This window comes from Pristiophorus japonicus, chromosome 7, assembly GCF_044704955.1.
Source record: "Pristiophorus japonicus isolate sPriJap1 chromosome 7, sPriJap1.hap1, whole genome shotgun sequence".
Taxonomy (NCBI): domain Eukaryota; kingdom Metazoa; phylum Chordata; class Chondrichthyes; family Pristiophoridae; genus Pristiophorus; species Pristiophorus japonicus.
Window position 1 is genome coordinate 8,075,772 of NC_091983.1, and position 144,179 is coordinate 8,219,950.

Sequence of the window (144,179 nt, forward strand, 5' to 3'; positions counted from 1 at the left end):
ATAGGACTGAAGCTGCTTGTTGACTGCCTGGCCCAGAGCCTGAAGCACGTGGAGCCTATGACCTGAAGTTGCTGTGGTTGTGCTGGTCTTTGAAGACGCTTGCTGCTTGGATCTTGGAACCTTTGGCTGTGCTTTGCTTTGTCGTTAACCTCAATAGTAATTCGTAGTTTTGCAAATTGCTGCTTTAATCGTTAACCTGAATAGTAATTTGTGGTAGTATTGCTAGAAATCAACCTGTGTGCTTAAATCAATCTTGAGGAACCCTACAGGTCCCCACTCTGTGAAGATCCGTCAATACGGTTATCCTCACCGTGTGAAAGTCTGAGAGTATAGTTTGCTATATGCTGCATATTGTGTTCAATTGGTACGCTCCATGCGAAACAGTCGGTGTATTTTGCTTGTTGTGTTCTGCTCCGTGTGTTCCTCCCTGTACCTTTAGTCTGCTGTTGGTACAACTGCTCTCGATTGTCCATTATCTGAGATTCCCACCATGGCATCCCGTTGCCAGCTCTCTGCTGTTTCACACTTACCAAAAATATAGCTAGAATTTAGATTTGATTCCTAAAAATGTAACATGGGTGTCAGATGAGTATGTGCAGATGGAGATAACTTTTTACTTATGAGAGAGGTTAACTGTAGTGACTTGATCACACACCAGTATAATTATTCGTCTGCAATATCCGATCTATCTTTCCTGACTGACTGCAACAACTATGAATCGAGTTTTGCGTTCAGAAAGAAAGCCCAAGAACCATTTGCCACACCCAAGGGAAGTAGATAAGTTACCCATTCCTAACTGAAGCTGGTGTGGAAACAATGTGCATTTATACAGTGGTCATCGGGTATAAGAAGACACTCGAGTGCTTCACAATAGAGGAACGGGATTCAATGGGAGACAGAGAATGGGGAAATGGGAGGAGAACAAAGAGGAACAATACAGAACCTAAGGCATGGTTGCCGAGGAGGGTTCTGACAGCAGAGAACAAGGTGGCAATAGAAGACTGTACAAATTATTTGAACGAAAGGAACAGATTCAACATTTAATACAAAGCAATGTAACCATGGCACAAGGCAGGAGGGCGATGAATATGGACCATGGATTGTTGAGCTAGATGGGCTGTTCTTTCCCTTCATTCTTCATGTTCTTTTCGGTGATTCTAACCACCAAGTGTAGACTTCAGATACTGGAAATTCCATGGGGATTCTCCTGTCGTAACGCCAGCGCGAGACTGGTGGAACCGCCCAAGAATTTCAGAACACCGGCATAACCTTTGCCTTTCTGCCATTTATTTGGCTGGTCTCCCGCTGGGGTTATGACAAGTACTGAGATAACACCCATGGAATTTCTGGGTGAGGATCTTCCAATGAGAATCCATTGGATTCTACAGGCTGCCAGGCAAGTTCAGCAAAAATGGCTGGGAAAGCCCAGCTTGTAGAAAGAAAAGTTTGCCAATTTAGATTTTAGCTCTGTGGGAGTGCAAGCCCGCATTCTCAAACACTTTGCTTCAGATATATGGAAAGGGTGAAAAGTTGGAAGATTAAAATTAGGATTAAAACAGGATGATTGGATCAAGACAGGCTGCGAGACGAAATGGAGCCATTTAGCCATTGAAATGAGTAGCTGGTCATTTATGTGTATGTTAAGTATTTGAGTGCAACTTTGTTGCTAGTATTTGAGTGTACCTTTGTTACTATGATCTAGTTTGTGTATAGTAGTTCAGAAAGCAGTTAGTCGTAATTTCAGGACAATGCCATTTTGATCCTACATCGTCTGCATGTTAATTGTCTAAATGTACTATGCAAAGTTCAACGGCTATTTTGGTATAAAGATGAGAGTTTGACATACCCACATGAGACACGAGAGATTCGGACGGTGTGTGCCTCACAAATAGCCATTGGAAATCGGAGCAAGCAGAAAGTTGGCTTGTGAGTGTTTGTGTCTCAGTAGCTTGGTTTGTATAGTATGAATGTCTGAATAAAAGACCTGATCCTGCATTTACTACAACTGAGTGTGTGCGTGATTCAACGTTTAAAGCAACGAAGCGAAAAGAGCAAGAAAGCTGTACAACAAGCTCGTGCTGCCTGCTTTGTTCCATCTGGCTTGTGTGATAAGTCAAATTAAAAAAAAATGTTCTTGGGATGTAGGCAACTTTCCCCACACTAAAGCACATTAGTGAACCAGTCGGGTTTATATGACAATCCAGTAACTTTCATAGTCAGTTTTTCTGGTGCTACCACATATACTGAATAAAATTTCACAATTTGCCACAGTGAGATTTGAACCTCTAGGTTGCTAATCCAATGCAATAACCAATACATTAACACAGAAACATAGAAAATAGGTGCAGGAGTAGGCCATTCGGCCCTTCGAACCTGCACCACCATTCAATATGATCATGGCTGATCATGCAACTTCAGTACCTCATTCCTGCTTTTGCTCCATACCCCTTGATCCCTTTAGCCGTAAGAGCCACATCTAACTCCCTTTGGAATATATCTAATGAACTGGCCTCAACAACTTTCTGTGGTAGAGAATTCCACAGGTTCACAACTCTGAGTGAAGAAGTTTCTCCTCATCTCGGTCCTAAATGGCTTACCCCTTATCCTTAGACTGTGACCCCTGGTTCTGGACATCCCCAACATTGGGAACATTCTTCCTGCATCTAACCTGTCTAAACCCGTCAGAATGTTACCATACCTCTCTACACTATAAATACTATGGCTACGCTGGGTATTCTGCAGCGAGTGTCTCACCTCCTGACTCCTTTTCCCCCATCTACAAGGCACAAGTCAGGAGTGTGAAGGAATACTCTCCACTTGCCTGGATGAGTACAGCTCCAACAAACACTCAAGCTCGACACTATCCAGAACAAAGCAGCCCACTTGATTGGCACCCTATTCCACCACCTTAAACATTCACTCCCTCCACCACCACTGCAGTGTGTAGCATCTACAAATTGCACTGCAGCAGCTCGTCAAACCCACGAGTCTTCAACAGCACCTCCAGAAGGACAAGGGCAGCAGGCGCATGGGAACACCATCATCTTCAGGTTCCCCACCATCCTGACTTGGAAATATATTGCCATTCCTTCAGTCACTGGGTCAAAATCCTGAAACTTCCTCCCTAACAGCACTGTTGGAGTACCTTCACCACACGGACTGCAGTGGGTCAAGGCAGCAGCTCACCAGCACCTTCTCAAGGGCAATTAGGGATGGGCACTAAATGCTAGCCTTTCAGGAGACGCCCACAGGAACGAATAAAAAGACACCAGTCATGCAATTCTTCCTCCTTTAGAAAAAAATGCAGCTTATCGGTAAATCCAACAATTAGATCATTCTGGCATTAGGTAGAATACAGATCATACTTTGGACAAGCTGCAGCTAGACACACCCAAAACAAAATAATCTTTATTCTCAAGAGGCTGTTGGAAAGAAAAGCCATTCAAATCCTTGTGCCACTACCCAACAGTGCCCTAGTGTCTCAGCCACCGAGATCACCCACTTTAGAAAACAAACAGAAATAATGGTCACACACTTGAGGACTGATGGGTAATTTTATTTATAAATAATCCCCAGGGGGAAAAAAAAGAAATCACCCCAAATGTACCTGCACCGTGAGGCTGTTTCCACCCCACCCCCCCGCCCTCAATAAATATCAAAATGACAATAAACAGCGTTCAGACACATTGTCTGTGGCAAAAACATGTCTCAGCATCATTACAACCCCATCGAATTCAGCGAAGACAGAATCGTCTCATTTTAAATCTGGTTCCAATGGTAACAGTTTGGTGTCATCTTCAGGCAGCACACACACACACCAATAGAAGGGGCATTTCTCCGCAGTCCCTTCCTTCCCCGTGTAGGATTCCTCATCAAGGAAACAATCGCAGAGTACCCCAGTACTTCATCCTCGGGAAACTGCATCGATGGTCTTTCCATTTACAACACGCAGCAAATTGTCATTTTGGTGTGGTTCAGGTGCCAAGTGGAAAGTTCTGTTGTAAAACAGTAAGGATACACAGAAGAATTCAATACTATGGACATCCTTAATAACCTGGCTCAAGACCTGCAAACCTTTAGAGGAGCCTTTTGCTTCGATTAAATTCACCTAAATTTTCTCAAAAATTTTTTTTGTCCTGTGGTTCAGCACCGAAACAATCCTCCACCACGGCAAAGATCTTGGCGATAGGCCGTCAAACATTAGAGATAAAATATTCTCTGCAATATTGGGAATGTACTGATTTGAAGCATTCAGTGATATGGTACAAGTTGAGGAAATGAGGGTGACTGTTCAATATTCACACAAAGCACCCTTTATTCACCAGGCAGAATGTTTAGGTACGAAGGAAAAATGAGGTGTATTTCTAAAGTCTACTTCATAACTACTGAGGTTGATTTGTTTTTTTTTTTTTGCAACATTCTAATTGAAAATTAAAACATTTTTCAAACTAAAATACACTTCAAATTCCTGAGCACAAAATGTTTAGAATTTCTCTAATGAGGGTCCCTGATCCATTATATTAATGCCTTGGATGAAGTGTAATGTAGCCAAATTTGCTGATAATACAAAGATAGGTGGGGGAAAGCAAGTTGTGAAGAGGACGCACACAATCTGCAAAGGGATATAAATAGATGAGTTGGCAAAGATTTGGCAGATGGAATATAGGCCCCAAGTTTCCACATGATTTGCTCCTGATTTTTAGGAGCAACTGGTGGAGAACGGAGTATCTTAGAAATCGGAATTCTCCACATTTAAGTTTTCTGCAGTTCTAGTCAGGTAGAACAGTTTCACTTTTGAACAGAATTTTTTTTCAAAAGGGGGCGTGTCCAGCCACTGACTCCTGATTTGAAAGTTTCCACAGTGAAAATGTACTCCAAACTAACTTAGAATGGAGCAAGTGAAGATTTTTGTAGGCTTGAAAAAACCTTGTCTACACATTTAAAAAATCAGGCGCAGGTTACAAATTAGGCGTTGGGAACGAGGTGGGGGGGGGGGGGGGGGGGGGAAGGGAAGTCATTACATTCTACAATAAATCCTTAGTTATACTTATACAAATATTATACAATAAATCCAACCTGAATAAAAATTTATAAGCAAAGAAAAGATTAAATAAACCATGTTCCTACCTGTGTGAAAGTGCTTCAGCAACCGACAGCAGGGGGAGGCAGGGAGAAGGCTGCAGGAAGCCTCATTATTTGAGGCAGGGAGAAGGCTGCAGGAAGCCTCATTACTTGAGGCAGCCGTTCCCGACGGCAAGGGGAGGGGGGGGGGGGGGGAGAAAGAGGCAGGGAGAAGGCTGCAGGAAGCCTCATTACTTGAGGCAGCCGTTTGCCGTCGGCCCGACGGACGGCAGGGGGAGAAAGCTGCAAGAAGCCTCAGTGCTGATCATGGAAGGGCAATGTGGTTTTATTAAAAAATGTTAAAAATTGAACAGTTACAAAGAATTTGAATAGTCTCAAACAAGTGCATGTGTCCCGTTTATCACAGTCTATCTTTAATTACAGAATGCACTCCCTCACACACAGAAATATGAAGAAAATTAAAATGCAAGCCTTTGCAAGGGTTCAATAAACAAATTTTCACTTTTTCTGCAGCACTTTTTAAAATGGCCGAGTGCCAATGTTTCCTTCAGACTGCGCATGCGCGAACGCTCCAACGCGCACGCGCAGCGTTGCCGGCACGGAAAAAAATCATTTAAATTGTACCCGTCCCCTCCTACTTGCAAAATCGGCGCGAGTGGTAGGCTACACCCCTTGGGCACCGCGCCAAGCAGCCATCGAGCTGCAAAGCGCTCGACAATAGCGCGTTTTTTTTCAGGCGCTGTTTTCGGCGCGAAAAACGGGCGCCCAGCTCGGAGAGGCGCCTGTTTTGCTGCGTGTGGAAACTTGGGGCCATAATGTGGGAAAATGAGAGGTTATCCACTTTGGTAGAAAAAAGAAAAAAGAAAATCATTATTTAAATGGAGACTACAACATTCTGCAGTAGAGGGATCTGGGGGTCCTTGCAAATGAAGCACAAAAAGTTAGCATATAGGTACAGCAAGTAATTAGGAAGGCAAATGGAATATTGGCATTTATTGCAAGGGGAAGGATTATAAAAGTAGGGAAGTCTTGCTACAACTGTACAAGGCATTGGTGAGACCACACCTAGAGTACGGCATACAGTTTTGGTCTCCTTATTTAAGGAGGAATATACATGCATTGGAAGCAGTTCAGAGGTTCACGAGGTTGATTCTTGAGATGAAGGGGTTGTCTTATGAAACAAGGTTGAGCAGCTTGGGCTTATACATATTGGAGTTTAGAAGAATGAGAAGGGATCTTATTAAAACATTAAATATTCTGAAGGGGCTTGACAGGGTAGATGCAGAGAGGGAGTTTCCCCTTGTGGGAAATCTAGAACTAGGGGGTATAGTTTCAGAATAAGGGGTTCCCTATTTAAAACGGAAATGAGGAGGAATTTCTTCTCTGAGGGTCGTGAATCTTTGGAATTCTCTACCGCAGAGAGCTGTGGAGGCTGGGTCGTTGAATATATTTAAGAACAAAATAAATAGGAGCAGGAGTAGGCCATTTGGCCCCTCGAGCCAGCTCCACCATTCAATAAAGATCATGGCTGATCTGATCTTGGGCTCAGCTCCACTTCCCTGCCCTCTCCCCATAACCCTTCACTCCCTTATTGCTCAAAAGTCTGGCTATCTCTACCTTAAATCTATTCAATGACCCAGCCTCCACAGCTCCAAGATCAGATCAGCCATGATCTTATTGAATGGCGGAGCAGGTTAGAGGGCCCAAATGGCCTACTCCTGCTCCTATTCCTTATGTCCACTCGTCTCTGTGCTGAGTTAGTGGATCCCGGCTGTGGTGCTGTTTTTGGCCGAAGTATCCCTCATCATGTACTAAAAGGTACGGGTGCTGGGCGCAATCATGCCAGGATTGGTTGTGACGCTCTCCATCAATGACAGTAACTGAGCTCATTCATGAAGAATGCCGCTCGGATAAGGTGGTAGGGTGCTGCTACCACCCATGGGACCAGACTAACATGAGTTCCAGCATCTTCAGCTTAGAAGGGAAGAAAAAGGCTCATGCCAAAGAAGAAAATGTAGAAATATCAATCATGCCTTAAAGATCTTGTTGGGTTTATTTGGAACTTCCAACATTTGCACGTTTCTTTCTCCCTCCATCCCCCTCTTGCAAGTTGTGTTTGTGGGTAACAGACATAAAAGCATCGTCCAAAAGCTTCCACCACCTAAACAGCCACTTCTCGGGTAAATAGTTTCGGCCATCATCCAGAGATAAAAAGTGTAGAGGTAGTGAGATCTGGGTCAGCAGCTGAAATGGTTACCATACCATCAGGTATGGTAAAATCATGATTGCAAGCCATACTTTGATAACAGAAGGGCCTTAAATCTACAAAGCTTTGCGATAGAAAGGCAGACTTACATCTTTCACGACCTCCGGACCTCTCAGTTTTTGGAGTTGAGTCATCGTTGTAAAGTAGGAAACGCGGCAGCCAATTTGCACACAGCAAGCTCCCACAGACAGCAATGTGATAATGACCAGATCATTTGTTTTAGTGATGTTGATTGAGGGATAAATATTGGCCAGGACACCAGGGATAACTCCCCTGCTCCTCTTCGAAATAGTGCCATGGGATCTTTTACGTCCATCCAAGAGAGCAGACGGGGCCTCGGTTTAACGTCTCATCCGAAAGACGGCACCTCTGACAGTGCAGCGCTCTCTCAGCACTGCATTGGAGTGTCAGCCTAGATTTGTGTGCTCAAGTCCGTGAAGTGGGACTTGATATAATACAATTTGTTTGTCTTCCTCCCTCCTCCTGCTGCGTTCCACAAATGCTGCCAGCTCTTTGGTACCTTATCCAAGTGGCCATTATTCAGTCTTAACCTTACATGCTGACAGCCTATTAAACCAAGGGGGGGGGGGGGGGCATTCATATCTGAGCTTAATCCCATCCACATGCACTTCCACCAGAGGGGCATCACTAGCTGGTTAGATAGAGATTAAGTCTCAGCTGACTTTCTCCTCCTTAACCCATGGATGCTGAGGCCAGACCCTGGCTAACATCAAACAGAGCACAAACCAAGATTCAGATCTGGGACCTTCCTGGTCTGTATGGTCAACTAATTAGTGCCACCGTGAGTGCCCTGATTCTTTTTGTTTCAAAGTTCCTCTCCCCCATCCAAAACCCACCCCCCACCGTAACCAAATTCCACCTACCGTTATCTAAGTTGGTAAATGTAATGCAATGTCAACCAGACATAGGGACAGGAGTGGGCCGTTCAGCCCCTTGAGCCTGTTCTGCCATTCAATTAGATCATGGCTGATCTGTATCTTAACTCCATCTGCCCGCCTTGATTCCGTAACCCTTAATACCCTTCCCGAACAAAAATTTCAGTTGTGAAATTTTCAATTGACCCCCAGCCTCAACAGCTTTTTAAAGAGGAGCATATTCCAGATTTGGTTTGAACCAAGTTCAATCCCATGTTTGTGTTGGCTTAACTGTTCACAGGCTAGGGTGTTGGCTGGGAAGCTATCGGCCTCAGTGCCTCTAATCTAAAAACAAGGGGTGGGGGCGAAGTTAGCTGATCATGAGCGAGTGACTCCCTCCTTGCAAGTGCATGTGTGGATGCTGGGCCAGTACAGGTTCAATTATAACACGCTCTATGGGGAACACTCACCTTTGGCCCCTATGTATTTGGACTAGGCACCAAGTAGCAGCAAGCCAATTCTGTCTGTTCAAGTGGATGTAAAACCGAGTTTTCCTGGTGTCCTGGCCAATATTTGTCCCTCAACCAATACCACCAAAAACAGATTAACTGCTCGCTTATTTCAATGATGTTTGTGAGATCTTGCTCTGCACCAATTTATTGCTGTGCTTTTCTATGCAACAGTGACTACACTACAAAATAATTAACTGTCTGCAAAGTGTTTGGGGAGCCTTGAGCACTTGAAAGGTTTAATATAAATGAAAGTTCTTTCTTACCTTCTCTCTACTCTGCTGAAACAATGTGCCTCAGCCTCAGAAGAACACCTCCCTACTGTTCCATCGTAACATTATTCCCATCCCTAGTCCTCTGAGTGAGATTGGCAGTTAATGCCGAATTATGGCTGGCTCTGTCCCGGAGGTCCATGCCCACCGGAAACTGGACTGAAAATCTAATCTAGTATCCACAGACTTTCTCAATCCCCCCCCACCACCGTGCTCGTTGTATCCAAAACCGGCATCACTGGCCTAGTCTGGCTCTGGCAAATAATATTTAGCACTCTGAGGACAGTCTACAGGCAAAATATCAGTGGGGTCTTTCATCAACATATGAATGCAGCTGTAAGCCACAAATTGCAACATCATGCAGGTTGGATCCAGTCCAATTCAGAGTTGATTTACAAAGAGAGACATATTTCAACAACCCTTTTATTAAAGAATTAAAGAAACATGGGGCTAGAAATGAGCTCGGGCCTATTTTTTGTTCCAGAATAGGTGCTGTGCCTGCCCAGAACAGAGAGCCTCGAGGATCGATAGAAACTGGTCCTCTGGCCTGATCAACATACTCGGGCAAGCTGCCGGCACTGGCCGAGTAAAGACACCACTGTCGGGCCATCGATAGCAGCCGTCAGGAACGTCCGGGGGCCATGGGGGAGGGGGGGGGTTGGTGATCTCCAACTTCCACGGCGTCAAGGGAAAAAACATATATTTTTTTTAAACTCACGTGGATTTGGCGGCCGCAGGTGGGGGGAACTGGAATCCTGAGGGGTGACTTGTGCACCGCCCACCACCCACTAATTTCTCAATTTGGTCCTTCAACAGGCTTCAAGTCTGTAATTTACATATTTAATGTTCCCTCGCCGGTGAGTCAGCTGCACGGGAGCTGCAGAGTGCTGCACGGCCACACAGCTTAATGAGAACATTGCTCAGCACCTGTTTTGGGTGTCCGTCCAAGATGTCTTTTTTTAAAAAAAAAAAGGCCCCCCCTCCCCCGCATGAATTGAGTAGTAGGAGTAACATCTGTCCAGATTGGGCGCAGACCTTTCCATTGCTAAACTGGCATGCTTTGCACCCGCTTTACGCCTGAACCACGGGTGGATGCATACCAAATTTCTACCTGCTAGAATAGAACTATAAGTCTATATCCATGCAAAAAGTTTACTTTGTTCCCCCAGTTTAACAAAAGCGATATATTCCTGCTGCTCACTGTTGAATGCACCTCTTAGTTCAACAAGTGCAGCATGATTAGAGATATCGGTTAGGATCCTTCACTCGCCCTCTGCCAATTGATCGGTAACATTCGGATGGGTAGGCCGGGAAATGGCTTTGTGGCATCTCAAATTTCTATCAAAAGTGAAGTTGCACGGTCAAAGTGCCCACCCACATTCACAGAATGATACAGCACAGAAAGAGGTCGCTCGGCCCATTGTGCCTGTGCCGGCTCTTTGACAGAGCCCTCCAATTAGTCCCACTCCTCCTGCTCCTTCCCTGGGGCCCTGCAAAGTTTTTCCCCTTCAAGTATTTATCCAATTCTCTTTTGAAAATTAGTATTGAATCTGCCTCAACCATACCTTCAGGCAGTGCATTCCACATTCACAACTCGCCGCGTAAAAACATCTCACCTCTGGTTCTTTTGTCAATTACCAAAAATCCGTGTCCTTTGGTTACCGACCCTTCTGCTACTGGAAACAGCTGCTTTTTATTTACACCAATCAAAAACCTTCATGATTTTGAACACCTCCATTAAATCTCCCCATAGCTTTCTCTGCTCTAAGGAGAACAACCCCAGCTTCTCCAGTCTCTCCATGTAACTGAAGCCCCTGCAACCCTGGTAGCATTCCAATAATTCTCCTCTGCCCCCTCTTGAAGCTCTTGATACCATTCCTAAAGTGTGGTGTCCAGAACTGAATACAATACTGCAAGCTGGGGCCTAACCAGATTTATAAAGGTTTAGCATAACCTCCTTGCTTTTGTACTCTATGCCTCTGTTTATAAAGCCAAGGATCTTGTATGTATTTTTAACAGCCTTCTCAAAGTGTCCTGCCACCTTTCAAGATTTGTATATGTACATCCCTCGGTTCCTGCATCCCTTTTAAAATTGGACCGTTTGGTTCACATTGCCTCTCTTCATTCTTCCTAACAAATTGCATCATTTCACAGTTCTCGGTGTTAAATTGCATCTGCCATGTGCCTGCCCATTTCACTAGTCTGTCTATGTTCTGAAATTAGTTACTACATTTTCAAGTTTGGTGTCATCTACAAACTTTGAAATTATGCCCTGTATGCCCAAGTCCAGGTCATATATATATATATCCAAGTGCAATGGTCCCAATCCACTGTATACCTCCCACCTTCAAAGATTCGTATACATACATCCCTAGGTCTCTAACCCTAACCCAAAAACAACCGTTCACCACTACTCTCTGCTTTCTGTCCTTTAGCCAATTTTACATCCACGCTGCCACTGTCCCTTTAATCCCATGGGCTTCAATCTTGCTAAAGAAAATTCAGGCATAAAAACTAAAATGAATGCATTACAATGAGTGGTATTATACGATACATTTTCTCCGAGTTACATATTAATGTGTACCTGAATCACAGGATGCATGTATAAAGCAGGCGTTCCTTGTTTTCAAGTCAACAAAAGGTAGAAGTAGCTCCATATTGTCAGTGTATTCCGTCACCAAGAGTTGCCAATACTATTCGACTCAACTGTTTACGGTCATTTTGGTGTGCTTCGTTTTCCTCGGTGTATACCTCCATAACTGCCTGACGTCCAACTTCTGGGACCTCCTGACCACTGCCTCCCCCCTCGGATAATGCCATTCTCCTTGGAAATCCCTTTACATTTATGTAGAAACCAGAAAGGGAGGAATGGGAAGGCAACGAGGGGGAAAGAGAGCCACAGCTGGGAGACTGATGGAACCCTGTGCTTGTATCACACAACAGTGGAAATAACCTAACTAGGAACACCTTCACACTAGAATCCTCTGCATCGCTTACAGCCATATATTGTTCACTTCCTCTCCCTCAGAACCCTCCACAGGCACTCACTCCTGTAATCTCCTTGGGCAAAACAAGCTTCCATTCCTCGTCTGGCTCATGTCCCCTGCCATAGCTACAATTTTAAATTCTTGTCCTTAAATCTCTCCATGGCCTCAACCCTCTGAATCTCTAACCCGCAATCACGCTATTTCTTGGATTCTTGAGCTTCCCCCTCCCCACACTCAATCTCTTGGCAACGCCATTGGCAGCTGTGTTTTGCGCTGCCCAAGTCCCTCTCTTTGGAATTCCTCACTCAAAACCTCTCCACCTCCTTCAAGACCCTCCTTAAATTCCACCTCTTTGAAGAAGCTTATGGTGATACCCCTGGTGCTTTGGCTTGGCATCTGTTTCCCTCACACCTCTAACGGTACCTGCCTCTTGGGGCTATGGTGCCTTTACTCACTGCCAACGACTTAAGGAGATTGCAACTTGCTGTTCTACTTGTGCAGGGACCTGCGGCAACTGGCTGTGCTGGGGGGGCGGGAGAAAGAGGAGACTCAGCTGTCCTGCTATCCTGAGACACAGCAGGATTATCCAAGCACTTTCTGGGCAGTGCACCGGCGCTCCACATTGGATCCGACGGGCCACTGAACAGCAACAAGCCAGGGGACACAGCCTTCTGGACCCGGGGATTGTCCAAGGCCTCTATGGGCAGCAATCAGAGCTGCCAGTGAGGAAGCAATTTCTGGTCTCTAGGTCAGCTGTGGCTTCGTGGGTAGCACTCTTGTCTGTGAGTCAGAAGGTTGTGGATTCAAGTCCCACTCCAGAGGCTTGAGCACATAAATCTAGGCTGACACTCCAGTGCAATGCTGAGGGAGTCCTGCACTGTCGGAGGTGCTGTCTTTCAGATGGAACGTTAAATCGTCTACATAAAAGATGCCATGGCACTATTTCGAAGAGGAGCAGGGGAGTTATCCCCGGTGTCCTGGTCAATATTTATCCCTCAATCAACATCACCAAAAAAACAGATTATCTGGTCATTATCACATTGTTGTTTGTGAGTGTTCGCTGTGTGCAAATTGACTGCCACGTTTCCCACATTTCAGGGACTACACTGTAAAAAGTACTTTATTGGCTGTAAAGCGCTTTGAGATGTCTGGTGGAAGGCACTATGTGAATGCAAGTCTTTCTTTTTTCTTTCTCTATGTTGTGGGCCATCTACTCCTGGTAGAACAATGCTGACAGTGTGAAAGGCCTCTGTAGGAAATGCAGGTGTGACCAGATGCAGTATGAATGGATGATGACAGATGCTTCAAACAAATGGAGATATGCCAGATGTAGCTTTGAAGGGCTAGAATGGAGCTAGGATTATGAGGGAAGGTTCATTTCTAGATGACTGGTAGGAGGGCAAAGGTGTTTGCATACATTGGCACACAGTCTAGTGCTGTTTTAAAGCCTTTGATCATAGAGAGTTAGAAAGGAGAGGACACACATCACGGGACAATGTAGGTTCGCAAGCTGGGGCAATGTGAGTAATTTCTTGTACCCTGCCTAGCCTAGTGAGATAATTGTGGGAGCTTGCTATCGGAAATTGGCTGCCGGGTTTCCCACATTGCAACAGTGACTATACTTCAAAAAGTACTTAATTGGCTGTGAAGCTCTTTGAGATGTCCAGTGGTCATGAAAGGCGCTATATAAATCCAAGTCTTTCTTTTTTAATTGAACTTTTCCTTGTATCAGATGACTGTCTCGGGTGTTATGGAAATAGCATGAACTGCCAGTGCCTGCTCTTTGCACTGAGCTGCAGCCACTAACTGTGGCAAGTCCCTCCTCTCCCGATCTCCTGTGGTAGGACTTCCAGGTCACTGTCACTGAAATCTGTGCAGTAGTGTGCCGATGGTGCCCTTGCTGTCATTATGATTTTCTTCCTCAATTTAACTGTGTCTGCCCTTTTTCAGACTTTTACTTGACACTCTGCCTCCACCTCACTACGCCAATTGCAGGCATTACTTGGATAGGAGCCGAGGTCGGTGATTGGTGCATGGGCAGGTACAGCAGGAGCGGCGAGGTCGGGGCGAAGGAACGGCGAGAGATTGTAGAGGGATATGATCGGGGCCCAGGAGAGGCAGGAGTTTGGGGCCAGAAGAGGCGAGGGCCCAGGGGCAGCATGGGCTAGCCCACACTGCGATGTGTGTGCGCACTAGGTCCGTGCAGCAGAGCAGGTCTCCAATCGTCTTGGTTAATCCTTGCCACTGGACCAAGACCTAGCTCTGTCAAGCCCGTGTGGTGGCTGGTGTGCAATGGCCATCACATGTTAAAAAAATCCACGCACAGGCATCTTCCACCCTTCAGGATGTAGTTCAGGATTTGGAATATTAGGTCCTTCATTGAAACACCTGTGAACTCATCCCTTTTTGGCGTGGAAGCAAGTCATCCTCGCTTCGAGGGACTGCCTATGATGATGATGATGGGTAAATGAGCTGACTTTAGAATGTGGATGTGGGCCAGCCTCGTCCACCCATTCCCCCCCACCCCCCTCTTTCTGCTGGACAATGTCGGCTATTACAGTACAGGCATTGAACCGAGGATCTCATCACCCGGTCACAAATTGAACACTTTACATTCCCAAAGTTACCTCTTTGACCCATTATGTGCCCTGGCTCCATGATGATGATGCAGTGGATTCCCTCAGCTGTGATGATTGCTCCCAGATCCCCGAGGTTCAGGAGATGATCTGTTTTCTCAGCAATCTTCACTTGGGGTATTATCAATTATTAACTACCAACCCGACTGGGGGGCCGGGGGTGGGGGGGGGGGGGGGGGGAGATTTTGTCTATGCATGATTGGGAACTCATTCATTATAAACCGATTTATGACTTTGTCACGTATGATGCACAGAGATCTACTCACCCGCCCACATATGCAATTAAGCTGATAGTTTCTAAAAAATGGTTTTCACATTAAGTCATTTAAATCCTCATTACCTAAGCAGTTTCCATGTACCCTTCATTGGATGATTTTTTTTTTTAGGTACAATTAACACTTTAAACTTGAGACCATAAGTTCCTGGCGTGACATAATAATGAACGAATGCTGAGTTCAGAAGCTACACAGGAGAACGGCTGAGGATTTCCCGCACCGAGTGACGGCACTTGTCGTTTGCCGTCTACGTTTCTCCGTTCCATTTGGTGGGCTGCACTTTGCGACCGGTTCAGGGTCCGAGTGCAGCCGAACTTTGGGAGATGGAAGACTGCCAACTCTGGTTGAATGTATTCCTGGCGGTTTCACCACCCCCACCTTTCCCCAACAGACCCACCCTCGCGGTGGCCGTCCCACACCAATTGGAAAAGTGAACAGACTGTTACCTAACTGGATGAGCCTTCCCCCTCTCCCTCCACCGTACAATATTCTTTTAACTAATAAACAGAGTCTTCAATGAAAATGAAGGGAAAAAAAAACACTTTTTTTTCATGATTTCCTTCTGTGTCTCGCATAGCAGAGTCCTGGAGATCAATCTGCAATTCCTGGAGAGTCCCAAGGACAATCCTGGAGGGTTGACCACCCTAACCGAGAGTGACACTCCTGGGTCGCTCTCCAAGCTGCACTATAAAGCTGCAGAGTCTGAGAGGGTTTGCTCAGATGTTGACATCCTTCAGTCTTCGTTTGCAGACATGAGATAGATGTCGCCTTAGATAGACATTCGACCATGACACAAAAATGTTATTTTCACCACGCAGAGATCCATCAAGTATTGGTGCCAAGTTGAAGTTTAAAAACTGAGTTCAGATCTACCTTGCAGCACTCCCGAGTAATATAGTTCCGGAATAATAAATGTGACGGTTTGCTCGCAACAGGACACCTTTACAGTGGAAGGTAATGGGCCCGACGGATTAGAAAATGTGAAAAATGACTAATAAACTCACCATTCTGTTGTCGCATGCAAGGGAATCCCGACATACAAACACTAACAGTATAAAGTTGTCCGTTTCAATTAAATCCAACAGGGACAAAGTTCCTCGAGGTAAATCAAGCCCCAAAAGGAATTCCTTCTGTGAAGAAATAAACAAAAGGTAGAAAACTGAGTAAACCCATAAGGAACAAATGATCAATAAAAATCTGTAAACAGGCCTAAAAAGCCAATGAATGGTTTTGGTTCAAGATACCAGCATTGCCTTTAGAAGTAGGAACTTCGATCCTTACCAGACAACTCACGCCTGCGTCTTACCAACAGGAGTAACTGTATAACCACGAGGGTGGAGATTCCCCCTTTTCCCCAGCCCAGCACGGGGCTCCCAGACAGACTGCAGCATTCCAACTATTGCCCCAATTGGTGAAATAAAACTCACCAGCACAGGGCAGGAATCAAACCTGGGACTTCTAGTCTATATGGCAGTGCCTTCACTTCCCAGGCCATGGGGAGATGACAAGAAATTTAGAGAATGGGAGAACACCATTTGTCCGAATAAGATCCCTTCTTGATTAATCTCGGCCCTGCTTACCCGCCTCATGAAATACATCTAGTTGCCTCTTGGGAACCATTGCTATTTGCTTACCCTGTTAATTTATTTCACAACTTTTACTCTTTCCTACATTACAACAGCGACTACACTCCAAAAAGTACTTCATTGGCTGTAAAGCGCTTTGAGACGTCCAGTGGTCGTGAAAGGCGCTATATAAATGCAAGTCTTTATTTTCTTCCTTTGTGCAAAGATGTTCCACCTGACTTCCTCTCTTACTGATGCCGCCAGATTTATGAACAATTTCTCTTAATTAGATCAGATAGTAAAGTAATAACATAATGATTGCTCTGCTGGTGATCAGGGGTCCTTTGGTGCCATTTTGCATAGGACACTATAGGCGGCCACATCAATGCAAGGAAGGTATAGAATCATACAGCACAGAAGGCCATTCGGCCCATGATGCCTGTGCTAGCTCGCTGTGAAGAGCTACCAATTAGTCCCACTCCTTCCCCCATCGCCGTGCAAATGTTTCCTTCTTAAGTAGAGATCCAATTCCCTTTTGAAAGTAACTGTTGAATCTCTCTCCACTGCCCTTTCAGGCAGCACAGCCCAGATCACAACCAGTAGGCAAATAAAACAAATTCTCCCACCATCCCCTGGCTATTGTGCCAATTATCTTAAATCTGTGTCCTCTGGTTGCCGACCTGCCAAAACCCCCCCGTGTCAAAACCCCCCATAACTTTGAAGACCGCTTTTAAATCTCCCCTTAACCTTCTTTGCTCGAAGGAGAACAATCCCAGCCTCTCTAACACTCTCCAGATAATGGCTAGATGCTTTATAAATTGAAACTAGCAACCATCTGAGGAAAAAAAGGTAATCCTTTCCAGCAACAGATCCATTGATAGAGAGCGTTTAAGGCAGTATGTTTTGTATTAGCACAAGGGTACCTGTGTATCAAGGGGGAAAAAAACCCTGCAAGCCACCAAGATCAATTGGTGATCAGTCTACTGCCAGACAGCTGCATGTCCAAGCCAGTGAGAGTAAACACCCTTCTCCCAGCTTTTCCAGTTGTCACAACTGAGAGTGTAGGATGTTTACACTAACTGAAACTCGGGTTTCTTAAGAAGGTAACGGACCCAGCAATGGGCATGAGCTCAGAAGTACATCCACGTCAGCTCGATCTGAAAGCAATATGTCAAAACAGACATGCAAACTAAAGCAATATCCATTTTATAACCATATTTTCACTGCACATCATAGAAACATGGAAATTTACAGCGCAGGAGGCCATTTCGGCCCATCGTGTCCACGCCGGCCGACAAAGAGCCGCAGCCCTAAAGGTTACATATAAACCTATGAACAATGACGGAAAGGCAAAGAGCACCCAGCCCAACCAGTCCGCCTCACACAATTGCGACACCCCTTATAGTGAAACGTGTTTAAAAAGTGACCCATGTTAACAATTCTTTTGGGTCACCTTGGACCTCGACAGCTGACTGATTCGAGACCTGCTCCCCACCCCCAAGTCTTCACCTCATATCATCCCCTCCCCCCCACCGTCTGACGTTGACTAGAAAATAACACTGAACATTTCTACTTTGAAATAGAGCCATTATGCATTCCAGGGACTGATATTTAGTAAAAAGAAAAGGAAGCATATAGTGCCACTACTATTCCCAGTCAGAACGGAGATGTTTGGGTAATTCCCCGTCAATCATGCCTGGAGACCACACTGCTGTACATGTCTGAGATCGGCTTTACGCACAGAATTTGTATTGTGTAACTATTCTCCACTCACTGACATTTGATGGAGAAAGAATCCTGCTGTATTTCGGGAGACCCTGCTGTAGTTTCGGTCACAAGGTTGGAAACTCTCACGTCCCGCCCCCCCTCCAACTCATTGGCTGACACAGTGGTGTCAATATTCACTGAGAAGAAAAAACAATTGCAGTCTTTCTTCTGTAAAGACTAAATCCACACTTAAGACAGGATTTTGTCTTGCATAGCTCTGCACTCTTTCCATTAAGGCAGGTAACTGGTTTGGGAAGGGACAACCCCTGACCCCTGCACAACCTGGCAAAAGGCAAGCATGCATCCAGAGAGGGCACTTCACAAAGCAACTCAAAAGTTCACTGCTTTTGTAAAGTTTGTTCAAGTATTGACCTAAAGTACTCTGACCAGAGATCTGGGTTCTTGAAAATGTAACAGCACATTCACACTCCATCGGAAAGGTCAGGCATGGCTCAGTGGCAGCAGCTGTCGTCTCGGAGTCAGAAGGTCAAGAGACACACTCCAGAGACTGGAGTGCAAAAATCTAAGTCTACACTCCAGGGCAGTACTGAGGGAGCACTGCACTGTCGGACATGCCATGTTTCTGATGAGACGTTAAACCGAGGCCCTGTCTGCTCCCTCAGGTGGACGTAAAAAAAAAAACATGGCACTATCACACGCTATAACACACACACACACACACACTCACTTCGCAACCTTTGTCTCTGCTCTTGCCTCAGCTCTTCCGCTGCTGAAGCCCTCATCTATGCGTTCATTACCTCTAGACTTGACTATTACAACGCATTCCTGGCTGGCACCCATATTCTACCTTACGCAAACCGATTCAAAACTCGGCTGTCCGTGTCCTAACTTGCACCAAGTCCTGCTCACCCATCACCCCTGTGCTCGCTGACCTACATTGGCTCCCGGTTAAGCCATGCCTCCATTTCAAAATTCTCATCCTTGTTTACAAATCCCTGCGTGGCCTCGCTCCTCCCTACCTCTGTAATCTCCTTCAGCCTCACATTTCTCCCCCCCCCCCCCCCCGAGATATCTGCACTCCTCAAATTTTGCCCTCTTGAGCATCCCTGATTATAACGGCTCAACCATCGGTGGCTGTGCCTTCAGATGCCTGAGCCCCAAGCTCTGGAACTCCCTGCCTAAACCTCTCCACCTCTCTTTACTCCGTTAAGACACTCCTTAAAACCAACCTCTGAGCAAGCTTTTGGTTATCTGCCGTTAATGTCTTATGTGGCTCAGTGTCAAATGTATTTGTTTTATCTTAAAGCACTCCTGTGAAGCACCTTGGGACGTTTTACTACGTTACAGGTGCTATATAAATAAAAGTTGTTGTTGTTGTGCCTGACTCAGGAGAGATTGAGGAGGGGGGGGGGGTGGCGGGAGGGTGAGAGAGTGGGGACTTGGAGGAGGAGCTAAATGAAGGGCAACATCTCCACAAAATTAACAGCTGAGTGTTTGAACAAACTGTAAGAAGTAAAATGCTGATCAAGATTAAAGTACGAATTCACTCTTATCCACAGGCAATGTTGATTAAATCTGCACAACACTCTGCCGCTTCAAGACCCAAGGAGACCTGGTTGCTAAATTTAAATGTTCACCATTTAATTGCCGAATGGGTCCAGACATCAGGGCAGCATCAACACTGGCTCCAATACTGCAGGAACAAGGAGAACTAGATAACACAAACAATATCAATGATCAAGAATGGGAGCCGTTTCATTGGAACAAAGGAGATTACAGGTGATTTGAGAGGAGGTGTTTAAAACTATGAACAGATGGGACGGGGTAGATAGAAACAGACCGTTCCCTGCGACTGAGGGGTCTATAACTGGGGGGCATAGATACAAGATTCGATACATGAGATGTAGGAGCGAGAGCAGGAGAAACGTGTTTTTTTTTTATGCACAGAGGACTGTGAGGTTGTGGAATGCCCTACCAGAGTTAGTATTTCAAGCAGAGCAAGTCAACATTGAAGAACAGGTTAGACAGGTGGTTGAAGGAAGAGAGAATAAAGGGATATGGGAATAGGGCTATGGGATTAGGACTACTGATCATGTGCAGGATAAACACCAATACACCTGCTGAGGCTGAACATATGGTTTCCATGTTGTAACTGCTATGTAATGCTAATCATCTTCAACATATTGAATTTAGAAAGCACCTATATTTTAGAAAAACAACCTAAGGCCCTTCACAGAGGCGCAAGGGTTAAGAAATTGTGGTAAATGCTGATTTGTACAGACCTCAATCCCTTACAGGAGAGCGCGAGGGGATCAATGACCATATTTAGTGTGAAATCTTACAACGAGACTGCATTCAACTGGTCAGTTTTCATAAGAACATAAGAAATAGGAGCAGGAGTAGGCCATTTGGCCCCTTGAGCCTGCTCCGCCATTCAATAAGATCATGACTGATCTGATCATGGACTCAGCTCCACTTCCCCACCCACTCCCCATAACCCTTTACTTCCTCATCGCTCAAAAATCTGTCTATTTCCACCTTAAATATATTCAATGACCAAGCCTCCACAGCTCTTTGGGGCAGTGAATTCCATAGATTTACAATCTTCAGAGAAGAAATTCCTCCTCATCTCAGTTCTAAATGGGCGACCCCTTATTCTGAAACTACACCCCCTAGTTCTAGATTTCCCCACGAGGGGAAATATCCTCTCAGCATCTACATTGTCGAGCCCCCTCAGAATCTTACATGTTTCAATAAGATCACTCTCATTCTTCTAAACTCTAATGAGTATAGACCCAACCTACTCAACCTTTCTTCATAAGTCAACCCTTCATCTCAGAAATCAACCCAGTGAACCTTCACTGAACTGCCTCCAATGCACGTATATCTCTCCTTAAATACGGAGACCAAAACTGTACGCAGTACTCCAGGTGTGGCCTCACCAATATCCTGTACAGTTGTAGCAGGTTCATTGAAGGTTTGGGGTTTGGCCAATTCATTAATTAACAATTTACAACAACAACTTGTATTTATATCGCGCCTTTAATGTAATGAAACATCCCAAGGTGCTTCACGGGAATGTTAAGCAATAAAAATTTGATACCGAGCTGCACAAGTAGAAATTAGCGCAGCTTGGTCAAAGAGGTAGGTTTTAAGGAGCGTCTTGGAGGAAAGAGAGGTAGACAGACGGGGCTCAAGCTTCAGCCTGAGTTGCTCCTATTTCTTTTAGAAGCAACAAGTTTAGAATGGAGCATTTTAGAAATTGCAATTCTCGGCATTTAGTTTGCTCCAGTTCTAGTGAGTTGGAATAGTTCCATTTTAGAACAGATTTTTTTTTTCCAAAAGTGGGTGTGTCCAGCCACTTACGCCCGTTTTGCAAGTTTAGGCAGCGAAAACTTACTCCAAATTAACTTAGAATGGAATAAGTGTAGATTTTTGTACGCTCAGAAAAACCTTGCCTACACTTAGAAATCAGGCGTAGGGAATGAGGGGTGGGGGAGTTTACAAACATTAAACACTTCACTTTTACAAATAAAGAGCCATCATCAATAATAAATGATAAATATGTCAATAAAATAAAAATAAAAAAAAATAAAAAAATAATTTTAAAAATCAATAAATAAAAAATTAAGTTTCTATTCACCGACTGCAGCACCGGGAGCCCTCCAGCAGCATGCTGGGATGGGCCCCTCCCAGTGTCTCTCTCTCTTTGTCTCTGTGTTTCTGACAGCGAGGGGTGGGGGGGGGGAAAAGAGAGAGGGGAGAGAGGAGGAGGAAGGGGGGGAGAGAAGAGGGGAGGGAAAGAGAGAGAGGGGGGGGGGAAAGAGAGAGAGAGAGGAGGGGGGGGGGGAAGAGAGAGAGAAGAGGGGAGGGAAAGAGAGAGAGGGGGGGGGGAAAGAGAGAGAGAGAGGAGGGGGGGGGGGAAGAGAGAGAGGAGGGGGGGGGGAAGAGAGAGAGAGGAGGGGGGAAGAGAGAGAGGAGGGGGGAAGAGAGAGGAGGGGGGAAGAGAGAGGAGGGGGGAAGAGAGAGGAGGGGGGAAGAGAGGAGGGGGGAAGAGAGGAGGGGGGGGGAAGAGAGAGGAGGGGGGAAGAGAGAGGAGGGGGGAGGAAGGAGGGGGAGCAGAAAGGGGGGAAGGAGGGGGAGGAGAAAGGGGGGGAAGGAGGGGGAGGAGAAAGGGGGGAGGAGAGGAGGGGGGAGGGAGGGGAGGAGAGAAGGGGGGAAGGAGGGGAGGAGAGAAGGGGGGAGGCGAGAAGGGGGAGGGGGTACGGCTAAATGGGAGGGAGGGGGTGGGGGCTGAACGGGAGGGAGGCCAAAGTCCTGATCTTCGCCCGGGGAGCCCATTCGGCCAGGGCTAGGGCCGACGTGCTTTGGGCCCCTCCCACGCAGCCTCGGGGGCGAGAAGCTAATACACATGCGCGCACACTCCAGCGCGCATGTGCAGAGGTCCCGGCGCTGTTTTCAGCACCGGGATCTGGCTCCGCCCCCGATCCCTTGTGCTGTGCCACGCCGAGCACGAAGACGTCCTGAGGAGCTCGCAGAATCACAAGGCAAGTTTTCGGTACCCTTTTTATTCCAGAAAGTCAGCACACCTGTAACTTGGGCCCTTGGAGAGGTTTAGGCAGGGAGTTCCAGAGCTTGGGGCCAAGGCAACAGAAGGCATGGCCACGAATGGTGGAGCGATTATAATCAGCGATGCTTCAAGAGGGAAGAATTAGAGGAGCGCAGACACCTCGGGGGGTTGTGGGGCTGGAGGAGATTACAGAGATAGGGAGGGATGAGGCCATTGAGGTATTTGTAAACAAGGTTGAGAATTTTGAAATGGAGACACTGTTTAACCGGGAGCCAAGGTCGGTCAGCGAGCACAGGGGTGATGGGGGAGCGGGACTTGGTGCGAGTTAGGGCACGGGCTGCCGATAAATTAATTTATATAGCGCGTGTAATGTGGTAAAAACATCCCAAGGCTCAAGAGCAATATCAATAAAAAAAACATTTTTGACCCCGAGCTACAGAATGTATATATATTTATTAAGTATTTCAATTTCAGTAAACCCCTCCAAAACAAATAAATCTCGTTATAGCACATCAAAAGCCTTCTAAAGTACACTTTCATGGCACTTTCTAAAAATTCAGCAATTCTTTCATGCCAGTTACGTAATAGAAATCTGGAAAGATGAAGTATTTCAACCAGCAAGACTTCCAGAGTGAGAGGCTACCTTATTGGATAACTTTTCATCGCAGTTCCCAAAACTTACAATCAATAAATAATTGGCCTTAAAAATACAAGTCATCTAGAAATGTAGAGAGTATAATGTCAAGGTGCGTATTGAATCTAAAAGGTCGCAAGAGGGAGGGACTTCAAATAACAGAGCAAGCTTGAAGAGTTAAAAGTTGAATAAATAAAGCAGTACATGGGAGTAAGGGAGTTCACCCCAGTGTAGAATCCAGACAGGTTTACCTTTGTACCCATAATAACCAATGTCAAATAGCAGGGGCTTCCCAATAGCTTATTTCATAAATACACTAGCACTCGCGCCTCAGAGTCAGGATGTTGTGGTTTCAATTCGCACCTCAGACACTTGAGCACATAAATCTAGGCTGACACTCCAGTGCAATACTGAGGGAGTGCTGCAGTGTCAGAGGTGCCGTCTTTTATACGAGACATTAAACTCGTCTTCCTCTCAGGTGGACGCAAAAGATCCCATGGCACTATTTTGAAGACGACCAGGGAAGTTGTCCCCAGTGTCCTGGCCAATATTTATCCCTCAATCAACATAACAAAAACAGATTATCTGGTCATAATCACATTGCTGTTTGTGGGAGCTTGTATCTGTGCAAATTGGCTGACTACGTTTCAAAAAGTAGTTCATCGGCTGTAAGGCACTTTGGTAGGTCCGAAGGCTGTGAAAGGCGCTATACAAATGTATGCCTTTCTTTTTCTTTCTGGGTAGAATGGACCTATACAGTCTAGCAAGGTCCCAGGTTTAATCCCTGTTCTGTGTCGAGTTAACTAATCTAGGGGGTGTTCTAATTAGTCCATTATTCAGTGATCTGTACCGTGACCTGACTATTCCAACACACTCCTGGTTGATCTCCCACATTCTACTTGACGTAAACTTGAGGTCATCCAAAACTCAGCTGCCCGTGCCCGAACTCGTACCAAGTCATGATCACCCATCACCCCTGTGCTCACTGACCTACATTGGCTCCTGGTTAAGCAACGCCTTGATTTCAAAATTCTCATCCTTGTTCTCAAATCTCTCCGTGGCCTCGTCCCTCCCTAGCTCTAATCTCCTCCAGCTCTCCCCACCCCGCACGAGATATCTGCGCTCCTCAAATTCTGCCCTCCTGAGCATCCCCCGATATAATCGTTCAACCATTGGTGGCTGTGCCTTCAGTTGCCTGGGCCTTAGGCTGTGGAACTCCCTCCCTAAACCTCCTCTATTTCCTCCTTTAAGACGCTGCTTGAAACCTACCTCTTTTACCAAGCTTTTGGTCATCTGCTGTAATTTCTTCTTCTGTGGCTCGATGTCAAATGTACTTGTTTTGTCTTATACCGAGGGGCTTGCGGTTCTTTGTCGGCCGGCGCGGACACGATGGGCCGAAATGGCCTCCTTCTGCGCTGTAAATTTCTATGACACTGCTGTGAAGCGTCTTGGGACGTTTTACAACATTAAAGGCATTATACAAATACAAGTTGTTGTTGTGAAGTCTTGGCTGTATGGGCAGGACGGCCCACATAGTCGAATAGCTGCTGCAGGCCAAGTCGCACGGATGGAAAATGCCCTTTGAATGAGATAGCAGTGGATGACATGTCGCGGTAGAATCGTACTTCATCAAAGGTTAGCCAACATCTTCAGGGCAGGAGGCGGCGAGGGGAAAGAACAACCAATCAGCAAGCAGTGGAAAGGCGGCATCCCAGTTCCCGAGGTGAATATTTTCTTTTGCCAGTTTTCAGACGACGGCACCTTCTGGGGTATGGCCCCACGCCAACTGAAAGCACAGTGGTCCCTCCTGCAGACCTACACGTGTAAGCCTAGACATTGAGCATCATCAGGCTATTAAACAACAGAAGGTATCATGACTGAGTCGGAGTGTCCTCTCGTCTGAAGTCTGCACATGCATTTTGAAGCAGGGATCACTGGACAGACAGCAAGCGACTGTGCAGTCCAGTTGCCCCCCCCCACCCCTCTTTAAAATTACCTTAATTTCTGCATCAACCATTTTAGTCGTTGAACCTGGAACCTTTCTTGGAATGTATGCCACATTGAGCTTTGCCATTACGACTCAGGCATGGAAAAGCTTTTAATTCATCCCTCCTCCCAGTTTTCTTCCTCTTTTTCCCTTTGTATGTCAGCCGTGGCTCAGTGGGGTATCACTCTCGCCTCGGAGTCAGAGGTTGTTGGTTCAAGTCCCACTCCAAGGACTGGGGCACAAAGATCTAGGCTAACACTCCAGTATAGTGCTGAAGGAGTGCTGCACTGTCGGAGGGGTCGTCTTTCGGATGAGACGTTAAACCGAGGTCCCGTCTGCTCTCTCGATCCCACGGCACTATTTTGAAAAAGAGCAGGGGAGTTATTCCCGGTGTCCTGGCCAATCCTTATCCCTCAATCTACATCACCAAAAAGACAGATTATCTGGTCATTATCACATTGCTTCTGGTGGGAGCTACCAGTGTGCAAATTGGCTGCCACGTTTCCAACATTACAACAGTGACTACACTTCAAAACATACTTAATTGGCTGTAAAGAACTTTGGGACGTCCTGAAATCGTGAAAGGTGCTATATAAATGCAAGTCTTTTTCGCTTTCTTTTCAGTCCTGAAGATGCTGACTGAAGCTCAGTACAGTTCTAGGACCTTTGATTGTTCACGTGGATAGTTTCTCAAAGCACAAGCTGAAATAGGGATTTGATTATGGCTGCCTCGTATCTGAGCCTGATCCTGTCCTCATCCAACAGTCTCACATCCTCAGTGTCCAGCTGGAGAGTGATCAGGAGAAGGACCCTTGGCTAATTTCCCCCTTAACGGACCCAGAGGCACGTACAAAGAAACAAACGTGCATTTATGTAATGCCTTGCATGACCACAGGATGTCCCAAAGCGTTACATGGTCGAATACGTACTTCTGAAGTCTAGTCACTTGTAACGTATGCGGCAGTTAATTTGCACATAGCAAGCTCCCACAAACAGCAATGAACGAATGGTCGCTTAATCTGTTTTAGTGATGTTGGCTAAGGGATAAATAATTGCCAGGACACCAGGGACAACTCCTCTTTGAAATAGTGCCGTGGGATCTTTTATGTCCACCCAAGAGGGGCAGATATTGCTTTGGCTTCCGAAAAACGGCACCTCCGACAGAGCAGTACTACCTCAGTGCCGCCCTGAAGTGTCAGCCGAGACTTTGTCCGAAAGTATCTGGAGTGGGACTGGAAGCCACAACTTTCTGACCCAGAGGTGAAAGTGCTACCAACTGAGCCATGATGACACCTTACTGGTGTTTCAGCTTGGGGCCTCATTGGGTGTCACCACGACCCTAATCCACCAGGATTAGAGAACATCAGCGGCAGGTCGGGGCCATACAAGGAGCGGAGGTGGGCGGCCTCGGGAGCAGCGTGGAGGCATGTCACTTCAGGGAGCAGCACGAGCTGGCGCAGGAGGGCGACAGCAGCGAAGAGTGACGTAATCAGGGTCCACGTCGGTGATTGGAGCGTGGGCAGGTACAACAGGAGTGGTGAGAGACTGTGGAGGGAAGGTTGACATGCAGGTACAGCAGGCAGTTAAGAAAGCAAATGGCATGTTGGCCTTCATAGCGAGGGGATTTGAGTACAGGGGCAGGGAGGTGTTGCTACAGTTGTACAGGGCCTTGGTGAGGCCACACCTGGAGTATTGTGTACAGTTTTGGTCTCCTAACTTGAGGAAGGACATTCTTGCTATTGAGGGAGTAAAGCGAAGGTTCACCAGACTGATTTCCGGGATGGCGGGACTGACCTATCAAGAAAGACTGGATCAACTGGGCTTGTATTTAATGGAGTTCAGAAGAATGAGAGGGGATCTCATAGAAACGTTTAAAATTCTGATGGGTTTGGACAGGTTAGATGCAGGAAGAATGTTCCCAATGTTGGGGAAGTCCAGAACCAGGGGTCACAGTCTAAGGATAAGGGGTAAGCCATTTAGGACCGAGATGAGGAGAAACTTCTTCACCCAGAGAGTGGTGAACCTGTGGAATTCTCTACCACAGAAAGTTGTTGAGGCCAATTCACTAAATATATTCAAGAAGGAGTTAGATGTAGTCCTTATTACTAGGGGGATCAAGGGGTATGGCGAGAAAGCAGGAATGGGGTACTGAAGTTGCATGTTCAGCCATGAACTCATTGAATGGCGGTGCAGGCTCGAAGGGCCGAATGGCCTACTCCTGCACCTATTTTCTATGTTTCTATGATCGGGGCCCAGGAGAGGCACGAGTTCGGGGCCAGGGGCCCAGGGGCAGCACGAGCCAGCCCACACTACGATATGTGTGCGCACTAGGTCCGTGCAGCAGAGCAAGTCTCCAGTTGTCTTGGATATCCCTTGCACTGGACCAAGACCTAGCTCTGTCAAGCCCGTGTGGTGGCTGGTGTGCACCACACGTTAAAAAAATCCACATACAGGCATCTTCCACCCTTCACGATGTAGTTCAGGACCTGGAATATTAGGTCCTGCATTGAAACACCTGTGAACTCATCCTTTTTTGGCGTGGAAGCAAGTCATCCTTGTTTCGAGGGACTGCCTATGATGATGAATCCACCAGGAAGCTTAGCCAAGTACCCAAGCCGAGAGTATACTGGCAGAGGCCTATTGCGGCAAAGTTTGTATCTGTGCCAAATCTGAATTACAAGCCAATGAGCTTCACGGTGCTCTACCCAAACCCAAGCACATTCGAGAAAAGCAGCCCCAGCATTAAACGGACAGCCTGGGGAGGGTCGGGGGTCGGGTGGGAAAGAGAGAAAACTTCATTGCAAGTAATTGACTTCCCTTAGAAGGGCCAGCACCCCTTTATATTACTGTATGTAAACAATTTATCAGATTCATCTTCCCTCCAAACTGTAAACACACCATTCAGCTCCAGTTAAAGAGGGCGAGTGTATTCCTCCCCAACAGACTTCCATCTATTGCTGTAAAAACCACTCTGGGGATTTAAACACATGCCACCCACCGTGTTTTGAAGTGTAACGGCCGCTTTAACTGTTATCTTGCACTGTTTGCAAGACTTTACGTAAACGATGTTCAATATAAAAAAAAGCACATCAGGTATGCCCAATTGCTTCTCGCTGTTTAAAATTCCAATGGACAAGGCTGCTTTGTTTTACATTAAGTAGGGAAAAAATGCGAGGTACCGTTTAGAATGCAAGACTTATTCCTCGTCTCCATCTAGAGACTGCAGAAAAAGGGAAGCGGGGGTGGGGGGGGGGAAGGAGGGGGGGGAACAATGCTTTTTGTTATCTGTCTAAGAGCAAGATAAAATAAAAAGATTAAATGGATTTCCCTTGTGGGATTTCCATTGAATGCAAGTTATTTAAATTACAACCGAAGACAAAAGCCTCTTTTTACAGCCGGTGATTTTTATCAAGCGTGCCGCAACAGTAAAGCTTTGTTCATGTCTTGCATGTATTAAGTTTCAGTCTCCAGTTTCAAATAGGTTGGGGGAATTGCGAAAACTGGCACAAAATTGCGGAGTGTCTTTACACCACCGTTTCCACTGCAGTGACTGCCTTCTCCAACAGACGCAGCTCTTTCTGTCGCAATGAGCTGGCACTGAGTGCATTTCACATTCATCGGGCCATTTCTTCCATTGGAAGGGGGTCTCCTGTGTAATCTCTTGAGCAAACAGAAGAATGGAGACTGTCCACATTTTGTGTTTATACAGCGCCCACACTGCTAATATGCAAGTGTCACCCAATTCCAGTACATTGCTCAAAAAAAAAGCACTTCTAAAAAGGAGATATCCTGAATTAAGTCGAGTCTTGTTTCGCACACAACCCCTTTTCAAGTACTTCTTGTACCACAGTTTGCTACCAGAGCTCTCCAACATACTAATTAGTGCGCAATAGCATTTATAGCAAACTGCTCTTCGGTACCACGCCCATTCGGGTCTACACCACAATTCAGTTCTGAAGCCACAGTTCTTTTTTAAATTAAATATAAAATTGGCACAATAAAGCTCCATTGCAGCGGATCCAAAAAAGGTTTATTTCAATGTACAGGAAGGAAATTTAGAAAACAATACTTTATAAATAAAATCGGCACCAATTTTCTGCTGCTGAGTGTTCCCTCCAAGATCACATCCAATATGGTCATTGGTCAATAGGGTAGCCAACTCTGGTTGGACGTTTTCCTGGAGGTCATCATCACGTGACCTCCTGCCCCCACCACGGGTGGCCCAACGTGTCCATTCTTGGGGTGCCTCGCCTTCCCACGCCAGCTGGAAAGCAAAGTGACTCTTCATTACCCACTTCACAGCATCAGCCGTGGCTCAGTGGGTAGCACTCTCGGCTGTGAGGCAGAAGGTTGTGGGTTCAAGTCCCACTCCAGGAACTTGAGCACATAAAGAAAAAAATCTAGGCCGACACTCCAGTGGAGTGCTGCCCTGTTGGGTGAGACGTTAAACTGAGACCCTGTCTGTTACCTCTCAAGTGGACATAAAAGACCCATGGCAATATTTTGAAGAGGAGCTGGGGAGTTATCCCCGGTGTCCCGGCCAAAATCCCTCAATCAACATAACAAAAAAAACACAGATTATCTGGTCATTATTACACTGCTGCTTGTGGGTGTTTGCTGTGCGCAAATTGGCTGCGCTTTTCCCACATTACAACAGTGACTATACCCCTAAAGTACTTCATTAGCTGCAAAGTGCTTTGAGACATCCAGTGGTCATGAAAGGCGCTATATAAATCCAAGTCTTTCTTTCGTTTCTTGACTGTCTATCAAATAGATGTTGTCCCATCTCCAATATTTTTTTTTATAACTAAGGGCTCAATTTTCCTCAGTGATTTGCGCCATTTTTTTGAGCAGGCCGCTTTTTTTGGCCTAAATTGAAAAACCACATTTTCCCCAATCAATTTGGACCAGCGTAACTCAGTTAGTTACGATTTTTTTAGGTCGTTTTTTTTTTCAGCCAAAGGGGGCATAACCTGTCACCCGCACCAATCCTGGCTACTTAAGCAAGTTTGGCCAGTTGAGAGTTACTCCAGTTCTGCTTAGGCCAGTGTATGTGACCTCTACAAAAAAACCTTCTGGAGAGTTAAAGAAATTGGCGCAGGTAAGTGCAGCAGATGCTCGAACAGCAGGAAAGGTCAGAGAGAGAGAGAGAGAGAGAGAGAGAGAGAGAGAGAGAGAGAGAGACAGAGAGACAGAGAGACAGAGAGACACACAGAGACAGAGAGCTCAATTTTGGCTGAGCCCGCTTTTCTGCGTACTTACCCGAGTTGCGCCACTTAAGTATGTCCGGAAAAAAATGTTCCAACTTTGGCCGCTGTCTGGCCTCTTCACTGCAGCCGCGCAGCGTGGTCAGTCGTCTCGGGGGGGGTGGAGCCTGGAAAATGTGCCGGGACGTCTGCACATGCGCAGTGGAGAATAGTGATGTCCGCGCATGCGCAGTGGCGCTGCGAGTTGGCAATGGGTCATTACAGATTGGGCACTACAATAGCCAACTCCTCCCATGAGGTAGGTTACTGAGGCACAGCACTGAACAGAGACAGATAAAAGACTTTGAATAAGGAGAGGTCGGATGAAATTAGTTTTGTCTTTACCCGGCAATTCTTCCGCTGCCAAATGACATCAAGGTAAAATACATTATACAGCGTTGTTAATAAGGAACCTCTAAGTTTTACCTGACATTTTATTACTATAAAAAATAAATTATTTTCTGGAACTAATTAAACTTTTATTCTAAAAGTAATATGACAGGGATCTTGGGAGATTTGAAATTCAAATGCAATCTCGGAGTAATTACAAGTCAGGCCCAATGAAGTGGCTTTAAGTGCTTCCTATTTTTACTTCCAATCACTCCCGCCCCTAGCCCAGGCCAAGTGGCCTCCCTCTTCGCTCTCCCGCCCCTAGCCCAGGCCAAGTGGCCTCCCTCTTCGCTCTCCCGCCCCTAGCCCAGGCCAAGCGGCCTCCCTGTTCGTTCTCCCGCCCCTAGCCCAGGCCGAGAGGCCTCCCTGTTCGTTCTCCCGCCCCTAGCCCAGGCCGAGAGGCCTCCCGGTGCGATCTCCGAGTTCTCCCGCCTGCCGGTGAGTTCTGAGTGTCCCGGGCAGAGTGCAGAAAGGTGAATTACAGAAGGTAGGACTTTAATTTTTTATTTCTTATTTTTTTAAATTGTGCGAAGGAAGGGTGCTTTTGCAAGTCTGTTCCCCAAGACTTGGTTGGTTCAGGTCCAGGTCCTCTCCGCTTCCCACCTCTATCCCAAGTCGAACGGCCTCCGATGTACCTACCTGCACCGATTTCTTTAACTCTCCGCAAGCGTTTTCTCAAGTGGCCACATACACACTGGCCTAAGTAGAAATAGAGTAATTATTAGCTGGCCAAAGTTGCCCAATTGGCCAGAATTGGCATAGGTGGCTGGTAACGCCCCCTTTTGAAAAAAAAAAACTAACCTTAAAAAAACGTAACTAAATGAGTTACGCTGGTGCAAATTGATTGGGGAAACTGGGGATTTTTAAGTTAGGCCAGAAAAAGCAGCCTGCTCCAAAAAAAAAACGGAGCAACTCCTGGTCAAAATTGAGCCCAGAGAGAGAGAAAAAGAGAGAGAGAGAGAGAGGAGAGAGAGGAGAGAGAGAGGAGAGAGAGGAGAGAGAGAGGAGAGAGAGAGAGAGAGAGAGAGAGAGAGAGAGAGAGGGAGAGAGAGAGAAAAAGAGAGGGAGAGAGAGAGAGAGAGAGAGAGAGAGAGAGAGAGAGAGAGGAGAGAGAGGAGAGAGAGAGGAGAGAGAGAGAGAGAGAGAGAGAGAGAGAGAGAGAGAGGGAGAGAGAGAGAAAAAGAGAGAGAGAGAGAGAGAGAGAGAGAGAGAGAGAAAAAACCAGGGACCTGGAGGATGTCGGCCAGGGCTAAGGGTAGTGGCTTTAATAATTGGAGGCAAGTTGCTGCAATATATTTTAATGTGTTTTTAAATTGATGCAATGTGTTTTAATGTGTTGGGAGCTGGCTGTATGTTTCACTTTGCAACCTCAGCTCGCATCGTGTCCCTGGTTACCATGGCAGCCTGATCTTTTTGGCGCAGATCAAGGCTCCACCCCCAAAACTAAAGGTCGGGTTAGGCCATGCCAAAATGAAGTAGTCCAACGGGAAAACTTGGAACATTTTTTTCGGCGTACTTGGGCTCCCAACAAATAAGCGGAACTCTTCAGGTTCCCCCCCCCCCCCCCCAAGAAATGCTTTGGGGAGAATTGAGCCTTAAGTGTTTAAAGAAAATGAAAAAAATACTTTTCTTTTAAATGACCCTATGATTTTTCTACAGGGTTGCTCGGGGCAGTGTCCTTGTGATTAACCTTCAATTCCTAGAGACTCCGGCACAATCCTAGAAGATTGGAAAACCTATTCTTGAGGTGCGAGTCTGGACAACATTAGCAAGCTGTTCAACCGCAGGAGGCACTGGATTCAAACAAGGTACAGCCCCCCCCCCCCCCCATCCATCAGGCACACTCTCGCACTCCTTGCAAGCTATCAGGAGCCACAATCCATTACACTGCCTCAGGGATAGGGAGCCCAACTGTTGCATTCTTAGTTCCTCATTATAGACAGTCCCTCGGAATCGAGGAAGACTTTTTTCCACTCTTAACATGAGTTCTTCGGTCGCTGTTGGGATTGTCCATGAGGGTCCTGACGTTCCAAGTCCCGAACTTCATGTTAGAGGAGTGGAAGGTGCCTGTGCGCGAGTTCTTTTAACGTGGGATGGCCGTTGCACACCTGCTACCACACGGGCTTAGCTGAGCAAGGTCTTGGTCCAGTGGCAAGGGGGTCCAAGACAACTGGAGACCAGGCGCTGGTGTATGGGCCTAGTTGCCTACGGCGAGATGTTGGCCGCAGGCTCGGAGCTGGGTAGTTCCACCTTGGCAGAGACTGCCACTTGAACGTGGGGCCCTCCTAGTTTGTATGGCTCAATCCCCCATCTGACAGTGCACTCACTCACTCACTGAGCCATTAAGGTAGCGAAACTTAACATTTTCACCCTGTTTACGAGTAGGCTTTATGAAGCAGAGGCAACTTTCAGAAGCAAAGTACAGTCAAATTGCCCAACTGGGACTTGAGCAGCAGGAGTCAACGACAGGAATGCACTCTTAAATCTGTCAGATTTGCTGCACTCATTTGATCAAACTTGGGATGTCTGCATCATGCATGTACCCGAGGGCCAGCAGGGAGTGGCTGCACACAACATTTTGTAAATGCTGCAAAATATGTAATTAGAGGTCTTGCAAGTTGTGCGTTAAATTGAACAATTCCTGAAAGAATATCGAATGTCATGCTTTAATATACTGAAATATGGAGCCGGAAAACACCTAGAAAAGAAGTCAGTACAAACGCTGCAATCTGAACCAATCACACGGCCAAACGTAGTTATTCCGAGCAGCTACAGCTGCCTTTTTGATTTCTGACCCCGCTGAATTTTAAGCTGCATCAATAATACTTATATCAAATGCATGAAAATAATTTACATTAAATCGTAAACTTTTCCCGCAACTCCCTGCTTCGTACTGCCTCCACGGGAGAGGGCTAACAGGCTTCCTGTGAGGTCAATCTGCTATACAACATCCAGAGACCGTCAAGAGCCACTGAAGAGAACTGTAAGGTTTTCAGACTGTCTTTTTGTTTTGAAACAATTCGCTTTTTGTATCTTTTTGCTTCTGTGTAATTATGTGCTTTATAAATGCGTCTGACTGTTTTAGCCTTAATGGAATCTTCTGAAATTGTGGTTGGTACCATCTTTTGCAGTTTCGGGAATAACATGGTGGGCATCCCATATGACGCGCCCAACTGTAATTAAGGCTCATTTGTTAATCCTGGGCGAGTCATTCTAATTAAGGCATACAGAAAAGGTGCATTTTGCTTCATACGAGGCTTATAAGAAAGAAAGCCTTGGATTTATATACTGCTTTTCATGACCACCGGATGTCTCTAAAGCACTTTACAGCCAATGAAATACTTCTGGAGTGTAGTCACTGTTGTAATGTGGGAAACGCGACAGCCAACGTGCACACAGCAATGTGATAACGACCAGATAAACAATTTTTCTTATGTTGATTGAGGGATAAATATTGGGCCGGGACACTCCCCTACTCTTCTTCAAAATAGTGCTGTGGGATCTTGTACGTCCACCTGAGAGAGCAGACGGGGCCTCGGGTTAACGTCTCATCAAAAAAAGCAGCACCTCTGACAGTGCAGCACTCTCTCAGTACTGCACTGTCCAGTGTCAGCCTAGATTTACGTGTTTTGAGTCCCTGGAGCGAGACTTAGTTTGCCAGTGGAACCACCTTTTTGCTGCTAGCAACAATCATCTAAGTTTACCCCAAGGAGGACACCGTTTGGCCGGTGATGTCTGTTAGCTCTTTGCTGGAGCAATCCAGAACTAATCACACCGCCCCACTCGCTCTTCATAGCGCTGTACCTTCCCTTGGCTTCAAATCGTCCAATTTTCCCTTAAAAACTGCAATGGTCTCTGCCTCAACAATTTGCTGTGGTAAAAGTGTATGCTGCTCGACCTTCTATGTAAATACATTTCTCCTAACCCCTCTCCTCACTCTCTATCGAGGTACAGTTAACATCTTGAAAAAACACAAGAATTTTTCAATCGTCAGCAGTTAAGTCAGAGAACCAATACACGCTTTGGTCCAATAGAAAAAAAAACAGACTTGCATTTCTATAACGCCTTTCGCGACCGCAGGCCAAGGAAGCACTTTTTGAAATTTACTCACTGTTGTAATGTAGGAAACTCGGCAGTCAATTTTTGTGCAGCAAGTTCCCTCAAACAGCAAAGAGATATATGACCTGATAATCTGTTTTAGTGATGTTGGTCAAGGGATAAAATATTATCCAGGACACCAGGGTGAAATCCCCATCTCCTCTTCAAAATCATGCTATGGGTTCTTCTACATCCACCCGAAGGGGCAGGCGGGCCTCGCTTTAACATCTCGCCCAAAAGACGGCACCTCCAACAGTGTACCACTCCCCCAGTGCTGTACTGGAGAGTCAGCCTAGATTTTTGTGCTCAAGTCTCAGGAGTGGGACTTGAACCCACAACCTTCTGACTCAGAGGGCAGTGCACTACCAACTGAACAATAGCAGATGGCTTTTGGTATTACAGCAAGTGACCGTCATTTCAAGAGTTTGCCAGGGTAGCTGGAAGAACAGACTATTTTAAACAATGACCCCAGTTGTAAGTGTTGTAAATTACCACCTGTACCGTGTTATTTTGTCTCTCTGTGAATCTAATTGTAAATGAATTCTGATCGGTAGTTTTAGCCTGTACAGCATAGAAACAGCCCCTTCACCCCATCGGATCTGTTGTCTTTACATTAACTTAATCCGACTCTCCTGCTCACTTCCCATACCTGTTGGTATTGCTCATTTTGAAGCAACGATCGAATTCCTTTCCTGAAAGTACTGATGCGTTCTGCTTTACTGACAGTCTGTGGTGCAGAATTCCACATTCCAACCAGTCAACCTCTTGTGTAAAGACTATTTCTCTAGCCTCTCCTTTAACTCCTGGTTTGTTTTGTTAGCTTTACGCTCTCTGGTTACCATCTCACTGACTCATGGAAACAGTCCATCACTACTTATCTTACCATAACCCTTCAGAATCCTGTAGGACTCGAATCAGATCACCACCTTAGCTCAAGCACTGGTATCTTCTGGCTTTTGAATTGACAGGAGGATGCAATCTGTATCCTACATCCTCTCCGGCGAACAACTTACCATTGTTGGAGTTAACTATTGGGCCAGTCTACGGTAACTCAGTTGGGCCAGTCTACGGTGTGGCAGATAGAAATGGAAACCGGTCTCAGCTGGCAGAAGTGGTCTGCTTATGGTAACTGGCAGCAACCCATTTGAATGAGAAAAAGATGTTGGGAAAAGCCTGAACCCTACAACACACAAACAGACCATTCAGCCCAACTGGTCCATGCCAGTATTCACGCTCCACAAGAGCCTCATCTAACTCCACACAAGCTTCATCCCACCCCATCAGCACATCCTGCTATTCCTTTCTCCCACATATACTTCGCTCGTATCTCCTTAAATGCAGCTATGCTATCTGCCTCAACTGCTCCCTGTGAGATCCACATGCTCTCCACTTTGAGTAAAGAAGCTTCTCCCAGCTTTGCATTAATTCTCGCTTCTTTACACAGCGAGCCACGATCCTCATGTTTCAGGCAAGGGCTGGCACTTCGATTATCAGTCCCCAAGAGAGTTATTCAGCTCATACACGTGGAGCTCCTGGGAAATAACAGGAAAGTACAAAAAGGTGAAGACTTTTAGCTCCGGGAATGGAACAGAATCCAAGCCCCAAGGAGGGGGGGACAAGCCTTTGCGATAGGCAATTCGAACGCATCATCACAGGCAGTCCATCGCAATCGAGGAAGACGCTTCCACTCTAAAAGTGAGTTCTCAGGTGGCTGTACAGTCCAATACGGGAATTACAGCTGGGGCAGACAGTGGTTGAATGAAAGGGTGGGTGGGGAGTCTGGTTTGCCGCACGCTCCTTCCGCTTGGTTTCTGCATGCTCTCAGCAATGAGACTCGAGGTGCTCAGCGCCCTCCCGGATGCTCTTCCTCCACTTACGGCGGTCTTTGGCCAGGGAAGCTTTGAGGGTGTCCTTAAAACATTTCCTCTGCCCACCTGGGACTCGCTTGCCGTGTAGCAGTTTCAAGTAAAGCGCTTGCTTAGGGAGTCTTATGTTGGGCATGCGGACGATGTGGCCCGCCCAATGGAGCTGGTCGAGTGTGGTCAGTGCTTCGATGTTGGGGATGTTGGCTTGATCAAGAACATTGACGTTGGTGTGTCTATCCTCTCAGGGGATTTGCAGGATCTTGCGGAAGCATTGTTGGTGGTATTTCTCCGGCGCTTTGAGATGTCTACTGCATATGGTCCATGTCTCTGAGCCGTATAGGAGAGCGGGTATCACTACTGTTCTGTAGACGATAAGTTTGGTGCCAGATTGGAGGTCCTGGTTTTCAAACACTCTCTTCCTCGGGCGACCAAAGGCTGCGCTAGCGCACTGGAGGCGGTGTTGGACATCGTTGATGTCTGCCCTTGCTAATATTATGCTCCCGAGGTATGGAAAGTGGTCCATGTTGTCCAAGGCCGAGCCGTGGATTTTGATGACTGGGGGCAGTACTGTGTGGCAGGGTCAGGTTGGTGCAGGACCTTTGTCTTATGGATGTTTAGCATAAGGCCCAGGCTTTCGTACGCCTCGGTGAAGGTGTCGATGATGGCTTGGAGTTCGGCCTCTGAGTGTGCGCAGACGCAAGCGTCGTCCGCATACTGTGGTTCGACGACCGAGAATGGGACGACCTCAGATCTGGCCTGGAGGTGGCGAAGGTTGAACAGGTTCCCCACTGTTTCTATAGTTTAGTTCCACTCCAGCGGGGAGCTTGTCAAGAGGGAGATGGAGCATTGCAGCGAGGAAGATCCAAAAAAGCGTCAGTGCAATGACACAGCCCTGCTTGACCCCGGTCAGTCACTGTCGTAGCTTTGCTGGTGGAGCCCAGGGTGGGCAGAGGAAACGTTTCAAGGACACCCTCAAAGCCTCCTTGATAAAATGCAACATCCCCACCGACACCTGGGAGTCCCTGGCCAAATAGCGCCTTAAGTGGAGGAAGAGCATCCGGGAGGGCACTGAGCACCTCAAGTCTCGTCGCCGAGAGCATGCAGAAACCAAGCGCAGGCAGCGGAAGGAGCATGCAGCAAACCAGACTCCCCACCCACCCTTTCCTTTAACCACTGTCTGCCCCAGCTGTGACAGAGACTGTAATTCCTATATTGGACTGTTCAGTCATCTGAGAACTCATTTTTTTTTTATAAAAAGAGTGGAAGCAAGTCTTCCTCGATTTCGAGGGACTGCCTATGATGATGATTTGCTGGTGGTTTGTCCCCGCAGTCCCTTCGGTCAGCTCAGAGCCGGCCTCGGCAGCGACCCTGGAGTCCTTTCGGCCTGCGGCCCAACCTACGGAATCGAAAACAGCTGGAGGAGCAGTGGCGAAGCCATTGTCGGGCACGTGGAGCGGGCAATGGCAGCGGCCCCTCTGACTTCTCCCACGACCCTTCAAGAAGCTAAAATGTTGCAGAGCCCCAGCATTCCTCAACCCCACCCCCTCATCAGACCTCAGATCTCCCACCACCTCTCCTGAAGGCGCTGCTCAGTTCCGAGCTTACGGCTCACACCCCACCATTCGAACGTACAATGGGTAAACGTAACCTTTTTAATTGCATCGTATTTAATTTATGGCCGGGAATTTCCTTGTTGCCGCTCCTGCTCCGTCGCCATAACTTTTGCGGAAGTGCAGCAAAAAATCCGGCAAAGTTACAGCTGAAGAGCGGGAGCAGCTTAGGAGGAGATTCTTTGGTCCGTGATCCATGATCAATGTGTGCACTTGCTGATGATGATCTCTCTAAACACATCATAGGCAGTCGCCCGGAATCGAGGAAGACTTGTTTCCATTCTTAAAATGAGGTGGCTGAACAGTCCAATACGAGAACCACAGCCCCTGCAACAGGTGGGACAGACAGTCGTTGAGGCAAAGGGAAGGTGGGACTGGTTTGCCGCACGCTCTTCCCGCTATCTGTGCTTGATTTCTGCATGCTCTCAGCGATGAGATTCGAGGTGCTTCCTCTGCCCACCTTTGGCTCATTCGCCGTGAAGGAGTTCCGAGTAGTGCGTTTGCTTTGGGAGTCTAGTGTCTGGCATGCGAATGATGTGGCCTGCCCAGCGGAGCTGATCGAGTGTGGTCAGTGCTTCAATGCTGGGGATGTTGGCCTGGTCGAGGACGTTAATGTTGGTGCGTCTGTCCTCTCAGGGGATTTGTAGGATCTTGCAGAGACATCGTTGGTGGTATTTCTCCAGCGACTTGAGGTGTCTACTGTACATGGTCCATGTCTCTGAGTCATACAGGAGGGCAGGTATTACTACAGCCCTGTCGACCATGAGCTTGGTGGCAGTTTTGAAGGTCTGGTTTTCAAACACTCTTTTCCTAGGCGGCCGAAGGCTGCACTGGCGCAATGAAGGCGGTGTTGAATCGCATCGTCAATGTCTGCTCTTGTTGATGAGACTCCCAAGATATAAGGCTTTTGTCTGCTACGGCTTTGTGACAGAAACCGGTTCTCCACATCTCAGGACAATGGTTGATGAGTTTCATTCCTCTAGGCATGTTCTTGTTTGATTGGTTATCTGTAGCACATCTAAAATGTATTTTGCATACCATCAGAACAAATTTTAGGAAAGTCAAGAAAAACAAAATCTGGTTGTCTCTAGTAAGCGGTTTTTCCTCTCTTCCGAATGCCACGTACAATATTGTAGTTAACTCAAGCAGCGAATCATCAATTTTGGCACCCAACACCTTTTAGGATGCACAGCTCATCACAGGCTTAACTTGAATCATGATGTTATCTGTCAACCCCCGCCCTCCCCCGGGTGATGTAGATCTTAGTTACACAGCTCATGTTCAAAGATTTCATGTATTGTTCAGCAGTTCAGCGATCTGAAATCAAGAAACACCAATCTAAAAATGACACAGCTTTCCTTACAACTCCGCAAATCGCCGTTTTCAGCATTAAAGTAGGTACTGACATAACAAAATCAGAACTCCTATAGAAAGCCGCAATGACTGAGCCAGGATTGCAGAAACCGACCGTAGCCCAGTACTGTACAACCCAAGCCTATTTACAGCTGTCGAGTCTCGTGAAATGCAGTCGGCCTCTTTGAAGACGGCAGCAGTCGGAGTGCCGACGTAAATGGGGGGGGGGGGGGCATGTCACGATCGGGCCACTGCTGCCCCACTTGCACTCACTAGCCCCAAGTTAAAACCCAACCACACAACTGGTCCCCACACCAATCCCTGGGTTGATGATTACGGTTAAGGGGATCATGGGGTATGGAGAGAAAGCAGGAAAGGGGTACTGAGGGAATGATCAGCCATGATCTTATTGAATGGTGGTGCAGGCTCGAAGGGCAGAATGGCCTACTCCTGCACCTATTTTCTATGTTTCTATGAACAAGATCAGCTGCTGTCCATCAGTCTGATAATCATCCACTCAGTGCAACCCTGACAGTACAAGACATCTCACTACCCATTCCACCACTTTCCATTTTACGTAATGCCCCTCATTTTCTTAACCAATTTCTTACGTGGCACTTTGCCAAGTGCTTGTCAAACACAGCGAGAGCAGGACCAACGGCAGGGATTGAAGGAAAACAACAACTGCAGAACAGCTAAAGTTACGTCACAATCAGGGAAGGAGCCGATTGGTGAGTAGCCGGTTGGTGAGTAGCCGGTAAATGTTTCAAGTTAATCGTCTCAATTAAACGCATGGCAGGGCAGCTCAATCCCGCGGAACACACATCCTGTGCCATGTGGGAACGACAGGATACTTCCCATGTCCTGGACAACCACGTGTGCAGGAAGTGTCGTCAGCTGGGGGAGCTCAAGCTCCGGGTTTTGGAGCTTGAGCCGCAGCTCGCATCACTGCGGTGCATTTGCAAGGCTACGAGCTTCGTGGATAGCACGTTTCAGGAGGTGGTCATCCCACAGGTAAAGTGTGTGCAGGCATCATCATCATAGACATTCCCTCGCAACAAGGATGACTGGCTTCCACGCCAAAAATGGATAAGTTCACATGTGTTTCAAACATATTCTGGATTCCGAACTACATCCTGAAGAGTGAAAGATGCCTGTGCGTGGATTTTTTTTTTTTTTTTTTTAAACACGTGTTGGCTGTTGCACCCCAGCCACCGCACGGGCTTGACAGAGCTAGGTCTTGGTCCAGTAGCAAGGGTTAACCAAGATGACTGGAGACCAGCTCTGCTGGACGGACCTAGTGCGCACACATAGCGCAGTGTGGGCTGGCCTATCTGCCCCTGGGCCCTCGCCTCTTCTGGGCCCCGAAAGCATGCCGCTCCTGGGCCCCGAAAGCATGCCGCTCCTGGGCCCCAATCACATCCCCTCTATGAACTCTTGCCGCTCCTTTGTCCCGACCTCGCGCTCCTGCTGCACCTTCCCAGGCTGCAATCAGCTGTCGCCCTCCTGCAGCAACACACGCTGCTCTCTGAAGTGGTACTGCTGCAAGCTGCTCCATCTAATGGCCTCGGCCTGCTGATGGTCTTGCAGGCCGGGACCGCACCAATTCCCGGGCCAGGCTGCCGCACGCTGCTACATCTCTGTGTGCAGGCAGAGAGGGAATGGGTGACCACCAGACAGAAGAGGAGGACCAGGCAAGTAGTGCAGGAGATCCCGGAGTGCGTCTTGCTCTCTAACCTGTATTCGGTTTTGAGTACTGTTGGGGGCGATGGTTCCTCTGGGGAGTATAGCCAGAGCAAAGTCCTTGGAACCACGGGTGGCGGGAGACAGGGAAAGTAATAGTGATAGGGGATTCAAGAGTCAGGGGAAACAGACAGGTGTTTCTGCAGCCGCAGATGTGACTCCAGGATGGTATGTTGCCTCCCTGGCGCCAGGGTCAAGAATGTCACTGAGCGACTGTAGAATATTCTGAGGGGAGAGGGTAAACAGCCAGAGATCGTGGTCCATATTGGTACCAACGACATAAGTAGAAAGAGGGATGAGGTCCTGCAGGCAGATTTTAGGGAGCTAGGAAAAAAATTAAAAAGCAGGACCTCAAAAGGCAGTAATCTCTGGATCACTCCCGGTGCCACGCGCGATGGAGCACAGAACTAGGAGGATAGCACAGACAAATGCATGGGTGGAGAGATGGTGTAGGAGGGAGGGCTTCAGATTCCTGGTACATTAGGAGGGGTTCCGGCGGAGGTGGGACCTGTGCAGGCCAGATGGGTTGCACCTCAACAGGGCCAGAACCAATATCCTCGCGAGAAGGTTGGCTAGTGCTGCTGGGGAGGGTTTAAACTAATTTGGCAGGGGTAAGTGCAGTGCTGTAACATTAGAAAGGGGAAACAAATTGCTCAAAGGATTGGGAGAGGCAGAGAGCACTAAAGAAAGAAACACTAAGGTACAGGTACAACGTCCCAAATACGGAATTCCGAAAACTGGATATTTTTGAGGCGGCCAAGATGGCGACATCGGGCAGCGAGGGACGAGGAAACTGGTAAAAATGCAGTGCTGCGGGGTGGGAGGGGGGCCTGCGGGCGACGAGGAGCGGCGGGAATCGGCGAGGTCTGAAATCCGACAAAACCCAAAATCCGACACGGAGTCAGTCCCGAGGCTTCCGGATTTCAGATGTTGTACCTGTATTAGGTTGGGTCAAACTAAGAATACAGGATAGATTTCTAGTGTATGTATGTGAATGCACAAAGCATAGTAAACAAGGTAAGTGAGCTGCAGGCACAAATAGCTACATGGGAATATGATGTTGTGACAATAAGAGACTTAGCTCAAAAAGGGGCAGAATTGGTGATTAAATATTCCGGGTTTATAAGTTCAGGAAAGATAGGAGGTGGTGTTGTTAAGGAGAATGTTACAGTGCTGGGAGGGAGGATGTCCTGGAGGGGTCAAGGAGAGAATCTATATGGCTAAGGTTAAGAAACAATACAGGTGCCATTACACTACTAGGTGTATTCTATAAACCACCAAATAGTGGGAAAGATATGGTAGAGCAAATTTGCAGAGAATTACAGAGGTGTAAGAACTATAGAGTGATAATAATATGGGACTTCAACTATCCTCATAGTGTAAAGGACAGAGAAGGGGAAGAATTTCTGAAGTGTTTTCAGGAGAACTTTCTTGATCAGTACTTTTCCAGCCTGACAAGGGAGGAGGCATTGCTGGATCTGGTTCTGGGGAATGAGATGGCTCAAGTGGAGCAAGTGTCAGTAGAGGAACATTTAGGGAACAGCGATCATAGTATCACAACATTTAGATTAGCTATGGAAAAGTCACAGAGCAATCTAGAATAAAAATATTTAACTGGGCGAAGGCTAATTTCAGTGGGATGAGAACGGATCAGGCCCAGATAAAGTTCAAAGATTGGCAGACAAAACTGTAGTGGAACAATGGGCTGCCTTTAAAGAGGAAATAGTTCAGGTACAGTCGAGGTACATTCCCACTAGGGGGAAAGGTAGGGCAACTAAAGTCAGAGCTCCCTGGATGATGAAACAAAGAGAATATAATGAAGCAGAAAGTCAGGAAGCAAATACATCTGAGAATCAGGCTATATATAGAAAGGTCAGAGAGGAAGTGAAAAAGAGGGACAAAGAGAGGGTATGAGAATAGAATGGCAGCTAACATAAAAGGTAATCCAAAAGTCTTCTATAGGTATATAAATAGTAAAAAGTAGTAACAGGAGGGGTGAGGCCAATTCGGGACCAAAAAGGACACCAATGTATGGAGGCAGAGGGATTGGCTGAGGTATTAAATGAGCACTTTGCATCTGTCTTCACCAAGGATGAGGATGCTGCCATAGACAGTGAAGGAGGAGGCAGTGGAGATACTTGACAGGATCGAAAGTGATAAAGAGGAGGTATTAGAAAGGCTGGCTGTAAAAAGTAGATAAGTCACAAGGAGATCAGATCAGATGCATCCTAGGATGCTGAGGGAATTCAGGGATGAAATCGCTGAGGTACTGGCCATAATCTTCCAATCCTCCTTGGCTACAGGGTGGTACCAGAGGGAGAGAGAATTGCAAATGTTACACCATTGTTCAAAAAAGGATGTAAAGATAAATCCAGCAACTACAGGCCAGTCAGATTAAGCTTTTAGAAACAGTAATCAGGGACAAACTGGATAGGTGTAGATTAATTAAAGAAAGCCTGCACGGATTTATTAAAGGCAAACCGTCTTTAACCAACTTGACCGAGTTTTGTAACAGAGAAGGATGATGAGGGTAATGTGGTTGACGTAGTGTACATGGATTTCCAAAAAGCGTTTAACAAAGTGCCACATAATAGGCTTGCCAGAAAAGTTGAAGCCCATGGAATAAAAGGGACAATGGCAGCATGGATTTGGAATTGGCAAGTGACAGGAAACAGAGAGTAGTGGTGAACGGTTGTTTTTCGGATTGGAGGAAAGTATAGAGTGGTGTTCCCCAGGGATCGGTTCTAGGACCACTGCTTTTCTTGATACATATGTGTACTGGGTGTACGGAGCACAATTTCAAAATTTGTAGACGGCACAAAAGTTGGAAGTATAGCAAACAGTCAGGAGGAAAGTGGTAGACTTCAGGAAGACAGACAGGCTGGTGAAATGGGCGGACTCGAGAGAGATGAAATTTAACGCAGAAAAATGTGAAGTGATACACTTTGGTAGAATGAGGAGAGGACATATAAACTAAATGGTACAATCCTAAAGGGGGTGTACCAACAGAGAGACCTGGGGGTATGTGTGCACAAATTATTGAAGGTGGCAGGGCAGGTTGAGAAAGCAGTTTAAAAAGGCTTACAGGATCCTGGGCTTCAACAATAGAGGTAGAGAGTACAAAAGTGTGGAAATGATGATGAACCTGTATAAAACACTGGTTCGGCCCCAACTGGAGTGTTCTGGGCACCAAACGTTAGGAAGGAAGGCCTTCGAGGGGGTGCAGAAAAGATTTACGAGAATGATTCCAGGGATAAGGGACTTCAGTTACGTTGATAGAGTGGAGAAGCTGGAGTTGTTCTCCTTGAAGCAGAGAAGATTTGATGGAGGTGTTCAAAATCATGGACAGAATAGATAGAAACTGTTCCCATTGGCAGAAGGGTTGAGAACCAAAGAACACAGATTTAAGGTGATTGGCAACAGGATCAAAGGCAATGTACGAAAAAGCTTTTTTACGCAGCGAGTGATTAAGATCGGAATGCACAGCCTGAAAGGGTGGTGGAGGCAGACTCAATCTTATCTTTCAAAGGGGAGTTGGAAAGTATCTAAAGGAAATAAATTGCAGGGCTATGGAGAAAGAGCGGGGGAGTGGGACGAGCTGAGAGTTGGGCATGGGCGCGACAGGCCGAATACCCTTCCATGCTGTAACCATTCAATGGGCTCAATCGGCGCCGGAAAAAAGTCGCCCCATCCTGGCCACCCTTCAGAGTCCCCGTAGGGCGTGCATTGTGAAGCCGGGGGGGGGGGGGGGGCGCGGAGCAACAGGCCAGCGCAGAAAGCACTGCCGGAAGCTTGCGCGCATGCTCCTGCCCTCCCAGCGTGTCCTGCGGGCTGTGAGCCCCGATCTCGCCGCACCCCATCGCCGGCCGAGTGGCCCCCCGCACCGGCTGGCCAGCCCGCTGAGTTCGCGGACCGAGGTAGGACTTCAGTTTTCTTTTCTTTTTTTATTTATTGATGGTTCTGCTTGAGAGTTTTGATTTTGGGGGGCGGGGGGGGGAAAGAGAGAGAAAGTATGTTTTGTGTTTTGGGGGTTGGGTGGGGAGAGAAAGAGTGTTTTGATGGGGAGGGGGAGGGGAGACTTTAAAAAAAAACTTGATTCTGGCATAAAGGTAGGACTTCTATTTTTTAATTTGTTATTGATTGATTGCTTAATACTTTGTGCTTTGTTTAGTCCTTTGTAAGTCTTGGTGCTTTAAATGTACTAACCTGCACCAATTTCTTAACTGCCCGCAAGATTTTTCAGAGCTGGCCACATATGCTGACGAAAGTCGATTTGGAGTGTTTTAGCTGGCCAAAGTGGCCAAAACTGGCATAAGTGTCTGGGAACGCCCCCTTTTGAAAAAAAAAATCATACCTAACTGACTTACTCTGGAGCAAATTTTTTTGGGGGGGGGGGGCAGAAATGGCATTTTTTAAACTTACGCTAGAAAAAACTTACTCCAAAAAAACTGATGCAAGTCAAGGCCAAAATTGGGCCCTCTGATTCTATGCTTTTTGAAAGCCCAATTACTGCATCCCTCCGTCTATACTTCCCATTGTATTATTTTATCAAGTTAGTCAAAATTGATGAACAAATCTATGTTGAAAATCTCTGATCAGTCCATGCTCTAAGTATTTGTTTTATGTTATCATTAATTGTGCTCTCAAGTTATTTCTCGACTACTGACGCAAGGCCAATCAGTTGTTTGATTTATCCCTTTTTCAACAGATATGCACACATTTGCCACCCTTCGGTCCTTTGGCACAGCTCCCATCTGGAATAAATATTGAAAAATCATGGTTGGTATCTCCACTGCCTCCTGCAGTATTTTGGATCACGCACATCTGATACTGAACACTCATCAATAGGTACCCTCAAGAACTGTCTCCTTATAAACCCATATCTCTATTGGCTGCCCTTCTAATTCTGCATCCAGAGACCTTTGAACTCTTCCTTCACTCCCCTCCTAAACCTTACAGCAAAATATTCACTAACCAACATTGCCATTTCCTTAGTTGCCATTATAATCTCAAAGCAAGTATTTTTGAGGGACGCCACCCTTTCTTAATAATCCTAATTTTCCTGAAGTGTTTAAAGTTATTCCCTTTACATTGCCTGCTGGCTTTTTTTCGCTCTCCACACTTCCTGTTTCATTTCCGATGGGAGATTCTGGTACTTTCCTCAACTCTTGTGTGGCACTAGTTTCAGCTTTGTCACATGCTTCATGCTGGGCTGGCTATATTTGCAGCCGAATTTGACAGTTCAATCAGAACCATGAGCATTGACGCATCGTTCTTCCTCATTAGGACGTTCCTGGACAGCTGTACTCTCTCACCAAGTGTACATTTGCCACTCGATGGTCTCTTCCTCTCCAATCCTTGCTGCACGTTATCAGCTAACTTTTCCTTCCACTTGATCCAGGTCAAGTCCTCTTTCATCCCCAACTGGGAAATTGAATCCGTGTTCGGCTGAGTGCGACCACTATTACAGCTCAGAACCAGTGTGTCATCCTCACACTCAGTAGTATTTTCATAGCAACAAACACCCTGTCCAGGATGTACAGCAGGCATAGAACTGAATGGACGGTATCAGCAGTAGCCTTATGGACAACAGGTAGGAGCAGTTATGAAGTGATATAGTAACCTATGACTGTTTGCAAGACAGCAATCTCAGGACACATGGGAAAACATCAGAAAATGCCAACACACACTCTGGAAAAAATCTCTCAAGCGGTGTCCACCTAATCCCCTGGACCGAGAGAAGAGCAAGACTGCAGTTCATTAATATCACAATATACATTGCTAACTTCGGTGGCTGGGCTTTGTTTTGTAATTTTCCATCCATTAACTGTTAATTTGAACACTCTTAACCATGTTCTTGATGCGAGATGTCCGCTGTGAAGAATTAATAGTGGCCCAATCACTGAAAGTTTGATCTAGAGAGAAATACTTAGTCTAAAGTGCACACTTCTAGAGCTTGAAGTGGAATCATTCAATACTTTGTACATATTCCGAGTTTAAGCCCATCCTTTTTATTTTGAGGGGTTTAGTTTTGTTAGCTAGTGTTGAGTCGCAAGTGTAACAACAACGTCTATAGCTCCTTTAATGTAGTGAAACATTCCCAAGGCATTTCACAGAATGAGGAGAATTTTTTTTTAAAACCTGTAACTGTAACCCTGTAATGAGATGACAAGTTCCACAAATCAATAGAATGTATAAACTCAGCCAGTAAAACTCCAAACATCTTTATTTCAATTCTTTATCCCTGGAATTCAGACTCCAAACAGGCTCAGTGAAACAAAATACGTAGGAATATCACATGAACCATGTCTCCTGGTGGATGAACCAGCAACACAAATGGACAATATCAGCTAGCTAACCCATCCATGTCTTTACAGAGAGCTGGGGAAATTACAAGAACCAGTTACCAGAAGACTCGAGGACAATGACAACATTAAAAGGAAAAAGGGAGGAGAGGGAAGTGTGCTGTCAGCACAAGTTCAGAATGTTTTCATTAGGATCTTGAGACAATATTTCAAATTTAAAAAAAACAATTCAGGAAATAAAAACAGCAAAGACTAGAAATAACAGCTCAGTGGGTATCGGAATGGTTGTTTTCAGTGGGACCTTTTAATTAAAAAATGGAAGCGGTAGCCCGTCTTTCCTTTTTAGATGCTGACTGGTGTATTTCCAGCACTTGCTGTTTTGGATTGCTAATATTTGAACCATAGTTGTTTACAGCACAGAAAGAGGCCATTTGGCCCAGTGTCTGCAGGGGGTTTTATTTTCATGGTTGAAGCACCCCCCACCCCCCTCCCCAACCCTGCTGAGACGCTGCTCCACCACTGGACGCATGACAGAGCACAAGTTCCCGCTTCCCAGCTCTCTGGACACTTGACCGGTTCTCAAATCCCAGGGTGCAGACATTCCAACAGAGAACATGTCAATGATTCAATTGCCAGGGCATACTGACCGCTCCAAGAAAAATGAGCATCTTTCAATCTGACCAGTTAAGTGCACTAATTAGATGCAATGACAAACAGCGAGGCAGTTCCACAGACCTCGCAACAAGGAGAATGTGGCTGGGGGGGGGGGGGGCAGATTTGCAAATTGTTCATTTATTGCAGGCAGTTTATTTATCACCAAGGGCCCCTTCTCACTAACTATACCCAAGTGCAAGAGCTCCGGGAGCTCAGCTAAAGTTTTCACCATATCCAGACAACTCTGTCTCACAACAGTGGCAGTTGTCATCATTTGACTTTATTTTTAAGCTTTGTAATCTCTCAAATTTAATGAAGCTGAAAGCAAACAAAACCAACAAGAACAGGTTTCAGCGATCTCACGCCATGTTGTAGCAAAGACAGCAGGCAGCTGAACCAACACCCATCTTCCATCCCTCCCAATGGCCATTGTATAACGGGCCATTTTCGGGGGCCACAAAAGTGACCACGACAACTTGGCTACTGGCATTTTTTCCTTCCGCTGAGAAAGTGCCTGAAAGAAAAAAGGCAGGCTTCCATTTCTATAGCGCCTTTCATGACCACCGGACGTCCCAAAGCACTTCACAGCCAATGAAGTACTTTTGCAGTCTAGGCACTGTTGTAATGTGGCAGCCAATATGTGCACAGCAAGCTCCCATAAACAGCAATGTGATACTGACCAGGTAATGTTTTTGTTATGTTGATTGAGGTATAAATATTGGCCAGGACACCGGGGATAACTCCCCCGCTCTTACATAAGAACATAAGACATAGGAGCAGTAGGAGGATATTAGGCCCCTTCAGCCTGCTCCGCCATTCAATAAGATTATGGCTGATCTTCTGCCTCAACACCACTTTCCTACATATCTCCACATTCCTTGATTCCTTTAATATCCAAATATCTATCGACCTCGGTCTTAAAAATACTCAAAGACTGAGCCTCCACAGTTTTCTGGGGCAGAGAATTCCAAAGATTCACCACCCTCTGAGTGAACAAGTTTCTCTCGTCTCAGTCCAACTGCTTATAGAAACATAGAAAATAGGTGCAGGAGCAGGCCATTCGGCCCTTCAAGCCTGCCGTGCCATTCAATACGATCATGGCTGATCATGCAACTTCAATACCCCATTCCTGCTTTCTCTCCATACCCCTTGATCCCTTTAGTCGTAAGGGCCACAGCTAACTCCCTTTTGAATATATCTAACAAATTGGCCTCAACAACTTTGTGGTGGAGAATTCCACAGGTTCACAATTCTCTGAGTGAAGAAGTTTCTCCTCATCTCGGTCCTAAATGGCTTACCCCTTATCCTTAGACTGCGATCCCTGGTTCTGAACTTCCCCAACATCAGGAACATTCTTCCTGCATCTAACCTGTCCAATCCTGTCAGAATTTTATATGTTTCTATGAGGTCCCCTCTCATTTCGAGACTGTGACCCCTGGTTCTAGACTCCCGTGGGAAACATTCTCCCAGCATCTACCCTGTGAAGCCCTGTAAGATTTTTGTCGTCTTCGAAATAGTGCCTTGGGATCTTTTACGTCCACCCGAGGGAGCAGACGGGGCCTCTGTTGAAGGTCCCATCCAAAAGACGGCACCTCTGACAGTGCAGCGCTCCCCCAGTACAGCACTGGAGTGTCAGCCTAGATTCATGTGCTCAGATCCCTGGAGTGGGACTTGAACCCACAACCTTCTGACTCAGAGGCGAGTGTGCTACCCACTGAGCCACAGCTGACACAAGGTGGCTGCACTGCAGATCTTGAAATCTGTAGCTAAGTGGGTAAAAGCCTAATGTGGCTCAGCCACAAAAAACATGGAGGTGCCAGGTTTAACCCCTAGCCTGTGCTGAGACAGGCAAGAGAGTTAGGGCCTCTACGTAAAGGGGCCACACCTGGAATACAGCGTGCAGTTTTGGTTTCCATATTTAAAAAAGGATATACTTGCTTTGGAGGCAATTCAAAGAAGGTTCATTAGGTTGATTCCGGAGATGAGGGAGTTGACTTATGAGGAAAGGTTGAGTATATTGGGCCGCTACTCATTGGAATTCAGAAGAATGAGGTGATCTTATCGAAATGTATAAGATTATGAGGGGGCTTGACAAGGTGGATGCAGAGAAGATGTTTCCACTTATGGGGGAGACTAGAACTAGAGGGCATGATCTTAGAATAAGGGGCCGCCCATTTAAAACTGAGATGAGCAGGAATCTTTTCTCAGAGGGTTGTAAATCTGTGGAATTCGCTGCCTCAGAGAGCTGTGGAAGCTGGGACATTAAATAAATTTAAGACAGAAATAGACAGTTTCTTAAACGATAAGGGAATAAGGGGTTATGGGGAGCGGGCAGGGAAGTGGACCAGAGTCCATGATCAGATCAGCCATGATCTTATTGAATGGTAGAACAGGCTCAAGGGGCCGTTTGGCCTATCTCTTGTGTGTACAAGTAGTGGAATAACTAGAATGTGTCATTTCCAACCAGCTTTTAAAGCTCACGGGAAGTTTACGATTTCCTTCTTCATTTATGAAAAATCATTGACCCGATTTCAGCAGCACATTTGTTGAAACTACCATAGGCCTTTAAACAATGTAGGCCCAGCACAAGGGTCAAAGGTCAAACCTGTAGATAATTTAATTGCTTTAGTCACACAATTGCTTAAAAGGAATATGTTAAATAAGATCGCAGGAGCCTTGATATACTGATGTAACAACGTGGAAAGCTGGTATTACAGGCCAGTACTGAGGGAGGGGGAAAGAGAGGGGATCGGCATTTTCGAAAGTTGACGTGCTGTTACCATGGATTCCGTAGCAGTAATATCAAGTGTCAATCAGCACTCCCTCCACAAAGGAAACATTTTTAATTTAAAAATGAAATTTTAAAAGAATTCCTCCCTGCAATCAAGACAAGAGAATAGAACTGCTCCAAGCTCTCGACTGCCCGCTCCACCCCACCCCCATTCCCCCCCACTCTCTGCTCCAGCATGCCACCAGCCATTCCCTTCTCCTCAAACCCTTCCTTCCCACTGGACATTGGAACCGGTTCTGGGGTAGGTGGGACCAGTACAAACCGGACGGTCTGCATCTGGGCAGGACCGGAACCAATGTCCTAGGTGGAGTGTTTGCTAGTGCTTTTGGGGAAGAGTTAAACTAATATGGCAGGGAGATGGGAACCTATGCAGGGAGACAGAGCAAAATATAGAAAGGAGAATAGTAAAAGTGGAGGGCAGAGAAACCCAAGCCAAAAAGCAAAAAGAGCCACATTACAGCAAGATTCAAAAGGGGCAAAGTGTGTTAAAAAGACAAGACTGAAGGCTCTGTGCCTCAATGCAAGGAATATTCGGAATAAGGTGGACAAATTAACTGCGCAGATAGCAGTTAACGGATATGATGTGATTGGCATCACGGAGACATGGCTCCAAGGTGACCAAGACTGGGAACTCAACACCCAGGGGTATTCAACATTTAGGAAGGATAGACAGAAAGGAAAAGGAGTCGGGGTGGCGTTGCTGGTTAAAGAGGAAATCAATGCAATTGTAAGGAAGGATATTAGCCTGGATAATGTGGAATCTGTATGTGTGGAGCTGCGGAATTCCAAAGAGCAGAAAAGGGCCGGATATAAAAGGGGTCAGAGGGTCTAGTAAGGAGGAGGAACTGAGGGAAATCCTTATTAGTCGGGAAATTGTGTTGGGGAAATTGATGGGATTGAAGGCCGATAAATCCCCAGGGCCTGATGGACTGCATCCCAGAGTACTTAAGGAGGTGGCCTTGGAAATAGCAGATGCATTGACAGTCATTTTCCAACATTCCATTGACTCTGGATCAGTTCTTATCGAGTGGAGGGTAGCCAATGTAACCCCACTTTTTAAAAAAGGAGGGAGAGAAAACAGGGAATTATAGACCGGTCAGCCTGACATCAGTAGTGGGTAAAATGATGGAATCAATTATTAAGGATGTCATAGCAGCGCATTTGGAAAGAGGTAACATGATAGGTCCAAGTCAGCATGGATTTGTGAAAGGGAAATCATGCTTGACAAATCTTCTGGAATTTTTTGAGGATGTTTCCAGTAGAGTGGACAAGGGAGAACCAGTTGATGTGGTATATTTGGACTTTCAGAAGGCTTTCGACAAGGTCCCACACAAGAGATTAATGTGCAAAGTTAAAGCACATGGGATTGGGGGTAGTGTGCTGACATGGATTGAGAACTGGTTGTCAGACAGGAAGCAAAGAGTAGGAGTAAATGGGTACTTTTCAGAATGGCAGGCAGTGGCTAGTGGAGTACCGCAAGGTTCTGTGCTGGGGCCCCAGCTGTTTACATTGTACATTAATGATTTAGACGAGGGGATTAAATGTAGTATCTCCAAATTTGCGGATGACACTAAGTTGGGTGGCAGTGTGAGCTGCGAGGAGGATGCTATGAGGCTGCAGAGTGACTTGGACAGATTAGGTGAGTGGGCAAATATATGGCAGATGCAGTATAATGTGGATAAATGTGAGGTTATCCATTTTGGGGGCAAAAACACAAAGGCAGATTATTATCTGAATGGCGGCAGACTAGAAAAAGGGGAGGTACAATGAGACCTGGGTGTCATGGTTCATCAGTCACTGAAAGTGGGCACGCACGTACAGCAGGTGGTAAAGGAGGCAAATGGCATGTTGGCCTTCATAGCTAGGGGATTTGAATATAGGAGCAGGGAGGTCTTACTGCAGTTGTACAGGGTCTGAGTGAGGCCCCACCTGGAATATTGTGTTCAGTTTTGGTCTCCTAATCTGAGGAAGGACGTTCTTGCTATTGAGGGAGTACAGTGAAGGTTCACCAGACTAATTCCAGGGATGGCTGGACTGACATATGAGGAGAGACTGGATCAACTGGGCCTTTATTCACTGGCGTTTAGAAGGACGAGAGGGGATCTCACAGAAACGTAGAAGATTCTGACGGGACTGGACAGGTTAGATGCGGGAAGAATGTTCCCGATGTTGGAGAAGTCCAGAACCAGGGGACACAGTTTTAGGATAATGGGTTGGCCATTTAGGACTGAGATGAGGAGAAACTTCTTCACTCAGAGAGTTGTTAACCTGTGGAATTCCCTGCCACAGAGAATTGTTGATGCTAGTTCACTGGATATATTCAAGAGGGAGTTAGATATGGCCCTTAGTGCTAAGGGGATCAAGGGGTATGGAAAGAAAGCAGGAAAGGGGTACTGAGGGAATGATCAGCCATGATCTTATTAAATGGTGGCGCAGGCTCGAATGGCCTACTCCTGCATATATTTTCTATGTTTCTATGTTTTTCCCAACCCTTCACCCTCACACTTTTCCTTCCCCCACTAATTCCCTCCCAAACTGCCATCCCTTCTCTCCCCCCCCCCCTCCCTCTTTCCTTCCCCGGCCCCCCACCTCCCTCCACCCCAGCCCTTCCCCCTTCCCCTTCTTATCTCTCCTTACTTTCTTAATGATAATTCTAAATTGATGACTCCCTCATCTTCAACTCCCCAACCAGAGGAAATAGGTTTTTCGCTATCCACTGATTATTAAAACCTCTGTTCAATCTCTTCTTGGCTTTCTCTGCTCCAGTGGAAATTGTCCGAGTGTTTCTCGTCATAGCTATGAGTCACCATCCAGATCAACCTGGCTAACCCATACTGTGTACCCACGATGGCTTGATTATCCTTTCTATAATGGAGCACCCAAAGCTGCACACAGCACTCTAAATGAGATCTAACCAATGTTTTGTACTTATTTATCATTGCTTCTTTACTCTTGTATTCTATGCTCCTAATCATCAATCCTAAAATGCTTCTGGCCATTTTTTTAATGGTTTCATCGACCTCTTTCAGAGGAGTTATGCATTTAAATCCCAAGTCCCTCAATTCTTCCACACGTTTGGAGTGTCTTTCTATTAAATGTATGTTCCTATTCCTTATTTCTTCCCCCAAATTTATCACCTCACACCGATCCACAGTAAATTCCATCTGCTGTCTGCCTTCCCATTCCGCTGACCCGTCAACGTAGTCATTAACTCTTTCACTGCTCTCCACGGCGGTGAGAAAAACCTCCTACTTTTGTGTAATCGGCAAGTTTGATTGCATTCCTTGCACCCGAGGCCAAATCACCCATCTGTAACAAGTGGAGCTAACTCTGCATACTGGAAGAGGATTTTTTTTAAAAAAAGGTTGTGACCAGAGCGCCTCACGCTATTCTGGCTTCTTTCAACAGTCGAAAGTATATGCCATCAGGGCTGGGTGACTTATTCGCTCTCTGTTTAACGTCATCTGAAAGATGGCATCTCCGACAGTGTAACACTCCCTCAGCATTGCACTGTTGCAGGTGCCATCTTTTGGATGAGACGTTAAATCGAGGTCCCGTCTACTCTCAAGTGGACATAAAAGATCCCATGGCACTATTTCGAAGAAGAATAGGGGAGTTACCCCCAGTGTCCTGGCTAATATTTAGCCCTCAATCAACATGACAAAAACAGATTATCTAATCATTATCACATTGCTGTTTGTGGGAGCTTGCTGTGTGCAAATTGGCTGCTGTGTTTCCCACATTACAACAGTGACTACACTCCAAAAGTACTTCATTGACTGGAAAGCACTTTGAGATGTCTGGTGGTCGTGAAAGGCGCCATATAAATCCAAATCTCTTGAATCCACCTCCATATTCTTACTTCTATCATAGTTTGTAAAAACCAATGCAAAATATTTAGTATTTCCCAATACCATTCTCCTCCATCCAAGTGGTCCTACCCTCTCTTGTTAGGTATTGTTTTACGCACTTATAAAAGGCACTTTTAAATTACCAGTTGGTCTTTTGGCATCTTCGCCTTTAAATCTCCCTGCTGCCACCACATCCATACCGATCATGTCCAACACACACACACTTTGCTGGGAGGAGTTACCAGACCGAAATCAGGAGCAGGAAGTCCCAACTGATTTCCTTCCCTTACTCTCTACTCCCCTGGCCGAAGGCAATGAGGCCAGTTAACGTGCCCTTAGTCACCCCCAGCCGAGATCAGTTAACTCAGCACAAACCTGGGACCTTCCTCATCTGCACTCAACTGTTTATTAACTGTGCAGTTACCACGAACTAAAGACGCACCTATTCATATTGATTTGACGAAAATCAGCACAATATATATATATATATATTTTAAAATCTTGTAACTTGGTGTATTTTTCCATTTCCACAATTGAGAAATGCTAAACTATGCTTATTTTTCCTCGCCCCATTCGTGCACATTTAGGACTAAAAATACTGGAGAAACAATTTTTGCTGTAATATATAGGTCGGCCCTACTTGGTCAAGGGCCAACAACAGCAAAATAGTTTTTAAACTGCGAAAGCTTGAACATCATTACGCCGTTAGATTAGATGGCAGTCTGTGATGTGGGTGGGGAAAATGGCAACTTTCTGGTGTTAAGCAAAATATTGACATGAAAGTCTAGCTTAACTATATGAGTCCCCGAGGATATGGAAGCAGCTCAGGGACCTTGTTCAGTCATTAGTAGCTGGATTATAAATGAAAGCTTTTCGATTACCATGTGATTTTTGTAGTGGGTAAAACTCACTCGATAGTTTCAGTAGGGCTCTGTTTTCTAAAAATAATAAAAGGCCTTCAAAGCTAGATAATTTCAACAGAAAACCTACAAACAAGCCGCAGGCCAGTCTGCGTAAAAAATAATTAACAGCTCCATTAATCAAGAAAAGACACACACACATCTGATGGGAGATATGTTCAACATAATGAAAATGGCTAATGCCATGTTAATTCTGCTAGTTTCTGTAGATATAACTGTTATTGTACTATGTGCTGGCTTCGAATACCTAGAATAGTAGTGCCAAGAGTGAGCCATAAATATACATCACATCACTACACTGGTATCTCCGTTGCCTAGAAACGAACAGCACTGATCAAAGCAGGCTCCAATAATCACTTCTGCGATAGTGACAAAATTGGCTCGGTTTCTGTTGAAGACTGTGCTGGTTTAGCTCTGGATATCCAATCGGACTTCAATCCCACTGTATTTCAGAACCTCCACTGTTGGCCGAATGCACCTCATGACGTGGCAGTGAGCAATACAGACCAGGCAAGTCCCACATCCGATCCCTGGGCGGAGCGGTGTTGGCCGATCAGCGGTGGGACTGTTTCTGTTCTCCGGGGATAGAGAGGAGAAACATCACCCCATCTCCGGTAACAGATGTGTGTATCTACACGGATTGAGTATAGGTCTGGCTGCAACGTCGCTATTGAGAAACCGCCCAATCACCGTCTATACTCGCAAACGACGAAGAACTAGTTGCATGAGGTACCAGAAGGCTGTTGGAATTCATAGAGTTGTACCCCAGCATGAGCCAGTCTTCAGGATAGGACACTGAAGGGGAGGGAAAAAGGAGGAGGGTTTGATAGCGAGTTTAAAGCTGAACTTGGTGGAGATAACGTAATACAATGCAGAAACCTGCACCGATTGGTCTATCCATATCCCTTTCAGCCATCCAATTAGATCATGGCTGAGCTGTATCTCAACTCCACCCACCTTGGTTTCTTAACCCTTAATACACTTGCCTAACAAAATTATATCATTTGTTTTAAATTTTCATTTGGCCCCCTCCCTCCCCCAAGCCTCAACAGCATTTTGGGGGTGGGGGAGAAAGAAAGAGTTCCAGATTTCCACTACCCTGTGTGTCACCTGGAACTTGATAGCTTTTGGGGAGTTTGCAAAGTCAGTCAGAATTTGGCTGGGCGGTTCCAATTACACACTCCAGCGTGTGGCTTATCCTCCAAGGGGATCAATCAGCAATAGGTCCAGTGATATTGGAGAGCCAATCAGAGACAAGGTGGCCATTTTGGCAGTACAAATAGACGCATTCCTAATTTTATGGTTATGCCCCCTTGTTCTGGACCAGAGGAAACAGTTTCTCTCTCTCTCTCTCTACCCTGTCAACTCCTTTATTCATCATAAACACCTCAGTAGGATTACCCCTTGATGTTCTATACTCAAAGGAACACAAGCCTGGTCTATCCAATAGATGTTCATTCACAATGAAGGAAATGCTAGATGTTACAATTCAGCTCTTTATTCTTTGTTCACAATTGCTGGTACAACTTGTCCATTAACTGGAACCAAGTATAAATGTAAAAACTCAAATACATAGTTGCTATCGAGTGTGCCAAAACCAAGCAAGCAATCGTGCACTCATACACACAAACTACAGCCCTATACAAATTCAGATCATCAACTCCCTTCAGTATTTGCTGGACATTTTCCAACTTTAGAAACAAAGGCTTACAAGGGAACATTTATTTGATTCTCTATCTGGCAGGCTTTGGTCTCATTTCCATCAGCCATTCAAAGGCTGAAGGCAGATTGATCCTTCACAGAAATGGTTGCTCGTAGCATGCCTTCTGCCGATTTCAAGGCCCTTCTAAAGTTTCTTGCCCCTCTCTTCCCATAACTATAATAGTTTGAACAAAGTTATTTTCAGTGATGGGTTGTTCAAGATATGACCCAAATAATGGCGGATTGATTACTTCAGGCTAACCCTCTTATTCTAAGGATGTAAATAATGAGACTGGAGACTTGAAATCACATCTTAATAGCTCCTCCTTACTCAAATATTCCAGTTTCGTTCCCAGTTTTTTTTTAGTAACAGGACTCTCATGTGCCGGGTTATAGCTGGTTCCCAAGGGCCATGTTATAAAAGCAAGTATCGAAGTGGTGTTGCACAGTAAATGTAAATATTATTGGACTTAATAAAAATTGTAACTAACTTAGAGCGTTTAAAAAAAAACACTGTCTGGTTGTAAACTATCCATTTAATGGTAAATCAACCATTCTAATGAAGCGCTTGCTCAGATTTAATTTGATCTCAAGAAACTGTTCCCTCACTACAGAGATTTCTGAGCAATGTTTCATATCTAACAAGTGCAGAATACCCTGCAAATAAGTCAGTCATTCTAATGCATTGACTCCACCTTGGAAGACATTGTGACTCCTTGAGATGAGATTCCATGGCTGCTAGTTGCCCTTCTGTACCTTGTCCAAACAGCACACTATTTACGTACGCGCCGCAATACTGCATGTGGGTAGATTATGTCAAGGGCAACCGTATCGGTGCCCAATCCTGCCTCGTGCGATGCCCACGTGAATTCACTTCCAGCAAGGGTTACCGAAGTGATCAGGTGCTGGCACCAATGTTCATAAGAACATAATAGGAGCAGGAGTAGGCCTTACGGCCCCTCGAGCCTGCTCCGCCAATCAATAAGATCATGGCTGATCTGATCATGGACTCAGCTCCACTTCCCCGCCCGCTCCCCATAACCGTTTATTCCCCCATCGTTCAAGAAACTGTCTATTTCGGTCTTAAATTTATTTAATGTCCCAGCTCTCTGAGGCAGCGAATTCCCTCGAAGCTGCGCGGCCAATGCATTATTCTGGCGGTCCTGTGCAGCTGGCTGAACAGCTTTTAAATGGAAATACTGTGCATGTGCGGAATTTTGAAAGGGCCGCAGCCCACGGTACATTGGCTGGTACTCTGCCGATTTTCCCCCGACAGCGAGACCTCTACTATTGGTTGGGGTAACCAAACTCTGCAGCAATTGGAGACTGAACCTGCGCCATTCCTGAGCAGCATTGCTCAACTCTTCTTGCAGATTGAACCTTAGAACATTAAAATGTTTTCATAACCTCTCTGTTCCAGCTTAGAAAAGACACCCAAGGGGCTAGACTTTGCGTTGTTGTCCAGATCGCCCAAAAATGGGTGATATTTCCGGCGTTCGATAATATTTTTTTTTCGTGATCGACAGAATATTGCCCATTTTAAAACCCACTAGTTTCCACTTTATTTGGGTGTTAGTCGTAGCGATGTGAAATGGGTGTTAGCGATTTATTCCAAGGTTCAGCTAATTCAGGGCGTTAACTTTATGCTGAAACTTATGCCGGCGATAATTAGGCATTAGTTTCTATTTTTAATCAAATATGGGCGTTAGACTAAATCTTAGCGGTTAAATGGGCGTTAACTGGCCAGTAGCGGGGCAAACGCAATGGAAAGTCTAGCCCCTAGCGACAGCTCAGGCTGGGAAGTGTCACTGGACTATGAGTCAGCAAATTGAAACTAGCCAGTGATCAATTGTGTGCCAATATTCACCATGGTAGTGTCCAATCAGTAAAAGCTGCCAATCTCTCAACCACACACGAGCAGCACTGGTGTTAGGGACAAGTTATGTCGGGTTCAGATTTAGCATTTCATCAAAAACAAATTGCATTAGTGTTTGCCCACTTTTCAGAAATGGTGAACTTTGTCATAGAACCAAGTAACTTTTTTGCTTCATAGAGATCATAGTTAAAGTAAGATCATAATTTAAATAGAAATAGTGACAGGAGTAGGCCAGTCAGTCCCTCAAGCCTGTTCTGCCATTCAATTAAGATCAGGGCTGATCTGTGTCTTAACCTCATTTAACCACCAATCAATACAACAACAAAAAACAGATTATCTGGTCATTATCGCATTGCTGTTTGTGGGAGTTTTCTGCCACGTTGCTCACATTACAACAGTAACTGCACTTTTAAAAAAAAACTTCCTTGGCTATAAAGTGCTTTGAGATTTCTGGTGGTCTTGAAAGGCGCTATATAAACACAAGTCTTTCTTTTTTTATTAAAAAACCTATAGCCCCTCGATACCCTTACTGAACAATGGGCTCAATTTTCCCCAACGCTCGTTTTTCTTGGCCCCAACTACTCCAAAAAAAAGTAGCAAGTTTCCCCGTTTTATCTTTGGAAATTGGCGCCATGCAGCCTCAGGGGGGCAGGGGGGAAACGAACAGGTAGAGCCTAATATCTGCACCGAAAAAACAATACCTCTTCTTCTGCACATGCGCACAAAAAAAAAAACGTTTTTGACGTGACTGCTATGGCGCACATGCCCAGTACACCTCCTGGTCTGCATTCGGCCATTTTTAAAGAGCCAGTTGTATGAGAGAACTTGAATTCTCAGTGGAAAAAATCGGAGCTGCAATACAATATGCAACGCAGCTCAAAGATGAAGTGGAGGAACTAGTTACTGTGATTGAGGGCAAATGGCACGAGCTGGACACCAGCAGAGGTTACATAAAAGTTCCACCAAAAGAAAATGAAAAACGCTGGAACCAACTTGCAGAAGATTACTGTGCAATGGTGACTACCCAGAGGTCTGGAGGCCAGTGCAAAAAGTGGCAGGACCTTGGTCAAATAGTTAGTGCAAGTAATATTTTCATTTATTCAATGGAATTGTAATTGTAAATGTGACCATCTGTATATGTCCCAACCAGCAGAAACACACCCTCTTTAAAAACTTCTATTTTCATCTTTGCAGAGGAAAGTGGCACACAACAAACGAGCGAGAACTCGGACAGGAAGAGGCCCGGCAAATCTGCACCCACTGACACCCTTGGAAGAGAGGGTCGCTGCTTTGATGGGTCCTGCCTGGAGAAAAACAACCACCACTGCACAAGCTGGGCCTAAACTCGAGGGAGAGGGCAAGTCCTGCAAATTCCACAGTCTGGCATTGCTAAATGTTAAGTACTGTGCGGGGTTAGCCATGCTTCGGTTCATGGGGATGTCTCCATCAGCTACGCTTCGGTTGATGCAATGTGCTATCATTCATCGTGGTCCTTCAAATCAGCCTGCTGCCTGGGCTGTGTGAAGCTACTCATGCCACCCACCCTGCCCCCTCCTAAGCTGCCAACCATTTGTTTGTTCTGTTATATTTTGCAAAACTTGAGGCCAACACTGATGAGGCAGAAGATGATTCAGACGCAGAAGAGCCTGAAGAAGAGAACATCTTCCAATCCCACCTTCCAGACCAAGAGCATTGGGGTGAGAGGGAGGTGATAGATGAAACCCCCACTGTTGTACTCACTCTGGAGGAGATGCAGGTGCCGCCCATTGAGGTGCCAGCCCCTTCCAAGTGGTTTGAGTATTGGTTTCCCACCGTCCTAGGATGGGGATTCCACTGGGATGCAGTGAGGCACACCCAGTGCCCCACCATTCGAGGCTGCAGGTTCCAGTGGTTGCAACAAAGCACACCTAGGGCCCCACCATCCCAAGCTGTGGGTCCCAGTGATTTGCAGCGAGCCACACCCAGAGTGAGGAGGGGAAGGAGAGCTCGACAGGGCTCTCCTGAGGTGCAGGATCTAACAGATGTGGTTCAGATGATGGCAATGAGTGAGGAGAGCATTGACCTTACGCGATCACTCCAGAACACCATCAGTGGGGTGGGTGATGAGGTATCGGGACTGTCGGGAGAAGTAACATCACTCTCACGAGAAATGGGAACACTGTCCAGGAACATGGAGGGAATGTTTCAGGTAGTTCAGACACGGTTGGTGAACATGAAGGAGGGCATGTCGAAGTTAGCTGCTGCAATAAGGGAACACACCCAGACCCTGCGGCCATTGACGGAATCAACTGCCACTTCCACTCCAATCCCCAGACCAGCCTCTGAAGAGGCCCAAGCCGGGCCTTCCACATTATCGCCTCCCCCCACATCAAGTAGTGCGCATTACCAGAGATGTTCGAAAGAATAAGCTTGGTACAAACTCGAGAAATGCTGCGCCACTGTCTGCGAGCAAGGGTGGAGTCAACAAGACCAAGCGCAGCGGGCAGTCTTAGAATAGAAGGCGGAGGAGAAATGGGTATAGCCTTTTTTTGCTGCTGCTATTATTATTGTTGTTACTGTTCTCAAATTAAGTTTGTAAGTTATGTAAATTTACAAGTTTAAAAGTTTGTAAGTGATCTTAACTGAAAACTTTAAAGTTTGATCCAAGAATATTTTTTATTAAAGTCAAGTCAAGTACAAACAAATGTTTGTTAAACTTTTGAATAAAATGTATTTTAAATTATAACCAAATCATTTACATTATTTGTTCCATCATTAACACAACTTTTTGAACTAAAGAATAATTTTCATTATTTGTTCCAACAACACCACATTACGGAACAGGTCCAAACAGTAAACATGTTCCATGTGGAATAGTTGCCGCTGAACCTTCAGGCAGCAAAGCATTCACGGATGAGCTGCTGGCGCAAAGCTCGAGCAATCGTTAACGGGGCACGGAGGCCTGCCCTCCTCCGCCATCGTCGTGATCTCGGTTCAGGGTGTTGCATGGCTTCCTCGTCCTCACTGACATCTGCATCTTCATCATCATCAGCCACTCTCGCCTCAGGTGGGTCTTCTGCTACCAGCTGCTGCTGCCTCATGATGGGCAAATTATGCAGCATGCAGCACACAACAGTGAACTGACCGATAATCTCAGGGGAGTATTGCAAGTAGCCTCCGGAATGGTCCAGGCATCGGAAACGCTGCTTGAAGATGCCGATGCCAATGGTCCTCTCTATGATGCTGCACATCGCAATGTGCGACATGTTGTATTCCCGATCAGCTTCCGTTCAGGTTATGCGTAGGGGCGTCATGAGCCAGGTGGCGAGAGCGTACCCTTTGTCTCCCAGCAGCCAGCTCTGCCCTTCTGGCTGCTGCTGAAACATGGCAGGTAGAATGTTCTCGCAAAGGATGAACACATCATGGGTATTGCATCAACTGACGCAAAAAAAAAAACTAAAAAAATTGTAACTAACTGAGTTACGCTGGCGCACAAAGATTGGGGAAACTTTGATTTTTTAAACATTAGGCGAAAAAGCGCGGCGTGCCCCAAAAAAACAGCGCAAATCACTGGGGAAAATTGAGCCCAATAATCTATTAATTTCAGTTTTGAAAGCTCCAACTGACCCAGCATCCATAATCTTTTGGAGGAAGAGAGTTCCAAATTTCTACTCTGCTTTGTGTGTAAAGAAATGCTTCCTAATTGCATTCCTGAACGGCCTAGCCCGAATTTGAAGATCATGCCCTCTTGTTCTGGACTCCTCCATCGGAGGAAATAGATTCTCTTCATCTACTCAATCAAATCCTTTCATCATTTTAAACACCTCAATTAGATCAACCCTCAACCTTCTATATTCAAAGTGTTATGTCTCAAATAAAGCAATGTGACTGAGTAAGTATGACCTTAGTCTCTTTAATCTGACTCCAGAGTGCTGGCACAACATGGGAGACCTGCTTATATGCAGTGCTCCCAAGGGATGCTGGGATCCCTTGGGCCTCCAAGAGATGCGCCCTCTGTTGGCGGTAGAATGCTGGTTAAAAGGTGTTGCATGCATAAGGAATACAAGTCAAGTTTAACCTTTAACCTTTAAACTCTCCATCAGTCTGGTGAATCTGCGATGCACCCCCTCCAAGGCCAATATCTCCTTCCCGAGATGTGGTGCCCAGAATAAACAGTGCTCCAGATGGGGTCTGCCCAAGGCTCTGTACAACTGAAGCATCACTACCTCGCCTTTGTATTCCAGCTCCCCCAGAGATAAAGACCAGCATTCAGTTAGCCTTTTTGGTTGCTTTTTGTATCCAGTGCACTAGCTTTTAGTTGATTTATGTACATGGGACACCCAACTCACTCTGCTCAACCAGTTTCTAGTGTCTCACCATTTAGAAAATACTCCGTTCGGTCTTTCTTGGATCCAAAGTGGATGACCTCACACTTCCGCCTAGGAAATAGGAAAATATTTCAAGCCGCCCACAGGGCCCAGTCAAGCGCAGGTGCATCACAATTTTACACACGAGTTAAGGACTGGAGATGACTGAGACACAACAGAGACCTTGGCTTGAATGGATTTTGCATTTCCAAGACTTACATCTTCTTAAAAAAAAAAAAAAATTGCAGAATGGGGAAGGGAGAGGGGTGGGGAAGAGCAAGTGAGGGGTACCAAGAATTTATCATGTTGGAATCTAGCATCTGGAACTTTAAAACTAGTATATTAAAATTATTTCCGATTTGAAATATGGGCTAGAAATGGTGATGAACACGTAGCAGCAGGAAAATGAAACCACACACTGCTGCAAATTCTGTACCCGCGTCTCAATATTTATTCAGGAGTGTAATTTATTGTTTTATACACTATCCCCGACAAATGCTCAAATAGCCATACTTCAAAGAACAACCATTGCATTGAAGCTCCTGCACAGCACAGTGAGCAATCAGCTCCCATGAAAGAAAGCCTTGGATTTATATAGTGCCTTTCACGACGACTGGACGTCTCAAAGCACTTTGCAGCCAATGAAGTACTTTGATTGTAGTCACTGATGTAAAGTAGGAAACGCGGCAGCCAATTTGCGCAGAGCAAGCTCCCACAAACAGCTGTATGATAATGACCAGATAATCTGTTTTTTGTTACGTTGATTAAGGGATAAATATTGGCCAGGACACCAGGGATAACTCCCTTGCTCTTCTTTGAAATAGTGCCTTGGGATCTTTTACGTCCACTTTAGAGCAGATGGGGCGTTCGGTTAACGTCACATCTGGTGCATGAAGCTAAGTAACTCTCTAATACCCTGTACATTACATTTTTTTGAAGAAAATAAACTGTGTCCTCTCCTTAACCTGAGGCAATGAGTTATCCTGGTATAGTTCCACAGGCAGTGCCTCATCCAGGTGACCATTCTACATGTGGGAGCCTGTGAGCAACTGCCAGCTGGAGGTGTGGAGACAAGCCAGTATTTGTATTTGTTTTTCTTACTCATGGTTGGGAGGTTGGTGTTGCTTGGCAAGGCCGGTATTTATTGCCCATCTGAAACTCAATCATGGTAGATACTGAACCCTGGATATTAGCGAATGTTCTCGAGCCCAACCTCCAGATAACATCTTCCAGCAGCGACCAGCGCAAGTGGCCGAGTTTCCTCATTAACTATATGATAGACATCTGCTTTTAGCACGATGGAGAGATATACATGGGACAACATGTGATTTGCTGGCACGTTGCCAGAATCCCACTCCAATGAGACATGCCAGGCTTCTCATTCTAACTGCGTAATCCAGATCCTCCTACGTAGGGCTTTGACAAAGACATGCATGTTAAGGGACAGGTAGTAGCCCTCATCTTTAAAAACTTTCGCCCTTCTTGCCACCAATTCATACGAGCTTGGGCCTGACTTTCATACATAAACCCTGTTGGTCCAGTACAGACGTTGAGACTTAACCTTTTGATATCATCCAACACATCATTGAAGATTGTGAATGGGGTGAGTGACTGGACAATTTTGAGAGAAAGAAGTTGTTCAAGAGGTCTCCCATCTACTCCAACATGGGCCATGGAATGGGAAGACACACACCCGATGAAATCCAAGTACTTGCATAGCTATCAGCTCCTTGAACAAAAATCATTGTAAAGCTTGGGAAATCCATTCGCATTACTTTCAGTCTTAAGAAAAACTCATGAACCACAAGCTTCCCTATATATTCATTATAGAATGAAACAGCACGGGAAGAGGCCATTCGGCCCATCGTGCCTGTGACATTACTTGGACAGAGCTAGCCAATTAGTCCCACTTCCGTGCCCTTTCCCATAGCCTTGCAAATGTCTCCTTGGCAAATATATATCCAATTCCCCGTCATGAAGGAAATCTACACCATTTATTTCCGATTCTTTAATGAGTCCCCAAAGCATCCAAATAATATGCCACAACAACAGAAGGGTCCATTACAACAGCCACTGATATCTGCGTGACTTCGCTCTAGCTTTTGATTCGAAAAGGATTAGACCCTTCTTATGGATAGAAACCACAGCTGTGTTTTGGAACACCAAAGGCTTGCAGGCCTCAAAGGAAACTCTTAGCCCCAGAAGGACGGATCTCAGGCAAGTTGGCAATATCTTGCAGTCACCTCCAAGACCACTGCTATTCCCACTCCCCTTTCTCCCTCTCCCCCCACCCTACTACCGCAGAACCATCACCACCAAGAGCTTTTAGCATTCAGCCTGAAGACTGTCCATACCCGAACCTTACCATTAGAAAACAACAGCATGAACTCTGCTTTCCCCTAGCAAACTGGTTCTTTAAGGCCTTCCATCGCTGCAGTGCAGACCCATTAGCTTTTCCAATCTCACTGCAGTCGTGTGTGTAGTTTGCCCATTGGGCTCCTGGAATAATGCTGTCTCCATACTCAAGGATGCCACCATGCAATTGCTAGACAATCATTAGTATCTATTCAACCACAACTGATGGCAATGTTTATCAACGAATTTGGATTGTGTGTGTCTAATTGCATGCTCTTGTATTTTTGTACAATCAAAATTCACTGATTCCACGTTACCTGCCGAATGTCCACCTTGATCCTGCACTCCTGTTGCATCGTGATCTACCTTTGCACCAAAGCCATCAAGTATCACTTGCTTCAAACATCCAACAGGCTCCAACTTCAGTTTGTTGGTGACTTCAGTCAGCGAGTCCACTTGATGAGCAATTGGCGGACAAGGTTCCCAAATCGGCAATATTCTTCTGCATGCCTTGATTCAATCAGACGTCATCAGCCACTGCGACTTGGCAGGCATTCACTGTTGCAAGGCAAGCATCAACACCTAAACCAGCACGAGCTGCCTCCTTGATGAAGGAGCGGGCGAGAGCATAGAGCGAGCAAGAGAGATTGATTGTGCCATTCAGCGACGAGACCAGGGAGATGCTGGAACCCACAAACCTGTATTGCAGCAAGAGACTGCTGCAGCAAGAGACTGCAACAGCAGTCGGAGAAGAGGGGGGAGGGGGGGCGCGAATGAAAGAAAAAAAATTCAACACAAAACTCTGATGCCTTTATTTTGCCTCCCTGAAAGCACTGGCTGGAACTCAAAAATATTAATCTAACAATAGAACTTACTTCATTCATTCCTGCCCAGATGCATTCCACCGACCACATCCCTAAAGGCCAGGGGGCATTCGAGCATCTATTTCTGTACTTAACCTTCGAATCCATTCCTATCTAGGATATTTATCCTGCTGCTTGTAAAAGTAAAGCAGCTAATTGGCAGCATTAAGCGCTTATGATTGAAGTCTAGTCCAATGCTTCACGACTGTGGGATAGGCAAGGGGTGAAGGTACTTTTTCTGCTGTCTTGTTTTACTTAAAGCTCATTAATTTTGTACTCCTGCCTTCCAGTTATGAAGCTTATACTAAGCAACCAGCTTACATTACATTATACAAACCTCTGGATCAGCAAGCCCTGGATTGTGTCTCTTCTAATTCTTCTATTCCGACAGTCTTACAAGTTTTACGTTTCAGAAACATTCATTTGGGGAGTTGAATAAACACAGCCAAGTCATACAAGCAGCTTTCCAGTTAATCTGGTTGTTGGTCAGATCGTTGTTCACGTTTCTCAGTTGCTCCCTCTTTGGAAGCATAAATATAGGATAGTCACTAATAAATCCAATCGGGAATTCGGGAGAAACTTCTTTACTGGAGTTGTTAGAATGTGAAACTTGCTACAATATGGAGCAGTTGAGACAAATAGCATAAATGCATTTAAGGGGAAGCTAGATAAACACACGAGGGAGAAAGGAATAGAAGGTAGTGTTGATAGGGTACGATGGGAGGGGGCTCATTGTGGAGCATAAACACCATCATAGACCAGTTGGGCCAAATGGCACGTTTCTGTTCTGTACATTCTATGTAATTCGATGTAATGTTTCTGCCCACTGATTCACATCGCAATGTGAAAGACACAGAAGGGTGTGAATGAACAGAGACCTACAGATTCAAGCACACAACCTGAACATGCATGTGCAGGTGGGTAAAGCCATAAAACAGGAGTATATATATTATATATAATATATAGAGTTGAAGTAATATGGTTTCTAGTTTTGGGCACCCCATTACGGGAAGGACATTAAAGCTAGAGAGAACCAAGACAATGCCAGGAATGGGAAATTATATAGTTATAAGGAGAGACTCGAGATACTGGGGGCGGGGGCCACAATTAAAATAAAATCCACGGGGCGGAGAATAGTGAAACTGGAAATAGAAGTTTTACATTTTTCCGGGTGGTCTTTGGGGTAGCTGAGGGGCAGCAGTGGAGTAGGGCGGAAGGCAGGCGGTGTCGTCAGCGCGATGAGGACATGTCACGTCGAGCTGACGCGCTGCAACGTCGCGCCCCTTCAGTTAAAGGGGAGGGCCGCTGCGAGCTCTGCCGCCACTTTAGTGGCGCCCACTGGGCCACCAGGGGAGGGTTTTGGCCAGGCCGGTGACCCAAGAGGGGGTGCCGGGGCTACCTGTTGGCTGCCCGGCCGAATCCGTGGCCGCCATAGTCGGGCCGACTTCAGAGTTAGCCGACAATTAAAATAAAATAGCGACCGCGCGCCCACCCCTTTATGGGCAGACCCGCCGCCCAGCCATTGTCGGCTTCCCAGTGGGAAAAGCTGTCGGGGACACCGGGCGGTGGCTCCGCTCCCGCTGGGAGGAAGGGAGTTGCCGTCGGGCGCCCAACAGAGCGGGAGTACAGGCAGTGAGGAAACCAGTTTCAGCCGCTCCCGGCCCTGGGGCAATTTCTAATGGGTCAATCCAACCACCTTGCCCCCGGTCGGGAAAGGCCTTACCACCCCATTACTGTCACTTAGAGGCGGTAATGGACCTTAAGGACGGGGGCAATTTGGGCCCCTGGAACTATTTCCATTGGAACAGAAAAGGCAAAGAGGAAATTAAAGTATTTTTCAAAATTGACGTTTTTTTTTAAAGAGAGTAAATACGAAAAGATTATTTCGTCTCGTTAGGCATCCAGTAACGAGGAGTTATCAACTTATAATTGTCACCAAGAGAGTGAGGAGAGATGTTAGGAGAAACGTATTTACACTGTGGGTTGCTGGTAGCATGGATTGCTTTGCCACGGAGTGGTTGACAGACACCATTGCATCTTTTAAGGGAAAATTTAATACATATTTGAAGTAGATATAGAGCTAAGGGAACAGAGCGGTGGAGTGGGGTTAGTTCTGCATTGCTCTAGCAAAAAGGATAACTGACCAGGCAGCTTTCCTCCTCTAGGAATACAGGAGCAGTAGCCGATTCAGGCTCAAGTCATTCAATGAGATCATGGCTGTCCTGTACCTCAACTCCATTTATCTGCCATTGCTTCATACCCTTACCCAACAAAAACAAAAATCTATCCGTCTCAGTCTTGAAAACTTCACAGCATTTTGGGGGAAGAGAGTTACAATTTTATTTTTAAACCTTTTGTTTGAAGAAGCAGTTCCTGATTTTACTCTCAAAATCACCTAGTTCTAATTTGAAGATTATACCCCCCGCCCCAGGAAATAGGTACTGCTGTAAACATCTTTGGTTCAAACATTATTTGATCTTCCTGCCAAATGGCCTACTCCTGCTCCTATTTCTTATGTTCTTATGACACTGTTCAAAGGATTAAGAGTTCTCCTACCGTCCTGGCCAATATCAACACTTAAACCAACATCATTAAAAAACAGATTATGAGGGTAAACTTGGTCTATGCCAGTCGTGCAAAATGGGCTCAAAGTGAATCTACAGCCTATTTCACACAGCCCCCGTAAAATTCTATGTTCATTATCCAGATCGATGTTATATACAAACAATTCAACATGGAGCTAGATTATCTAGCATCCAATTCTTTAAAAACAATGCAGTAAAAGGGTCAGTCCAAATGAAATGAGCCTCTCTGTTATGCTCCATCAGGAACTGGAAAATGTCATTAGGCCCAACAAACCAATTGATTTTCATGGCAGTTATAAACACATAACTGCCTTCTCACCAAGTTCCTCAATCTGTTCTCTACAAACAATTTTCAATGAACCCATTTATATATTTCATTTCAGTGGCATTCACTAGTCACAATTCACAGGCCTATTACATTTTGTGTCTTTTCAATCTGCCATCCAACTTTAAATTTGCGTCCCCTTGTAGTTGAGCTCATAGTCATAGTAACTAATTTTCCCCCAAGGTCACCTTCATAATCTTGAAGGCTTAAATTTGCTTATTTAAATCCAATCTCTTATCTGATGTAACTCACTTTTTAAAAAAAGGTGAATCCAACCATTTAAATAGGAGGCTATTCAAACCACTCTGTATTTTATCTCATCATTGCTTTCAAACCCCTCCGTGGCCTTGCCCCTCCCCATCTCTATAACCTCCTCCAACCCCACACCGAGATCTCTTCACATCCCCAATATTCATGGCTCCATCAGTGGTGGCTGTGCCTTCAGCTGCCTGGGTCCTAGGCTCTGGAATTCTCTCCCGAAACCCCTCTCTCCTCTTTTAAGACGCTCCTTAAAAATCTACCGCCACCTGTCCCACTATCTCCTTGTGTGGCTCGGTGTCAAATTTTGTTAGGTAACACTTCTGTGAAGCGCCTTAAAACGTTTCATCCCATGAAAGGGGCTATATAAACGCAAGTTGTTTTTGTTGCTGCTGCTAGAAAACCAAGCAAGATTCCCTTTGTTAAAAAAAAATAAGTGTTACACGATAAATATTCATGAGGTCAATGGATGCTTGAACCACACGAGTCATCTTTGGGCAACCAGCAGTTCATGTACGGGACTAAAGTTGACTTTCTTTTTGTGGTGTGTGGCAGCTGGCAGCTGCAAACATCCGACTGAAAGCCCAATTTTGCAGCGTCACAGCTTCCAGTCGAGGATGTTTACAGTAGCACATACTGTCAACCTACTCGGAACAGCTGCTGCTGTGTCCTAGTGTACCATCCAACACTAGCTAGCAGGAATAATTGGGCAGGGTCCATGAAGTCCAACATGGCCTGACCACAGCAAAAGAAAAATAACAATTGCAAAAGTAAAGTGTTTAATTGGGCATAGACTGTCGGGGCCACAATTAGATCCTGGGACAAACATGCAAAAAGTTATGGAAGACTGAACAGTGATCCAAAGCCACATGTCACCAGCTACATATATTACAAGGTGGAAACAAAAATACTTATTGGCTTTCTTAACAGATACAGAACCTTAAAACGTACATCAGATGCCAAACTGAATGAATCTAGCAAGTTCGCACAAACACCCAACTGAAAGCTTACACCTCCAAAGATTCCAATTAAAAATGTTTACATGAACTCAGTTCTACTAAAGATTAAGCAATATGGTTGATTCCCAAGCCCCTCCCAGCACACTGAATGAACTTCATAAAACCCCCAAACCGACCAACAAATAGTGGAGAAACTTGTCAAGCAGTAGCTGTGTGTTCCACCTGACCACCAACACGATCGACATCTTAACAAACCATAGGAAACCTTCTTTAGGCATGACTCCAGACCTATCACTAACTAGAGACAGCTGTGTTATCATAGGCCTGTTTGGTACACAGTCTATGGGCCCAAATTTGGCCAGTACAGATTCTGGCGCACTCACCAGAGGTGCGGAGAATTTGGCCGCTCCCCAGCCTCTCCTCCATGGCGGCGTAGCGCGTCAACTGGATTCGGGGGCGGAGCCACAGTGCCAGGACCTCTGCACATGCGCGCTAGAGTGTGCGCGCATGCGCTGTAGCTCCTAGCCCCCAGAATCTGTGTGTGAGATGCAGGCTGTGGGATGGGCTAATGCTCACCATCCCTATCCCGGGCTGAGTGGCCGGCCGCTGCCTTCCCGCGTTGAGGGCGACAAGAGACAGGTTGGTGAGGGACAAAGTTTTGATCTGGTTGGGGGGGGGGGGGGGGCGCGGAGAAGAGAAAGAGGTTTGATCGAGCCGGGGTGGGCCCACTGTGGATCTCTCTCTTCTCTTCTCCCCGTACCCCGCCACTAAGATGCCGCATTCACCACCCACCACCCCCATTGAGATGCAGTGTTCTCCCGCACTTATCCCAGGCTGAAGGGACTCCCACACAGCCAGCCGCTGCAGAGTTTAGCTGAAGGTAGGATTTACTTCAGTTTTTTATTTTTTATTGATTGTTTATTACTTTTTGTGCTTTGTTTGGTGCTTGGTGGTGCTTTAAATGTAGTTTCTTGCGCCAATTCCTTAACTCTAGGTAAGGTTTTTCTGTGCAGACAGAAGTGGCAACATACACTGGCCTAAGTTAGTTTGGAGCAACTATTTGCTGGCCAAACTCACTTAAATGGCAAAAACAAGCGCAAGTGGTTGGGAACACCCCCTTTTGAAAAACATTTTTAAAAACCTAACTAACTCACTTACACTGGCGCAAATTAAATGGCCAGAATTGCAAAGATACTCCAGAAAAATCAAATTGCTCCAAAAAAAGCAGAGCAACTCCTGGGGAAATTTGGGCCCCCTATGTGGCCAATGGCAGAGAAACAAAATCACACAATGTACTGTACAAATGACACTGGTATCCTGTGTTTGTACTGGTAGGTAAGCGTCATGTATTTTTTAATAATTTATGTAATAAACCCTTCAGCTGTGTAATATTTTGGTTTGAGGACCAGATGTTAACACTTCTTTCTGTGCCATTTTTAGAAGATCCTTCACGAAGTTCAAGGGCGGACAGAAGGTTCGAGGGGAGAGCTTTTCTTTTTTTGTTCATGAAAAAAGACGAACTTAAAAAAAAATCTAATACACCCCCGAACATCAGTAGACACGGAACTAATGGAATTTTTTGTTGTTGATTATTCTGTAAAATAAATAAACTCTTGGGTGCGTGACTTAGAAATGCCTGGACTCCCCAACTTACAAAAGGTGTTTAGCAACAGCTCCGTCCCGAAGAGAGTCAAATTCGCTGCCTTTAAAGACCTCCTTACAATTCTCACTCGACCAGTATTCCTTCAGCACTGGAAGTAAAAAAACTAATTCCGCAGTCAGCAGGTGAAGCAAATGTATAATTCTGGAGCAGTCGGCTTCACCACCATTGACTTTGTGCTATTAAACTTCCTGGCAACCCTCATAGTCTCACTGGGTCCAGTCAGTAGCAGAACAAAGCGGAGCTTTATCGCAGCAAAGAAACCATGCATTCCAGGAATTCTTAATACTTGGCATGTTAATCCAAGTTTTTTTTTCGGGGGGGGGGGGGGGGTGGGGGGAGGAAGGGGGGGGGTGGGTGCCATGGGCAATATATTTTCTAAGCTACATAATAAAATTACAAATTTTGCAGCAAGATAATTTTATTCTGTAAAGTATGTCGTCCACTGACAGTGCCCAATTGATAAAACATTGGCAATTAATGTTTCTCTCTAATAGTCAACAGGTCAACAAGACCAAAAAAAAACTCAAAATTAGGTGAAAAGTTACATTTTAGGAATTTTGGCACAAGTATAGCTGAAATATCACATGGTTTCTTACCTTCTTTACTCGGTCTCCGGTTCATTACGAGAAACATATCAAATAGATCAAGCATTGAGAGCGTCAAATCAAGCCAATCTCCGATAGAAAGACAAGATTATAATTTATTTAATGTCCAACACTACACCTGGCAGCAACCTAAGAGAGAGTTCAAAGGCACACAGTTAGATAACATAATTGTATGCTTCATTCAAACAAAGTCATTCAAAATTGCCAGCTCAGGATTCTACCATTTCACATCTCTTTCTGGTACTTCAATTATGGAAGAGCCGACCAAGAGGAGATATCAACGACCACCACAAGCCTTTCACACTGCAGTCCATTTCCAACAAGAAAGATGTCTTCAAAATTGTTAAACTCCTCATATTTCTGGCTGACAACAGTGCTATTCATGGTGTTCCGACAGCCCGAAACCGCTTGTTTTTATTAAAAATCGAGAAATCTACGATGGGCCAGGACCACCGAAGGCGAAGGAAGCCACGGAGGTCGGAGAGAATGAGAGACGTGGTAAAATAAAACAAATCGCCGTGGTCGGCTGACAAAGTTTATAGATTGCAGGAGGAAGAGAACACCAAATGAGAGTTCCATAGACTGGAGTTCCTGCGTCGAATGAGTCCAGACAAGGAAGACAGTTCGTAGACTGATGGACAATATGACAGTCACCTCCCCTCCCAGTTTGACTTCCTCCAGTGTCTTCCAAATCTGGGGACTTTCTCCTCACTTACTCCTTGAAATAAGTGTTCTTGAAGTATTCCGAGGATTTTAATCTTAGGTCCAACAGACTAAATTCCCTTTTTTTCAAAAAAAAAAGGTCTCTCTCTTCGGGTGGCCTTTTCACTGAATCTAGAGAATCAGCCAGCCGAGAAGAATGGGGATTAACTTAACAGTCCTTTGATTATCTTTACTCAACTTTTTAAAACATTACTCTGATCTGGTATTGCGTGTGCTGATGACACCAGCTTGAAGGAGTTACTGAGCCAGAGCAGCAGAACCCAATTAACATTCACACAGCTGTGTTCATTTAAGCTGGTATTATTTCAGCTCCCTTACGCTGCCAGAATGGCAAATCAGCCATTCCAGTATCCTTGATGTCATTTAAGCAAAATTACTTTAAAAACAGTAAAAATGCAGAGACACAACTTTTTGTAATAGCAAAGTTTTTTAAAATGGGGATGGCAACTCCATCTTAACATCTGACCCATCAATTGTACCAACAAGTACAGTAGGTACCGAGAGGCATATATCCATGCCTTTCCACTGCAAACAATTTAATCTTGGTGAGTTTTACATCTATGGTGCTTTTGTTCGGTTCTATAATTGACATTCCAAGAATGTAATGTTTCACTAAGTATAGAGTGCTAAAAATTACTTCAAAAGGCTATCTTCAAATCACAGGGCTAAATCGTCCACCCTCATCCATCTGGATCTATACCGAGTTCATAATGCTGATATTTTGACATTTTCATTTTTTAGATGGTGCAATGGTTTAACATGCCAAGTCACAAAGCAGTAAACAGACTTGCATTTACGTAGCGCCTTGCACGGCCTCCGGACGTCCCAAAGCACTTTACCGACAATGAATTACTTTTGGAGTGGAGTCATGTCATAGTGTAGGAAACGCGGCAGCCATATTGCGCACAGCAAGTTCCCACAAACAGCAAGGTGATCATGACCAGATGACCTGTTTTAGTGGCAGGATGGAGATGACCATATTGGAAGCAGCTATCATTGCGAGAGTGGATTACCTATGCAAGTAATTTTTCTTGTTATGTTAAACTGTCACCTGAGCACCAAGAGTTAAAAATTAGATGTGAAGTGTTACAATAATTTTAATAGTAACAATGCTGTTTGCTTTTATCATCTAATTGCAGGTATGAAAAATGTGTTAATTGTTTAAAAAAATGAGTTCCATCAACTCGTGTTGTGTCTTTTTGCGATTGCTCACATCGGATTGTTGAGAGTTACAACCGAGACCGAGGGAGACAAGTCCAGACCTGCCAGATGGGCAAATGGTGGAGAGAGAAAGTTTGTCTCAGCTTTGATTTTGGAGAGTTTGGGCCTGGACAGCTTATTTACACTTTGCCAGTTTAATGTCAATTCAAGGCCCAAACTCCCTCGCACCGACAGTAAAGTTGTCATCTAAAGCCGCCTCCTTCGTGCAGTAGCAAAATCTTTTGAGATTTCAGATCATAAACAAAAGACTAGAGGAAGATCATTTGAAGTGTGTGTGACTGGGACCTTGAAAAGGCAGCTGCCAAAAAAGAAATATATTAATTAAAGGTCCTGCTGATTGAACTGGCAAGAACCTGGAACAGAACAAAGTCATACAGAACAGGAAGGTTGCAGACTTCATCCCCGAACTGTACTTAGCAGTTGTTCCACAACAGACCTCAGCATCCATGGTGGAAAAATAAAAATCAACTACATTCCCCACTTCTGTTTGCAATTCACGGCAAGCAAGCCCCAGGTGGGCAGAGGAAACGTTACAAGGACACCCTCAAAGCCTCCCTGATAAAGTGGGACATCCCCACCGAAACCTGGGAATCCCTGGCCAAAGACCGCCCTAAGTGGAGGAAGTACACCTGGGAGGGCGCTGAGCACCTCGAGTCTCATCGCCGCGAGCATGCAGAAATCAAGCGCAGGCAGCGGAAAGAGCGTGCGGCAAATCTGTCCCACCCTCCCTTACCCTCAACGACTATCTGTCCCACCTGTGACAGGAACTGTGGCTCTCGTATTGGACTATTCAGCCACCTAAGAACTCATGTTAAGAATGGAAAGCAAGTCTTCCTCGATTCCGAGGGACTGCCTATGATGATGATTGTTGTGTAAACCTGTAAATACCTTGTTTAACCACCAGAGGGCTCATCCCCTGGAGTCCCAAGGGATCCCACAATCCCTTGGAAGCACCTGTATATAAGGAGGCCTCACAGGCTGGAGAGGCACTCTGGAGACCTGTAATAAAGGACTCGGGTCACACATTACTTTGAGCTTACAGTATCTGGTTAGATTCTTTATTCATTGTGGATAAATGTGAGGTTATCCACTTTGGTGGTAAAAACAGAGAGACAGACTATTATCTGAATGGTGACAGATTAGGAAAAGGGAAGGTGCAACGAGACCTGGGTGTCATGGTACATCAGTCATTGAAGGTTGGCATGCAGGTACAGCAGGCGGTTAAGAAAGCAAATGGCATGTTGGCCTTCATAGCGAGGGGATTTGAGTACAGGGGCAGGGAGGTGTTGCTACAGTTGTACAGGGCCTTGGTGAGGCCACATCTGGAGTATTGTGCAGTTTTGGTCTCCTAACTTGAGGAAGGACATTCTTGCTATTGAGGGAGTGCAGCGAAGATTCACCAGACTGATTCCCGGGATGGTGGGACTGACCTATCAAGAAAGACTGGATCAACTGGGCTTGTATTCACTGGAGTTCAGAAGAATGAGAGGGGACCTCATAAACGTTTAAAATTCTGACGGGTTTAGACAGGTTAGATGCAGGAAGAATGTTCCCAATGTTGGGGAAGTCCAGAACCAGGGGTCACAGTCTAAGGATAAGGGGTAAGCCATTTAGGAACGAGATGAGGAGAAACTTCTTCACCCAGAGAGTGGTGAACCTGTGGAATTCTCTACCACAGAAAGTAGTTGAGGCCAATTCACTAAATATATTCAAAAGGGAGTTAGATGTAGTCCTTACTACTCGGGGGAATCAAGGGGTATGGCGAGAAAGCAGGAAGGGGGTACTGAAGTTTCATGTTCAGCCATGAACTCATTGAATGGCGGTGCAGGCTAGAAGGGCTGAATGGCCTGCTCCTGCACCTATTTTCTATGTTTCTATGTTAAGACAGAACACTGATGACCGAGATCATATTGACCCCACGTGAAAAAAGGATCTGGATTGGTTGTGATGCTCCCCTGAATTGATATGCCGGCGACAGTCATTTTCTCGACTTGCACATGAAGACTGGCCACTGGTTGGAGACACTTCCGATAATTTCCATACAATGTAATAGGGTTGTGCAATGGTACAAGAGTGTTATCACTTTCTGCAAGCAATGGATTCTGAAACAAAATCTAACAAGTCTCATCCAGATCAGGTTAGCTGTTTTGAATAAATTTTAAAGAACGCTTGCCCATCGTGTCTCTGGCGACATTTAAAGCCTTCTCCACTGCTCATCATAACTGTGTACAGTGACAATCAATAATTGTACATTTGCTGTGTGGCAGGATCAACATGTCCTTCCAGAAAAAGGAAGATTTTTCCATTACCACAGAAAACCTAAAATTAGCTGTGTGAATATTGCAAATATAGATCTCCATTTCTGTACAAGTGCATGCCAGTTCAAGGAAAATCCTGCAGTCCACACTAAATGTCATCTTTAATTAGGCAGGCCATTTATAAAAATCACAAGCTTTTACCAGTATTCATTGTACCATAACCAAAAAAAAGCATTATCTGGTCATCATCACACTGCTGTTTGTGGGAGCTTGCTGTGCACAATTTGGCTGCTGCGTTTCCTACATTACAAGTGATTACACTTCAAAAAGTACTTCATTGGCTGTAAAGCGCTTTTAGTCATTTGGTGTTCGTGTTCGTGAGCAGCGTGGAGGCTACGTCGGGGAGAAGCACCAGCTGGTGCAGGAGGGTGACGGCAGCGAAGAGTGACGTCAGCAAGGTCCGGGTCAGTGATTGGAGCGTGGGCAGATACAGCAGGAGCGGCGAGAGACTGTGGAGGGATGTGATCAGGGCCCAGGAGGCGTGAGTTCAGGGCCAGGGGCCCAGGGGCAACACGGGCCAGCCCACACTGCGATATGTGTGCACACTCGGTCTGTGCAGCAGAGCTGGTCTCCAGTCGTCTTGGTTAATCCTTGCCACTGGACCAAGACCGAGCTCTGTCAAGTCATGGTAGTGGCTGGTGTGTAATGGCCACCACACATTGAAAAAAAAAATCGAGGCACAGGCATCTTCCACCCTACACTATGTAGTTCAGGACCTGGAATGTTAAGTGTTTCAATGACAGACCTGTGAACTCATCCTTTTTTGGCGTGGAAGCAAGTCATCCTTGTTTTGAGGGACTGCCTATGATGATGATGTTTGTGAAAGGCTCCATATAAATGCAAGTCTTTCTTTCTTCAGCATACTTCACATTAAAAACAAGCATGTTGATACAACTCGTTGTGCTCAGGCAATCTACCGATCCTTACAATGTGGCCCAGGTCGCCTGCACCTGCAGATTCGCTGCTCCCCCTGACTCGACCTCCATTCACCAACTTCCTACTCCACGGGATGTTAACTGACCTGCGCTTCAGTACCTTCCCCCAGCAAGCAAAAGGGCCCGATCCCAATAAAACCATCGGCCCCATCACCAGTTGGCAACCTCTCACAGTGGCAGGGTTGCACCATTCCCAAGAGCACAAAAATGGGTCAGGCACTCTACCAAGCCCAACAGTGGAGCGACCTGGAACGTAGACATTGGGGATAATTTTCACCTTCATCACTTGGGTGGTAAAGTGGCAGAGTGGTGTGATCACCCACCCATTATGGAAGCCGCCTAATTTATATCTTCACTGAAATCAATAACGGAGGTCTCCCGATCTCCTGTTGTAATATTGGCAGAAACCAGAGAAGAACCCACGTAAAGTAGATAGAAGTTTTGGAGGCATGAATGTGTGGGTTACATTTCCTGGACCACAAGTGACAACACTAGTACTTCATTGGCTGCAACGTGCTTTGGAATGTCCTGGAGTTGTGAAAGGCGTTATGTAAATGCAAGTTCGTTCTTTTATTGACATTGCAAAAACTGAACCAAATCTTTCAAAGATGTATTAGTCAGCGTTGGAACTAAATGCCTAGTGATGGTTCCACAATAACCAAAATTCTTTTGTGTGTAAATAAATACAAGCATCAATAAAAAAGGTAAAGAAAAACAAGTTTATAGCAGTTTGCTCTTACCGTACAATGCTGTACGATATTTATCCCAGAGCAGTGACTCTCGCGTTTACAACTAAAACACTATGCAAATACTGGGGCGGAATGAAACTGCAATGCTTCACCTATTCCATATAATGATTTTCAGTTAATACCAGACTTTGAGTAAGGTGAAACAGACAGCAGAGTGTTCAATTACCAACAGAACAATCTGGTGGACAGTCTGTATAGATCTATTTACGTGTAGCGTGCCCCCATTCATTGAGAGGTGGAAGCACTGAGGCAGCAAGTGGCAATGCTGTAAACTAAAAGTCTCTCTCACTGCAGCTTCTGGCTGCTCCTTAATGATAGGAGCTCGAGAGTTAAACCATGGTGCCAGGGGTAGAGGGGTGCTATGTTAAGTTAGGAATAGACAAAAGGCTGTTTTTCCTCTTTACTTCACCCAATTGTAAATGCATAATTCTCCCCAAAGAGAGGATGTAGGGAGACAACAAAAACTTATATAGCGCCTTTAACGGAGTATTACGTGTCCCAAGGCACTTCACAGGAGTGATATCAAATTTGACACATAGAAACATAGAAAATAGGTGCAGGAGTAGGCCATTCGGCCCTTCGAGCCTGCACCACCATTCAATAAGATCATGGCTGATCATTCACCTCAGTACCCCTTTCCTGCTTTCTCTCCATACCCCTCGATCCCTTTAGCCGTAAGGGCCATATCTAACTCTTTCTTGAATATATCCAACGAACTGACAACAACTCTCTGCGGCAGGGAATTCCACAGGTTAACAACTCTCTGAGTGAAGAGGTCTCTCCTCATCTCAGTCCTAAATGGCTTACCCCTTATCCTTGGACTGTGTCCCCTGATTCTGGACTTGCCAAACATCGGGAACATTCTTCCTGTATCTAACCTATCCAGTCCCGTCAGAATGTTATAAGTTTCTATGCGATCCCCTCTCATCCTTCTAAACTCCAGTGTGTAAAGGCTCAGTTGATCCAGTCTCTCCTTATACGTCAGTCCTGCCATCCCGGGAATCAGTCTGGTGAACCTTCGCTGCACTCCCTCAATAGCAAGAACGTCCTTCCTCAGATTAGGAGACCAAAACTGAACACAATACTCCAGGTGAGGCCTCACCAAGGCCCTGTACAACTGCAGTAAGACCTCCTTGCTCCTGTACTCAAATCCCCTAACTATGAAGGCCAACATACCATTTGCCTTCTTCACCGCCTGCTGTACCTGCATGCCAACTTTCAATGACTGATGTACCATGACACCCAGGTCTTGTTGCACCTCCCCTTTTCCTAATCTGCCGCCATTCAGATAATATCCTTCCTTCATGTTTTTGCCACCAAAATGGATAACCTCATCTTTATCCACATTATACTGCATCTGCCATGCATTTGCCCACTCACCTAACCTGCCCAGGTCACCCTGCAGCCTCTTAGCATCCTCCTCACAGCTCACACCAAACCACAAAAGGAGATATCAGGGCAGATGACCAAAAGCTTGGTCAAAGAGGTAGGTTTTTAAAAAGGAAGAATGTTCAAGGAGGAGAGCCCGAGTCAGAGGTTTAGGGAGGGAATTCCAGGGGTTAGGGCCAAGGCAGCTGAAGGCACGGCCGCCTATGGTGGAACACTTAAAAATCGGGGATGCTCAAGAGGCCAGAATGGGAAGAGTGGAGAGAACTGAGAGTTGGAGGGCTGGAGGAGGTTCCAGAGATAGGGAGAAGGAAGGCCATGGAGTGATATGAAAACAAGTCTGAGAATTTTAAAATCTAAGGGCCCGAACTTCGTGGTCTTACCGCCGCCGAGTTTTTTGGGCAGTCTCCCCTTGGTGCCATTTTTATGGAGGTCTCCCACCTAGGGGGCGCACTGCTGCGTGAAGGCAGGTCGAACCCCAATGGGAAGCAAGACGACCTGCAAAAAAGGTTAGTGAAGTTTTTATTTATTTTTTTCCAGCGATTTGTGTGTATGTGGTCCCTGAAGGTCTTTGTGTTTTTTTTTTGGTGAAAATTATTATTGCTGTGTTTCTTCCCCCCCCCCCCCCCCCACCCCCGGCCCAACTCAATCTTCGGCAGCACTTTGCCGAGGATCGCATTTGCCGCCAAGATTGGGAGCTCCCGTCCAGATTCAACGGCATAAGTAGTTTTTTGGTCACCAGGCAGTACTTTAAGGACTTTTTCACAAAACTCCCGCCCAAAGTACCGTCAGGTATGTCAGCGGTCCTTTGGGCAGTACTTGGCTTTGACCAAGTTCGGGCCCAAGGAGTTGCTCAACCAGGAGTCATTGTCGGTCAGTGAGCACAGGAATGATGGGTGAACAGGAGTTGGTGCGAGTTAGGATACGGGCACCAGAGTTAGAAGATTTTTCAAATATCTTTCACCAATGGGCTAGCTAAAGGGAAAATTTTATCTAGATCTGAATCTCAAGATGAAACTAGTGATTTATCTGCCCACTGGTTGTGATTTTGGTTTAATTCGTTCCGGAGTTGTAGGAGTCACTGGCAAGGCCAGCATTTATTGCCCATCCCTAATTACTCTCGAGAAGTGGTGGTGAGCCGCCTTATTGAACCGCAGCTCAAGGAGGGCGTCTGAAGGTCAACTAAACAATGATGATTGGCCCACCCAGCAGCTTTGGTATGAAGCATTAAAAAAATGAGTCAACACAGATCCCAGGGAGCTGAACTGAGAGAGAATTTTATATCCCATGCCCATGGTTGAGTAAATATACTAGTTTTAAGCCAAGCAAATGTATTCAGCATTTTGATTAAAAAAATGGATTTTGACATATATTCCTGGATGAAGTGTCCGATCTCGCGGTTAATCCAGCACTTGGCAGATCATGCCGGTTGGCCACAAAAGAAAGATAAAGCTGACAGCTCAGCCGAGAGAACAGCATCTTGTTGGAGGGAAGAAAGTGCAATCACCCCCAAAATCAGTAGCCATGGCAGCTTGCCCATCCTTCCCACACTGGAGGAGGTGGTTGCCCGAGAACAGCATGTAAATGTGTCCACTGGTCAAGTATAAATGCAGAACTGAAAAGGCCAGAAAACAAATGATGTTTGCTGAACAGAAAGTGGACACGGGAAGGAGACCACAAATACCCAAGGAAGCAGCTGATTGCCCATGGAATCGATATTTTTTTTGATGGCAACTGCTAAAATTACTGGAAAATTGCACAAGAAAGATGAGAGTATCTTTCTCAGCGAGTTGTGGTGATGCACTGCCTCAAAGTGCGGTGGACACAGATTCAACCGTAACTTTCAAAAGCGAATTGGATATCTACATAATGTGCAGGGCTACGGGGAAAGGGCAGGGGAGAGGGAGTAATGGGATCGCTCTTTCAAAGAGCCAGCACAGGTACGATGGGCCGTTTGGCCTCCTTCTGTGCTGTATCATTCTATAAAAATACAAAAAACTCAAAGGCATTTTATTTAGCCATGCTGACATTCTGAAGGACAATGGTTAAAAGCAATAAAGGATGTAGCAAAATGAATTGCTAAGCTGAAGCAGCAAATAACTAGTCTAGATATAAATTCCTAAATCAACACCATGTAGTTTACAAGCAAAGCAATTACTTTATCTCCGATAATGAAGCAGACTATGCCAGCCGACAGCAGGACTTGGATAATAGAGCTTAGGCTGACAAGTGTCAAGTAGCTTTCATACTGCACAAGTGCCAGGTAACTACCACATCAAACACAATCACCACCTTCAATGTCACGACGATCACAGAGATCTCCCTCCCCCCCCCACCCCCACCAACCTCTTGAGGGGGATCACCATCAACCACAAACTTAACTGGACCAGCCAAGCCAACACGACAACTACAAAAAGTCAGAGGCTGCGCCCTTACAATGTGCAGCAGCTCACCTCCTGACCTCCCAAAAGCCCCACCACCATCTACAAACTGGTCAGGAATGTGAAGGAATACTCAACACGCCCTCCGGATGGGGGCAGCTACACAATACTCGAAGCACAGCACCATCCAAGGCAGAGCAATTTGCTTGATCACTGCCCCCGTCACTAGACTCAATGTCCCCTACACACGCCACAACCGGCGCACTGTGGTCACAGTATGAATTGCTGCAGGAGACACTGCAGTTTCTTACCAAATGTACTTGGACAGCATCGTCCATCCCTGCGACTTCAACTACACAGAAGGACAAAAGCAAAAATGCTGAGGGAACGCCATCACCTTCAAATTCCCCACTCGCGTGACTTGTCTGACATTCAGTACTGGACAAGCATAAATTTCCCCAAATAAATATTGGGAAGACTGAAGCCATTGTCTTCGGTCACTGCCACAAAATCAGTTTCTTAGTCACCAACTCCATCCCTCTTCCCAACGTCTGTCTGAGGCTGAACCAGACTGTTCGCAACCTCGGTGTCATATATGACCCTGAAATGAGCTTCCGACCACATATTGGCACCGTAATTACGACCGTCTATTTTCATCTCCATAACATTGCCCATCTCCGCCCCTGCCTCAGCTCATCTGCTGCTGAAACCCTTATCCATACCTTTGTTACCTCCAGACTTGACTATTCCAACTGGCTGACTGGCCTCCCATGTTCTACCCTATGTAAACTTGAGGTCATCCAAAACTCAGCTGCCCGTGCCCTAACTCGCACCGAGTCCCATTCACCCATCACCCCTGTGCTCGCTGACCGACAATGGCTCCCAGTTGAGCAACTCCTTGATTTTAAAATGCTCATCCTCGTTTTCAAATCCCTCTATGACCTCGACTATCCCCATCTCTAATCTCCTCCTGCCGCCACATGCCCCTCTCCCACCCCTCCTCAGCCAAGATGTCTGCATTCCTCTAATTCTGGCATCCAGAGCATACCAGATTATAACTGCTCAACCATTGGTAGCTGTGCCTTCAGCTGCCTAGGCCCTAGGCTCTGGAATTCCTTACCTAAACTGCTCCACCTCCGCCTTTTAAGACCCTCCTTAAAATCTACCTCTGCCCTAATTTCTCCTTAAACAATAAGGGGATAAGGAGTTATGGGGAGCGGGCGGGGAAGAGGAGCAGAGTCCATGATCAGATCAACCATCTTATTGAATGGCGGAGCAGGGTCGAGGGGCCGTATGGCCTATTCCCATTCCCATTTCTTATGTTCTTATGTTCTTATAGCTCGGTGTCAAATTTTGTTTGATAAAGCTCCTGCCTTGGGACGTTTTACTACGTTAAAAGGTGCTATATAAATAAAAGTTGTTGCTATTGTCATTCCTTCATCATCGCTGGGTCAATATCCTGGAATTCACTACCCAACACCATTGTTGGACCACCATTAAATCTGAACAAAGCAAACTATGTAGGTACGAGGGACAAGTTGGCCAAGGTAGATTGGCAAACTAGATTAAAAGATTTGACAGTAGATAAACATTGGCAAACATTTAAAGAAATAATGCGTAATGAATGACCCCACAGAATAAATGGCCCAACCATGACTAACAAGAGACCTTAGAGATTGTTTTAGATTAAAGAAAGAGGCTTATAATGTTGCTAGAAAGAGTAGTAGGCCCAAGGACTGGGCGGATTTTAGAATTCAGCAAAGGAGGTTCAAGAAATTGATAAAGGGAAAATAGAACACGAGAGTAAGCTAGAGAACAAATCCCCTGGACCTGATGGTCGACATCCTAGAGTTTTAAAAGAGGTGGCTACTGAGATAACGGATACATTGGTTTTGATCTCCCGGAATAACAGTCCCCGCAAATTGGAAGGTAGGAAGTGAAAGGAGGGAAGAGAGAAAACAGGGAACTATAGACCAGTTAGCCCGACATCAGTAGTAGGGAAAATGCTAGAATCTATTATTAGGAATGTGGTAACTTAGAAAAACATAATATAATTGGGTAGTCAACAGATTTATGAAAGGGAAATTGTGTTTGACAAATTAGATAAGGGGGAACAAGTGGATACCATGTCTTTGGCTTTTCAAAAGGCATTCAATAAGGTGCCACACAAGAGGTTATTAAACAAAATTAGGCCTCATGGGATTGAGGTAATATATTAGCACGGATTGAGGATTGGTTAATAGGCCGTATGGCCTATTCCCATTCCCATTTCTTATGTTCTTATGTTCTTATAGCTCGGTGTCAAATTTTGTTTGATAAAGCTCCTGCCTTGGGACGTTTTACTACATTAAAAGGTGCTATATAAATAAAAGTTGTTGCTATTGTCATTCCTTCATCATCGCTGGGTCAAGAAAACAGCAGGAATGAATGGGTCATTTTCAGGTTAACAGGCTGTAACTAGTGGGGTACCACAAGGATCAGTGCTTGGGCCTCGGTTATTTGCAATTTAGATCAATGATTTGGTTGAGGGGGTGGAGCGTAATGTATCCAACTTTGCTAACGATATAAAGCTAGGTGGGAAAGGAAGTTGCACAGAAGATGCAAAGAGCATGCAAAGGGATATAGACAGGCTAAGTTAGTGGGCAAGAACATGGCTGATAGAATATAATGGGGAGAAATGTGAAGTTATCCACTTTGATCGGAAAAAAGAGCAGAATTGTTTTTTTAAATGATGAGATTGGGAAATGTTGGTGTTCAGCACAACCTGGGTGTCTTTGTACATGATTGACAGAACATTAACATGCAAGTACAAGCAATTAGGTAAGCAACTGTTGTACTTCAATCCTTTTGTAATAAAGGTTAAGAGTAAAGAAATCTCTTAGCCTTTATTACAAAATTATATCGGGCCTTGGGGAGACCGCATCTGGAGTGCCGTGTACAGTTTGATCTCCTTACCCAAGGAAGGACATACTTGCCTTAGAGGGAGTGCAACAAAGGTTCACCAGACTGATACCTGGGTTGGGGGGGAATTATCCTATGAGAAGAGATTGAGTAGACTAGGCTTATATTCCCTAGAGTTTAGATGAATGAGAGGTGATCTCATTGAAACATATAAAATTCTTAAGAGGATTGACAAGGTAGATGCTGAGAGGATGTTTCCCCTGGTTTGCAAGTCTAGAACTAGGGGTCGCAATCTCAGAATAAGGGGCCAGCCTTTTAGAACGGAGATGAAAAATTTCTTCACTCAAAAGGGCTGTAATCTTTGGAATTCTCTACCCAGAAGGCTGTGGATGCTCAGTTGTTGAGTATATTCAAGACAGAGAGAGATTAATAGATTTTTGGACACTAAGGGAACCATGGGATATGGGGATAGGGCAGGAAGATGGGGTTGAGGTATAAAAGTGTTGTGTACCTGTAAAGCATGCACTCCCATGTTCCGCCACCAGGGAGTGCATCCCTTGAAGTCCCAAGGGATCCGAGCATCCCTTGGGAGCACTGTATATAAGCCGGCCCCCAAGGCCTGTTCCTCACTCTGGAGTGTCTTAATAAAGATGGAGATCACTGTTACTTTAACCTCCCTGTGTGCAGTCTCATGTGTTCGGAACACAATAACTGGCGACGAGTATACGAATCCAACGCAAAGATGCAGCAAACTGTGGGCATCCTGGAGAAGTTCTGAGGGGGAGGACTGGGAAGCCTATGTCCATCAGCTAGACCAGTACTTTGTAGCCAACGAGCTGGACGGAGAAGGAAGCGCTGCAAAAAGGAGAGCGGTCCTCCTCACGGTCTGCGGGGCACCTACCTACAGCTTCAAAGAATCTTCTGGCTCCGGTGAAACCCACAGATAAGTCGTATGAGGAGCTGTGTACACTGGTTCGGGAGCATCTTCACCCGAGGGAGAACGTGCTGATAGCGAAGTATCGGTTCTACACATGCCAGCGATCTGAAGGTCAGGAAGTGGCGAGCTACGTCGCCGAGCTAAGGAGACTTTCAGGACAATGTGAGTTTGATGGCTACCTCGAGCAAATGCTCAAAGACTTTTTTGTATTGGGCATTGGCCATGAGACCATCCTACGAAAACTTTTGACTTAGAGACACCAACCCTCAGTAAGGCCATTGCGATAGCATAGGCGTTTATGTCCACCAGTGATAACACCAAACAAATCTCTCAGCACACAAGTGCTAGCAATGTTCAGAAATTAACTGGAACTGTGTTTGCAAGCAGAAATGCACAGGGCATAAACTACGAGTCTGCAACTGCCACCAGGACTCACGTGACCCTGATGACCCTGAGTCCGCAACAAAGGATGAATGCAAGGCAATTCACACCTTGTTGGCGTTGGAGGCTTCCATTCAGCCGATTCAAGCCACTTCAAAAAGGGTATGTTTGCAAGAGCTGTGGAACAATAGGGCACCTCCACAGAGCTGCAAGCTCTGCAAAACCTGCTAACCACCACGTGGCAGAGGAAGATCGGTCCATGCTGGACCAAAGCAATTTCGAGCCTCAGAGAGAAGGCAGCTGCTGAAGTACACTGGGTGCACACATATTCGATGAAATGTCCACTAAAAATGCTAAACGTAAACTTGAATGGCTTACCCGTAGCCATGGAACTGGACACTGGCGCTAGCCAATCCATCATGAGTAAAAAGATGTTTGAGAGACTGTGGTGCAACAAGGCACTCAGGCCAGCCCCGAGTCCCATTCAGACGAAACTGAGAACATACACCAAAGAGCTTATCACTGTCCTGGGCAGCGCCATGGTCAAGGTCACCTAGGAGGGCACGGTGCACGAACTGCCACTCTGGATTGTCCCGGGCGATGGCCCCACACTGCTTGGAAGGAGCTGGCTGGGCAAAATCCGCTGGAACTGGAATGACATCCGAGCGCTATCACATGTCGATGAGGCCTCATGTACCCAGGTTCTTAACAAATTTCCTTCCCTTTTTGAGCCAGGCATTGGAAATTTTTCCGGGGCGAAGGTGTGGATCCACTTGGTCCCCCAGAGGCACGACCCATTCATCACAAGGCACGAGCGGTACCTCATGATGAGGGAGAGAGTGGAAATCGAGCTGGACAGGCTGCAACGCGAGGGCATCATCTCCCCAGTGGAATTCAGTGAGTGGGCCAGCCAGATTGTTCCAGTACTCAAAAGTGATGGCATGGTCAGGATTTGCGGCGATTATAAAGTAACTATTAATCGTTTCTCGCTACAGGACCAATACCCGCTACCTAAGGCAGACGACCTATTTGCGACGCTGGCAGGAGGCAAGACATTCACCAAGCTCGACCTGACTTCAGACTACATGATGCAGGAGCTGGAGGAGTCTTCGAAGAGCCTCACCTGCATCAACACGCATAGGGACTGTTCATCGACAACAGATGCCAGTTTGGAATTCGGTCGGCTTCAGCGATCTTCTAGAGAAACATGGAGAGCCTACTCAAGTCGGTACCACACATGGTGGTCTTTCAGGACGACATATTGGTCACGGGTCGGGACACCGTCGAGCACCTACAAATCCTTGGAGGTCCTCCAGCAACTGGGCTGCGGCTGAAGAGGTCGAAATGCGTCTTCATGGCAACAGAAGTGGAGTTTTTGAGGAGAAAGATTGCGACGGACGGCATTCGGCCCACAGAAGCCAAGACAGGCTATCAGGAAAGCGCCCAGGCCACAGAATGTCACGGAGCTGTGGTCGTTCCTGGGACTGCTCAACTATTTTGGTAACTTCCTACCAGGGTTAAGCAGCCTCTTAGAGCCCCTACATATATTATTGCGTAAAGGTGAGAACTGGGTATGGGGAAAAAAAAAACAAGTAATTGCTTTTGAGGAAGCCAGAAACATTTTATGCTCCAACAAGCTGGTTGTATTGTATAACCGGTCTAAAAGACTTGCGTTAGCATGTGATGTGTCGTCATACGGAGTCGGGTGTGTATTACAACAAGCTAATGTTGCGAGGAAGTTGCAACCCGTCGCCTATGCCTCCAGGAGCTTGTCTAAGGCTGAGCGGGCCTACAGCATGATTGAGAAAGAGTCATTAGCGTGTGTGTTCGGGGTAAAGAAAATGCATCAGTACCTGTTTGGCCTCAAATTTGAGCTGGAAACCGATCACAAACCCCTCACATCCCTATTCGCTGAAAACAAGGAGATAAATACTAATGCCTCAGCCCGCATACAAAGGTGGGCGCTCTCTTTATCAGCATATAACTGTGCCATCCGCCACAGGCCAGGCACCGAGAACTGTGCGGATGCTCTCAGTCAGCTACCACTGCCCACCACGGGGGTGGAAATGGCGCAGTCTGCAAACTTGCTGATGATGGCGCAGCCCGCAGACTTGTTGATGGTCATGGAAGCGTTTGAAAATGATAAATCACCTGTCACGGCCTGCCAGATTAGGACTTGGACCAGCCAAGATCCTCTGCTGTCCCTAGTAAAAAAAAAACTCTGCACTGCATGTGAGCTGGGCCAGCATCCCCGTTGAAATGCAAGAGCTAATCAAGCCATTCCAGCGACGAAAGGACGAGCTGTCCCTTCAGGCAGACTGCCTGTTGTGGGGTAACCGCGTAGTGCTACCAAAAAAGGGCAGGGAGACGTTCATCTCGGATATCCACAGCACACACCCGGGTATAGTAATGATGAAAGCGATAGCAAGATCCCACATGTGGTGGCCGGTATAGACTCTGACTTAGAGTCCTGTGTACAGCAATGCAGCATGCGCGCTCAGTTGAGCAATGCGCCCAGAGAGGCACCACTAAGTTTGTTTTCCTGGCCCTCCAGACCATGATCGAGGATCCATGTAGAGTATGCGGGTCCGTTTCTCAGTAAAGTGTTCCTGATGGATTGAATGTGAAATAATGTCAGGAAGCACCACCACTGCCACCATTGAAAGCCTGAGGACCATGTTTGCCACCCTCGGCCTGCCTGACATATTGGTCAGTGACAACGGGCCATGTTTCACCAATGACAAGTTTAAAGAATTCATGACCCACAATGGGATCAAACATGTCACCTCGGCCCCGTTTGAACCAGCCTCCAATGGGCAGGCAGAGCGGGCAGTACAAACAATCAAACAGAGCCTTAAACGAGTCACAGAAGGCTCACTCCAAACCTGCCTGTCCCGAGTACTGCTCAGCTACCGCACGAGACCCCACTCGCTCACAGGGGTGCCCCCGGTTGAGCTACTCATGAAAAGGACACTTAAAACCAGACTCTCACTGGTTCACCCCAACCTGCATGATCAGGTCGAGAGCAGGCGGCAGCAACAAAATGTAAACGATGGTCGCGCCACTGTGTCACGGGAAATTGATCTGAATGACCCTGTGTATGTGCTAAACTATGGACATGGTCCCAAGTGGATCGCGGGCATGGTGATAGCTAAAGAAGGGAGTAGGGTGATGGTAGTCAAACTAGACAATGGACAAATTTGCAGAAAGCATCTGGACCAAACGAGACTGCGGTTCACAGACTGCCCTGAACAACCCAAAGTAGACACCACCTTTTGAGCCCACAACACACACCCAAAGGATCAACGACACCACCCCAGACCAGGAAATCGAACCCCTCTCGCCCAACAGCCCAGGCTCACCCAGAAGCCCTGCAGGACCAACAACACACCAGCCCAGCGAGGGCACAGCCAAGACACCAGAACAGACATTTGTACCAAGGCGGTCCACCAGGGAAAGAAAGGCTCCTGACCGCCTCACCTTGTAAATAGTTTTCACTTTGACTTTGAGGGGGAGTGATGTTGTGTAGCTGTAAAGCATGCACTCCCATGTTCCGCCACCAGGGAGTGCATCCCCTGAAGTTCCAAGGGATCCCAGCATCCCTTGGGAGCACTGCATATAAGCCCGTCCATCAAGGCCTGTTCCTCACTCTGGAGTGTCTTATTCAAGACTGAGATCACTGTTACTTTAACCTCCCTGTGTACAGCCTCATCTGTGTTAGGAACACAATAATAAGATAAAGCCATGATCTTATTGTATGGTGGAGCAGACTCAATAGGGCCGAATAGTCTACTCCTGCTCCTAATGCTTATGTTTTTATGGTCTCAACTTGGATGGACAATAAATGTGGCCTGGAGGCCATCACTCGCAACAAGAGAATACAAAAAATACCAGCAAGCATTGGTGTAAATAAAATCATCTTGTTTGGAACATACAGCATCTGACTTCTCCTTGCTATTGAAGATTGGAGAGATAACACAAACTTTACTTGCCAAAAGTCCTATTGCTGATCTGCTTTCAGCATACGTTATAGCAAAACATAGATTTTACACAACACAAGACTTATTTTCACTTACTAGATTGCTGATTTACAGTTTGCAGAATCCCATGTGTGAATGTTCTATGTACCAGTCAGAATGTAGGTGTAAAAATTGGGCTTGAAGGAAATCACCTTCAGTAATGTCCTGGTTCTTCAGTTATGCTGGCCCTGCACAAAAACAACTAAAATACCTCGAACAAAATCACCCAGTATATTTCATCGTTGCACTGTTGCAGAGATAAGTGTGATTAATGAGCTGTTTATCTCCTCTTGGTCAAAACAAACTTTGTGCCAGTAAGTTACTTTTAACTATATCTGCAGCACACTGGAGTGACACAACAGTCACTGCATGGAGCACAACCCAAGTGCAACTTCCCAATGGATAGTGGCACAGTCATTTTAAATTTAACAACGCATTTAGCTAAAATGATCAATTTACTCTCTGCTTTTGTGACAAAGGATCAAATCAAAGCATTGACACTGCTTTTTCTTTCAAATATTAAAAAAGATCTGTGTACTTGCAGCATTTACTGGTTTCGTTTCAAAAGTCTTTCTGCCAGTCTGTGATGTCGACCAATCCACATAGCAGACATCTCTGACACGGCTGCCAGTCAGATTTCTTCTCTGCTGAACAATTTTCTTTCACCTCACTGAAGTTGCATTTGCCTCCTTGGAGGTCTTACATAGAAACATAGAAAATAGGAGCAGTAGACGACCATTCGGCCCTTCGAGTCTGCACCGCCATTCAATATGATCATGGCTGATCCTCTATCTCAACACCATATTCCCGCTTTTTCCCCATACCCCTTGATGCCTTTTGTTTCTAGAAATCTATCCATCTCCCTCTTAAATATATTCAGTGACTTGGCCTCCACAGCCTTCTGTGGTAGAGAATTCCACAGGTTCACCACCTTCTGAGTGAAAACATTTCTCATCATACATTTCCTACTCCTTATCCTGAGACTATGACCCCTTGTTCTAGACTTCCCAACCAGGGGAAACATCTTCCCTGCATCCAGTCAGAATTTTATACATTTCAATGAGATCCACTCACATTCTTCTAAAGTGAATACAGGCCTGGTCGACCCAATCTCTCCTCATACAACAGTCCTGCCATTCCAGGAATCAGTCTGGTGAACCTTCGCTGCACTCCCTCAATAGCAAGTATATCCTTTCTTGGGTAAGGAGACCAAAATTGCACACAATACTCCAGGTGCGATCTCACCAAGGCCCTGTGTAACTGTAATAAGGTTCAGGTGAGGCAGATTTGTTTGGCTCGGTTGTAATTTCTGCAATTCTCTGCCCCAGAGGGCTGTGGAGGCTCAGTCGTTGAGTATATTCAAAACAGAGATCCACAGATTTTTGGATATTAGGGGAATTAAGGGATATGGGGATAGTGCAGGAAAGTGGAGTTGAAAATCACCCATGATCTCATTGAATGGCGGAGCAGGCTCGAGGGGCTGAATGGCCTACTCTTGCTCCTAATTCTTATGTTCTTATGGTCCCTTGATCATCATTTCAGGTCCACCTGCGAGCTGTATGAAAAGATGACCGACAGGTCTGGGAGAAGTCACTATGTGGTGCACGATACTCAATGTCACCAAATAATGTGCCCAAGAAGAACTGAATCTTACTGGCAATGTGCATTTGTTTAGTGACTTAAATGCAATAAAATGTCACAGTGCGCTTCACAGTAGAGAAAAGGACCGGCTGCCGAACCTATCTGGGAGGCGATCGAATGCTTGCTCAAAATAGATTTTTAAAAGATGGACATTACAAAAGCAAGTAGGGAGACTGGTCATGGGATCAAGGGAGTTGGGAAGAAAGAAGTGAGGCAAGGCAAATGAAGGTTCTGCCATTGACGATGGAGCACAAGAGGCTGGAATCAGAGGACTGGGGGATATGGGAGGCATGGGAAGGTTGGAAGAGCCAGAGAGATTTGTAGATGAGGACAAGGACAACCCTTTTGAGGATAGGGAGCCACTAGAGGTCAACAAGGATAGAGGCGATGAGCAAGTGGTGCTCAATTTGGGATGATTTGGAAGGAGGAGGTATTTTTTTTAATTTTTTTTAAATAAATTGTTTTGGAGATGTGGGTGACACCAGCATTATTTATTGTCCATCCCGAGCTGACCTAGAGGATATCAAGAGTCAACCACATAATCACATGTGCACAAGACCAGATAGGTTCTCATTGCTGAAAGGCATCAGTGAATCAGCTGGATTTTCACAACAATCAATACAACGCAGTTGGTGAGGCGAGAGTCCGGGGTCGGAGGCCTATAAAAGGCGTACTTGTGCAGCTACAGGGAGAAGGCAAAAAAGAAGTAGAAAGAAACAGAAAGGTGACGTCACAGCCAAGGGGGTAAGTGATTGGCTGGTGATTGGTGAGTAGTTTTTCTTTCTTCTCTTCTATAACAGTGAGTAAACTTTAGCATTGTGGTTGCCTATCTAAGGGTTAAGTCATGACAGGACAGCTCGGTCACGTGTTATGCTCCTCCTGTACCATGTGGGAACTCAGGGACGACTCCAGTGTTCCTGACGACTACGTGTACGGGAAGTGTGTCCGCCTGCAGCTCCTGACGGAGCGCGTTGCAAAGTTGGAGCTGAGGGTGGATTCACTCTGGAGCATCCACGATGCTGAGAATGACGTGAGTAGCACGTGTAGCGAGTTGGTCTTACCGCAGGTGAGGGGTCCACAGCCAGATAGGGAATGGAAGACCAGCAGGAAGAGCAGTGCAAGGAAGGTGGTGCAGGGGTCCCCTGTGGTCATCCCCCTGCAAAACAGATTCACTGCTTTGAGTACTGTTGAGGGGGATGACTCATCAGGGGAGGGCAGCAGCAGCCAAGTTCATGGCACCGTGGCTGGCTCTGTTGAACAGGAGGGGAGGAAAAAGAGTGGGAGTGCGATAGTAATAGGGGATTCAATTGTAAAGGGAATAGATAGGCGTTTCTGCGGCCGCAACCGAGACTCCAGGATGGTATGTTGCCTCCCTGGTGCAAGGGTCAAGGATGTCTCTGAGCGGGTGCAGGACATTCTGAAAAAGGAGGGAGAACATCCAGTTGTCGTGGTGCACATTGGTACCAACGACATAGGTTTAAAAAAAAAAGGGATGAGGTCCTACGAAACGAATTTAAGGAGCTAGGAGCTAAATTAAAAAGTAGGACCTCAAAAGTAGTAATCTTGGGATTGCTACCAGTGCCACGTGCTAGTCAGAGTAGGAATCGCAGGATAACTCAGATGAATACGTGGCTTGAGCAGTGGTGCAGCAGGGAGGGATTCAAATTCCTGGGGCATTGGAACCGGTTCGGGGGGAGGTGGGATCAGTACAAAGCGGACGGTCTGCACCTGGGCAGGACCGGAACCAATGTCCGAGGGGAGTGTTTGCTCGTGCTGTTGGGAGGAGTTAAACTAATATGGCAGGGGGGTGGGAATCAATGCAGGGAGACAGAGGGAAACAAAAAGGAGACAAAAGCAAAAGACAGAAAGGAGATGAGGAAAAGTGGAGGGCAGAGAAACCCAAGACACAAAACAAAAAGGGCCACTGTACAGCAAAATTCTAAAAGGAAAAAGGGTGTTAAAAAAACAAGCCTGAAGGCTTTGTGTCTTAATGCAAGGAGTATCCGCAATAAGGTGGATGAATTAACTATGCAAATAGATGTTAACAAATATGATGTGATTGGGATTACGGAGACGTGGCTCCAGGATGATCAGGGCTGGGAACTCAACATCCAGGGGTATCCAACATTCAGGAAGGATAGAATAAAAGGAAAAGGAGGTGGGGTAGCATTGCTGGTTAAAGAAGAGATTAATGCAATAGTTAGGAAGGACATTAGCTTGGATGATGTGGAATCTAAATGGGTAGAACTGCAGAACACCAAAGGGCAAAAAACGTTAGTGGGAGTTGTGTACAGACCTCCAAACAGTAGTAGTAATGTTGGGGAGGGCATCAAACAGGAAATTAGGGGTGCATGCAATAAGGGTGCAGCAGTTATAATGGGTGACTTTAATATGCACAAAGATTGGGCTAACCAAACTGGAAGCAATACGGTGGAGGAGGATTTCCTGAGGGCATAAGGGATGGTTTTCTGGACCAATATATTGAGGAACCAACTAGGGGGGAGGCTATCTTAGACTGGGTGTTGTGTAATGAGGGGGGATTAATTAGCAATCTCGTTGTGAGGGGCCCCTTGGGGAAGTGTGACCATAATATGGTGGAATTCTGCATTAGGATGGAGAATGAAACAGTTAATTCAGAGACCATGGTCCAGAACTTAAAGAAGGGTAACTTTGAAGGTATGAGGCATGAATTAGCGAGGATAGATTGGCGAATGATACTTAAGGGGTGGACTGTGGATGGGCAATGGCAGACATTGAGAGACCGCATGGATGAACTACAACAATTGTACATTCCTGTCTGTCGTAAAAATAAAAAAGGGAAGGTGGATCAACCGTGGCTATCAAGGGAAATCAGGGATAGTATTAAAGCCAAGGAAGTGGCATACAAATTGGCCAGAAATAGCAGCGAACCCAGAGACTGGGAGAAATTTAGAACTCAGCAGAGGAGGACAAAGGGTTTGATTAGGGCAGGGAAAATGGAGTACGAGAAGAAGCTTGCAGGGAACATTAAGACGGATTGCAAAACTTTCTACAGATATGTAAAGAGAAAAAGGTTAGTAAAGACAAACGTAGGTCCCCTGCAGTCAGAATCAGGGGAAGTCATAACGGGGAACAAAGAAATGGCGGACCAATTGAACAAGTACTTTGGTTCGATATTCACTAACAACCTTCCGGACATAAAAGAGGGGTCAGAGGGTCTAGTAAGGAGGAGGAACTGAGGGAAATCCTTATTAGTCGGGAAATTGTGTTGGGGAAATTAATGGGATTGAAGGCCGATAAATCCCCAGGGCCTGATGGACTGCATCCCAGAGTACTTAAGGAGGCGGCCTTGGAAATAGCGGATGCATTGACAGTCATTTTCCAACATTCCATTGACTCTGGATCAGTTCTTATCGAGTGGAGGGTAGCCAATGTAACCCCACTTTTTAAAAAAAGTAGGGAGAGAAAACAGGGAATTATAGACCGGTAAGCCTGACATCGGTAGTGGGCAAGATGATGGAATCAATTATTAAGGATGTCATAGCAGCGCATTTGGAAAGAGGTGACTTGATAGGTCCAAGTCAGCATGGATTTGTGAAAGGGAAATCATGCTTGACAAATCTTATGGAATTTTTTGAGGATGTTTCCAGTAGAGTGGACAAGGGAGAACCAGTTGATGTGGTATATTTGGACTTTCAGAAGGCTTTCGACAAGGTCCCACACGAGAGATTAATGTGCAAAGTTAAAGCACATGGGATTGGGGGTAGTGTGCTGACATGGATTGAGAACTGGTTGTCAGACAGGAAGCAAAGAGTAGGAGTAAATGGGTACTTTTCAGAATGGCAGGCAGTGACTAGTGGGGTACCTCAAGGGTCTGTGCTGGGGCCCCAGCTGTTTACACTGTACATTAATGATTTAGACGGGATTAAATGTAGTATCTCCAAATTTGCGGATGACACTAAGTTAGGTGGCAGTGTGAGCTGCGAGGAGGATTCTATGAGGCTGCAGAGCGACTTGGATAGGTTAGGTGAGTGGACAAATGCATGGCAGATGAAGTATAATGTGGATAAATGTGATGTTATCCACTTTGGTGGTAAAAACAGAGAGACAGACTATTATCTGAATGGTGACAGATTAGGAAAAGGGAAGGTGCAACAAGACCTGGTGTCATGGTACATCAGTCATTGAAGGTTGGCATGCAGGTACAGCAGGCGGTTAAGAAAGCAAATGGCATGTTGGCCTTCATAGCGAGGGGATTTGAGTACAGGGGCAGGGAGGTGTTGCTACAGTTGTACAGGGCATTGGTGAGGCCACACCTGGAGTATTGTGTACAGTTTTGGTCTCCTAACCTGAGGAAGGACATTCTTGCTATTGAGGGAGTGCAGCGAAGGTTCACCAGACTGATTCCCGGGATGGCGGGACTGACCTATCAAGAAAGATTGGATCAACTGGGCTTGTATTCACTGGAGTTCAGAAGAATAAGAGGGGACCTCATCGAAACGTTTAAAATTCTGATGGGTTAAGACAGGTTAGATGCAGGAAGAATGTTCCCAATGTTGGGGAAGTCCAGAACCAGGGGTCACAGTCTAAGGATAAAGGGTAAGCCATTTAGGACAGAGATGAGGAGAAACTTCTTCACCCAGAGAGTGGTGAACCTGTGGAATTCTCTACCACAGAAAGTTGTTGAGGCCAATTCACTAAATATATTCAAAAAAGAGTTAGATGTCATCCTTACTACTAGGGGGATCAAGGGGTATGGCGAGAAAGCAGGAATGGGGTACTGAAGTTGCATGTTCAGCCATGAACTCATTGAATGACGGTGCGGGCTAGAAGGGCTGAATGGCCTACTCCTGCACCTATTTTCTATGTTTGTATGTTTCTAATACCTTTGTAGTTAGTTTTTTTTCTGGGAGTCCACAATTTCCAGATTTATTAAATTTTGTGTCACAACTTACAATGGTGCAATTTGAAGTGGCCTCCAAGTTCCTAGTCCAGTGCCATAACCTCTAGACTTCCCTACCCATTAACCCGAGGCCAGCAAGGAGTGTGTTAGAGAAACAAAGTTTCGAGGTGATGAGTAAGGGGATACTCCTGTGCTCTATTTCTAATTACAACACGTTTTTGTTCTCTCCAGTTTTGAGAAAAATCATTGCTTGTAGTTTGTGTTATCTTCAGTTGCTTGATGGTAGTTGGGAATGCCAGCTTACCCCTGAGATTGGGTCTATCAGAAATGCAAACTCAAAAGACTTGTAATTATATAGCACCTTTCACAACCTCAGGACATCCCAAAGCACTTTACAGCCAATGTACCTGAGTAATGTAGGAAACGTGGCAGCCAATTTGTGCACACAAAGATCCACAAACAGCAATGTGACAATGACCAGATACAGCGCAATCTGTTTTTGTTCCCCCAAGTGATGTTATGTTGGTTGAGGGATAAATATTGGCCAGGACACTGGGGGGTAACTCCACTGCTCTTCTTCAAATAATGCTATGGCATCTTTTACATCCACCTACATGGGTGTTTTTTTTTAAATATACAAGACGGAGACAAAGCTGGGAGAGACTTCAGAAACCTGCAGTACATAGCCACCTAGTGGCCAAAATATGCAATTACATCATTACAGTGTAGCGCAAAATTGAATGTGAAATGATGAAATAGCGATTTTCAAATGCTGACAGAAAAGTGACAAGATTTGTAGACAGGAAGCACAAAGCAAAAATATGATCATTTATAGTCTATTGAATAATTTATCTACTTAGCTCAAAAAGCTCGACACCATCCAGGACAAAGCAGCCCGCTTGATTGGCACCCTATCCACCACCTTAAACATTCACCACCACCGGCACATTGTGGCTGCAGTGTGTACCATCTACAAGATGCACTGCAGCAACTCGCCAAGGCTTCTTCGGCAGCACCTCCCAAACCTGCGACCTCTACCACCGAGAAGGACAAGGGCAGCAGGCGCATGGGAGCACCACCACCTCCACGTTCCCCTCCATGTCGCACATCATCCTGACTTGGAAATATATCGCCGTTCCTTCATCGTCACTGGGTCCAAGTCCTGGTAGTACCTTCACCACATGGACTGCAGCGATTCTAGGCGGCAGCTCACCACCATCTTCTCAGGGTCAATTAAAGGATGGACAATAAATGCTGGCCTTGTCAGCAATGCCCACATCCCACGAACAACTTAGCTTTGATTGATGTATACCGGAAATAATCTCCACCCTACAACCTCTATTTGTCATTTAATGGGTAGATCCTGGTGTTTAACCCTTCACTGGTGGTAGAAGATCATGTGCTAGGATCAAAGTGTATTTAAATTTAATATTCAGCTCACAATTCAAGCATTTCTCCAACTTAAAAATATTTTCCGCTACAACAGAGTAGCTTTGGACAACTTCACAAACAGGATTGCAAATAATTCTTATTTTAAAGCCCCACAGGGCAGAGACCCATAAATGAAAACATTGGAAAAATCAGATTCAACCAAATTTTTTTATATTAGGCTCGTTTATCATTAAGCACATAGGGAGGCCATTCATCCCATCGTGCCCGTGTTGACTCTCTGAAAAAGAGGTTTATACAATTAGTCCCACTCCGCCCTGCTCTTTCCCTATAGTCCTGCAAGTTTCTCCTTTTTAATTAGAGATCCAATTCCTTTTTGAACGTTACTACTGAATCTGCTGCCACCAACCTTTCAGGCAGTGCATTCAAGATCATAACAGCTCCCTACGTTTAAAAAAAATTGTTCAACCCGATCTGGCCTCTCAGGTGGGTGTAAAAGATCCCATGGCACTATTTGAAGGGGGTTTCTCCTCAGTGCCCTGGCCAATATTTATCCTCAACCATCATCACTTTAAAATAAAAAAAACAGATCATCTGGTCATTATCTTACCACTGTTTGTGGGAGCTTGCTGTGCACAAATTGGCCAAAGCGGTTCCCTACATTACAACAGTGACTACACTCAAAGTACTTCATTAGCTGTAAAGCACTTTGAGACACTGAGGTTGTGAAAGGTGTTATATAAATGCAAGTTCTTTCTTTTCATTAGGTTAAATACAAGAGATTTAGGGCAGACTGCAGAGTTGCAAGGTGGGGAATGTACGACCAGAGTGTGTGTTTGAAGTAGAAAAGCTATTTAAGAGTAGGTTACATTGACAGTTGAAGGAAAGGGGGATAAAGGGATATGGCAACAGGGCAGCACATGGGATAGGGATCCCTATTCATGTGGAAAATTACCTACACCAACACCTACAGCTTGGACTAAAAAGCATATTTCCATGTTGTAACTTGTGTAATTCTAAGTACACAAAACAATAGGACAAGAGGACAAAATCTACGGTCTTAGAAATACCGACACCTACACAAGAACTGTGAACACACAATCACAATTTCGGGCCCATGGAAATCAGGTTTAAAAATGCCAAATACTTAGATCAGTCAGAAAGCAAGATAGATTACAAGCAGAAAAGTTCACAGCCTCTAGTCAAGAGTTCAGGTACTAATGTGGGTAAAGGAGGAGCAGAATAGTTTATATCAGACAAATACTGCAGAGGACGGAAATCTGAAATAAAAACAGAAAATGCTGGACAGACAAATGCCAAGTGTTTCCAATATTTTCTATTTTTATTTCAAGTCATTACCAGGAACTGCGCAATAAAAGGACTGGAATCCACATCACAATTATTTGAGATCCTAGATTACAACAGCAGCCAGGAAATTACTCTCCCATTTCTTTTAACACTGCTGAGAGTTTAAATTTGTTGACTTTTTTTTTCATTTTTAGATCTATTTGTGCCCGACATATTGTTTAAAATCAAGAACGCTCAAGGTGCAAGTTCACAACATTACAACCATAAGTTGATCAAGAAATAATCTGACAATTATGGAATGCATTAAACAGCATATGTAGCAATTGGTTAATGAAGTATTATTGGAAGGTTATGTCACTTCTGCATTACAAGGTCAAGTATGTACGTCATACCTGCTGGCACTCATGGTGATATACAATGGTAGCAACACAGAGTGGCACAATACCCTTTGTTTGAGCATCCTTATGGGACACTCCTGAAAAGCCACACAAAAAAAAACACACACTGTATTCCTTTGGATGTGATTACAGTATAAACAATTGATCCCTCAGTATCGATAAACTGCTTAAGTTATGATGTTGCTGTTTGTTACAATGACTCTGATTAGGTTACAGGGTAATATGCAGTATCACACAGATAATCAAATATCACTGGTATACAAAGCTTTATGCAAAATAACAGCCATTCCACACAGACCAAGTTAAGCAGGTTAAATGGAGAGAAATATAAAGTAAGTTTAATTACGGTTTTAAAACCCCATTCATATCTGGACATTCTGGTCTTGCTCGTACAGGTGTTAGAAGTTGTCTCACCAAACTGGGCCGTCAGCAGTCATCAGCTCCTTCACAAATAGCCTTCCACTGGCACAAATTTGTCCTTACTCATTACAGAGGCTATCTGCAAAGGAAAAGGGCAGCATGAGCACCAGAGTCAAAAGTCTTTCCACTCCAAATCAGTTAATAACCACACCCTGCGATCCTCTAATGACAGGAACTCATTTCTATTCAACAGAGAAAAAGTAACAAATCCCAGCCTGTGACCAGTCCAAGGGGCTTCACTAACTTTACTACTGGGGGGGGGGGGGGGGGAGTAAAGTATAAAACTACATACAGTTAGGCAATTATGCTGAAGAATTTAAATGCTGAGCACGATTGCATGTAAAAACAGAGGCAGCCAACCATATCTTCACCACTTTTGAGTATGATTAACAGAATGGGCTTTCAAAGGTCAATTAAATGTCAACATGTTTAAGGTTATTTTCTCCCCCATCTCCATCCACTCAAAACTTTGAAGAACTGCAAGTCAACGTTGGAGCCTTTGTTTTTCCTTTTAAAACAAGAAATTCCGATTCATAATCCCGTTACAGCAAGGTAGAGATTGTGCCTTTATTGTTAAACTGAAAACTTGCAATTCCAACAAAACAAAATGTACAGACTTCATGGTTAGCTTGGCTCAATGGCCCGAGTTTGAAGGCTGCAGATTCAAGCCTCACTCCAGGACCGGAGCACATAGCCGAGGCTAAATGTAGTACTGAGATTACATTATCAGGGGGTTTCCATTTATTCGGAGATGTTAAACCGAGGACCCGTCTGCCCCCTCAGATGGATGGTAAAAGATCCCACGGCACTATTTGAGAAGGAGCAGGGAGTTCTCCCGGTGCCCTGACAAACATTTGTCCCTCCACCAACACCACAATTAACTGGCGAATGATCACATTTGCCATTTGTGGGACCTTACTGCATGCAAATTGGCTGCCACATTTGCCTCCATCGCAACAGCAACTACACTGCTAAAGTAATCGTTGGCTGCAAGGTGCTTTGGGCAGTCTTGAGAGCATGTGAAATGTGCTTGTATAAATACCAGTTCCTTCCTTACAAGCAACAGTTTCATTGTTGTACTTATCAGGAGTGATTTTGGCATTTATTTCAGGCAGGGAACAAAGAGGGAAGATGGAACGGGGTATTTAAAGAATTCAACTCACAGTGGAATCTTTCAATCTGAAACCAGCAGCCGAACACACATACAAGAGAGAAACCCAGGTTCAGCTCATGTACCAACATAAATAACCAACTGACTAAAAGTATAATTTCTTTCTTTCTTGTAGAAAGTTTTTTTTTTAAATCACTGCGTTGCATCGGCTTCACAGCCCATGATAACTCGGGAGGCCAGGAGATTATATACAATCAGTGCGTTTACTGAAATTCACCTACAACATTCCCACAAATGTAACTCTGTAGCTGTAGTATAAAAAGCTAAATTAACCATCACCTGTCTTATCTGCAAAATAATCTGCACCTTTAACCAGCGAGATCCTGAGCTGCCCAATCTGTAAGATCGTGAAGCTGTAGACTTGCAAGATCTAATTACTGACCCTTTGAATTCTTCATTATTGCATGGAACCCTGACAGATATCTGCCCCAAGGTGACAGCATTTCATTTACAAGATGTTGAATCAGTTTGGGTGGAGATAAGTAATAACAAGGGGAAAAAAAAGTCACTGGTGGGCATACTTTATAGGCCCCCTAACAGTAGCTACACTGTTGGACGGAATATAAACCAACAAATAATGGAGGGCTTGTAATAAAGGAATGGCAATAATCATAGGCGATTTTAACCTTCATATTGATTGGACAAAGCAAATTGGTCAGGGTAACCTTGAGGAAGAGTTCATAGAGTGTATCTGGAATAGTTTCCTTGAACAGTACTTGCAGAACAGGCTATCTTAGATCTGGTACTGTGTAATAAGACAGGATTAATAAATTAACTCTTAGTAAAGGATCCTCTAGAAATGAGTGACCATAACATGGTTGAATTTCAAATTCAGTTGGAGGGTGAAAAAGTTGGTTCTCAAACCAGTGCCCTAAGCTTAAATAAAGGGGACTTACAAAGGTATGAAGGCAGTGTTGGCTAAAGTGGACTGGGAAAATAGATTAAAGTATGGGACGGTTGATGAACAGTGGCAGACATATAAGGAGATATTTCATAACTCGCAACAAAAATATATCCCAATGAGAAGGAAAGACTGCAAGAGAAGGGCTACGTAAGGAAATAAGGGATGGTATCAAATTGAAAACAAGGGCATACAATGTGGCCAAGACTAATGGGAGGCCAGAGGATTGGGACATTTTTAAAAGCCAGCAAACAACTAAAAAAATGATAGAGGGGAAAGATAGATTAAGTAAACTAGCACAAAATATAAAAACAGATAAGAGTTTCTACAGGTACATAAAAAGAGTGGTTAAAGTAAATGTTGGTCCCCAGAGGATGAGACTGGGGAATTAATAATGGAGAACAGGGAAATAGCAGAGACTTTGAACAAATATTTTGTGTCGGTCTTCACGGTAGAAGACACTAAAAACATCCCAATAGTGGATAATCAAGGGGCTATAGAGAGGGAGGAACTGGCTGCAGAAAAAGTGAATGCTTTGGTTGTAATCTACCAAAATTCCCTGGATTCTGGGGCAGTCCCAGCAGATTGGAAAACCACAAATGTAACACCCCTATTTAAAAAAGGAGGCAGACAGAAAGCAGGAAACTATAGACCAGTTAGCCCAACATCTGTCGTTAGGAAAATGCTGGAGTCCATTATTAAGGAAGCAGTAGCGAGACATTTGGAAAAACATAATTCAATCAAGCAGAGTCAGCATGGTTTTTTGAAAGAGAAATCACGTGTAACAAGTTTGCTGGAGTTCTTTGAGGATGTAACGAGCAGGTGGATAAGGGGTAGTTGGATTTCCAGAAGGCATTCGATAAGGTGCCACATAAAAGGTTACTGCACAAGATAAAAGCTCATGGGGTTGGGGGTAATATATTAGCATGGATAGAGGATTGGCTAACTAACAGAAAACAGAGAGTCGGGATAAATGGATAATTTTCCAGTTGGCATCAGTAACGAGTGGGGTGCCATAGGGATCAGTGCTGGGTCCTCAACTATTTACAATCTGTATTAATGACTTGGATGAAGGAACTGAGTGTAATGTAGCCAAGTTTGCTGATGATACAAAGATGGGTGGGAAAGCAAATTGTGAACACAAAAAATCTGCAAAGGGATATAGACAGTCTAAGTGAGTGGGCAAAAATTTGACAGATGGAGTATAATGTGGGAAAATGTGAGGTTATCCACTTCGGCAGAAAAAAAAAATAGAAAAGCAAATTATAATTTAAATGGAGAAAAATTGCAGAGTAGTACAGAGGGACCTGGGGGGGTCCTTGTTCATGAAACACAAAGTTAGTATGCAGGTGCAGCAATCAGGAAGGCAAATGGTATGTTGGCCTTTATTGGAAAAGCAGAGAAGTCCCACTACAACTGTTCAGGGGATTCGTGAGGCCACAACTGGAATACTACGTACAGTTTTGGTCTCCGTGTTTAAGGAAGGATATACTTGCATTGGAGGCTGTTCAGAGAAGGTTCACTAGGTTGGATTACATTCACAATCTGTTCAACTCAACGGTGAGCTTCTCAAAATGGTGGACAGCAAGACCTTGCCGGTTATCATGGGAAAAGCACTCCCGGCAAGAAGTCCGATCATTCTCCCTGCACATTCTTACGCATTCTATGTCATTCAATATGCCAGAGCTCCAGCTAGTCAATGAAACTGCATTAACACAACTGCAGCGGGTTGAACTTGTTCCTGAAACTAACTAAAGATGTACTACTAAATCACACAAAACCTCATGGGCTTCTTTATCAAAAAGAACAATGATTTCTAACCATGAATATTGTAATAGCTTAATATAAATTTTTCATTTCGGTTGTGTCGATAAGGCTGCATTTGTTTGAGTGTGAGAATGATGATAGAAATTTGCCCACCAGATTGCAACATCCAATTTGGGCTGCTGCACCCGACTCGGTGCGGAGTGGGGGGGGGGGGGGGTGCGGAGTGGGGGGGGGGGGGGTGCGGAGTGGGGGGGGGGGTGCGGAGTGGGGGGGGGTGCGGAGTAGGGGGGGGTGCGGAAGCGATTGCTGGGGAAACCTGAGCGGGACTCGACTTCCGGGGGTGTTCGGCATTTGTGAAGGATTCTAACGGGACGGTGTGGGGTGGGATGGGTGCGGGGGGAGTGTTCCCGGTGTTGGGTTGGTCCGGAGCCGGGGGGTGGCACACTCTTGGGATGGGGGGTGGGCTGTTTGCGGCTGGGATTGGGAGAGACTTCTTCACTCGGGGAGTTGTTGGCCTGCCGCGGAGAGTTGTTGATGCCAGTTCATTGGATGTGTTCGGGAGGGAGTTGGATGTGGTCCTTGAGGCTGGGGGGGGGTGCGGAGGGTGCGTGGTGGGGAGGTGCTGGGGTGGGTGATCAGCCATGATCTTGTTGAATGGTGCTGCAGTCTCAAAGGGCCGAATGGCTTACTCCTGCACCTATTTTCTATGTTTCTATGATTCCAGAAATGAGGGGGTTGACTTATGAAGATAAGTCGAGTAGGTTGGGCCTGTACTCATTGGAGTTCAGAAGAATGAAAGGTGATCTTATTGAAACATGCAAGATAATGGGCCCAAGTTTCCACAAGAAAAAAAACGGGCGCCCCTCCAAGCTGGGCGTCCATTTTTCGCGCCTAAAAAAAAATATCGCGATTCTCGAGCGTTCTGCAGCTCCTTGTCTGCCTGGCGCGGCGTGCAGGGGGGCGGAGCCTACACTCGCGCCGATTTTGTAAGTGGGAGGGGGCGGGTACTATTTAAATTAGTTGTTTTCCCTGCCGGCAACGCTGCACGTGTGCGTTGGAGCGTTTGCGCACGCGCAGTGTGAAAAAAACATTGCCTGCCCCTCCCTCTCTCCCTCCCTCCCCCCCCCCACCGCCTCCCCCGTTCGCGGGAACATCGCTGAGCTGCCTGAAGCACTTTCACACAGGTAGGAAGATGGTTTATTTAATCTTTTCTTTGCTTATAAATGTTTATTCAGGTTGGATTTATTTGTATAATATTTGTAGAAGTATAAATAAGGATTTATTGTCGAATTTAATGAGTTCCCTTCCCCCCACCACCTCGTTCTGGATGCCTAATTTGTAACCTGCGCCTGATTTTTTAATGTGTACAAACAGGTTTTTTCAGTTCTACAAAAATCTTCACTTGCTCCATTCTACTTTAGTTTGGAGTACATTTTCACTGTGGAAACTTTCAAATCAGGCGTCAGTGGCCGGACACGCCCCCTTTTGAAGAAAAAATTCTGTTCTAAAGTAGAACTGTTCTACCTGACTAGAACTGCAGAAAAAAAAAATGTGGAGAATTGCGATTTCTAAAATAGTCCGTTCTCCACCAGTCACTCCTAAAAATCAGGCGCGAATCATGTGGAAACTTGGGCCCAATGAGGGGACTCGACAAGGTGGATGCAGAGAGGATATTTCCACTCATAGGGAAAACTAAAATCAGGGGACAGTCTCAGAATAAGGTGCCACCCATTTAAAACTGAAATGAGGAGGAATTTCTTCTGAGGATTGTCAATCTGTGGAATTCTCTGTCCCAGAAAGTTGCGGAGGCTGGGTCATTGAATATATTTTTGAGCGATAAGGGAGTAAAGGGTTATGGGAAACGGGCAGGGAAATGGAGCTGAGTCGATGATCAGTTGAGCCATGATCGTATTGAATGGCGGAGCAGGCTCGAGAGGCCAAATGGCCTACTCCTGCTCCTATTTCTTATGTTCTAATGTTCTCATTCCTGAGATATTCCTTCTCAATCCAGTATGTCACAAAATGCTGCATTTAGGCAAGACATCCACAAAAAATGAGGCGATTTGCTCCCCTCAGGGGGCTAGACTTTGCATTAGTCTCCAGAGTGCCCAAAAGTAGGCGGTATTTCCAGGGTTAGCATTTACATTGGTTTTTGTGATCGCCGGAATATCACCCATTTTCAAACCTGCTAGTTTCCACTTTATAATTTGTGTGTTAGTGGGAGCGATGTGAAATGGGCGTTGGCGTTTTTTTTTTCAGCCGATGTCCATAGCAACAGTCTTTTCCCGTGTTTCAGGAGGTCAGAGGTCATCTGCACATGCACAGAAGAGAGAGAGAGAAAAGAAAGCTGGTGAGGGATTGTGGTGGTGATCAGTGATTGCTCTGTTTCTGGTTGCATTTCTCGGATTTCTGGGTTAAAATGGATATTAGTGAAGTGAGGTTGGAGAAGGAGGTTATTTTGAGCAAGGAGGAGGAGGAAGTGGCTGAAGTGGGAGAGATGGAAGGACGAATGCGTATAACTCATCTCGCCGTTTAAATAGGCGGTAGAGAGGAGAAACTAATGCAAAGTTTAGCCCATGTCTCCAATCTCACACACATTTTTTGTTTTATCAGTCGTACAGCCATTATTCTTCTGAACTTTCCTGCCTTGTTCTTTCTAAGTCATAAATACACCGTCCTACATCCTCAGTATGTTGCAGTAAAAAACACCACACTGTCTCCCAATACTAACTTATTCTCTCTCAGGACCTCCAAGCTGTCGGACGGAGTTCCTCCTTCAGCCTTCCTTCCCTTGGCCAATCTACAGGCTTTTTAAACATCCAGCCTTCACGTCACTTGATCACTACCTTTTTATTTACTTTGCCCACCTTTCAACTGTGTGCAACCTTGCTAGTGCCCGACACTTGTGGGCATTGGCCCTTCTCCTAGTTTTCTCAATAGAAAAAAAAAAATCCATTACTGAATGGGCTTTAAGCAATCATTGCTGTGCAATTAATTGTTCATTGAAAACAAAACAGTCAAAATTTGTTCATTGACCAGACTAACTTTTACGAGTTTGCATATGCCACATTTCAGTTATTTGATCAATCAACTCTACTGATGCATGTAAATAAGTTTTCACAAAATTTCTGACTGGTTAAACTCTGGATACAGCCTACAAAACACACACAGAACGCCTGTTCTACCTCAGCCCGATACAGGCAGTATCTCCAATCTCAGAAAGCACCTTGTGTGAATCTCCATGGAAGTTGCAGAGTTAAAAGTCAGGCTTCAAATATTAAAAAGCACGCTACCAACAGAGTCGATCCACGTTGGAATAGCAGTGTAGCTGCAGGTCGGGTGGATAGAGCAGATACCCACCACGGAATTTTCCGGTTCACATCTAAACTTTGAATAAAATCGTTCCATAAGTTTCCATTTACATCAGCAGATGTTCCGATTTAAGATCGATCCACTTGTGAGCCAGCAGTGTCAAGGCCAGCCCTATGAATTTCATGGGACTGGAAGCTTGCAAAAGAGGACAAACCAACAAGCAAGAACTATCAGCACATAAAAGAAGCGAGTAGCTTGGGCCTCGTGGGTCAGATTCCCAGGCTCACAAGACCTCGTATGGCCCACGAGACGTGGTTTGGACATCCTTTCAAAGATCACTGCTGGACTTTTACAGACTGCACCACAGATTTATAGCTTGGGGGATTTGTTTCTACAACCTCAGCAAAACGATTCATTTAAAAGTGGCTGCAAATACAGTAAAATTGTGTTTGGGACTACAAAGTATCGGGACATGTCAGTGCAACACAAAGATTAAGTTTGGCAAAGTTGCCTTCTCTAAATTTGAAATAGTTGTTTCCAGTAGACCATCCATTATTCACCCTCATGCAAGTCATGCCATGCCACACCCTCTCCCCCAGCAGGAAGAAATATGACCTGACCCATTAATTTTAATCTAGTACTGGACTTTAGGAAACTTTCTACTGTGCCCATGACGACTGCTCCTATAGATAACAAGGCAAGGAACCAGACAGTAATGATATAAGGGTTTACTGCAAGATTGCACAGAACATGCTATTACAGTATAGTTACAAAATACACTTAGTATATGCAGTATCCACTATCCCAGTAACTGGAATACAAAACTACAAGTTCATTCGCATGTGCCAGCTACAAAACAGAAACGTTAATGATTTAGCAGCAATGAGATTAAGTTGACTTTCAATGGATAATTTTCAGAATGGTGCTTTTGACCAGGACATTTCTCATTTTCTTTTTAATAGTGCAATGGGATCTTTAATGTCCACTTCAACAAGCAGAAGGGGCCTCGGTTTAACATCTCAAATCGAAAGAGAGCACCCAAAACAAACCAAGATTCCTTCAGTACTTGGAAGGTCACACAAGATTACATAAATTCTGGAGTTGGGCTGGAATCTAAGGCTTAGGAACATAGGAACAAAAGGGGCCAATGAGATCATGGCTGATCTGCGACCTAATTCCATATACCTGCCTTTGGCCCACATCCCTCAATACCTTTGGTTAATAAAAAGCTATCAATCTCTGACTTAAAATTAACAATTGATCTATCATCAATTGCCGTCTGACTAAGAGAGTTCCAAACTTCTACCACCGTGTGTGCAGAAGTGTTTCCTAATTTCATTCCTGAAAGGTTTGCCTCTAATTTTTAGACTATGCCCGCTCATCCTAGACTCACCAACCAATGGAAATGGTTTCTCTCTATCTACCAGATCATCTCCCTTTCTGACTGAACAGCAGGTGTGCTACCAACTGAGCCAAGATAATAAACAGTCAGAAAAAATTGTTGGCCTTACCAGCCCAAGCTAGGGAGGGGGAAAATGAACCAGAATATCTGCTGCTGATTGCTATCCAGTGATCTCTGGTGGGAAAAAAAAAGAGTGTGGACTGTACCAGACTAGTTATGGTGTCCCATAACTGTCCATCAACTCTCACCATCTGAGCTTTGACACGAAACGTGCTCACTTCAGCAAGATGTGGGACAATATATAGTATGCAAAGTCCCGTACCCCATCAACCTGGGCTTTCAGGAAAGGAGACAGAAAGAATTTGAAGGGGCAATAAAAAAAAGGAAATATTACTCCAGTATTAAATCAGGTCAGGGAAGGCTACCTTCAATGCAAAGTTGACACACCAAAGTAACTTGAGATATTTCCTAATTGATGAGAAATCCAATAAAGAGATGAAATACTTTGAGATGTAAAGGCTCACTCAACAGACTTCAATGATTTGCACATGTTCCCATGCAAAAGCCATTGCAGCACTGATCATTAAGATTTAACAGTAGCTCGGTACACAGCAGCTGGACATTTAAATTTAAAAGGCAGTTTCTGGCTGGTGTGTGTGTGGGTCCCTCAGTATAAATTCAGCTTCTATAGAATCATCACGTCACACAGCACAGGGAGGCGAACATTCGGCCCATCGTGTCTGCCACTATTTTTTCCCTCAACCAAAGATTTAACATTTCACGATAAATAGACAAGAGCAGTGCCTCTTTGAAAGAGCTACCAATCAGTCCCATTCCCCTGATTTTCCCCCCATAGCCCTGCAAATATTTTCTTTTTAAACAAAAATCTAATTCTGAAGTTTTGAAAGTTACGATTGAATCTGCTTCCACCAACCTTTCAGGCAATGCATTTAAGATCATAACTTGCTCAGTAAAAAAAAAAATCACTTCATCTTCCCCTGGCTTTTTTGCCAATTATTTTAAATCTGAATCCTCTCATTACTGACCTATTCTGCCAGTGGAAACTGTTTCACCACCCCCGCCCCCCATACTCTATCAAAACCCCTCGTAATCTTGAGCACCTCTCCCATAATCCTTCTATAAAAAAGGTACAATTTCAACAGATGGTACATCTACTTGAACCTACTGCTTAATACCTTTCAGGGCCAAATCCAAGTCTCTTAGGAGAAGAGAACACAAAATTGATGAGAAATCATTAAAAATCTTCATTTAAAAACCAGCACACATGCACTTCTCTGAAGAAGAAAGTTTACGAGTTTCAGCTAGGGCTTCACTACAAATTTTAAAATACATATCCTTTTTTAAAAAATTGAAATATTTACATGTTAATCTTGCTTCAAACTCCATTTCACTCACTTAGTGACATTAGTGTCATATGTATCCACTATTTTTCCTTATAGCCAAGTATTTTCAATATTTCCCAATAGGCAAGCCATGCCAGCAATTCAATGAAATGTGCAAGTAAAATCGATGGCCAATTTAACACCCTACCTCCCATAGTTTAAAGTGTAACTTCCATAAATCTTCCAAAATTGTATCAAGACTTGAAAACTTGATTTGGCAATCCTTCATTAACCAGAATCAGAATGACCCATGATCGATCATAAGATAGCAAGACAATTGGCGATTCGAACCCATGACCAGGTGAATAAATATATTAATGCACTTTGTGATTTAAACTAATGATGGCAAGTGTGTATTACAAACTTCATGACTTGATATTAATGCACTTCACAGTTTGGTCCAATGGTCATGTGTATTAACGCATTTCATGATTTATGCAACACTTTTTTCAAAAAAAAGTTTTTTTTTTTAAATTCAGGTTGAGAGCTGTCGAGAATAGAATAAAAACGAGGCAAAGAAAATACACACTTTTATTTAAAGAAATGGTTGTCGAGAAAATTCAAGGCAAAGTCTAATCCTTACCTGTTTCTTCACCTGTAGAGGTGCCCCTCCTCTCTGCACTTGAGGTCTCTGCTGTCAAGGTCATCTCTCCAGATTCTGGAGGAGAACTTCAAAAACAAAAACACACAAACTTAAAATTCAATAAAAACAACGTTATTTAAACCACTGCCAGTCTGCTGGAAGGTTTTTTTTTCCTTCATGCATCAACCCCTCCCCAGTACGAGCTCTCCTTGTGTCCCAAGAGGGTCTTCTTCCTTCCAAGGGGCAAAACTCGCCCTCCACTTCAATGTGACAGGCGCCTCCCTGGGAAAAGCCCCCGGCTCCGACACTGGGAGCGGACTTGAGGCGCTCAACTCCCATTTTAAAATCGCATTTTACCTCAATTAATTGAGAGGGGGGAGATACGCATAATTTAAAAAAAATAACGTGGCACGGTCCAAAATAAAACCAATTCCAAATCCTAACACCTTGCACGCTGAAGGACGAGTTACACTTCAACAATTCTCCTCGATATCACATTTTTGTGTTTAAATCCAGTTGTTTCCCGCACTGCAATCACGACTTGCCCAAGAGATAGCGAGGGGCAAACATGGTCGATTGTGGAGGGAGGGCTGTTTTAGGGTGCATTCGGACCCTTCGGCTGAGGGGAGGGAAAGAGAATAAATCTCACACCGGCATCAAAATAACTTCCTCGGCAGCTCTGTGCAACTGCGAAGGGAGGGTGGGGGGAAACTGTTTGTGCACTGGTCAGATTTTTAGCAGCAGGCAAGTCCCGCCAAGGGAAGAGGAGCGAGGACTTACCCCAAGTGTGGACAGGAGGACAGGCCTTGCAGTCTTCGGCCACCGACACCGGGGCTGGGGCCGGGCCGGGCCGGACCGGACCGGGCCATCTCGGCTGCTCTCGCTGGGATGAAATAAGAAACGGGAGTTTATTTCCCCATCTCTCGCCATTTTCTTTGTCTTAAAACACTTTTTCCACTTGACTCAACTTTCTTCAGTTCTGCTCACTGTGGGGAGGAGGAGGAGAGTGGGGGGGGGGGGGGGGGGGGGAGAAAGAATATATATATATATATATAGAGAGAGAGAGAGAGAGATAGATAGAGTGTACAGGAAAGGAAATCAAATCAAAGGAGAGAAGGAGAGCATGGCGGAGAAAGCAATCTGTGCTGACCAGAGAGGGCATCTTACAGGAGAAATTAGAAGTTTTGTTGAGTGAACAAAATATCAGATTGGGTGCAAAAGAACGGTTAAGTACGCGAAGAAAGAATCGGATGACACAAGTCAACCAACGAATTAAGATAAAGTGTAGAGGTTTTTACAGTGATAGGGACACAAGAGGTGAAAACTCAGCAAGTTATTAAACTTTGCTGGAGTCAGAGTACTTAAACACTGAGAGGGACATGGAGAGAAATAAAGTTATAGATCTCTGGAGATAGGATGTGAAACAGAGTTAAGCTCCAGCACTGTTGCGCTTCTCAGGAACACGCCCCTCCCCACTGAGCTACAAACAACACACAATCCCGCCCCTTCCCCCAGGAGCCGCAAACATCTCCTTGCGACCCATTGCTCCGCCAATCAGAAGTGTAATTAATCTGAGCCAAACCGCGTCTCAGCCAATCAGCTGTGCCACTATAATGAGATCCGCCCCACAGCCAATCATCAGCATGTCTACGCTCAGCCGCTTTCCTCTTTGGTTCTAATTTTCCCAGCCTCCTAGTTCAATTAGCCAATCAGAATGTCAGCTTTGCAGAATAGTCAACATATCAGGTAAGAGATTTGACCAAACCCGCTTCCAATTGACCAATCAGATATCAGGCATACTCGGCCAATCAACTGTTGAACCTGACAGTAGGGTTGGGTGTTGGCAGGAGTTGAAGAATGCCCTTTTTTCAATCAGCTAATATGGGTACTAAAGGCGTGCCAAATACCTGTACCACCACACATTCTGGAGTAATGATGTATCCTGTTGTCTCATGCTAATATCATAACATAAGAAATAGGAGCTGAGTGGGCCATTTGGCCCTTCGATCCTGCTGCGCCATTTAACAAGATCGTGACTGATCTTCTCCTCAACCCCATCTTCGCGAACTGTCCCTATCTCCCTTCATTTCCTATTCCCAAAAATATATCAAGCCCTGTCTTGAATATACTCAATGACTGAGCATCTACCGCTCTCTGGGACAGATAATTCCAAAGATTCACAACCCTTTGAGTGAAGAAATTTCTCCTCATCTCAGTCCTAAATGGCTGACCCCTTATTCTGAGACTGTGACCCCATGTTCTAGATTCCTCAGCCAGGGGATACATTTTCTCAGCATTAACCCTGTCAAACCCCTTAAGAATTTTATATGTTTCAATTCGATCATCTCTCATTCTTCTAAACTCTAGGGAATATAGGCCTCATCTACTCAATCTCTCCTCAGACGGCAATCCCCTCATCCTAGGGACCAGTCCAGTGAACCTTCATTGCACTCCCTCTAAGGCAAGTATGTCTTTCCTTTGGCAAGGAGACCAGAACTGTACACAGTACTCCAGGTGTGGCCTCACCAATATCCTGTATAATTGTAGTAAGACTTCTTTACGCTTACACTCTAATCCCTTTGTAACAAAAGCAAACACACCATTTGCTTTCTTAGTTGCTTGGTGTACCTGCATGTTAATTTTCTTTAATTCATGTACAAGGATACTCAGATCCCTCTAAATGCAAACATTCCCAGTCTCTCACCATCCAAAAAATATTCATCTTTTTTTGTTTTTTCTACCAAAGTGGATAACTTCACACTTCTCTACATCGTATTCCATTTGCAATGTTCCTGCCCACTCAGTCAACCTGTCTATAAATCTCTCTGCAGCCTCTTAGCATCCTCCTCACAGCTTACTTTCCCACCTAACTTTGTATCATCATCAAACTTGGATACGTTACTGTCCCTTCATCTAAGTAATTAATATAGATTGTAACTAGCTAAGGCCCAAGCATTGATCCTTGCGGTACCCCACTAGTTACTGCCTGCCATCCCGAAAAATTTTATTCCTACTCTCTGTTTTCTGTCCATTTACCAATCCTCAATCCATGCTAGTATATTACCCCCAATCCCATGAGTCCTAATTTTGTGCAATAACCTCGTGTGCGGCCCCTTATCGAATGCTTTTAAAAAAACCAAATACACTACATCCACTGGATCCCCCTTATTCATCCTAGTAGTTACATCTTCAAAAACCTCTAACAGATTTGTCAAACACGATTTCCTTTTCAGAAAACTTCTGCTATTGAGCCAGCTCTCGTTTTCCACTCAAGCTCCATACAGGTCATTCTATTGTTTTTTTGTATGTTGTGTGTTATTTCCCCCTCATTTCCTTTGTTATGTTCCTTTTTAAATACCGTTCATCTGTAATATCCTCTAGTTTCAATGAAACAGCCACACCCATAACTTTAACTCATCTGTGCTCTCCACAGATGCTGCCTGACCAAGCCAAAGTGCTTCCGGCATGTTCTGCTTTCGTTTCATTCTTCAATAATTGGCAGGGTCCCAGTAATAAAATGACAGGCAGCCTGTCCGGCAATTAGGCTTCTCGATCTATAAAAGAACAGGCCACCTTAAACACAGTTCTTCCCTGTCCAGTTCGTGTTTGCTCGTCAGGCGCAGTGCACCTAAAGTGTGTCCACTTGGACCTGCCCGTATTGCGGGTTCAGGTTATGCTCCTAGGCCTAGTGCGTACTAGGGTTACCAACTCTTCACGATTGCCCTGGTGCCACAGCAATTAAAGGTCAATCTCCGGACACTGCTGTGAGCAGTCCGAAAGAAAAATCATTGGGGTATTAAAAAAGTGTCTTTTAAAAAAACACATTCTTTGAACACTTTTGTTTGTTAGTTAATAAATATTGGAAATAGAGGGAGGCTGTTTGAGCAGGAAGGAGGATTGGAGGTGGGAGGTCATGTGATGAAACCTTCAGATATATGTTCATCCTGAGGTGGCTACCCTTGTGCACGTGAATGCAGGAGTGCCCTCTTAGCAGGGCCTTGCCCCTGGAAACCGAGGCAGAAACCCAGCTGTTGCAAGTCACTCCAGCCTGCAGCAGCAGTAATGCTCCTAGTCTACAAGGCCTTCCGACTACAGCCCAAAGAGCAGCCAGAAAGTATCAAGCTCTGAAGACCAATGGTGGAACCTGAAAAATAGACCACTTACCTTTTGATTTCCTCCTAGATAGATAGATAGATAGATAGATAGATAGATAGAAAGAAAGAAAGAAAAGCGCTTTACAACCAATGAAGTACATTTGGAGTGCAGTCACTGTTGTAATGTGGGAAACATGGCAGCCAATTTGTGATAATTGTTATGTATGTAAACATTACCAATGTGTAAGACTTGCCACCAGGGGGCGCACCTGTGGGAGACCCAAGGGTCACCTGCACACCCCGGGCAAGCAGGTATAAAAAAGGCAGTCTACCATGCTGCTTCCTCACTCTGGAGTTACATTAAAGAAATCAAGGTCACAACAGTTTGAGCTTACAATATACAGCCTTGTGGAGTTATTCTGAACATAACAATAATGACCAGATCATCTGTTTTAGTCATGTTGATTGCGGGATAAATATTGGCCAGGACACCGGGGATAACGCACCTGCTCTTGGGATCTTTTACTAACCTGAGAGAGCAGACGAAGCCTCGGTTTAACGTCTCATCCAAAATACAGCACCTCCGACAGTGCAGCACTCGCTCAGCACGGCACTGGAGTGTCAGCCTCAGTTTTTTATGTGCTCAAGTCCCTGGAGTGGGACCAAGAACCCACAACCTTCTGGCTCAGAGACGAGTACAAATGGGGCAGAGAATTGCTGAGTCACTGCCTTTTTTCCCATTAACATCAATGAGATAAAGACAAGTTCAAATCTTTTGTTGATTGTCTTGGTTGAGGGAGAAATGTTGGATGAGATACCTTTGCTACTCTTCTGCTGGATGAAATTGACCAAGGTCCATCTAGTTCGTCTTCTACCATCCAGGTAGTTGCATGATAGAATTACGGGGTTGTTGACTAATCATAGAAATCAATCTCTATCAATCAGTCCACGGCAGACCCAGACATGGACCGATGTAAACCCTATTGGTGGAGAGCCATGGGAACCATAGGCCAAAGGTCACCTGTTAATCTCAAGCATGCTACCAGTCTTGCCTAAAATTACTCATGTACTGTATCCCAAGATATTATTATCTGAAAATAAATGATCTAATTTGCATTTGAATGAATCAACACCAACTGTTTCCACCATCTCCCCGGGGAGCCTGTTCCATAGATTGATCACTCGCTCATTGAAATAATATTTTCGCGGGTTGGTTTTGAATTTACCCCCTTCAAGCATAGGTCGTGTCCTCTGGTTCTTCTTTGAATAGTGGGATAGTTTACATGCACCTGAACAAAGAGATAGGGCCACAGGTTAATATTGCATCCTAGTGACGCTACCTCCAACAGTGCAGCACCCTCTCAGTACTGTGCTGACGTGTCGGCTAAATTATGAGTTCAAATTCTGGGGCGAGACTTGAACCCACAACCTTCTGACCCAGAGTGCTAGCTTTGTGCCAAGGCTGTCGTTCAGTCCCAGTCCTTTGATATTTTTGGTAAAGAGAATTTTGACAAAACATTCATCATCATAGACAGTCCCTCGGAATCGAGGAAGACTTGCTTCCACTCCTAAAGTGAGTTCTATAGTGGCTGAACAGTCACAGACCCTGTCACAGGTGGGACAGACATTCGTCGGGGGAAGGGGGGTGCGTGGAACTGATTTGCCGCACGCTCCTTCCGCTGCCTGCGCCTGACCGCTTCACACTCGCGGTGTTGAGATTCGAAGAGCTCAACGCCCACCCAGATGCACTTTCTCCACCTAGGGCGGTCTTCGGCCAGGGACTCCCAGATGTCAGTGGTGATGTCGCACTTTACCAGGGAGGCTTTGAGGGTGTCCTTGTAACATTTCCGCTGCCCACCTTTGGCTCGTTTGCCATGAAGGAGCTCCACATAGAGCAATTGCTTAGGGAGTCTCATGTCTAGCATGCGAACTATGTGGCCTGCCCAGCGGAGCTGATCAAGTGTAGTCAGTGCTTCAATGCTGAGGATGTTGGCCTGGACGAGGACACTGATGTTGGTGTGCCTGTCCTCCCAGGGGATTTGCAGGATCTTGCGGAGACATCGTTGGTGATATATCTCCAGCGACTTGAGGTATCTTCTGAACATCGTCCATGCCTCTGAACCATACAGGAGGGCGGGTATTACTACAGCCCTGTAGACCATGAGCTTGGTGGTAGATTTGAGGGCCTGGTCTTCGAACACTCTTTTCCTCAGGCGTGGCATAAATTACATCAAAATGTTGTGCTATCAGGCAGGCATTAAATAACAATTGTATGTGGGTACTTGGCTCTTTTCCCTTCCAAACTAACAAAAGAAACAAAACAGGAATGTTTTCCAAACACTTTTTCAGAAAGGCAAGAAGGTAAAAGCTCTTTTTTATAAGTGGTTGTTTAACATCTGTTTTGCAGCCACTCGGAAATAATGTGCTTTAAATAATTTCCAGGCGTACAACATTTTATGTGCATTTTATTATTATTGAGAAACAGGCGAAAGCCCAAGGTCATATTACAGCACATCATTAAGGCCAAAATCCATTGTGGGCTGGATTTTACGCTTGCTGCCGCCCGTGTTTTCGCCCCGGAGGGGCAGCAATGGTGGTGGTGAGCTGTTCCGGGTGGGCGGCCAGCCTGGCCGGGGTTTTCGGGGCCGATTTCGGCAGGGTGCGGAGCATCATCGCCCTTAAGAGGAGAGCCGGTGTGCAATGCCGGCACGGCCCAATTTTTGGCTCCAGCCCAATCCGTAGCGCTCCGTAGAGCGCCGTGCTGGGAACGCCTGTGAAAGCGGGCAGTCCAAGCTGTAGCGGCTGCAGTGGGGTAAGTAATGTCCACCTCAGGGAAGTGTGATTGTTTTTTTGTGACTTATGTTGTGGTGGCATGAGTTACTTATTGGGAATGTTTTTGGTGGGCATTTTTCAGGATTTTTCTCCCCCAGGTCTCTCTTACAGCGCTCCGAGGCCGGCTGTTTAACTCGGGATTTTCACTTGTTCAGCCGGCCTAGCGCCCTAAGAGAGGTGTGGAACGCCTCCCTTAGTGCTCCGCCCCACACTCAGGGTCCGGCCGACCAATTTTGCTGACTGAGGCACAAACTGTTCCCGGGCGCTATCAGGACCGCCCTGCCACCATTACCGCCCCGAAATGAGCAAAGCCAAAAGTCCAGCCCATAGAAGAGAAGACACAGATACTCGCTGATTGTAGAAGGGAAAACTGAGGGAGTTAAGCACTTCGCTGGATGTGAGGTCCTGAGAAAGAATGAGTTAAGCAAACAGTGTGACTCCTCTTGATTTCAATGATGGAGGAGGGCAAATGTATAGCTACATAGGACGGTGTAATTTCAGATGAAGAATAAGATAGAAAAGTTCAAAGGAGCGCTGGCTACAGCATGATCAACCAAACAGGGAGAGACAAGCAGGGTTGCGATGGAGAGAGAGGTTGGAGGCTAGAGGTGAGTGAAGGACTAGCTACTAAATGAGAAGTTCTCTTTTGTATCATGCACAAAAATCTGAGGTGTTTACAAGAAGGATGTCTCAGAAGTACCACTGCCTTCAATGGATATAACAATTGGGAGAGATATAAAAGGGGCGCCGGTTTGCTGAAATAACCCCCCCCCCCCCTGCCGTATGTGTGTACAAATTTCTGGGGAGATAGATCAGCAGAACTGGAGAAATTGCATCAAAGGCCACATTTCTTCAAGGGCTCTGCAATCTTCTGTCGAAATTGCAGTGGTAGATCGGGGGACAATAGCATGAAAAGGTTAAGGGGAGATTTGACCGAGGTCTTAGGTGGTGAGAAAGTGTTTCCAGTGGCAGGAGGGGTGAAAACCAGAGGACACAAATTTAAAAATCCAATGGCAAAAAATCCCGTGGAGAATTTAGGAGAACTTTCTTTACGTAGCGAGTTGTTACGATTTGGAACGCGCCGTCTGAAAAGATGTGAGTAGCAGAGTCAAGAGCAACTTTCAAAAGGGAATTGGATATAAAGCTGAAAAAAAAATGTGCAGGGTTTTGGGGAAAGAGCAGGAGACTGGGACTAATTGGATAGATCTTACCAAGAGCCGGCACAGGCACGATGGGCCGAATGACCTCCTCCTGTGCTATATGAATTTCCAGGCAGATGTCTAAAAAAGTAATAAATACTTTAATTTTATCTTCCTCTGTTCCCATTGTGCATCTTTTAGATGCTTTAGGGCTAGTTTTCCGAGTGCCGATGCTGGCCACGTAGTACGGGACATTGTGAGCAGTGCACCTCATCATTATAGGCTGTCCCTCGGAATCGAGGAGGACTTGCTTCCACTCCCAAAGTGAGTTCTTTGATGGCTGAACAGTCCGATACGAGAGCCACAGACCCTGTTACAGGTGGGACGGACATTCGTCGAGGGAAGGGGTCGGTAGGGCTGGTTTGCCACGCGCTCCTTCCGCTGCCTGCGCTTGGCCTCTTCATGCTCGTTGCGTTGAGACTCGAAGAGCTCAACGCCCTCCCGGATGCACTTTCTCCACCTCGGGCGGTCTTCGGCCAGGGTCTCCCAGGTGTCAGTGGCGATGTCGCACTTTACCAGCGAGGCTTTGAGGGTGTCCTTATAACGTTTCTGCTGTCCTCCTTTGGCTCGTTTACCATGAAGGAGCTCCGCATAAAGCATTTGCTTAGGGAGTCTCGTATCTAGCATGCGTACTATGTGGCCTGCCCAGCGAAGCTGATCGAGTGTGGTCAGTGCTTCAATACTGGTGATGTTAGCCTGGTCGAGGACACTGGTGTTGGTGCACCTGTCCTCCCAGGAGATTGTCAGGATCTTGCGGAGACATCGTTAGTGATATATCTCCAGCGACTTGAGGTATCTTCTGTACATCGTCCATGCCTCAGATGCATACAATAGGGCAGGTATTAATACAGCCCTGTAGACTGTGAACTTAGTGGTAGATTTGAGGGCCTGGTCTTCAAACACTCTTTTCCTCAGACGGCCGAAGGCTGCACTGGCGCACTGCAGGCGATGCTGAATCTCCACATCAATGTCTGCCTTTGTTGATAAGAGGCTCCCGAGATATAGGAAATGGTCCACCTTGTCCAGGGCCGCGCCATGGATCTTGATGACTGGGGGGCAGTGCTGAGCAGCGGTGACAGGCTGGTGGAGGACCTTTGTCTTACGGATGTTAAGCGTAAGGCCCATGCTTTTATATGCCTCAGTGAATACATTGACTATATCCTGGAGTTCAGCCTCTGAATGTGCACAGACGCAGGCGTCGTCCGCGTACTGTAGCTCAACAACAGAGGTTGGGGTGATCTTGGACCTGGCCTGGAGGCGGCGTAGGTTAAACAGCTTCCCACTGGTTCTGTAGTTTAGTTCCACTCCAGCAGGGAGCTTGTTGATTGTGAGGTGGGAGCATGGCGGCGAGGAAGATTGAGAAGAGGGTTGGAGCGATGTCGCAGCCCTGTTTGACCCCGGTCCGGACGTGGATTGGGTCTGTAATGGATCCATTGGTCAGGATCACAGCCTGCATGTCGTCATGGAGCAGGCGAAGGATGTTGACAAACTTTTGGGGGCATCCGAAACGGAGGAGGACGCTCCATAGACCCTCACGCATGACAGTGTCAAAGGCCTTTGTAAGATCGAAAAAGGCCATGTATAAGGGCTGGCGCTGCTCCCTGCATTTTTCCAGCAACTGGCACGCTGCAAAGATCATGTCTGTTGTGCCCCGCAGGGAATGAAATCCACACTGTGATACCGGGAGGAGCTCCTTGGCCACAGGGAGAAGATGATTGAGGACAACTCGAGCGACAACTTTCCCAGTGGCTGATAGCAGGGAGATTCCGCTTATAGTTGCCGCAGTCCTGTTGTGTATGCATGCCTGTTTACTGTGTGATGTCTATAACACTGTTATGCAACACTAAATGTACCCTTACACTGTACCCATCTTGCCTGTACACCAGAGGGTGCTGCTGCTGGAGACCTAAGGGTTACCTGCACATTGCAGGTAACCCAGTATAAAAAGGAACACACAGCCTGTTGACTGCACTCAGGAGCTGCAAATAAAGGACTGCAGGTCTGCACAGTTTAAGTATCATACCCTGCCTCGTGGAGTCATTACTAAAGGTGCCTACATATACTACAACTGGCGACGGGAATACGAGGTCACGAACCACACGCTCAGCATGTCGAATCTCAGCAACTTTCAGCAATTTACCGATGGGGAAGATTGGGACGCTTTTGTAGAAAGATTGGAACAGTTAAGGAGACTGGCTGCACCGTGCGACTTTGGCGACCACCGAAATAAAGCACTAAGGGACTCTAAATTGACGAGAGCAGTGCACCGCATTGATACTTCTAAGGGCAGAAACGCTGCCCCGAGTCCCGCAACCCTGAGTCCGCCACATGGGGCAAACCGGCTAACCCCGTGCTGGCGCCGTGGAGGAAACCACAGGGCCCACCAGCGCCGCTAAAAAGACTATGCATGCAAAGAGAAAAAGCACCTTCAAAGGATGTGCAGAAAAAGCTTTACTCACCGCGTCTCTGATGAATTGGCTGATCACCGGGGCTCCGACACAGAGGAAGGTGAAGTTGCTCAACCCCTGGAAGAAGAGTATGGAACTTATACCTGCTCCACCGAAAGTTCTCCGTGGGCGATGAAAGCAGGTGTCAACGGGGTCCCAGTTTCTATGGAGAGCGACACAGGCGCAAGTGAGTCTGTGATGAGCCATGCAACCTTTGAAGAACTTTGGATGAATCCCGCCAATCGACCACAACGGCAGCCTGTACAAGTGAAGCTGCTCCCAGGCCTCCGGGCTCCGGCAATCGACCTCAAACATGGATCCATTGCAGCATCTGGAGATTCCACTGTCCAGCTCGACTGCCCACAGCACCCCGGCAAAATCTCCGAGACCGAGGATCCAAACTCCACTTTCCGGGCGGAGGCAGGACTCCAAGAGGTGAACATCGACAAAAGAAATGGATTCCCAACATCCAGGATCGAACCTGTGGAAGAAAAGAGCACCACAGCCTACCTACAGCAGGGCCAGAAGATGGCTGCAGCACCACGAAGAGCAGAACCTGTAATCAAAATGGCCTCCGCCATGCCACAAGTGAACATGGAGGAGCCAATCAGAGTTGAAGGCTCCCTTAAAGGAGACCGGTAAGCAAAAAAATTTAAAGGGGAAGTTCCAACTATTTGAGTACATGGACTTTAAAGCTAAAGATGCAATTAAAGGGTGCAAGTATGAAAATGTATGCAATGTAACCATGAATTGTGATGCTGGTTTAACTAATGTGACTAATGAGATGAATGCAGGTGTCAGTAAGGTTAAGAACAAGTTTATTATGCTCAACAATAATGATAAAGAATGTGAAATGCCTAATGTAACCATGTCTGTTGAAACCAGGACACCCAAAAGTGATGCAAATGCTAGAATGTATAATGCAGGCTCGACTATGTGTGATCAGAGCCAAGGTGTCATGTATAACGGTAGGACACTGCCAAAGGACATTGGGTCCTACAGGGACCATGCTGATGCCAATGGAGTCCCCCTGTGGGAGACCCCCAGGTCCAGCAGGCTACCTGACCATGTAGCCTGGACCTTTGGAACAAATGTGATGCCCCTTGCAGGACACACACAGCCAGTGGGAACAGACCCATTACAGGGACAGTGATCAATGGGCAACCCAGCCACCACCAATGGCAACTGGCACCAGACCAGCCCTACAGCCCCTGACCACCAGGCCAACACCAGGAGCATGAGGCCAATACGCTCCAGCTTCCCTGGCAAACCCTGGGATGACCTGACCCTCATCCCAATTGGTGGACAAGGAGCCCACCCAGTCTTGTGGCCCTGCCCGCCACTCCACAACAACAGTGGACAAGGAGCCCACCCAGTCTTGTGGCCCTACCTACAACTACCCACATCACACCACCCACTGCTGCCGTGGCTACCCCCCGAGGGATCCCACAACAGTAACACCCACATTGTGTGTGAGGGAGGAGAAATGTATGAGGTCAGCCTCAAGCACAGGGGTCACACCTAGCAACCACACAACCCTCAGCATAACCTCCCATAGCCCACCACTGATCACCTCCCCTGGGCATGACAATAAGGATATGAAAAATGCTTAGGGGGGAAGTGTTGTGTATGCATGCCTGCTTACTGTGTGATGTCTATAACACTGTTATGCAACACTAAATGTACCCTTACATTGTACACACCTTGCCTGTACACCAGAGGGTGCTGCTGGAGACCTAAGGGTTACCTGCACACTGCAGGTAACCCAGTATAAAAAGGAACACACAGCCTGTTGTCATCACTCAGGAGCTGCAAATAAAGGACTGCAGGTCTGCACAGTTTAAGTATCATACTCTGCCTCATGGAGTCATTACTAAAGGTGCCTACATATACTACAGGACTTGTCCCCTTTTTTAAAGATGGTCACGATCACTGCATCTCTCAGATCTCCCGGCATGCTCTCCTCTCTCCAGATGAGAGAGATGAGGTCATGTATCCGCGCCAACAGCGCCTCTCCGCCATGCTTTAGCAACTCAGCAGGGATTCCATCCGCACCCGTAGCCTTGTTATTCTTAAGCTGTTTTATGGCTTTGCCTACCTCGTGCAACGTTGGAGAGTCATGAGGCTTTCGTTAACCCCACAGGGGGAGTGTTCTCAACTCCATGCTGCAGGATGGAGTTGAGAACACTCGAGTCAAAGGCAGAATCTCGATTGAGGAGATCTTCAAAGTGCTCCTTCCATCGGGCCCTGACAGCCTCATTGTCCTTGATGAGTGTTTCCCTGTTCTTGGCCAGGAGTGAGGTGGGGCTTTGGGAGTTTGGACTGTAGGTGGCCTTGACTGCAGTGAAGCATCCTCGCATATCGTGGCTGTCGGCCAGTTGTTGTATCTCCTGTGCTTTCTCCATCCACCACCTGTTCTTTAGGTCCCAGGTTTTTTGTTGGACCTCAGCCTTGAGCCATCTGTAATGTTGTTTTGCTGCTCCCGAGTTGGGTTGTTGCTTGAAGCTCAGAAATGCTCTGCACTTACGATCTATTAGTTCTTGAATCTCCTGATCATTTTCATCAAACCAGTCCTGGTGTTTTCTGGTTGAGTGACCAAGTGTCTCTTCAGAGACACTGGATATAGAGGCCTGGAGGGCAGACCAAGCGCTGTTGGTATTCAGCATCTCAGGGTCATCAAGGCACGCCAGATTGGCTGTGAGGCACTGGCTGTATAGGGCTCTCTTAGCTGGATCTCTAAGTGCCCCGGCATTTTTGCGGAGCTGCTTCTGCTGTCCCCTCTGCTTTGGGGCAATGTTAATGTTAATGATGGATTGGATTAGGCGGTGATCCGTCCAGCAGTCGTCAGCTCCTGTCATGGCGCGGGTGGTGCACACATCCTTGCGATTCCTGGCTCGGATGACGACATAGTCGAGCAGGTGCCAGTGTTTGGAAAGAGGGTGTTGCCACGATGCCTTGTATTTGTCCCTCTGGCGGAACAGGGTGTTGGTGATGAGGAGTTCATGTTCTAGACATTTTGTCAGGAGTAGGGTACCACTGAAGTTGGCTTTCCCTACCCCCTCTCTGCCAATCACGCCTTCCCAGAGGGCTGTGTCTTTGCCAACCCTGACATCAAAATCACCCAGGAGGATCAATTTGTCACCCGTGGGGACGCGGGACAAGGATGTCTCGAGTTTGGAATAAAAGCCCTCTTTAGCCTCATCCGTTGCATCGAGTGTGAGGCGTACGCACTGATGACTGTGGCGCATTGTTTGCGGGATACGGTAATACGAAGAGTCATGAGGCGTTTGTTAACCCCACAGGGGGCGTCTTTGAGGCGATCGACCAACTCATTCTTGACGGCAAAGCCGACTCCATGAAGGCAGCGTTCTGCCTCTGATTTCCCTTTCCAGAAGAAGGTATACCCTCCACCATGTTCCTTCAACTGGCTTTCCCCTGCCCGTCAGGTCTCGCTTAGGGCGGCGATGCCAATGTCAAAACATCTGAGTCCCCGGGCAACTATAGCCGTGCGGCGTTCCGGCCTGTTGCTGTTGGGATTGTCCATGAGGTCCTGATGTTCCAGGTCCCGAACTTCATACCGACGAAGTGGAATATGTCTGTGCCTGAGTTCTTTTAACGTGGGGTGGCCGCTGCACACCGGCAACCAGACGGGCTTAGCTGAACAAGGTCTTGGTCCAATGGCAAGGGGGGTCCAAGATAACTGGAGACCAGGCACAGCTCTATAAGCCTAATTGCCTACGGCGAAGTGTTGACCGCAAGCTCGACGCTGAGTAGCGCCATTGATGGTTGGTGGCCCGAGGCTTGGTTGGGGGGGGAGCAGGCATTAGGAAGGTGACTTCCAAAGTTATTTTAAAAGTTAAAAGTTGATAAAGATTCTCAATTTATTTCAAAAGTTTCGAAGAAATGTTAAAAAGTCTTAGATGTAAATCAGTAATAGGTTATAAAAGTTTCCCCAGTTTAAAAAGTTTCTAAAGATTGTTAAAAAGTCAAGGATGTAGATCAATAATAGATGTTTAAAAGTATTTCGATTAAAAGTCGAAAATGTAAGTTTTAAAAGTTCTCCCAAATTGTTTAAAAAGTTTAAAAGTTGATTAAAAGTTTAAAAATTAATCAAAAGTTGGTTAGGAGTTTAAGACGTTGGGTTGAATGCCGTCGCCACGGTCCCTTTGGCCGGTTCAGCGCGGCCTGGAGTCCCTTCGGCAGGTTCCACGTTCCCCCAATCTGTCAGTACACTGAACACCTGGTGTGCGACCACAGGGACAGGTGTGGGCAGGTGTGGAATCCTTTCAGCCTGGGACAGAAGCGGCCGGCGCGGGGTCCCTTCAGCAACTGCAAGGTAACGTTTATTTGTTATCTCGTTGGGCCTGCTCAGGGCCCGCTGTGTGTTGTCCCGCTGGGCCTGCTCAGGGCCCGCTGTGTGTTGTCCCGCTGGGCCTGCTCAGGGCCCGCTGTGTGTTGCCCCGCTGGGCCTGCTCAGAGCCCGCTGTGTGTTGTCCCGCTGGGCCTGCTCAGAGCCCGCTGTGTGTTGTCCCGCTGGGCCTGCTCAGGGCCCGCTGTGTGTTGTCCCGCTGGGGCAGCTCAGGGCCCGCTGTGTGTTGTCCCGCTGGGCCTGCTCAGGGCCCGCTGTGTGTTGTCCCGCTGGGCCTGCTCAGAGCCCGCTGTGTGTTGTCCCGCTGGGCCTGCTCAGAGCCCGCTGTGTGTTGTCCCGCTGGGGCAGCTCAGGGCCCGCTGTGTGTTGTCCCGCTGGGCCTGCTCAGAGCCCGCTGTATGTTGTCCCACTGGGGCAGCTCAGGGCCCGCTGTGTGTTGCCCCGCTGGGGTAGCTCAGGGCCCGCTGTGTGTTGCCCCGCTGGGGTAGCTCAGAGCCCGCTGTGTGTTGTCCCGCTGGGGCAGCTCAGGGCCCGCTGTGTGTTGTCCCGCTGGGCCTGCTCAGAGCCCGCTGTGTGTTGCCCCGCTGGGCCTGCTCAGAGCCCGCTGTGTGTTGCCCCGCTGGGGTAGCTCAGAGCCCGCTGTGTGTTGTCCCGCTGGGGCAGCTCAGGGCCCGCTGTGTGTTGCCCCGCTGGGGTAGCTCAGAGCCCGCTGTGTGTTGTCCCGCTGGGGCAGCTCAGGGCCCGCTGTGTGTTGTCCCGCTGGGCCTGCTCAGAGCCCGCTGTATGTTGTCCCACTGGGGCAGCTCAGGGCCCGCTGTGTGTTGTCCCGCTGGGTCTGCTCAGAGCCCGCTGTATGTTGTCCCACTGCGGCTGCTCAGGGCCCGCTGTGTGTTGTCCCGCTGGGGCAGCTCAGGGCCCGCTGTGTGTTGTCCCGCTGGGGCAGCTCAGGGCCCGCTGTGTGTTGTCCCGCTGGGGCAGCTCAGGGCCCGCTGTGTGTTGTCCCGCTGGGGCAGCTCAGGGCCCGCTGTGTGTTGTCCCTCTGGGGCAGCTCAGGGCCCGCTGTGTGTTGTCCCGCTGGGGCAGCTCAGGGCCCGCTGTGTGTTGTCCCGCTGGGCCTGCTCAGGGCCCGCTGTGTGTTGTCCCGCTGGGGCCCGGGCCCGCTGTGTGTTGTCCCGCTGGGGCAGCTCAGGGCCCGCTGTGTGTTGTCCCGCTGGGCCTGCTCAGGGCCCGCTGTGTGTTGTCCCGCTGGGGCAGCTCAGGGCCCGCTGTGTGTTGTCCCGCTGGGCCTGCTCAGGGCCCGCTGTGTGTTGCCCCGCTGGGCCTGCTCAGGGCCCGCTGTGTCTTGTCCCTCTGGGGCATCGGTACCGGTGTGGAGTCTTTTCGGCCCGGGACAGAAGCGGCCAGCGCGGGGTCCCTTCGGCGCGGTGCACCTGCTACTGCGCCAACTCATCACTGTAAGTACAGGACAGAAATTCAGAATAGGCATATGTAGTTTCTGTAGTGTATGAATAAAGAGTCTGACCAGATACTGTGAGCTCAAAGTAAAGTGTGACCCAGGTCTCCAGAGTGCCTCTCCAGCCTGTGAGGCCTCCTTAAGTACAAGTGCTCCCAAGGGACTGTGGGATCCCCTGGGACTCCAGAGGATGAGCCCTCTGGTGGTTAAACAAGGTATTTACAGGTTTACAGATATAACAACACTCCCCCGCCACCCCACACCGTCCCCCACCCCAAAGTCAATAGCGCAACCATCCACAAGGTGAGTCGATCTGGGTCCCTCCCTCACCGGTCGATCGTCCCGGCGCAAACGCTGGTTTTGGCGAGTCGTTTGTTGGGCCCTCGCTGGGCCGCCTGGCGCAGTGAGTCCTGCTGGGCTGCTGCGGGCGATGGGTTCCACCCCGCAATCAACCGCCGCGCCGGCCGACACCAGTGTGTGAGTCAGGGTCTAATGTGGGTTGCTCAGGACAATCCGCGAATCCGAGCGTGGCTTGGTCTAAGTGCTTGCCGCAGACAAGTCCACCTGAAAGCCCGACCCGAAACACTCACTCCTGTCCCCGGCCACGACAGCGCCGGGAAGCCCCCTGGGACCCCGTCCACAGAGATTTGCAGACACGAAACTGAAACGAAACATCACGTCAAGATCTGATGTAGTCATTCGATTCCTCAGGACCTGAATTTCAACGACCTTTGATTGTGGAAGGAGAAATGTTTCTCTGTTCTGTCTGTGGGAAAAGATTTCAAACATCAGTATGACTGGAAAAGCACCGAGACACACACACACCCGAGTGAGAGTGTTCCAGTGCACCGTGTGTGGAAAGAGCTTTAACCAGTTACACAGCCTGAAAAAACATCACACCATTCACAGCGGGGTGAAACCGTACACGTGTTCTGTGTGTGGACGAGGTTTCAACTGATCGTTCAGCCTGGAGAGACACAAGGACACCCGCACCACGGAAAAACCGTGGAAATGTGGGGACTGTGGGAAGGGATTCAGATCCCCCTCCCGGCTGGAAGCTCATCAACCCAATCACACTGGGGAGAGGCCGTTCACCTGCCCCATGTGTGGGGGGCGATTCACGATGTCATCCAGCCTGCTGACACACCAGCGAGTTCACACTGGGGAGAGGCCGTTCACCTGCCCCATGTGTGGGAGGGGATTCACTCGGTCATCCAGCCTGCTGACACACCAGCGAGTTCGCACCAGGGAGAGGCCGTTCACCTGCTCCATGTGTGGGAGGGGATTCACTCGGTCATCCAGCCTGCTGACACACCAGCGAGTTCACAAGTGACTGCAGGGGTTGAAATCTGCTGTTATTGCTACTGTTAATCACATCCTGGACTGAATCGTGTTCATTGTGACAGTTGGGGTTTGTTTATACTGATGTTAACAACCCCTGTAACTGGGCTGGAGTTTAATATTCTGGATATATTGCTGATGGTGTTCTTGGGGCTGCAGTGCCCATTTAAGAAACGCTGTGTGTTATCTTTCCCCTTAATTCAGGGACTCTCATCAGAAATTAGTTTACAATAAAATTATGAAATTTTACTTCAATTCTAAATTGATCTTTGGTACAAAATCTACAATTCAGTGTCTAAATGTTTCCACTGAATAAAATCTCCAATAAGGAAGTGCTGATTAATCCTTGCTGACAATTCTTGCTGACTTGCACATTCCACACAGTGGCCCCTCCATTATCCACCAGAAAGAAGGGGAATGGGAATCGTTGGGGAATCGAGAGCCCCCAAATGTTGCCCCTCCATCTGATACAGCAATCCCCTCGGCACGGGAATGGAGACATGTTCAGTCCAAGTAACGGGCTGAGTTTAAACTTTCTGGGCCTACGGGGTTGGTTTATATCAGACAGGAGGAGATTGGTGTCAGTGACTGTGGGGTGGGTTTATATCATCGCATCAGTTCCCCCACAGGATTCCTGTTGTAAAGGGCAAGCGAGCGTCATGGCAGCAGCATAGTTATAGATGTAATGGTGGGATATTTTAAAGCTGGGGTGTGCCATGTTTTTGTTCTTGTAGGCAGTGCAGTTTGTACCTTGGGGCCTTGAGTGTCATGGAGGTTTCAATCGGCTCTCGATGGTTCTGCTGTATCTCTACTCCTGCTGATGGTTTTGCAGGCCAGGACCATGCCGATTTCCGGGTCGGGCCTACGCACATTGCTCCCTCTGGTGGCCCAGCCTGTTGTGCAAGACCATCAGCAGGCCGGGGCCATTAGAGGGAGCAACGTGCGGCAGCATGCCACTGCAGGGAGCATCGCATGCTGCTGCAGGAGGGCTATGGCTGTGAAGAGGCCGACTGGATTTGACGTCACCCAAATCCAGGTTGCTGATTGGAGTGCAGGCAGGTGCAGCTGGGGCAGTGAGGTCGGGGCGAAGGAGTGGCGAGAGTGGTCGGGGCCCAGAAGAGGCGCGAGTTCAGGGCCCAGGGGCAGCACGGGCCAGCCCACATTGCGATATGTGTGCGCGCTAGGTCTGTGCAGCAGAGCTGGTCTCCAGTCGTCTTGGTTAATCCTTGCCACTGGACCAAGACCTAGCTCTGTCAAGCCCGTGTGGTGGCTGGTGTGCAACGGCCACCACACGATAAAAAAATTCACGCACAGGTATCTTCCACCCTTCAGCATGCAGTTCGGGATCCGGAATATTAGGTCCTTCATTGAAACACCTGTGAACTCATCACTTTTTGACGTGGAAGCAAGTCATCCTAGTTTCGAGGGAATACCTATGATGATGACCTCGCCAACTGCAGATGTGGGCACAGCTGGCAGGTGCATCTTCCCACCAGTAATAGGAACGTTATCCCCTGTTTGTCTTCTTCCGCGGTAGTGTCAGTGCTAGAAAACAGCATCAATCTCATCAACCCTTCCAGTCACTCCTTCTCGTGAAGTAATAGCTTCATATTGTCATGTATCTCATACTACTGTACATAACAGTATCTTACCATGCTATACATGACTGTAACTTGAGATGACCTGTAACCACAAGCTTACCTTACCACCAGGGGTGCACTTGCAGGAGACACTGGATACCTGTCCCAGACAGGTATATAAGGACAGGTCTCGGGCAAGTGCGGCATTCGAGAGCTGTGTAATAAAGGTGCAGGTCCTGAGTGACCTTGACTTCAGCATGTGCCTCGTGTGAGTCTGTACTGAGGGGACAGGACTTTACAGTGGCGACGAGTTACGGGATCACAGAATTCACAGAATGGCGACCAACGGCTCAGATGAAAAATACAATGCTGGAGATAATTGGGAGGACTTTATAGAAAGGCTCCAGCAAAGCTTTGTAACCAAAGACTGGTTAGGCGACGATAAGGCAGACAAGAGAAGAGCCCATCTCTTGACCAGCTGTGGCTCGAAAACATACACCTTCATGAAGGACCTGCTGGCATCTGGGAAACCAGCAAGCAAGTCATTTGAAGAGTTGAGCACACTGGTAAGAGACCACCTGAAGCCAGCGAGCAGCCTACACATGGCCAGACACAGGTTCTACAACTACAGACGCTGTGTGAACCAGAGCATACCCGACTTCGTGGCGGAATTTCGGAGGTTGGCTAGCTTATGTGAGTTCTCCGATGAACTAAGGAGAGAAGTACTGAGAGACTTTTTTATTGAAGGAATAGGCCATGCAGGCATATTCCGAAAGCTCATAGAGACCAAGAACCTGACCCGAGAGGCAGCAGCACTGGTTGCACAGACATTCCTGGCAGGAGAGGAAGAGACGAGATTGATCTACACTGCGGGTACGACAACTAACGAAACATCGGAACAAGAGGTTCACAGCGTGAAACAAGCCGCTACCCCCACACACAGACAAAGGCAGGAGAGCAGGCCCTCAACAGCAGGCAATGGCTCCAGAAGCCATCAAGGGCCACATGAACGGCCGTTCACACCTCATCAACCCACAATGCGAGCAATCAACTACAAACAGAGAGAAGCTCAAGAGAGATCAGCCAGACGCAGCTCATCCTTTGGAAACAATGGAAGCGGTCTGTGCTGGAGACGTGGGGGAAGGCACTCATCAAGGGGGTGTCAGTTTCAGCATGCTGTTTGCAGAAACTGCGACTATACAGGGCATCTGGCCCGCATGTGCAGAAAAACAGCAGCTCGGCTGGTATACGAATCGGAAGGGTCGGAAAGCGGACCAGAAGACGGTGGGGACAGTACCCGGGACACCAATGAACAGCGGGTCAACACAATCAATGGCCACTGCTCCTACAACAAGACGCATCCAATAATGATGAGGGTCCTACTCAACGGGATGCCCGTCAACATGGTGCTGGATACGGGAGCGAGTCAATCTCTCATGAGCGCTCAACAATTTGAACAGCTGTAGCCGCACAAAAGAGACAGACCAAAACTCACAAGGGCCGACACCAAACTAAGGACCTATATTAAAGAAATCGTCCCAGACCTTGGCAGCGCCATGCTCTCAGTCACACACAAAGGAACAGTGAACCAACTTCCCCTGTGGATTGTCCCTGGAGATCTCCCAGCACTGCTGGGGAGAAGCTGGCTGGCAAAACTAAACTGGAAATGGGATGATGTTCACGCCATGTCGTCAGAGGAGTGGACCTCCTGCTCAACAGTTCTAAGTCGATTTGAACATCTCTTTCAGCCAGGTGTGGGCACCTTCAAAGGGGCTAAAGTCAAAATCTACATCACACAGGATGCTAGACCGGTCCATCACAAGGCTAGAGCTGTGCCCTATGTGATGAGGGAAAAAATTGAACATGAACTGGACAGGCTTCTGTGGGAAGGCATTATCTCACCCGTGGAATTTAGCGACTGGGCAAGTCCCATCGTCCCCGTCATGAAGCCTGATGGATCCGTACGAATCTGTGGGGACTACAAATCTACCATAAACAGAGTCTCCCAACAGGACCAATACCTGCTGCCCAGAGCGGAGGACTTATTTGCCACATTGGCTGGGGGAAAACTTTTCTCAAAACTAGATCTCACATCTGTGTATATGACGCAAGAATTGACCGACGAGTCCAAGCTATTCACCACCATCAACACACATCGAGGCCTTTTCATGTACAATTGATGCCCATTCGGCATCAGGTCGGCAGCTGCCATATTCCAGCGCAACATGGAGAGTCTGCTCAAGTCCATCCTGTGGACGGTTGTATTTCAAGATGACATACTTATCACGAGCAGGGACACGGACTTCCATCTCCGCAATCTGGAGGAAGTACTAAAGCGGTTGGATTGGGTAGGCCGAAGAGTTAAGAAATCCAAGTGCCTGTTTCTCGCACCCGAGGTTGAATTTTTGGGCAGAAGGATTGCCGCTGATGGAATCCACCCAACAGAGTCCAAAACAGAAGCAATTCGCCTGGCACCCAGGCCCCGGAATGTCTCAGAACTGTGTGCCTTTCTTGGGCTACTCAATTACTTTGGCAACTTTATGCAGAACTTAAGCATGCTGCTGAAGCCTCTCCACGTGCTACTCAGGAAGGGGTGCGATTGGTTTTGGGGGGATGCCCAGGAACACACCTTCAATAAGGTACACAGCCTTCTGAGTTCCAAAAGTGCTTTGGCTTTCTTTGAGCCAGGTAAAAAGTTAGTTCTTACATGTGGTGCGTCAGCGTACGGGGTCGGGTGCGTTTTACAACATGTCAATAGTGCGGATAAATTACAACCCATAGCTTATGCCTCCAGGTCACTTTCGCGGGCGGAGCGCGGGTACAGAATGGTGGAGAAAGAGGCGCTCGCGTGCATGTAAGGTGTCAAAAAGATACACCAATACCTTTTCGGGGCCAAGTTCGCGTTAGAAACCGACCACAAGCTCCTCACATCCCTACTATCCGAGAGCAAGGCAATAAACGCCAACGCCTCGGCGCGCATTCAACGGTGGGCACTCATGCTGGCGTCTTACGATTACACCATAAGGCACAGACCAGGCACAGACAACTGTGCCGACGCGCTTAGCAGGCTACCACTGGCAACCACGGAAGGGTCTGACGAACAGGACTGTGAGATGGTCATGGCAATCAATGCCTTTGTCCACAGGTTCACCCATGACGGCTCGCCAAATCAGAGCCTGGATGACCAGCGACCCCACGTTATCCCTAGTAAAAAGATGTGTCTTAACTGGTGACTGGACAGAGGCTCGTGATGCCTGCCCCGAGGAGATCAAACCTTTCCATAGGCGCATGCATGAACTATCACTACAGGCAGACTGCCTGATGTGGGGCAGCCGAGTAGTTATGCCTCTGCGAGGCAGAGAGGCGTTTGTCTGGGAGCTCCACCACGAGCACCCGGGGATCGTTCTCATGAAGGCCATAGCCAGATCCCACGTCTGGTGGCCTGGCATTGACGCAGACTTGGAGCTCTGCATCTGACGGTGCACCATTTGTGCCTAACTCAGTAATGCCCCCAGGGAGGCCCCCCTAAGCCCCTGACCCTGGCCCACCAAACCGTGGTCGCGGGTACATGTAGACTATACGGGCCCATTCATGGGCACAATGTTCCTCGTAGTCATCGATGCATTTTCAAAGTAGATCGAATGCACCATTTTAAACTCGAGCACCACCTCCACCACTGTGGAGAGCCTTGGAACCATGTTTGCAACGCACGGCATTCCTGACATATTGGTCAGTGATAATGGTCCGTGCTTCACCTGCGCAGAATTCCAAGATTTAATGAGTGACCACAGCATAAATAACGTTAAAACGACACCGTTCAAGCCGGCCTCCAACGGCCAGGTGGAGCGAGCAGTGCAGATCATTAAACAAGACATGCTCAAAATCCAAGGTCCCACACTGTAGGGCTGCCTGTCGCGACTGCTGCTGGCATACAGATCTCGTCCGCATTCATTGACTGGGGTTCCCCCCGCGTAACTATTAATGAAACAGACCTTAAAGACAAGCTCTCTTTAATCCTCCCAGACATGCATGAAATCGTTGAGGCAAAGCACCGCAAGCTAACCGAGTATCATGACCGAAATTCAAGGGGGAGGTGGAATGTGATAGGGGACAAAGTGTTGTGCTAAACGATGGCAGGGGTCCCAAATGGCTTGCAGGGACAGTAACAGGTAAGGAAGGAAACAGGCTACTGGTGGTACAAATGGACAATGGCCAAACCTGCCGGAGGCATGTAGACCAAGTAAAAAGTAGATTCACCATTAACACTGCTGAACCAGAGGCCGACTACAATGTGGAACTCACACCACACCTGGTGGACAGACAGAGGGAACAACCTGAGGAAAGGGCAATCCCAACAGACAGCCCAGGCGAGACACCAACAATTGTACTGAATGAAACAGACAGCTCAGGCGAGATACCAGCGAGTGCTGTGTAATAAAGGTACAGGTCCTGTGTGACCTTGACTTCAGTATGTGCCTTGTATGAATCTGTACTGCAGGGACAGGACTTTACACATATTTGTCTCGGTGCCCTGGGCTGTGGGTGGGGGGAGGGGACAAGTCAGCTGGGATCCCCATTCCTGATCACTGACCCCTGCTGGAAAGTGTGTACGTGTGGACATCAGGTGAGGAGACGATTGGGCTTGGTTGTGATGGCTACCACAATGGGATTGCCCACCAACACATTGCCTGTGTCGCAAATGCCCACTCGGGTGAAAGACGGAAGTAGGGGCCTGCCAGTATTCGTGAAACAGTACATTTACAAGAGCCAGCATTTTCAGGAGAGGATTGAACAAAAGAAAGACTTGCATTTATATAGCGCCTTTCATGAACATCAGGACGTCCCAAAGCGCTTTACAGCCGATGAAGTATTTTTTGAAGTGTCGTCACTGTTGTAATGTAACACGGAAATGCAGCAGCCAATTTGTGCATAGCAAGCTCCCACAAACAGCAATGTGATCATTACTAGATAATTAGCTTTTTTGTGATGTTGATTGAGGGGTGAATATTGCCAGGACAGTGGGGAGAGCTCTCCTGCTCTTCTTCAAAATATCGCCATGGGATCTTTTATGTCCACCTGAGAGAGCAGATGGGGCCTCAGTTTAACATCTCACTTGAAAGACAGCACCTCTGATAGAGCAGCACTCCGTGGACTGTCGGCTTTGATATTTGTGCTTCAAGTCTCTGGAGCGGGACGTGAACTCACAACTTTCTGACTCAAAAGCGAGGGTGCTACCCACTGAGCCACGGCTGACACAAGAACGTTTAGTAAACAGAGCAGCCCCTTACATTCTACTTGAGGGACTCCCGTGGGAGCATTAACTCAACCAGCATCAACCAGACTGAAAATCTGCACAGCAGGGATCGTTGTACAGTACTGCTTCCCATAACCTTGGCTAAGACTAGTCTGCCAGGCGGTGAATTTGCATTTAGCTCTCTTTAAGTACTTTGTTCAACTAATAAGCCAGAAATGTTTAGCTGTTCTTGCCCATAGGCAAGCAATGCAGTGGAATTTTCTGATCACAAGTCATGGTCCAATCAGCCCCAAACTGATTCGAAAGTATTCAACCCTACTGATTGCAAGGGCCCCACCATACTGCTTTGAGCAGTCCCATAACAGTTTACAATGAGCTTGGGCCTACATGAGAGAACTGTCCCTCATTTGGTAACATCATTCAAAGAGTCCACTGGTAGGCTAGGGTGAGAAATGAGAAAAGAACACATTGGTGGAGAATGGGGTGCTCCTCCGTGGAAACTAGATCCATCGATTGGGGTAGATTTTGAGGCCCCCTGCCTGGCGGAAATGGTTGGTAATGCCCCGAATATGGTGGGGTTGACTTAGTTCCCAAGGGCCCACCACTGGGCAGCTAGAACGCCCCCAGGTCAGCGGGCTAAGCTCTTTAATATGCCAATTGGCGGCTTGTGGTGTACTTCGGACCCGGATTGCCATTTCAGGACTCGAGTGTGTGGAGTGTGCACTGTGCACATGTTTTGGCTGCTGGTACAGCCAATGAGGGGCACAAAAAATGAGGGAGAGTTTCCGCTTGGGGCACGATCGGCAATCCGGCCACAAATTGCGCTGAAACTTACGCTAATTTTCCAAATTGATTTGATAGTTCAAGTTTCCGTGCAAGCTAATTTGCATAATCCCATATCTAAAATCGGCCATGAACCAGCCCAATCAGGCAGCGTTTAAGAATGTAACTTTTATTTCTAGCACTAAAAACTATTGCTAGATATATTTAAGAGTAGTGACCTGGCGAAGTTTTAGTAATAAAGCTGAAAATGCCCCTGGAAACAGTTTCTCCTTGTTCACTCTATCAAAACCATTCATGATTCTGAACGCCTCTGTCAAATCTTCTCTTAACCTTCTCTGCTCCAAGGAGACCTTAGTAAATTTTTAAAAAAAATTATATTTAAAAGCATTTTAAAAGTACCTGTGCTTTGGCCTAAAAACAACAGCTTAATCTGAAGAGCCTCCTCAAAGGCCCACAAACGGCCACAATTAGCAGCAACTCGCCATGGTGATTGATTCACCCTGGGGGTATGGCCAGCTTTGTGGGCGGGGCCAGCTCCCAGCGCGGTGTTTCTTAAAGCAACGCAAAAGATGGCGGAGACTCAACACGCGCGGGATGTGATTTGTGTTCGAAATTCCGCGGCCTTTCGTCGCTGCCGCACCGGACCCACCCCCACCCCACTGAGAAAGGAGACCAACCCACCCACCACCCAATCTCCCCTTTTTCTGGGTCCAGAGACAGGCTGGGCCGTCCAATATTGCGACGGCCTGGAGCCCATGGCTGCTCCGAGACGCTCATTTTCCACCCGCTGACCACCGACCGTATATTATTCAGATTGGGTGACCGCTTTGCGGAAAACCTTCGTTCAGTCCGCAAGCGTGACCCCGAGTCCCCTGTCACTTCAATTCTCCGTTCCACTCCCACTCTGACCTCTCCGTCCTCGGACTCCTGCACTGTTCCTACAAAGCTCAACGCAAGCTCGAGGAACAGCACCTCATCTTTTATTTAGGCACTTTACAGCCTTCTGGACTCAACATCGAGTTCAACAATTTCAGACCTTAACCTCGGCCCATATTTTGCTCTGATGTATCTTTGCTCGGATGCGTCTATTTGTACTAACTGAAAGGCAGCCGTTTCTCTGATTGGCTCTCCATTATCACATGACCTACTTGGAGGATAAGCCACACCCTGAAGTTCCTCTGGAATGTGTAACTGGAACCGCCCAGCCCAAGTTCTGACTGACTTCCCAATTTGTAATTCGATCCATTTTGACTTCAGAAGCCACAGAGGATAGATCTCCCCAAAAGCCACCAAGTTCCAGCCGAAGTCCTTTACCCCAGTGCAAGTGCTGCCTTTGCCAGCTGAAGTCCCTTACCCAAGCGCAAATGCATGACCTCACCCCCTGCCGCCCCACACCCGCCCTGCCCCGCCATAGATGGGGCATTGTGTGTGGATTATTAACAGGGTTATTGGGTTTAAAGTGAATAGTGACAGTGTTGTGACTTCTGGATTTCATCCAACCCAACGGTGTCCCTTGTAACACACGCGCCGAGCTTGCACACACCAGGGAGTTGGAAAATCGTGATCCATCTTCCCTGAGTTCCATCTCTCCCTCTGATCCCCCCCTCACACCCCCCCCCCCAGGCTCTCTCTCCCCCCAGTCTCTCTCTCTCTCTCTCTCTCTCCCCCCCCCCCACACAAGCTCTCTCTCTCTCCCCCCAGTCTCTCTCTCTCTCCAGTCTCTACCCCCCCCACCCCCCAGTCTCTCTCTCCCCCCAGCCTCTCTCTCTCACTCCCCCAGTCTCTCTCTCTCTCCCCCCGATCTCTCTCTCTCTCCCCCCCCCGGTCTCTCACTCCCCCAGTCTCTCTCTCACTCCCCCAGCCTCTCTCTCTCTCTCTCCCCCCGATCTCTCTCTCTCTCCCCCAGTCTCTCTCTCACTCCCCCAGCCTCTCTCTCTCACTCCCCCGGTCCTTCTCTCACTCCCCCAGTCTCTCTCTCTCGCTCCCCAATCTCTCTCTTCCCCCCGTTTTCTCTCTCTCCCCCCACCCCATCCCACCCCAAACTCTCTCTCCCCCCAAGCTCTCTCTCCCCCCAAGCTCTCTCTTGCTTCCGCCAGTCTTCTCTCTCTCTCTCCCATCCCCCCAAGCTCTCTCTCCCCCCCCCCCCCCCCCCCCACCAAGCGCTCTCTCTCTCTCAAAACGAACTGTTCCTGGCCCGGCACACTTCTCTCCCGCCCCTCTGCCCATACTCTTCACTCAAACTGCCGCTGAGGCTCGGGGCTGTAACATGGTGTTTGAGGCCGGTTCGGGTTTCGAATCGGACGTCGGACAGGAGGACACATGTGCAGAAAAGGGTTAGTGTAAATTGCACTGGGGGGTCGGAGGCGGTGTCCTAAGCAAGAGTTAGGACAGATAGTCACTCCGTTTTCTCTCTCTCTCTGTTTCCCATGGCAGCTGGTTAATTGCCCTGCTATTCACACTCTATCTAAACTAATCTTTTTCGAACTTCTGCCATTTCCATCTCAAGTCAGCCCATCACCCCTTTTGTCTCTCTAATCTCTCCTGCCTTCCACCCTATCACAGACCTTCCCTTTTGTTCTTTCCTCCCCTCCCACTTTCAGGGCCCCTTAAGAATCTGTTCATTTCGAACACTCGCCAGTTTTGATGAAGGGTCATCGACCCGAAACGTTAACAGATGCTGCCTGACCCGCTGAGATTTCCAGCATTTTCTGTTTTTATTTCAGATTCCAGCACACGCAGTATTTTGCTTTTGTCTATTATTCAGTCCTGGCTCTGAAAATGGGCACACAACATTGGGCACCCGGAAACTGCACGAAGAGAGAAGCTACTTCATCTGGTTCGGAATGAGACAGTCTAGTCTCACAAATGTTCGACCAGTAATTTTTGAGAGTTGAAAACTGACAGCAAGTGTCCAGTTTCCGACTGTTGCATTTAAAGTAGGCTCTGCTTCTCACTGGGCAATGGGTTGTAGCTGTCGAGGAGATTCATTGCTGGGCAGCACACAGCAAGCTCACTCTGCACTCAGCTGTGATATAACTAACCTGGGAGGACTTAATACTGACAGCGAGTACCTGAAATAGAAACGCGTTTCATTTCCCGATGTGATGAGCACAAAGATTCGATAGAAATAATTAGCAAAATTCCCAGAGATTTTTAAGACATTGGCAGCTCCTCTTTTCTATCTTGATAATTTTCTCTGCCGAATTTTCTCCTTTTTCCTCCCTGAAGGGATTGACTCCTTACTGAGATAGAGCTCCACAGATGATGGTCATCGCCCAAGTGGCCCTTCTTCAGGTGTGAGCCTTGAAAGAGAGTTTTAGTAGGTTTTTTGATCATGGAGGTATCGAAACTAGGCCCAAATACACACTTCCAGCAGGGGCATTAGGATAGCATTAAGAACATAAGAACATAAGAAATAGGAGCAGGAGTAGGCCATACGGCCCCTCGAGCCTGCTCCGTCATTCAATAAGATCATGGCTGAGCTGATCATGGACTCAGCTCCACTTCCCCGCCCGCTCCCCAAAACCTCTTATCCCCTTATCATTGAAGAAACTATTTCTGTCTTAAATTTATTCAATGTCCCAGCTTCCACATCTCTCTGAGGCAGCAAATTCCACAGATTTACAACCCTCTGGGAGAAGAAATTTCTCCTCATCTCAGTTTTAAATGGGTGGCCCCTTATTTTAAGATCATGCCCTCTAGTTCTAGACTCCCCCATCAATGGAAAATCTTCTCTGCATCCACCTTATCAAGCCCCCTCATAATCTGTATTCAACACCTTGTAACTAGCATTCTACCGCCACCAGAGGGTGCATCTGTTGGAGTCGCAAAGGATCCCAGCATCCTTTGGGAGCATTGCATATAAGCAGGCCTCCCATGCTGTTCCAGCATTCTGGAGTCAGAATAAAGAGACTAAGGTCACACTTACTCAAGTCTACAGTACTCAGTCACATTGCTTTATTTGAGACATAACACTCTGGTTGGCAATCAATAACTAGTGGGGTGCGGCAAGGATCAGTGCTGGGACCCCAGCTATTTACAATCTATATCAATGACTTGGAAGAAGGGACTGAGTGTAACGTAGCCAAGTTTGCTGATGATACAAAGATGGGAGGAAAAGCAATGTGTGAGGAGGACACGAAAAATCTGCAAAAGGACATAGACAGGCTAAGTGAGTGGGCAAAAATTTGGCAGATGGAGTATAATGTTGGAAAGTGTGAGGTCATGGACTTTGGCAGAAAAAAAATCAAAGAGCAATTTATTATTTAAATGGAGAAAGATTGCAAAGTGCTGCAGTACAGCGGGACCTGGGGGTACTTGTGCATGAAATGCAAAAGGATAGTATGCAGGTACAGCAAGTGATCAGAAAGGCCAATGGAATCTTGACTTTGATTGCAAAGGGGATAGAGTATAAAAGCAGGGAAGTCTTGCTCCAGCTATACAAGGTATTGGTGAGGCCACACCTGGAATACTGCATGCAGTTTTGATTTCCATATTTACGAAAGGATATATTTGCTTTGGAGGCAGTTCAGAGAAGGTTCACTAGGTTGATTCTGGGGATTGCCTTATAAGGAAAGGTTGAGTAGGTTGGGCCTCTACTCATTGGAATGCAGAAGAATGAGAGGTGCTCTCACTCCCCCCCAAAGTCAATATTTACAGGTTGAGACGATCTGAGGCTTTCCGCTCCCTAGTCGATAGTCTCGGTACAAACACAGGTGCAGGTGAGTTGGTTGGGCCTTCGCTGGGCTGCTGTGCAGCTGGTCTTGCAGGATGCTGGGGATGATGAATTCAGCTTTGTGGTCAACCGTGATGTCGGTTGCCACTTGTGTGTGTATCGGAGGGTCGAAGTTGGTGGTGTCCTCTTCAGGGGTTGCTCGTGGCTGTCTGTGAATCGCAGTTTGGTTTGGTCCAAATGCTTTCTGCAAGTTAGTCCATTTGCAAGTTTGACCTCAAACACCCTACTCCCTTCTTTGGCTATGACCGTGCCAGCAAGCCATTTGGGACCATGTCCATAGTTGGGTACAAACACAGGGTCATTAACTTCAATATCGCGTGACAAATTTGCGCGATCATGGCACATGCTTTGTTGATGCCGCCTGCCCTCGACATGATCATGGAGATCAGGGTGGACTAGAGAGAACCTTCTTTCATGAGCAGTTTGGCAGGGGGAACCCCGGTGAGTGAGTGAGGTCTTGTGCGGTAGCTGAGCAGGTCTCGGGACAGGCGGGTCTGCAGGAAGCCTTCCGACACACGTTTCAAGGTTTGCTTGATGGTTTGGACTGCCCGTTCTGCCTGGCCGTTAGATGCGGGCTTGAACGGGGCAGATATGACGTGCTTGATCCCATTGCAGGTCATGAATTCCTTGAATTCGGCGCTGATGACGCTCGGCCCATTGTCGCCGACAAAGACATCAGGCGTTCCGTGCGTAGCAAACATAGCTCGTGGGCTTTCGATGGTGGCAGTGGACGTGCTAACAGACATTATTGCACACTCAATCCATTTTGAATAAGCATCCACGACAACCAAAAACATTTTACCTAGAAATGGGCCAGCGAAGTCAACGTGGATCCTAGACCACGGTTTGGAGGGCCATGACCACAAACTTAGCGGTGCCTCCCTGGGTGCATTGGTCAGTTGAGAGCAAGTGTTGAATTGGCGCACGCAAGACTCCAAATCTGAGTCGATGCCGGGCCATCACACATGGGATCTGGCTCTAGATTTCATCATTACTATGCCTGGGTGGGTACTGTGTAGGTCGCGTATGAACGTTTCCCAGCCTTTCTTGGGCAAGACCACGCGATTACCCCACAAAAGACAGTCCACCTGAATAGACATTTCGTCTTTGCGCCTCTGGAATGGCTTGATCTCTTCATGCATCTCTGCTGGGATGCTGGACCAGCTCCCATGGAGGACACAGTTTTTTACCAGGGACAGTAAAGGATCCTGGCTGGTCCGGGTCCTGATCTGGCGGGCCGTAGCGGGTGACTTTTCATTTTCAAAATCATCCGTCACCAAGAGCAAGTCTGCAGGCTGTGCCATTTCCATCCCGGTGGTGGACAATGGTAGCTGACTAAGAGCATCAGCGCAGTTGTGCCTGGCCTGTGGCAAATTACATAGTTATATGCAGATAGCATGAGTGCCCATCTTTGGATGCGAGCAGAGGCATTGGTATTAATATCTTTGCTCTCTGAGAATAGCGATATGAGCGGCATATGGTCAGTTTCTAATGCGAACTTAAGCCCAAACAGATACTGGTGCATTTTTTCACCCCGTAAACACATGCCAGAGCTTCTTTTTCAATCATGTTGTAGGCCCTTTCGGCCTTGGACAAACTCCTGGATGCATAAGCGACCAGTTGCAATGTTCCCGATTCATTTGATTGTAACACACACCCGACTCCGTACGAAGACGTATCGCAAGCTAGCACTAAACATTTACATGGGTCATACAGAACAAGCAGTTTGTTGGAACATAACAGATTTCTGGCTTTCTCAAAAGCAGTCTCTTTTGATTTCCCCTATACTTTGTCATCTCCCTTGCGTAGCAACACA

At 46.5% G+C, this 144,179-nt stretch overlaps 1 long non-coding RNA gene across 3 annotated transcripts; it reads right to left on the bottom strand.

The window, feature by feature from the left end:
* Positions 1-3,644: 3,644 nt before the first annotated feature.
* On the bottom strand, positions 3,645-113,286 carry LOC139266733 (uncharacterized). 3 transcript variants are annotated; one of them, XR_011593753.1, is made up of 6 exons: positions 113,057-113,286; positions 112,277-112,362; positions 101,732-101,816; positions 73,740-73,877; positions 15,907-16,032; positions 3,645-3,995 (listed from the first exon to the last, which is right to left on the bottom strand). It is a non-coding gene; the product is annotated as an uncharacterized lncRNA (long non-coding RNA). The 3 variants fall into 3 exon arrangements; XR_011593754.1 differs by lacking the exon at positions 113,057-113,286 and adding an exon at positions 112,723-112,969; XR_011593755.1 differs by lacking the exon at positions 73,740-73,877 and having other exon boundaries at positions 113,057-113,285.
* Between the last annotated feature and the right edge of the window lie 30,893 nt (positions 113,287-144,179).